The sequence below is a fragment of the Danio rerio genome, chromosome 4 (assembly GCF_052040795.2).
Source record: "Danio rerio strain M-AB ecotype USA chromosome 4, GRCz13ab, whole genome shotgun sequence".
NCBI classification, from domain to species: domain Eukaryota; kingdom Metazoa; phylum Chordata; class Actinopteri; order Cypriniformes; family Danionidae; genus Danio; species Danio rerio.
Window position 1 is genome coordinate 52288654 of NC_141024.2, and position 128847 is coordinate 52417500.

The following is a 128847-nucleotide window of genomic DNA, read 5'->3' on the forward strand; positions in this document are numbered from 1 at the left end:
AGAAGTAGGCAAAAGATGCCATGTTCAGAAGAACAGTTCATAATCTTCACTCAATGTTCTATTAATGTTCAGGACACTTCATGTTCAGAAGAAATAATTAAAACTGTTAATAATGACATTTGAGCACTTTTTTTTGTGAAATCCCTTATGCGGCCCAGCCTCACCCAGACTTTGCCTCCTGCGGCCCCCAGGTAAATTGAGTTTGAGACCCCTGTGCTTGAGTGTGTGCGCGTTCGCAGTGAACGCTGGAACTGAGAGAGTAAATTTAGGTTGGCGACTAGTTAGTATAATGTGTTCTTTAAAACTCAAGGCAGACTCGTTGGTGTGACAGCAACACATTCCCAAGCTCGAATCTGCTCAGGAGCAAGTGTCTTTCCCATGATTAGATTGCAGCATCTTAACAAAGTCTGCACTGGAAGTCTCTCTCTGCCATTGCTCCTTTTTAGCAAGAGCACCCTATTGAAACAGGAACAGTAAAGATTCACAATTAGAGTAGTAATACTCCATAACTGGATTTGAATATAATAACAACAACAATGTGGGGTCTGCTGTAATGGAATCAGTAACTTTCACTCTTTTGTGAAATAACAGTTACCTTGTAATCAGGTGCTTAAATGCATCGCAGCTGGCTGCCGTTTGGAGAAAACTTCAAATGCCTTGAGTGTGCTCAAACAGAGACAGAACTGTGGTTGACAGGAAGGTGGGAGTGCTTCCTAAGCTGGTATTAAGGAGCTCTCTTTCTTTGTGGAGAAGGTCCAGCAAGGCATGGCCAAATTGAACTGATTTCCCAGAGATGTTGCGCTACTTGAAACAAGTTGGTGTAAAAACTGCTCAGGAAAAGCAGCTTTGTAAGGTAACGTGGCCGAGCGGTCTAAGGTGCAGGGTTAAGGCTCCTATCTCTTTCGTGGCGTGGGTTTGAATCCCACCGCTGCCAGGCAGTCCTTTTAGGATGCTTGAGAATTACTTCTCTGCTTGATCAAACAGACTTGCAAAATGATACTGCATGCTTCTGCTTGGATCGGTCTAATGCACTGGATTTAGGCTCCTGTCTCTTCGGGGGCGTGGGTTCGAATCCCACAGCTGCCAGATGTGGTTTTAAACATGGCCAAACTGCTTGAGTGTGTGTGTGAGTCTTAGTGAACGCTGGAAATGAGAGAGTACATTTAAGTTGGCAACTAGTCAGTATAATGTATTCTTTGAAACTCAAGGCAGACTCGTTGGTGTGACAGCAACACATCCCCAAGCTCGAATCTGCTCAGGAGCAAGTGTCTTTCCCACGATTAGATTGCAGCATCTTAACAAAGTCTGCACTGGAAGTCTCTCTCTGCCATTGCTCCTTTTAGCAAGAGCACACTTTTGAAACAGGAACAGTAAAGATTCACAATTACAGTAGTAATACAGTGGGGAATAAACCAGAGTCAAGAGATGTGTTGATTATGTGAGTTAGTGTTGGTATGACTTTCTGACACAGAAATGAAAATAGCCTCACCATTTACTTTCCATTGTGTGGTTTTAAACCTTGATGAGTTTCTTGATTCTGTTGAAGACAAAATAAGATATTGTGATAAAAATGCTGGCTTACTTTGTGTTCCAGAAGACAGGAAATGTTTAAAACCACATGATGGAGAGTAAATGGTAAGCTCATTTTAATATTTAGGGTAAACATTCATTTTATGCTTGCCACTTTAAGCCTTTATACTAAAGTTCACTTTTTTGTTCTTTTTTGAAGACCTGATAGTGCTGAAAGAAGAGACACATCAATGGAATGGAATGGAAGAGAAACAACAAGAAATAATGACTGATGAAAAACCCACACTCACTAAAAAGACTTCATCACACAGAAAACCTCGGAAATCCAAGTCTAGGTGTAATTTCAGCTGTAAACAGAGTAGAAAGAGTTTCAGTCAAAAGCCAAACCTTGACCACACTAGGGAGAAACCTTACACCTGCAAACTGTGTGAAAAAAAGCTTCTATAATACAGGAAACTCGGCCAGTGTGAACTTGCAATGACAGTGAGAGACTGATGCAGACTCCATAAAGCCCTGTTCAGACTACACAATGCCATTTGCCAGTTACCACATATCAGATTTGTGTCAGATTATGAGATTTTGACTTGATAAACTCTTGATGTGTTGTGGGTACAAATGGAGACTTTGGTTTCAAAACACTACACTTTTATTTTGATGGACAGTTTTTAGAAAATAAACAAGTTTTCTTCATAAAGATAATTAAACTTTCTATGGACAACTAGTTTCCCTTAAAGAAATGTTCATGTGAAAACTCCCACATTACTACAAATAAATCGGTGTATGGGAAACCCAGTGTTGCTATTGTGAATGAGAACATGAGTGATTTGTTAGCTTACATGCTAATTCCAGTACTCATTAGACTACTGAAGGACTTCAGCTATCTGTAAATTCCAAATATTATTTATATGCATTACATATTGTACTACTCATGTGCACTGATAGATTATATTGTGTGCTGTCTGCAAGTGGTGTGTGTGTGTAGGTTATAGTTTTAGGTTTATTGTGTTAAAGGTAAAATATTTTAAGAGTAACAAGTTATTTAATTATTAACATTCTGATTGTTCCTATATATATATATATATATATATATATATATATATATATATATATTAGGGATGCACCGATATGGATTTTTTTGGCCGATACCGATAACCAATAATTCTTCAGACTTGGAGGCCGATAGCCAATATGTATAGGCCGATATTTATAAATATTTCAAAATGATATATTTTTATACAGCAAACTTCATAAAAGATTGAACTTCTTTTATGAACTAAATAGTCTATACTCAAAGCAAAAAAGCTTTAACTTCAAAATTGCAAGGTGATTATAGACCTATATTCAAGATTTCACATAAATCAGCATGCAAAAAATACATTACTTCCTTTTCTTTATAGCAAATTAACATGCAACTTGACTGTTGCATAAAATTAAGAAGGTTAAATAACAAAATATGATTTATTCAACAAGCAAATTAAATATATTTAAATAAGATGAGAATGAAAGCACTAAGGACTGAAACCAGCTCAAATGTTCTTGAATAAAACGTGTTACAGTGATGTACACATGTACAAATACGTCATGTCCAAAAAAGCCTTTTTTAGAGGTGTTTTGACAGTTCAGAGCCACCGTACAAGTAAACAGCTTACAGATAGTACGTTTAGAAAATGCGGCACAGATTCATGCTATTTGGCGTTTTAGATTCTTTCGAACATGTAGCTGCTGCTTGTCAATCAGATGCGTCTGCGCTCGTTCTTGCTGTCAATTGCGGGGGGAAAATGATCGATGAAAAGTTTATGATAAACCGCTGAGTTTTACTCAACTGTAGAGGAAGAGTTGCCATCAGAGTCAGATTTTCATACAAAACCTGCAATGAGCTGACTTTATGGCTAACAGAGCTGAATATAAAGACAGAATGAGCCGCTGGTCGAGAGCCTCTATGACTGGATTCACCTCTCCCCCGTGCTACAGTGTGTGTGTGTGCGCGGTGACAGCTCGCGCACTCGTCATAATCAATATGAATATTTCGATCAAACTGAATACATCTTACATCAACAACACATGACAAGCAACGCGTTGATAATAACAAATAATCAGATTACAAACAACTGTTTACACGTGTTGTAAAATGTGCGGGTCCAGTTGCAGTTTGGTGTGTGTGTGTGTGAAGCGTAGAGGGAGAGAGAGAGGAGCGGTTTTTGGGCAATGAGACTATTTTAGGTGACTGATTTGTTGTACCACATGGAAAGTAATAAATATTTTGGACCAAGTTACATGTGTCCTCGTTCATTCACCGGCTGCAACTAAAAGAGAAGGCAATTCACCACGAAACTAATATTATTCGGCCCTGGAGTAATAAGTTAAGATCCCCTGCTATCCCTACACAACAAAGAGACGGAGCTGGAAAGGTTTACATAGTTAATATTTTTCCTGAGGCGATTTAAAGCAAAATACACAATGACACTCAATCAAACACATCTACAATGATAAGGAACATGGTTACTTACTGACTTATTAACGCACAGCAATACCACTTGAAGAAATGACAGACTTTGAAGGAATAAACAGTGTGAAGAGAGATCCATTATAGTGCAATGGGCAAGTCTGAACAAGTTCCGCCCACGCGTGCGCAGCGCGCAAGTCTGTACAATTACGTAATTTATCGGCTTAAAGATATCGGCTGAATTTAGACATCGGATCGATAACGATAGTCCTAAAAATAGCATTTATCGGCCGATACCGATATGGCTGCCGATATATCGTGCATCCCTAATATATATATATATATATATATATATATATATATATATATATATATATATATATATATATATACTATTACTAACCAGCAATGATAGGTGAGCAAAATAAAAATTGAAAGAGGATATTTAATTAGGCCTTTTATGAGTCTAATAATCTCAAAGTCACACTTAAAAAGAAGGTTCAAAAACCTGCATTTATAAATGAAGAATGTTTTGCAAAGCATAAAAGGTTGTTAACCAGGTAATGCTGTGTACAATTTGTTTTAGTTACACCAAATTTAACTTGTTTATTGTAAAAAGGGTTTAAATGGATATTGACATGAGACATTCTGTATTATGCATTACGTATTATGAGTCATGAGTAGGGCCAGAAAGAATCTGTCAACGTTTTTTGCTATTTCTGCGAAGAATATTGATAAAAATCTGTGGATTTCTGCCAAAATATTTTGGGAGTATTATAACTAAAACTTAAACATGTGAAACAAAAAATATTATCTTTTAAACTTTTATTTAATGTTTAAAATGCAAATCCAATTAGGTACACTTTATTTGATAAACAAGGCAAGTCACTCATATAATATTTCTACTAAAAGAAAAAAAATATTACTGTAAAAACTGCATTGTACATAAATCAGATAAACATTTTCATATTAGTCAATAATATTCCTGTATTTAATTTAAAAAGTGAATATATATTTACACAAGTAAATAAAATAGAATTAATGATGTGCGCGACATTATGTGTTATGAGTCATGTACATGAGTATATGCAATTGTATAAACATGCTCAGTGTTTTCAATAACTTTCACAAAATTGACAAGTTCTCCTCAGCATCAACTTTTAATCTCAAGAATTCTTTTGATGGAGACACATCATTAATCATTTTAACTGAAGTTCTTTCATTTTGGGGAGAATTAAAAAAGAAATGTAACTTTCTTATTTTTCTAATTCCTGTGAATTAAATTATTTTAAAATAAACTAGGTCTGAGCTGATTATGACCACGGGTATGCTCAGTCCAGAAAGACTAGGACCTCCATGCAAAAATGAATGGCCTATCATCCGGCCAGCCATCTGGAACAGGTTGCTGTCCCGTAGTACAGCAGATGCAGAAGGTACACGGTGGTTTTTTTCCCCCTCAAAAAGGGCTGTAGTAGATGAACCTAAAAAATCTAATCAGTAAGAATTAACTAATAGTACTAGTTGTATAAAATCTGTAATAGCCCAAAAGCAAAAGAGACATAAAACATCAAATCACATCTGTAAAATTCTAAACAAATGTTTTCTCTGTATGCACTGTGGTGGTACCAGTCAGCATCGATCTGCATTGCCCACCAGTAAATAGAAAGATAATATTATGAACATTTTACATCTTATCAGGTGTGCAAAAGGCTTCTCAAGTACAGTGCACGAAATCATACAGAAAAAGGTCAGGGTTACAGGCAGTGTTGACGAAAATTAACTTTATATATATATATATATATATATATATATATATATATATATATATATATATATATATATATATGTATATATGTGTGTGTGTGCGTGTGCGTGTGTGTGTGTGTGTGTGCATATGTAACCGAACTGCAACCAATTACAAACCCAAATTTAAAGTGAAGCCAGTCTTCAGTTTTTGCATCATCATTGACAAAATATGGCGGTTAACTCCCTTGCCAACAGCTGCATCTCCTAAAAAAAATGCAAAATGAAGCAAGTTCGTTGCACAAACTGTACAGACTATAAGCGATTCAAATGATTTTAATAATAAAAAAGGAGTACCAGTCAATCTATATTTCAATGGAGTGGACCAATTAGCACTGTTCATTTTATAAAATGAAACCAGGGTACTATCTTGTTCATCCATAGTATCAAACTGGTTGATGAGTAATGATAGAGATGGACAGTGTGAATTGATGGAGAGCAACCCATCACAGAACATTCGAGATGATTTGAATGGGTCAATTTCATTTTTCCATGCTGAAATCAAATGAACAATTTATTTAAATACCATTTTACAAGCATAGTTGAATAACAATACAAAAAAGATGAAAGAATAAATGAATAAAGATGCACTTATCATTTTACAGTACAACAGCACTAAAAAAAATAAAATGTGTTGTGTCTAACCTGCAGACAGGGATGTTGAAGATTGTGCAGTTGAGGGTCCTGGCAATTCTTCTGTATTTAAAGTGAATGAAGAATCATTGTCACCAAAAGTCCTTTCTCTAAAACAGGCAAGACACAAACAATTTCAATTTTGTTCATTAAGCCACTTCAAAAATTTTCATGCATATTAAAAGCATTTGCCCAGTTTCATAGACAAGGCTTAGACCCTAGTGCCAGACAAAGTCTGGATGTAACTTACAATGACATACTGTTTATAGTCATTAATGTCAAAAGTCACCAGTAATGATTTTCTCAAAGCAAGGCTTATAAAAGCTACATACATCAAATCTAATAATGTCTACTACTGACCCAGTTTATGAAACCAACACATTAATTTAAATTTAAGACAGTCCACCAGAAAATTATTTTGTTAATTTTTTACCCTACATTCCATCTGATCTTTGTACATCTCCCTCGAGATATATACAACCAAAACAAACTGTGCAAACTAATCCTTTAGTATTAAAGGCATGTCATCCTACAATTTTTAGCATAACTTTACCCTTCACCACACATGCTTGCATGAAAAGGCAAGACATCAGTTGGGAAAGAGATCTGGCAAATTGGACAAATCTGTAAAAAGTACAAATAAATTAAACAATGTATGTTTGTAGCAAAATTTGTTGAAGAACATACATATTCTACCCCATAAAAAGATTCTAAAATATTAAGAATAGTCTCAAATTTTTAATAGCTTCAAACACATTCTTTATGGAACCACGAATTGGGTATATTCAAATATAGTGAGTATACCCAAATACAAGAAATAGGCTTTGATCAAAGACCTGTAATGATGGTTCTAAGATGGGGTGAAGTGGGCTTGGCTGGTCAACAGTTTCGATTACATTTTCGTCTACATCATCATCTAGAATGGTCACATCATTTGAAGACTCCTAATAAAAGTAATCAAAATGCATTGGCATTGTAAATAAATAATATTGATAGAAAAATAAAACCATAATACTGTATGACTTACTGTCTCAGCTTCTTTACACTCTTCAATGTGTAAGGGCAGCAATGGCAGTGATATTTTCTTACCACATTTCATACAGCTGGACTGTGGCATCTTAGCAAACTCCACAGAATCATAAGGTAATGGTTCAGTGGAAAGCTGTTCCTGTAATGGAACTACAAACAGCATGTTCTTTCCATTATTTGAAACTGATTTTAGGAGTCGAGTTGAGTATTCATCAGCAGCTGTGGGAATTATAGACAGCTTACGCCGCCCACCCCCACCAAATGGCAAAATCAATTGAGAATCACATTCAGGACTACTGTTGCCTTCTTGGGCTAGCAATATTGTTATAAATGTGTCACCTAAAATTTTGGAAAGAAATGTTCTATAAAGCTCTGTTTACCACTGGAAAACTGAAGTAGGGCATGCCATAATCTTAGAACATGGCAGAGAAACATGTCCTTGACTAAAAAGTTTAAACTAATGAAGCTTATTGCTAAATTATTAACGCCAACAAAGCACATACCAGTTTCATTAATTTACAAAAGTGCAAAGTTATTGCAAATGCACACAAATCATTTTTTGTTTATATGTAACATGCAAAACATAAATACCTGTAGACTTGTAAAACATCCAGCCACCCTGAAGTGTTTTTAATTTGGGAAACTCTCCTTCAAGCAGACTGACAATCTTAAGAATGAAACAAAATTCATCATTTAGTTTTTTTTTTTTTTTTTTTTCCAACAGATATAAAACTCCCATCAATTCCTAGTATTATGGTAACATTTGCAATTAACTCACTGTGTTTAAAATGATCTGGAACAGTTAAAAGCCTTTTTCCAAGTCCAGCATGGACAAGCTCAAGGTCTTCATCTCCTTTTGGTGTGAAGGGTGATGGTTCAGAGAGGACATGGATTTGAAAATCATTTTTTTTTAATGTTTCCAGGTTTGGCCACAGAAAAATCTCTGTCCCAAACATACTTGGGAATTGCCTTTAGTGACAAAAGGGCAAAATGAATAAACATATTAATAATAAGAAACATTTTTTGCATGACACAAAAAGTTGTGTTTTACAGTAAACATGAAAAATTACCTTTTTAAGGCTTGCCTTACCATGTTTTCAGCCTCTGCAGGCAAAGGAATGGTCCTACTTGAGATGCTTTCTCTCATTGGTCTACTACCACTAGCTAGTGCATTTCTTTACGAAGATGGAGTAAGGCCCCTGGCTAATACATCGATCAGAGCTTTTGCTGCTATTTCTACTTCTGATGACAGTGCCTGTAAGACAAATACCAATTATACCTTTTATCATTTGTTATCTTCATAGTCCGCGATCAACACTGCCGACCCCCACCCCGCCCGTTCCTTACAGTCGGCGATCATCTCCTCTCTCCACCCCCCATACCCACCCACACCCAAAACGGCATTACGCTCTCCCGGTCTTCACTTTAGTACGCGATCGATTCCACCCCCAAATTAGTCCTCGATCAAATTTATAGCTGAGCTCCCTTGAATGACAATCCTAGAATCGACCATGACAGAAGCCATGCTATTTTACACGACCATCCCGTTCTTCACTCGCCATGTTGGCTTAATAACGGACTTAATTTACGTTATAAAGTTTACATTATAAACAACAGCAGCCATTGCTTTAACAAACGTTTGATACTTAATCTTTGCATACATAAACCACTATAGAAATCAAGTAACCACTTACCCGCGCATCCCGCTCTTCACCTGCCATGCTAAATAGAGGAGTATTCTTCTTCTTAGAGGATCATCTCCGTTAATTAGGTCAGACTGCGCAAATGGAGCGCACAGTGAAGCGCTTTGGTCATTCCCGCGTTCTCAGGGAGTTGTGATTGGTTGAACAGTAAGCTCGCATCTTATTGGCTACAGGGCACGAGTGACTCACGTGGGAGGTGTGTGCTGACAGGAAAGTCTCAAAAATGCACACACTCGTATTCAGGGTGAGTCGTACGTGAGCGAGGATTTGCACATTCTCATTCAGGATGAACTCGTGAATTTTAAACATTCAAAACTTTTTGTACACTCTTATATATTTGCAAATGGTGTTTTGCATTTGTGAAATGTATTTTATGAAAATGTATTTTTATTTTGTGCATGTGAATTGTTTTTGTGAGTATAAATAAATATTTTACGCATGTGAATTTGGCTACGCATGTGTACATCGTGTCTTTTGCGTGAATTATTATTGAGTCTAATCTCTCTCCATAGAAAAACACTTTTTATCAGATCTGGACTCCGTTGCTTGAATATGTAGGTCCTAGGATTTCAGGTACATTTTTGCAAAACCTTAGATCACCATAAACTTTGGTTAATTTATGTACTTTTCTATTTTTATTATTACTCTGTATTTTTATGTCTTCTTTTTGATTTTGATTTTCATTATGTGCTGTGATGCTAAGAAATTTCTTGGTTGTAAGCTGTTGTCATTGTTCTGTTCTTTTTTGTTTTGTTAAAATAAAGACAAAAAAATGTATTTCGAAGAATTCCAGTTTGTCAGCAGATAGTGTCGGCGCATAAAACATTCCTTTGCATAGTGGTTTGGTTGTCTAGGACTATGATTCTCGTTCATGCTGTGAGAAATCCCAGATTCAAATTTCGGTTGAGCCCTTACAGTTGTCTGCTGTTTTGTAAGGGCGTTGTGGCTTACACAGAGGCCTTTTTTCTGAGAATGCCAGTTCGTCAGCTGATAGTGTTGCCATATAAAGTTACTGTTTTGCAGTGGCTCGTTGATCTAGGGGTATGATTCTCGCTTAGGGTGCCCTTGATTCGTTAGAGAAAGTTTTCTGACTATCTGATGCTTCTGACACCATGTGAAATAAATTCAATTTAGTGGCTCGTTGGACTAGGGGTATGATTCGCACTTTGGGTGTGAAAGGTCCTGGGTCCCAATCCCAGACGAGCCCTTGCAGATGTTATGTGTTTTATAGGGCACTATGTCTATCATTAAAATCTCTTTCGAAGAATTCCAGTTTGTCAGCAGATAGTGTCGCCACATAAAACATTCCTTTGCATAGTGGCTTGCTGGTCTAGGAGTATGATTTTCGTTCATGCAATGAGAAATCCCAGATTCAGATTTCGGTTGAGCCCTTACACTTGTCTGCTGTTTTGTAAGGTTGTTGTGGCTTACACAGAGGCCTTTTTTCTGAGAATGCCAGTTCGTCAGCAGATAGTGTTGCCGTATAAAGTTGCTGTTTTGCAGTGGCTCGGTGGTCTAGGGATATGATTCTCACTTAGGGTGCCCTTGATTCGTTAGGGAAAGATTTCTGACTATCTGACGCCTTGTGAAATTCTCTCAATTTAGTGGTTCATTGGTCTATCTGTATGATTCTCGCTTCGATTGCGAGAGGACCCGGGTTCAATTCTCGGATGAGCCCTTGCAGATGTACTGTGTTTTACAGGGCATTATATCTTTCGTAAAAACGTCTTTCAAAGAATTCCAATTTGTCAGCAGATAGTGTCGCCACATAAAATATTTCTTGCATAGTGGCTTGCTGGTCCAGGAGTATGATTCTCGTTCATGCCATGAGAAATCCTAGGTTCAAATTTCAGTTGAACCCTTACAGTTGTCTTTTGTTTTGTAAGGGCGTTGTGGCTTACACAGAGGCCTTTTTCTGAGAATGCCGGTTTGTCAGCAGATAGTGTTGCCATGTAAAGTTACTGTTTTGCAGTGGCTCGTTGGTCTAGGGGTATGATTCTGGCTTAGGGTGCCCTTGATTCGTCAGAGAAAGTTTTCTGACTATCTGATGCTTCTGACGCTATGTGAAATTTTATCACAGTAGTGGCTCGTTGGGGTAGGGGTATGATTCTCGCTTTGGGTGTGAGAGGTCCCGGGTTCAAATCCCGGACGAGCCCTTGCAGGTGTCATGTGTTTTACAGGGCACCATGACTTTCATTAAAATGTCTTTCGAAGAATTCCAGTTTGTCAGCAGATAGTGTCGCCACATAAAACATTCCTTTGCATAGTGCCTTGCTGGTCTATGAGTATGATTTTCGTTCATGCAATGAGAAATCCCAGATTCAAATTTCGGTTGAGCCTTTACATTTGTCTGCTGTTTTGTAAGGTCTACGGGCTTACACAGAGGCCTTTTTTCTGAGAATGCCAGTTCATCAGCAGATAGTTTTGCCATGTAAAGTGGCTGTTACAATAGCTAGTTGGTTTAGGGGTATGATTCTCGCTTAGGGTGCCATTGATTCGTTAGAGAAAGTTTTCTGACTATCTGATGGTTCTGACGCCATGTGAAGTTTTATCAATGTAGTGGCTCGTTGGTCTACGGGTATGATTCTCGCTTTGGGTGTGAGAGGTCCCGGGTTCAAATCCCGGATGAGCCCTTGCAGGTGTCATGTGTTTTACAGGGCACTATGACTTTTATTAAAATGTCTTTCGAAGAATTCCAGTTTGTCAGCAGATAGTGTCGCCACATAAAACATTCCTTTGCATAGTGGCTTGCTGGTCTAGGAGTATGATTTTCGTTCATGCAATGAGAAATCCCAGATTCAAATTTCGGTTGAGCCCTTACATTTGTCTGCTGTTTTGTAAGGTCTACGGGCTTACACAGAGGCCTTTTTTCTGAGAATGCCAGTTCATCAGCAGATAGTTTTGCCATGTAAAGTGGCTGTTACAGTAGCTAATTGGTTTAGGGGTATGATTCTCGCTTAGGGTGCCATTGATTCGTTAGAGAAAGTTTTCTGACTATCTGATGGTTCTGACGCCATGTGAAGTTTTATCAATGTAGTGGCTCGTTGGCCTAGGGGTATGATTCTCGCTTTGGGTGAGAGAGGTCCCGGGTTCATATCCCGGACGAGCCCTTGCAGGTATCATGTGTTTTACAGGGCACTATGACTTTCATTAAAATGTCTTTCGAAGAATTCCAGTTTGTCAGCAGATAGTGTCGCCACATAAAATATTCCTTTGCATAGTGGCTTGCTGGTCTAGGCGTATGATTTTCGTTCATGCAATGAGAAATCCCAGATTCAGATTTCGGTTGAGCCCTTACACTTGTCTGCTGTTTTGTAAGGTTGTTGTGGCTTACACAGAGGCCTTTTTTCTGAGAATGCCAGTTTGTCAGCAGATAGTGTTGCCATATAAAGTTGCTGCTTTGCAGTGGCTCGGTGGTCTAGGGGTATGTCTCTCACTTAGGGTGCCCTTGATTCGTTAGAGAAAGATTTCTGACCATCTGACGTCTTGTGAAATTCTCTCAATTTAGTGGCTCATTGGTCTATGGGTATGATTCTCGCTTCGGTTGAGAGAGGACCCGGGTTCAGTTCCTGGATTAGCCCTTGCAGGTGTACTGTGTTTTACAGGGCATTATGTCTTTCATTAAAATGTCTTTCAAAGATTTCCAATTTGTCAGCAGATAGTGTCGCCACATAAAATATTTCTTGCATAGTGGCTTGCTGTTCTAGGAGTTTGATTCTCGTTCATGCCATGAGAAATCCTAGGTTCAAATTTCAGTTGAACCCTTACAGTTGTCTTTTGTTTTGTAAGGGCGTTGTGGCTTACACAGAGGCCTTTTTTCTGAGAATGCCGGTTTGTCAGCAGATAGTGTTGCCATGTAAAGTGGCTGTTTTGCAGTTGCTCGTTGGTCTACGGGCATGATTCTCGCTTAAGATGCGAGAGGTCTTGTTTTCAAATCCTGGACGAACCATTGAAGAAGTCCCGGGTCCAAATGAAGCAAAAGCCCTGCTTTAATGTTTGTAAGATAAGGATTTCTGACCATCTGTTCCTTCTGATGTCTTGTAAAATATTCAAGCTTTTGTGGCTCGTTGGTCTAGGGGTATGATTCTCGCTTAGGGTGCGAGAGGTCCCGGGTTCAAATCCCGGACGAGCCCTTGCAGTTATTCTTTTGTTTTACAGGGCATTATGGCTTTCATAAAAAACGTTTTTCGAAGAATTCCAGTTTGTCAGCAGATAGTGTCGGCACATAAAGCATTCCTTTGCATAGTGGTTTGGTTGTCTAGGACTATGATTCTCGTTCATGCCGTGAGAAATCCCAGATTCAAATTTCGGTTGAGCCCTTACAGTTGTCTGCTGTTTTGTAAGGGCGTTGTGGCTTACACATAGGCCTTTTTTCTGAGAATGCCAGTTCGTCAGCTGATAGTGTTGCCATATAAAGTTACTGTTTTGCAGTGGCTCGTTGGTCTAGGGGTATGATTCTCGCTTCGGGTGTGAGAGGTCCTGGGTTCAAATCCCGGACGAGCCCTTACAGGTGTTATGTGTTTTACAGGGCACTATGTCTTTCATTAAAATGTCTTTCGAAGAATTCCAGTTTGTCAGCAGATAGTGTCGCCACATAAAACATTCCTTTGCATAGTGGCTTGCTGGTCTAGGCGTATGATTTTCGTTCATGCAATGAGAAATCCCAGATTCAAATTTCGGTTGAGCCCTTACAGTTGTCTGCTGTTTTGTAAGGTCGTTGTGGCTTACACAGAGGCCTTTTTTCTGAGAATGCCAGTTTGTCAGCAGATAGTGTTGCCATATAAAGTTGCTGTTTTGCAGTGGCTCGGTGGTCTAGGGGTATGATTCTCGCTTAGGGTGCCCTTGATTCGTTAGAGAAAGATTTCTGACTATCTGACGCCTTGTGAAATTCTCTCAATTAAGTGGCTCATTGGTCTATGGGTATGATTCTCGCATTGGTTGCGAGAGGACCCGGGTTCAATACCCGGATGATCCCTTGCAGGTGTACTGTGTTTTACAGGGCATTATGTCTTTCGTAAAAACGTCTTTCAAAGAATTCCAATTTGTCAGCAGATAGTGTCGCCACATAAAATGTTTCTTGAATAGTGGCTTGCTGGTCTAGGAGTATGATTCTCCTTCATGCCATGAGAAATCCTAGCTTCAAATTTCAGTTGAACCCTTACAGTTGTCTTTTGTTTTGTATGGGCGTTGTGGCTTACACAGAGGCCTTTTTTCTGAGAATGCCGGTTTGTCAGCAGATAGTGTTACCATGTAAAGTGGCTGTTTTGCAGGTGCTCGTTGGTCTACGGGCTTGATTCTCGCATAAGGTGCGAGAGGTCCCGTTTTCAAAGCCTGGACGAACCATTGCAGAAGTCCCGGGTCCAAATGAAGCAAAAGCCCTTCTTCAATGTTTGTAAGATAAGGATTTCTGACCATCTGTTGCTTCTGATGTCTTGTGAAATATTCAAGCTTTTGTGGCTCGTTGGTCTAGGGGTATGATTCTCGCTTAGGGTGCGAGAGGTCCCGGGTTCAAATCCCGGACGAGCCCTTGCAGTTATTCTGTTGTTTTACAGGGCATTATGGCTTTCATAAAAAAACAATTTACGAAGAATTCCAGTTTGTCAGCAGATAGTGTCGGCACATAAACATTCCTTTCCATAGTGGTTTGGTTGTCTAGCAGTATGCTTTTCGTTCATGCCGTGAGAAATCCCAGATTCAAATTTCGGTTGAGCCCTTACAGTTGTCTGCTGTTTTGTAAGGGCATTGTGGCTTACACAGAGGCCTTTTTTCTGAGAATGCCAGTTCGTCAGCAGATAGTGTTGCCATATAAAGTTACTGTTTTGCTGTGGCTCGTTGGTCTAGGGGTATGATTCTCGCTTCGGGTGTGAGAGGTCCCGGGTTCAAATCCCGGACGAGCCCTTGCAGGTGTCATGTGTTTTACAGGGCACTATGTCTTTCATTAAAATGTCTTTCGAAGAATTCCAGTTTGTCAGCAGATAGTGTCGCCACATAAAACATTCCTTTGCATAGTGGCTTGCTGGTCTAGGCGTATGATTTTCGTACATGCAATAAGAAATCCCAGATTCAAATTTCGGTTGAGCCCTTACAGTTGTCTGCTGTTTTGTAAGGTCGTTGTGGCTTACACAGAGGCCTTTTTTCTGAGAATGCCAGTTTGTCAGCAGATAGTGTTGCCATATAAAGTTGTTGTTTTGCAGTGGCTCAGTGGTCTAGGGGTATGACTCTCACTAAGGGTGCCCTTGATTCGTTAGAGAAAGATTTCTGACTATCTGACGCCTTGTGAAACTCTCTCAATTAAGTGGCTCATTGGTCTATGGGTATGATTCTCGCATAGGTTGCGAGAGGACCCGGGTTCAATACCCGGATGAGCCCTTGCAGGTGTACTGTGTTTTACAGGGCATTATGTCTTTCGTAAAAACGTCTTTCAAAGAATTCCAATTTGTCAGCAGATAGTGTCGCCACATAAAATATTTCTTGAATAGTGGCTTGCTGGTCTAGGAGTATGATTCTCCTTCATGCCATGAGAAATCCTAGCTTCAAATTTCAGTTGAACCCTTACAGTTGTCTTTTGTTTTGTATGGGCGTTGTGGCTTACACAGAGGCCTTTTTTCTGAGAATGCCGGTTTGTCAGCAGATAGTGTTGCCATGTAAAGTGGCTGTTTTGCAGTTGCTCGTTGGTCTACGGGCTTGATTCTCGCATAAGGTGCGAGAGGTCCCGTTTTCAAAGCCTGGACGAACCATTGCAGAATTCCCGGGTCCAAATGAAGCAAAAGCCCTGCTTCAATGTTTGTAAGATAAGGATTTCTGACCATCTGTTGCTTCTGATGTCTTGTGAAATACTCTAGTTTTTGTGGCTTGTTGGTCTAGGGGTATGATTCTCGCTTAGGGTGCGAGAGGTCCCGGGTTCAAATCCCGGACGAGCCCTTGCAGTTATTCTGTTGTTTTACAGGGCATTATGGCTTTCATAAAAAAACGTTTTTCAAAGAATTCCAGTTTGTCAGCAGATAGTGTCGGCACATAAACATTCCTTTCCATAGTGGTTTGGTTGTCTAGAAGTATGCTTTTCGTTCATGCCGTGAGAAATCCCAGATTCACATTTCGGTTAACCCCCTAACAGTTGTCTGCTGTTTTGTAAGGGCGTTGTGGCTTACACAGAGGCCTTTTTTCTGAGAATGCCAGTTCGTCAGCAGATAGTGTTGCCATATAAAGTTACTGTTTTGCAGTGGCTCGTTGGTCAAGGGGTATGAATCTCGCTTAGGGTGCCCTTGATTCGTTAGAAAAAGTTTTCTGACTATCTGATACTTCTGAGGCCATGTGAAATTCTCTCAATTTAGTGGCTCGTTGGTCTAGGGGTATGATTCTTGCTTCAGGTGTGAGAGGTCCTGAGTTCAAATCCCAGACGAGCCCTTGCAGGTGTCATGTGTTTTACAGGGCACTATGTCTTTCATTAAAATGTCTTTCGAAGAATTCCAGTTTGTCAGCAGATAGTGTCGCCACATAAAACATTCCTTTGCATAGTGGCTTGCTGGTCTAGGCATATGATTTTCGTTCATGCAATGAGAAATCCCAGATTCAAATTTCGGTTGAGCCCTTACAGTTGTCTGCTGTTTTGTAAGGTCGTTGTGGCTTACACAGAGGCCTTTTTTCTGAGAATGCCAGTTTGTCAGCAGATAGTGTTGCCATATAAAGTTGCTGTTTTGCAGTGGCTCGGTGGTCTAGGGGTATGACTCTCACTTAGGGTGCCCTTGATTCGTTAGAGAAAGATTTCTGACTATCTGACGCCTTGTGAAATTGTCTCGATTTAGTGGCTCATTGGTCTATGGGTATGATTCTCGCTTCGGTTGCTAGAGGTCCCGGGTTCAATACAAGGATGAGCCCTTGCAGGTGTACTGTGTTTTACAGGGCATTATGTCTTTCGTAAAAACATCTTTCAAAGAATTCCAATTTGTCAGCAGATAGTGTCGCCACATAAAATATTTCTTGCATAGTGGCTTGCTGGTCTAGGAGTATGATTCTAGTTCATGCCATGAGAAATCCTAGGTTCAAATTTCAGTTGAACCCTTACAGTTGTCTTTTGTTTTGTAAGGTCGTTGTGGCTTACACAGAGGTCTTTTTTCTGAGAATGCCGGTTTGTCAGCAGATAGTGTTGCCATGTAAAGTGGCTGTTTTGCAGTTGCTTGTTGGTCTACGGGCTTGATTCTCGCATAAGGTGTGAGAGGTCCCGTTTTCAAAGCCTGGACGAACCATTGCAGAAGTCCCGGGTCCAAATGAAGCAAAAGCCCTGCTTCAATGTTTGTAAGATAAGGATTTCTGACCATCTGTTGCTTCTGATGTCTTGTGAAATATTCAAGCTTTTGTGGCTCGTTGGTCTAGGGGTATGATTCTCGCTTAGGGTGCGAGAGGTCCAGGGTTCAAATCCCGCACGAGCCCTTGCAGTTATTCTGTTGTTTTACAGGGCATTATGGCTTTCATAAAAAAACAATTTACGAAGAATTCCAGTTTGTCAGCAGATAGTGTCGGCACATAAACATTCCTTTCCATAGTGGTTTGGTTGTCTAGTTGTATGCTTTTCGTTCATGCCGTGAGAAATCCCAGATTCAAATTTCGGTTGAGCCCTTACAGTTGTCTGCTGTTTTGTAAGGGCATTGTGGCTTACACAGAGGCCTTTTTTCTGAGAATGCCAGTTCGTCAGCAGATAGTGTTGCCATATAAAGTTACTGTTTTGTAGTGGCTCGTTGGTCTAGGGGTATGATTCTCGCTTAGGGTGCCCTTGATTCGTTAGAGAAAGTTTTCTGACTATCTGATGCTTCTGAGGCCATGTGTAATTCTCTCAATTTAGTGGCTCGTTGGTCTAGGGATATGATTCTCGCTCCGGGTGTGAGAAGTCCCGGGTTCAAATCCCGGACGAGCCCTTGCAGGTGTCATGTGTTTTACAGGGCACTATGTCTTTCACTAAAATGTCTTTCGAAGAATATCAGTTTGTCAGCAGATAGTGTCGCCACATAAAACATTCCTTTGCATAGTGGCTTGCTGGTCTAGGCATATGATTATCGTTCATGCAATGAGAAATCCCAGATTCAAATTTCGGTTGAGCCCTTACAGTTGTCTGCTGTTTTGTAAGGTCGTTGTGGCTTACACAGAGGCCTTTTTTCTGAGAATGCCAGTTTGTCAGCAGATAGTGTTGCCATATAAAGTTGCTGTTTTGCAGTGGCTCGGTGGTCTAGGGGTATGTCTCTCACTTAGGGTGCCCTTGATTCGTTAGAGAAAGATTTCTGACTATCTGACACCTTGTGAAATTGTCTCAATTTAGTGGCTCATTGGTCTATGGGTATGATTCTTGCTTCGGTTGCGAGAGGACCCGGGTTCAATTCCTGGATGAGCCCTTGCAGGTGTACTGTGTTTTACAGGGCTTTATGTCTTTCGTAAAAACGTCTTTCAAAGAATTCCAATTTGTCAGCAGATAGTGTCGCCACATAAAATATTTCTTGCATAGTGGCTTGCTGGTCTAGGAGTATGATTATCGTTCATGCCATGAAAAATCCTAGGTTCAAATTTCAGTTGAACCCTTACAGTTGTCTTTTGTTTGTAAGGGCGTTGTGGCTTACACAGAGGCCTTTTTTCTGAGAATGCCGGTTTGTCAGCAGATAGTGTTGCTATGTAAAGTGGCTGTTTTGCAGTTGCTCGTTGGTCTACGGGCTTGATTCTCGCATAAGGTGCGAGAGGTCCCGTTTTCAAAGCCTGGACGAACCATTGCAGAAGTCCCGGGTTCAAAAGAAGCAAAAGCCCTGCTTCAATGTTTGTTAGATAAGGATTTCTGACCATCTGTTGCTTCTGATGTCTTGTGAAATATGCAAACTATTGTGGCTTGTTGGTCTAGGGGTATGATTCTCGCTTTGGGTATGATAGGTCCCGGGTTCAAATCCTGGACGAGTCCTTGCAGTTTCTCTGTTGTTTTACAGGGCATTATGGCTTTCATAAAAAACGTTTTTCGAAGAATTCCAGTTTGTCAGCAGATAGTGTCGGCACATAAAACATTCCTTTGCATAGTGGCATGGTTGTCTACGAGTATGATTCTCGTTCATGCCATGATAAATCCCAGATTCAAATTTCGGTTGAGCCCTTACAGTTGTCTGCTGTTTTGTAAGGGCGTTGTGGCTTACACAGAGGCCTATTTTCTGAGAATGCCAGTTCGTCAGCAGATAGTGTTGCCCTGTAAAGTTGCTGTCTGAGTGAACTATGCTTTTAAGCCAGGGGTCACTAAACCTGTTCCTGGAGGTCTTAAAATGACAACCAAAGAGGTTGTTTCCAGTTTTTTCCAGTTGTTTACACACAATTTCTGAAAGCATGTTTCATATTGTCAGAACTCTACACACAAATCACAAAACACACACACATTTGGCAAAACTCTTCAATTCTTCTGCTAAATGAAACTATAAGTTCAAAACAATGTGATTTCTTCTCAAAATGGTATTTTGTTTTCAAATGACACACACAAGCCATCACATTAACAGACATTCATAAGATAAGTTAAACACTAATGTGCTTAATGTAAAACACTATGACGACTTCTCTATTCATCATAATGACTTTCTGTAAGCCTTCTTCTGTTCAGTGTTACACTTACTACAGACAGTACATAGAACTACAGAAGTGCATTGTAAAATTTTTCGAAAATTGTTTTTATACAAAACAAACAAATACCAAATATATTTTACTGTATTTTCCCCACAAAAACAGTGTACAGTGTTCATCCCAACCAACACAAAGTTGCAGAAAATGTGGTCTACATATACCATCAACAAAAGTATTTACTAAATACAGTTACAGTAAAAAAAAAAAAAAAAAAAAAAAAAAAAAAAAAAAAAACAGCTATACTGCATTCTCTTTTCTGTATTGGTGTGGCCAAGCAGTGGGGGAAATGTCACCTTGCATGGCAAATCCAGCCATGAAAAGCATCAACTGCTATAGCTTGGAGAAGGGGTATACGTGTGTTTGGATTTCGGTCATACACTTTTCATCTCCAGGCAGGAAAAAGGTCCTCAATAGGTTTGAGGAATGGAGAATATGGAGGGGGAGATAAACAACTTAAAAACATGGGTGTGCAGTCAACTAGTTGTGAATCAGATGAGCTCTCATATGTAACTCAATTTGTCGCACTATCCATTATGCCTCAAAGCTATACAGTTTTATAATTAATTTCGTTAATCTCTATAAAAAAAAGCACACGCACCACCTGAACTAAGGCGCTGCTGGGATTTAAGCCCAGGATCTCCTGTTTACAAGACAGGCATTTTGACCAGCTAAGCCACAGCGCCACAAAAATTAATTGTAAGAGACATTTGCCCGATAACAAAAATAGAAGAAGAAAAAAATACTCAACAAAAACCAGCATGTCAGGATGCAGAAAATGCTGACAAGACGGACGTGGTCTTTTAGAGTCTGGATGATCATGTCTCAAACTTGACCGGTAACCTGGCCTCTGTTCAAGATCAAAGCAAAAAATGCATTATTTTATTTTTATTTAATCTACCCTTAATCATGTGTTAAGTGTTTTTTGGAATATCCAGTTTCATTACATCCAAACCCTCTGTCTGCTCGGAAAATGGAAATCATTTCATCTAAGACAATGGATAGTGCATTGGACTTCTTGGCTGCGAACTGAGTCATTTAAAGGTTTTGAGTTCAAGTCCCACCAGCGTTGCAAGCTTTGCCCTTTTTCTTTACTGACTTAGGAGTGGTGCGTTTCCAACATTTTTGGCATCTGTCCATCCTGTTCTGCTTTTTAATTTCATTGCGCAGTGCAGGCTCAGATACTAGGGGTACTCTACAATGAAGCCGATGACTTAATTGAGCTGTTTTAAATAAGGGAGATTAGAAAACGGTGCAGGGCCAAGTAAGCTTAAGGAATGACTCAAAGGCAACCTGTGGTTTTGGGCAAAAGTGTCTACCACCTATTGTTGAGATCACGCCTTTTGGAATTGTCGTACAAGAGCCTCTTTATGCATGTGCAAAGTAACTAAGTAGAAAGCATAGTAAATTTTGCTTTTCCCCCACTGTCTTAGATGAAACTGCGTTTGGAAGTATCGTATCCAGAGGTTTTTTTTTTTAGTGTTAAGACTAAGTTGGCCAGAGCACCTGTCTTGGGAACAGCAGGTCCTAGGTTCAAATCCAAATTGCACCTTTCCCTCAGATTTCCATTTTCCGAGCTGACTCTGGGTTTGGATGTAATGAAACTGTAGATTCCAAAAAACACTTGACACTTGATTAAGGGTAGATTAAATAAAAATAAATCAATGCATTTTTTGCTTTGATCTTGAACGGAGGCCAGGTTACTGGTCAGGTTTGAGACATGATCATCCAGACTCTAAAAGACCATGTCCATCTTGTCGGCATTTTCTGCATCTTGACATGCTGGTTTTTGTTGTGTATTGGTTTATTCTTCTTCGATTTTTGTTATCGGGCAAATGTCTCTTACGGTCATTCATTGTGGTGCTGTGGCTTAGCTGGTCGACGCGCCTCTCTTGTAAACAGGAGATCCTGGGCTTGATTGATCCTGGGCTAAATTGATCCAGGTGGTGAATGCGCTTGTTTTATAGAGCTTACCCGAATGCATAATAAAATTGTATAGCTTTGAGGCCTAATGAATAGTGCGACAAATAGAGTTAAACAACCTCTTTGATTGCCATTTTAGACTTGCTGTCTTTTTTTAGTCTCTGTGTGCAAAACCGTCTAGCCTTCTTTTCAGCTTTGGTGCTGTGGCTTAGTTGGTCAAAGCGCCTGTCTCGTAAACAGGAGATCCTGGGTTCAACTCCCAGCAGTGCCTAATGTACATGTGCCAGGGTTGCTTTTTCTTAAGAGTTACGAGTGTTTACGCAGCAGGATGTTTAGCAGTCGGTTTCTAAACAAAACTCAAATCCTTAAGAACGCTACTCGTTCAAGAGGACTTCGGACGATGGCTTTATATAGCATAATGTGGTAATGCCTAACCAATTGGACTTTAATATTTCAAGTCCAGACATTCACACATGCAGCGCTACCATTGTTAGTTTTTTTCTTTTCTTTTTTCGATTAAACAATTAGCCCTTGTCAACATCTTTTGACCCTGTGGCTTAGTTGGTCAAAGCGCCTGTCTAGTAAACAGGAGATCCTGAGTTCAAATCCCAGCAGTACTTTGTCTGCAGTTGGCTGTTCTTTCATGGGCCAGAGAGTCCCAAAAAGTGCTTTTTTTGGTGCAGGCTCTGTGGTGCAATGGATAGCGCATTGGACTTCTAGGCTGTGAGCTGAGCCATTCAAAGGTTGTAGGTTCGAGTCCCACAAGAGTTGCAAGCTTTGCCCTTTTTCTTCACTGACTTAAGGTGTGGTGCGTTTCCAACATTTCAGGCATCTGTCCATCCCGTTTTGCTTCTTTCTTTCATTGCGCAGTGCAGGCTCAGATACTAGGGGTACTCTACAATGAAGCCGATGACTTAATTGAGCTGTTTTAAATAAGGAAGATTATAAAACGGTGCAAGACCGAGTGGACTTAAGGAATGACTCGAAGGCAACCTGTGGTTTAGGGCAAAAGTGACTGCCACCTATTGTTAAGATCACACCTTTTGGATTTGTCGTACAAGAGCCTCTTTATGCATGTGCAAAGTAACTGAGTAGAAAGCATAGTAAATTTTGCTTCCCCCCCACTGTCTTAGATGAAACTGCGTTTGGAAGTATCGTATCCACAGTTTTTTTCTTTTAGTGTTAAGACTAACGGCTGTTTCACACCGCAAGCGCCAGCAGCGCGTGTTTTTTCGGCGTCCATGTTAACAGATTAGAGCTTTTATATCGCACGCAGCAGCAGCGCGTCGGCGCGAGGCGTGAGCGTCGCTGAAGCAGCAGTGCAGCGATAGTTTTGGCGCCGGGTCTAATTTTGACGCGCTGCTCACGCTCAATTAAAGTGACAGTGCATTGATAATGACCAAAACACAATGAATGACAGTAAAAAGTAGCAATTGTACCCAATAAATGCCTTAATAATGTCAACTGATTTATATATAGTAAATTGTAACCCAGGTTACTAGTGGGTAGTACACAGCAATAGAGCAAATAGAAATACCCTTATAAATATGAAAAAAAAAACATTGGCAGAATACTCGATTAAATAATATATATTAAAATTATTTATTTATATAAATAAATCATAATAGAGTATTAAACAGCATTCAAGGGAATAGTGCTTTAGAATAACATCATCGTGCCTTACACTATAGCAGATCAGATTTACAAACAATAACAAATCTCTCTTGTCTGTTAGCTTGTGTTTACCGTTGCTATGGTGATTCAGTGTTCGCAAGGGAATGCAGAGATGTAAGTTTTTAAATTAATAACAGTAGAAAACTATTAGATATATATCTTTTAATGTTTTAAATGTGTATTAACTGTGAAAACTGACCATTAATAAGATGCTGAAATGATTTCTATCATATATCTTTAATGAAGGATTGAGAGAAAAAAAACAAGATTTGTATCTGTGAGTGAAATCTGCACACGAGTGCCACCTGGAGTTTTCTTGGTTTTTCGCTTTGATGTTGAATGATTTCCTTGGTGAGTTCGTGTTTTTTTATTATTATTGTTTTCATTATAACATGATTTAAACTAGTGTCAAAAATGTGTTTTATTAATTAACAATTTGTTTGGTCTAGTGAAAACACAGTATTATACACAGTATTATACAAGTGATTGTGTAAAGTTTAAGTGAGAGAGTTTAAGTAAAATGCTGTCATTTGTAAAAAGAAAATGCCAAATAGGTGAAAGAAATAGGAAAAACACAGAAATTCAGCAGAGAGAAGCATATACATGGTCATTTATTGTTGCTGTTTATTTACAATTATGTTAAGCTGAGATAATGCATACACTGTAAAATGCTAATGTTTTTTTTTTCCCCTTTGTTTGTTTGCTTGTGTATCTTCTTCTGGTTTTTCATCGGTGAGATGTTCTATTGAAGTCAGTTGCTAAATGTGATTTGCTCTGGATTCAAATTAATTGAAGTGTGAACTCTTTTCTGGATTTGGATTGTCTCAACTTCCATCGGTGCGTGTCTAATTGTGGAGTTGGACTGGCGAGCCTCCCATTAAGTGGATTCTTTGGATACACCTGTTGGAAAGATACAAAGTGAAACCTATTCAGCGTCATGGTAGGAGTGTAAATTTACAACACACTCACAAGTGCAACATCCTGGATCTCTGGAACTGAATTTGCAACCTAGTTGTTTTGCAAAAGAATCTTTTTGAGTGTTCATCACCTGTACTGGACTTTTGGGACATTTTGAAATGTTTTAAGTGAATGTTTTATTTTCATTTTTATTTTATTTGTACATTGTTTCATTGGAGTGTTCATTTGTTGCAATTTTTGAAGCTTTATAGAGAGAAGTTAATTGGTTTAAGAAGGGAAATCTTGATTATATATTGAATAATAAAACAATTTTAGTGTTGTATTATTAACTTACACTTATAAACCTTTAATATAGTATTGTTATTAGTATAGTAGTATTATATTATTGTTTATAATAGTAACCAAAATATAATATTAGACCTTAACAATAGAAAAACAGAAAAATAACATAATATTAACTTACCTTATTAGTGATACAGCCAAAAACCCTGTGAAGAAAGAGAAGTGTTATTAGAGAGTGTAAATAAGATTGAGGTCATTAGATGAGTGTGAAACAAGCCTAGAATTTGTTTTATTTATATTTATTATTTATTTTATTTTATATTTCTGTGAAAGTTTTACAATACAATCTTTTATTATTCTTACCTCTGTGTCCGAGTCCTTCACTGTTGTTGTATCTTCTCTCTCTTTGGAGAAATTTAGACTTCTGAGCATCTGGTCAATTGATGAACAGCTTATAATACATTTGTGTATCGAGGGTTACACGATCAAATGAACCTAAACGATTAAAAACGGCAACAAACATTATTTTGGCCCGAACTACAAAACCAAATGTAAAACAATTTTAGTATCAGTTTAGCTTAATTTGCACGCTAGTGTTTCAGGAGGGGAAATAGAATATTTAAGGGAGTTGTAGTCCATAGCGAAGTGTATTGTGGGTAGTGTAGTTCGACACGCAAGCTGGATGATGTGAGCTCGCTGTGTGCAGTGCTGCTCAAGCAGAGCTTCGGCTTTGTTTTATGTTCACTCAAGTTATTCCCACCGGGAGCTGTTTGCACTGTGAACCTGACAACATAAAAATAAGTAAAAGAAGTGCATACATTAATTACTTTTCTCCGTCTCATCAACTGCACAAGCATGAATTAACGAGCTGTTATTCTGCCGCTGGACATCACTAAAGCAGAGAAAGTAACACTAGTTTGATCATGTTGTTACACCTGGCTCAAGGATGTAACATAATAAGGGAGACGACAAGGAGAAGTATAATCAAAAAGAATATTTATTTAACTCAATTTAAATTATATAATCAAAATATCAGTATCAGTATGTTTAATCAGTGTGAAATGCAAATGAATGGATGAGGTAAATGTAGTCAGTGATAGTGTATGGATGCGAAAGAAAGCATAATGCCCAAATAGGAGCGTGGCTCTGGCGAACTGCCAAGTGTATAGACAGCGACAAACTAAACAAACTCTCTGCCGGGGTTTAAATAAGGGCGCTGACCAGCATCAGGTGCGCTGAAGGCACGCCCCCAATCTAGAATCAAAAATCAAACACAAACAAAACAACGCAGTCCTAACAATGTATAAATATCATTATAACTATATTGTATAAATATTGTTATAACTAGGCCTACAACAACCTGACAATCAAAAAACAAACGACATGATATCACAGGCGATTGTCTTCTGACTGTAGACACTTCTCATAGAGCTTGAGAAGCATACAGTACTATTTGATCTATAAAATTTGAAAAATAAACATTTGCAGGTTAAAGAAGCAGCATAGGATGAAGTTGTCGCGAGTCTTGGTGCAAATGAAAAGTTTAAAAAGTGTATTTGTATATAGAGTAAGGGTGGAGCCGAACCCGAATACGGTATTCGGAAAGGCACGAATAGCGTGTTTTTACGAATACTTGATTCGAACAAATACTTGAAAAATTATTTGTATTCGGGAGCAAGAAAAACACTATATCAAAAAGCAGCGTTTCCTCATGAGACCACAGTGCATGCCCACGTGAGAGAGAGAGAGAGAGAGAGAGAGAGAGAGAGAGAGAGGCAAAACGCGCCAAAGCCCGAAACTGAAAGCGAGACGTGACTTTTAAGGGGTTGTTTCATATGGATTTATTAATCATTCTTACTGTTCGGTGATCGCAAACTGCCGTAGTTTATTAAAGACGCAAACCTCTCACAGCACGTCAGCTGCGCGCCTTCAGCAGACCTCCTCATTCCTGCAGCACGAGAGCTTTATGATTGTTTATGCGCGCCAAAAGTGGCGGATCTGTCCGGTAAAATATCTGACTGCGTGTCACCGCATCCCTAAGGACTGTTTGGCGAAATATTTGACTGCATGTCACTGCATATCAAACGACTGAAAGGATATAACTAGAGAACTCTCCACTGTGCTACTGGGTGAGAGCGTATGGCAAGCCGTTTTAGCATTTAAACCTTGTTCAGACTATCCATAAATATATTTAGAGATATCTCTAATTATATTTTGACTTGTCATAATTATATTTCGACTAGTCAGATTGGAAATATCTGCAAATATATTATGATAGACTAGTCATATTCCTCCATTGACTTCCATTGAAAAATATTTGTAGATATCTCTAAATAAGTTGACTAGTCACAATTGTAATTAGATATATCTCCAAATGAATTTTGACTAGTAAAAAATCCAATTCAAGATATCTACAACTGTAATTAGACTTTTAGTAAATTAATTACAGATATCTTCAAATATATTTGTAAATATCTCTAAATATGATGAATTAAAGATATCTCTAAATGTATTATGACTAGTAAAAACTCAGAGATATCAATTACAATTGTTACTAGTCAAAATACATCTGATTTCGTACTAGTACAATTGTAATTGCAGATATCTCTAATTGTCATTCTGAGTAGTGGAATTATAATTATGACTAGTCAAAATATAATTAGAGATATCTCTAATATATTTATGGAGTCAGAACAAAGATTTAAATGCTAAAAAGGCTTGCCATAGAGAGCGCTTCTCACTGAACAGAGCACCGCGCAACCTTCTATGTAATGTATTATCACATGCACTAAAAGCATCAACACAGCCACATTCTGCCCCAGCAAGTCAGTTTCAAACATAAAAAAACAAACAAACAAACTTTGTGTCTTTTTTTGTGGCAGGCAGATGACAATAGCAGGGCTGTATCTTTTAGTATTATATAGAATACTTTTGTTCTGCCAGATCTCCCAGGCAGGGTTTTATTTAGATTGATTTAGTTAATATTAGTTTTTGGAATTCTGTCCATTTGAAAGAAGTTCTTTCTGAAGAAGAACAGTTTTTTGAAGTATTATTTGTTTTTATTCTGTCTATTCAGTGTCCTTCAACAAGAACGGTGGTGGTGGGGTTCATAATATTCACAATGGTATTTTATTAGTTGTTGGTTTAACCATGGATGAGATAATGGCTTCTATGTTATTTTCTTTTCAATGACATTTCTTGTCACATGTTCAAAAACAACAACCAATATTGCATGTCTATAATTTATATAATGGGTATAATTAAACAATACTTTCACTATAACGTAAATTAGAAGTGTAATAGAAAAAAGATATATTTTTGCGCCATTTTGAATTTTACTCGAATACAAATACAAATACTTTTCCCCCCTCAACAAATACAAATACAAATACCGGCTGCTCCTTACATCCCTAATATAGAGACACATACGTAACTAGATAGAATAGACAGAGATAGGTTGATCTCTGCAGCAGCTGCCAAAGAGCTGCACGCAGACACAGCTGGTGTGAAAGGCAAACGCTTGCGTGTTGCTTCTGCTCTCTACACGCGCTGCGCACACACTGCTCATGCGCAACTGACGCTTGCAGTCTGAAACAGGCATAAGTTGGCCAGAGCACCTGTCTTGGCAACAGCAGGTGCTAGGTTCAAATCCAAACTGCACCTTTTCCTCAGATTATGGGAGAGTGGCTTTCTGATCTGAAACTCTTTCAATGGCCAATAGCATATGTTTGTCCCAATTTCCATTTTCCAAGCTGACTCTGGGTTTTGATGTAATGAAACTGTAGGTTCCAAAAAACACTTAACACATGATAAAGGATAGATTAAATAAAATAAATTATTTAAATTAAATAAATAAAATCCGCAGTTGGCTGTTCTTTCACATTTTTTGCTTTGATCTTGAACAGAGGCCAGGTTACTGGTCAGGTTTGAGACATGATCATCCAGACTCTAAAAGACCACGTCCATCTTGTCAGCATTTTCTGCATCCTGACATGCTGGTTTTTGTTCTGTATTGTTTTTTTTTCTTTTTCGATTTTTGTTATTGGGCAAATGTCTCTTAAGATTGATTATTGTGGCGCTGTAGCTTAGCTGGTCAAAGCGCCTGCCTTGTAAACAGGAGATCCTGGGCTCAAATCCCAGCAATGCCTTAGTCCAGGTGGTGCGTGGGCATGTTTTGTAGAGCTTACTTAAACAATCTCTTTGCTTGCCATTTTTAGACTTGCTGTCTTTATTTAGTCTCTGTGTGCAAAAGCGTCTCTTTTTTTTAGTCAGTGTTGGACCTGTGGCTTAATTGGTCAAAGCGCCTGTCTAGTAAACAGGAGATTCTTGGTTCAAACCCCTAAAGTTCCTATTGTACAGCTTCCAGGACTGCTTTTTCTTAAGAGTTACGAGTGTTTACGCAGCGGCATGTTTAGCAGTCGGTTCCTAACAAAACTCGAATCCATAAATACGCTGCTCGTTCAAGAGGGCTTTGGACAATGGCTTTATATAGCATAGTGTGGTAATGCGTAACCAATTGGACTTTAATATTTCAAGTCTAGACATTCAAGCATGCAGCGCTACCGTTGTTAGGTTTTTTTTTTCTCTTTTTCCGATTAAACAATTAGCCTATGTCAACATCATTTGGCACTGTGCTTTAGTTGGTCAAAGCGACTGTCTAGTAAACAGGAGTTCCTGGGTTTGAATCCCAGCAGTACCTTGTCTGCAGTTGGCTGTTCTTTCATGGGCCAGAGAATACCAAAAAGTGCTTTCTGTGCAACAGTGCTAGAGGCAGCAGAGCACTCAGGTTCTTTGGTGCAATGAATAGCGCATTGGACTTCTAGGCTGTGAGCTGAGCCTTTCAAAGGTTGTTGGGTTGAGTCCCACCAGATTCGCAGACTTTGCCCTTTTTCTTCACTGACTTAGAAGTGGTGCGTTTCCAACATTTTAGACATCTGTCCATCCCGTTTTGCTTCTTTCTTTCATTGCGCAGTGCAGGCTCAGATACTAGGGGTACTCTACAATGAAGCCGATGACTTAATTGAGCTGTTTTAAATAAGGGAGATTAGAAAACGGTGCAGGGCCTAGTGGACTTGAGGAATGACTCGAAGGCAACCTGTGGTTTTGGGCAAAAGTGACTGCCACCTATTGTTGAGATCAAGCCTTTTGGATTTGTCGTACAAGAGCCTCATTATGCATGTGCAAAGTAACTGAGTAGAAAGCATAGTAAATTTTGCTTTTCTGCATCCTGACATGCTGGTTTTTGTAGTGTTTTTTTTTTATTATTCATTTTAATTTTTATTTAATTTTTGTTATCGGGCAAATGTCTCTTACATTCATTTTTGTGGCGCTGTGGCTTAGCTGGTCAAAGCGCCTGTCTTGTAAACAGGAGATCCTGGGCTCAAATCCCAGCAGCGCCTTAGTCCAGGTGGTGCGTGTGCTTCTTTTATAGAGCTTACCGGAATGCATAATAAAATTGTATAGCTTTGAGGCGTAATAAATATTGCGACAAATAGAGTTAAACAACCTCTTTGCTTGCCAATTTTAGACTTGCTGTCTTTTTTTTAGTGTCTGTATGCAAAAACGTCTTGTCTCTTCTACAACGTTGGTGCTGTGGCTTAGTTGGTCAAAGCGCCTGTCTAGTAAACAGGAGATCGTGGGTTCAAATCCCAGCAGTGCCTAATGTACAGGTGTCAAGGTTGCTTTTTGTTAAGAGTAACGAGTGTTTACGCAGCAGGATTTTTAGCAGTCTGTTTCTTAACAAAATTCAAATCCTTAAGAACGCTGCTCGTTCAAGAGGTCTTTGGACGATGGCTTTATATAGCATAGTGTGGTAATGCCTAACCAACTGGACTTTAATATTTCAAGTCCAGACATTCACACATGCAGCGCTACCATAGTTAGTTTTTTTTTTCTTTTTTCGATTAAAAAATTAGCCCCTGTCAAGGTTTGAATCCCAGCAGTGCCTTGTCCGCAGTGAGCTGTGCTTTTATGGGCCAGAGAGTACCAAAAAGTGTTTTCTGTGCAATAGTGCTTGAGGCAGGAGAGCACTCAGGCTCTGTGGTGCAATGGATAGCGCATTGGACTTCGAGGCTGTGAGGTGAGGCCAGGGATTTAATCGCGGTGGGCCAATTGCCCAGGAGGTTAAGCAGTGAGGCCGAAATCATGTTGTGTTTCCACTCTCGGGCTAGTAGCAGCACGTCACGCAAACCCCGCCCCCATAATGTCCCCCAAATCGAATGTCACACAACCCGCCCACTTCAGAGGGAATCAGGCAGATAAAGCACACCATCACATCCTCACGAAACCATTCAAATAAAGACAACTGAAACAAACAAATGACACGTTACTGTACAGCATTACATTGTATCTCTATACGCACATGCCTGTGTGTTCTCATTCATCATATTCATTTACTCACGTACCGACTGAATTTGGAACTAATTTTCATGTGAAGCAACATGCCCCTTCAGCTACTCCAGAACGCAGCAGCATGAGTGGTCTTTAATGAATTGAAAAGAGCACATGTCACTCCGCTACTCACCCGTTTGCACTGGCTGCCAGTTGCTGCTCGCATCAAATTCAAAGCTCTGATGTTTGCCTACAAAGCAACCTCTGGCTTTGCTCCCTCTTATCTGCTCTCACTTCTGCAGATTTATATGCCCTCAAGAAACTTGCGTTCTGTGAATAAACGTCGCCTCGTGGTTCCATCCCAAAGAGGGAAGTAATCACTTTCCCGAACTCTCGCATTCAATCTGCCCAGTTGGTGGAATGAACTCCCTTACTGCAACAGAACGGCAGAGTCACTTGCTGTCTTCAAGAAACGACTTAAAACTCAACTATTTAGTCTCCTCTTCACTTCCTAATTTGCAATTGCCTCTAGCTACACCACTAACTGTACTCAAAAAAATATATATATTTTTTTAAATTCTTACATTACTAATGTTTTCCTTCTTAGACTTTACAGACCTGAAACTTGCCTACAGCACTTATTTATTGTTGCTCTTATAGTTGTGAAAATTGCTTCCTTGTCCTCATTTTTTAGTCGCTTTGGATAAAAGCGTCTGCTAAATGAATAAATGTAAATGTAAAACAGCAAGCTGTGTACACGCCCTTAAAACGACACATTATAACACATTATAATAAAAAAATCTGGATTGTGTTTTGAACTGAACCTAAACTGGCACACTCAGAAGAACCATAATAATAATGTTAAATCATAAAAAAGGGGTAAACTATGCGCCCTTTAAGCAATGTGTTAACTTTATTCATTATTCAATAATCATCAAGATTGATAAAAAAGTTCAACACACACAGCAGTGAACGTGTGCACACACACACACACATCAGTGAACATGTACACACACACACACACACACAGTTGGTACAGTAGGCCTACATACTGTATCTACCTTGGAAGAAGTGATATGGTTCTTAAAGTGTTGTTTTACGTATGGAGCCTGATTGAATTTTATTATAGTGTCTTCGAAAAAACATCTGTCCATAATTCCTGAAAATAGAAAAAAAAAATATATATAAATGTGACGGCCTGAAAGGTTGGCCGCACAGTTCTGTGTAACAGCGTGCGTATTTATACACACACACACACAACCACACACACAACCACACATACACACACGCAACCATGCAAACATATTCACAGTTATGCAGACATGACATTTCATTTTATAGTTTCTTTCTCCATATCTATTATACAAATCACAACACACATTAGTTTCTTTCTTGTGCTTTATTTATAGAAACCATACATTTTTGTTACTACTAAATTAATTTGGAGTGCACACAAATTAGTTTCGTTGTATGATTAATGTTTGTTTCTTTTGAGTTACCGAGTGGTGCGCTGGAGACAGAAAGTGGTGGCCGGGTGGCTTCCGGTGCGGCAAAGATTGGAGTCCGGGCGGGAACGCCGGATTTATGCAAAATGGTTCCGCCCGGGCAAACCAACTGCTTGAATAATGCAGGGGGAGAAGTTATTTTAGATATCCTCTTTGATTAAATATTTATGTATTGATTTTGTTAATTTGTTTATATTGGTTAATGTTTGATTTTATTATTTTTGTGGTAATGTTGTTATTGCATTTATTTTGTTTTTGTGATGTATGTAGTAATGTGAATTTTTGTCTTTATCCCTTTGTAATTTAAATGAGCTCATCCTTTTCTTTATAGGCCTGGCTGTTCTTCATTGTAGGAGGTCATTTTGTGTTGGTTGGTTATGTTGGCCTCATGTTCCTTTACTTTCTTTTTTGTTAAATTATATTAATTTGAGGACTTATGTCCTATTTGTTGAGAATAAATCTCAAGTGGAGGATTTTTGGCTTGTGTTCTGTTTCCTTTGACCCTCGGTCCCTTACAGATGGTGTCAGAAGTGGGATGTAGAGTTTGGTTTAGAACACAAGCCAGTCTATTTGCCCCTCGTGGCAGTTTTTTTTCTCCCCCCCCCCCCCCCCCCTTATTCATTATGAGTCGTGTAACCAAGAAAAAGAACCCATCTCTGCATCAAGGAGAAGATAATGATGAAGAGGAAGTCCAAGTGGTGGTTGAAGAGGCTGTTGGAGGAAAGCCAGCAGAGGTAACTGAAGTTTCAGTGGCTGAACTTGCAAGCTTACTAAGAGCACACATGGCCAGGACAGAGTGTCGTGAGATGGACAGACAGAGGGAGTATGTGGATCAGGAGCGACGCTTTAAAGCTCTCCAGCACCAATTTAGTTTGCTACAGATGGAGGTTCAAGCCCGCACTTCTCCAACCACTCATCTGCTTGATGATGATCAAGAGGCCTCAGGATGGTCTGATGCAAACCCGCTAAATGCAGATGGACTGCCAGTGACCCAGGTACGTCAGAATAATTCTGATCAAACTGTGGATAACATAGTCCTGCCCCCCTCTCTAGTGCCTAGGCTGGAAAAGTTAAATGAGACTGACGATGTGGAGCACTTTCTAGTCACCTTTGAACGGATTGCTGTTGCTTGTAGATGGAACAGGAGTGACTGGGTCTGGCACCTGATTCCACTGTTGACTGGTAAGGCCAGAGCAGCCTATGTTAATATGGAAGTGACAGAGTCAGCTGATTATGATAAAGTTAAGTCTGCTATTCTGAAGAAATATGACATCAATGTTGAAACATATCGACAAAGGTTTCGTTCTCTGGCTGTTAATCCATCCGAAAGTCCAAAGGAGCTTTATAGCCGTCTTAAAGAGCTGTTTACTAAATGGATTCAACCTAAGGGGAAGACTGTAGAAGAGGTGAGTGAAGCTATTATACTTGAACAGTACCTCAGAATGCTCTCCCCTGAACTGCAGGTGTGGATAAGGGAACGTGACCCTGGATCTGCTTCGGAGGCAGCGTCATGGGCTGATGTGTTTGTGGCAGCTAGAGGAAGGAGTAAGCCTTGGACATTTAAGTCTGGTGGTGAGAATCGCTCTATTAGTATGGGGCAGGGCCGACAGAAGACAGAGGGACAAGGTAAACCTTACTTTGGTAAAGCACCTGGCAATTTGAGTCTGACGTCAAGACGGCCGCCAATATGCCATATGTGTGGGCAAGAAGGGCACATCAAACCAAATTGTCCAAAGAATTCTGTACAGTCTATGCATCTGTGTTTTGTCCCCAAGAGAAACCCTATCCCAGCTGATTCAACCGCTTTAAGGATGACTGTTGTGGAGACGGATGGTAAACTATTGTCTGCTTTAATAGATACTGGCAGTGATCAGACTCTGATGGACAGGAGATTTGTGCCACCGGCTTTGATCGACCAGAGAAATCAGCTGCCCATTCGTTGTGTGCATGGAGATGAGAGGTTGCTGCCCACAGCCAGTATCAGTATGAAGGTAAAAGGGCAAGCATATGTGCTGAAGGTGGGCGTGTCTGACAGCTTACCTTTCCCAATAATTCTGGGTCGTGATCTACCTGTATTATTTGAATTGTTGCATCCAGCACAGGAGTGTAATATGGTAGTCACCCGATCAATGGCGAAACCAAATGAAGAACATGTGCATACATTGAGTACATTACCTTTCTTTGAGACCGAAATAGAGACTGGCGTGGCAAAGAGGAGAAAGACAAGGAGGGAGAAGATCAGAGAAAAGGTAAAACACAATGCCTTTAAACCTTCTGTCTCATGTCATTTGCCTGTTAACTTCCAGTTGCCAACAAACATCATTCAGATGCAACAGAGTGATATCAGCCTGAAGGAGTGTTTGAGTAGATCTGTAGATGCTGAGGAGGAGAAACCTGAGGATGACAAGACTGTGACGTTTGTGAGGATCAAGGGGATACTTTATCGCCAGATTGGGCCACGGAGACAGTTGGTGGTTCCGCAGTGTGTTCGAGAGGTTGTATTACATCTGAGCCACTCTGTTCCTTGGGCTGGCCACCTGGGGAAGAATAAGACCATTGCTCGAATCAAAAGGTATTTCTATTGGCCTGGCTTGGAAGGAGATGTAGCCCAGTTCTGCAAAAGTTGTCCTGTCTGCCAAAAAGTCTCACTCCAGCGACCTAGGAAAGCACCGTTACAACCCCTTCCTATTATCACCACCCCATTTGAAAGGCTTGGGATGGATGTTGTCGGACCTCTTGAAAAGAGTCGATCAGGTAACCGGTTCATGTTGGTGATAACTGATTATGCCACAAGATACCCAGAGGTATTTCCCTTAAGGTCTGTGAAAGCGAAATCTGTTGCTACTTCACTGGTCCAGTTATTTTCCAGAGTTGGTTTCCCCATGGAAATCTTAACTGACCAGGGTACCAATTTTATGTCAACACTGCTAAAACAGGTTTACCGGCTTCTGGGCATTAAGAGCATACGAACTACCCCTTATCATCCTCAAACTGATGGGTTGACCGAACGATTCAATCAGACGTTGAAACAGATGCTCAGGAAATTTGTAACTGAGACCGGCCAAGATTGGGACCAGTGGCTGCCCTATCTTCTATTTGCTTATAGAGAAGTTCCCCAATCTTCTACAGGCTTCTCTCCCTTTGAGTTGCTATATGGTCGTGATGTTCGGGGCCCACTGGCTCTGCTTAAAGAGGTATGGAAAGACAGTCCTGATCAGAAAGAGCCCAATAATGTTGTCTCCTATGTTTTACAGATGAGGGAACGCTTTGAGAAAATGGCCAGTTTGGCCCAAACTAACCTGACTAAAGCTAAAGAACAGCAACGTCTTTGGTATGACCCTGCGGCTCGAGAGAGAAATTTACAAGTTGGTCAGAAGGTACTTGTGATGTTGCCTAATGAGGAAAGTAAGCTGTTGGCTAAATGGCAAGGCCCTTTTGACGTTAAGAGGAAACTCAGTCCCACAACTTATGAGATCTTTACACCGGGTCAAGCACGAGCCAGTCGAGTTCTGCATGTTAACCTGTTAAAAGAGTGGACCCCTCGAGCTAAAGGAGAGTTAAGGTCTCTAATGGTCTGTCGAGTCGGAGAGGAGGAATCAGATGAGCAGTATTTGCCTGAGCCAAATGTGGGAGATCTTGAGCTGGATCATCTGTCTGAGGCACAACAGTCGCAAGTGAGAGCAGTTTGCACTTCTGATGTGTTTTCTGAATTCCCAGGCTTTACCAAACTAATCCAGCATGATATAGTCTTGAAACCTGAGGCTGTTGTGAGACGTCGAAGTTACAGAGTGCCTGAGCGACTGCAGGAGAAGTTGAAGGAAGAAGTGGAAATGATGTTACATCTGGGAATTATTGAGCCATCCCACAGTGAGTGGTGTCATCCGGTTGTCCTCGTTCCCAAGAAAGACGGGAGTATTCGATTTTGTATTGACTTCAGGTATCTGAATTCAGTTTCTAAATTTGATTCTTATCCTACTCCTCGTATTAGTGATCTGATTGACCGATTGGGACAAGCCCAATATATAACGACAATGGATCTTTCTAAAGGCTATTGGCAGATTTCCCTGACCTTGTCTTCTAGGCCGCTCACTGCCTTCAGAACACCATGGGGCCTATTTCATTTTAAGGTGTTACCCTTTGGATTGCATGGAGCTGGTGCGACGTTCCAGAGATTAATGGATAAGGTATTGCATGGATTGACTTTTGCAGCTGCATATATTGATGATATTGTTGTGTACAGCAACACCTGGGATGAACACGTGCAGAATCTTCAAGAGGTGATGAGGCGTCTTCAGAGTGCAGGCCTGACTGTTAATCCGAAGAAATGTGCTGTGGCCAAGAGAGAAACTGAATATTTGGGCTATGTCATAGGTCAAGGGATGGTCCGACCGCAAATAGGGAAGATCCAAGCTCTGGAGAAGTGTCCTGTGCCACAAACACGCAAGGATTTGCGATCTTTCTTGGGTATGGCAGGGTTTTACCATCGATTCATACCCAATTTTTCCAGTAGAGCTGCCACGTTGACCGATATGGTGGGGACACGTTGCCCGAATCAGTTGCAGTGGACTGAGGACAAATTGAAAGCTTTCCGAGACATCCAGGGAGCTTTAACGACCAATGCTGTACTTTATAATCCTGACTTTAACCTTCCATTTGTTGTACAGACTGATGCCTCAGAGAGGGGCCTAGGTGCCGTTCTCTTGCAGGGTATGCCTGAAGCCAGACGACCCGTTGCCTTTATCAGCCGAAAGTTGTTCCCAAGGGAGATGCGTTACTCTACCATTGAAAAAGAGTGTTTGGCCGTGAAGTGGGCTTTGGATTCTTTGAGGTACTATCTGTTGGGTGGAGAGTTTGTCTTGGAGACCGATCACAAGGCATTGCAGTGGTTAGAGAAAATGAAGGACACAAATGGGCGGATAACGAGATGGTATCTTGCAATGCAGCCATTCAGTTTCAAAGTACAACATGTGCCGGGAAAAACTAATGTTACTGCTGACTACCTGTCCCGGTGCTCTAGTGAAGTTCTGGAAGAGGGGGAGAGTGTGACGGCCTGAAAGGTTGGCCGCACAGTTCTGTGTAACAGCGTGCGTATTTATACACACACACACACAACCACACACACAACCACACATACACACACGCAACCATGCAAACATATTCACAGTTATGCAGACATGACATTTCATTTTATAGTTTCTTTCTCCATATCTATTATACAAATCACAACACACATTAGTTTCTTTCTTGTGCTTTATTTATAGAAACCATACATTTTTGTTACTACTAAATTAATTTGGAGTGCACACAAATTAGTTTCGTTGTATGATTAATGTTTGTTTCTTTTGAGTTACCGAGTGGTGCGCTGGAGACAGAAAGTGGTGGCCGGGTGGCTTCCGGTGCGGCAAAGATTGGAGTCCGGGCGGGAACGCCGGATTTATGCAAAATGGTTCCGCCCGGGCAAACCAACTGCTTGAATAATGCAGGGGGAGAAGTTATTTTAGATATCCTCTTTGATTAAATATTTATGTATTGATTTTGTTAATTTGTTTATATTGGTTAATGTTTGATTTTATTATTTTTGTGGTAATGTTGTTATTGCATTTATTTTGTTTTTGTGATGTATGTAGTAATGTGAATTTTTGTCTTTATCCCTTTGTAATTTAAATGAGCTCATCCTTTTCTTTATAGGCCTGGCTGTTCTTCATTGTAGGAGGTCATTTTGTGTTGGTTGGTTATGTTGGCCTCATGTTCCTTTACTTTCTTTTTTGTTAAATTATATTAATTTGAGGACTTATGTCCTATTTGTTGAGAATAAATCTCAAGTGGAGGATTTTTGGCTTGTGTTCTGTTTCCTTTGACCCTCGGTCCCTTACAATAAATAAAGAAACTGCAAAGAAACGATTCAATCATATTAAAGAGATATGAACTAACCTTCTAACACAACTAGCGGTCCAGGTCCCTGATGGAATATGGCTCCCCAGACATGAATTTTTACTGGATGCTTTGCTTTCGGTTTCACAACATGTCGGTTTATTAATAGGGTATGTCCTATTAATAAATTTGTAGGACATTTAAGCTCGTATAAAGCAAATAGCCTAAATAAAGAGATGCATGGATTAATGTAAATAAATAAATCTTTTCATTATGACATTGTTCAAAATGGCTTACCTGGCTTTTCCATAGGTCCACCTGAGTTGTTTTACTGGTTTTCTAATATTGCAGACTGATGCTTTTAACTGTATTCTAAACAGAAGCTCACTCTGAATCTTTTTAGCAGATCGCTCATTGTCCTTGTGCAGTTTTTCGTCAATCGTTTTAAGTGCAGCACTATACAACAAACACATACAATAATTTATTAATTCATTTTATTAACAATTTGACATAAGTGTTGCTGAAATAATTGATTTGACAAGATGATAATACACAATACCTGTTCATTTTCCTTGCCTTGCAGTTGTTTTTCTAGGAAGGCCTACAGGGCTTTGATGTCTATAGTATCGTCTTATAGTGGTGTTGGAGACGTGCACACCCGACTGCAACAGGAAAGCCCTGATGTCAGCAAGAGAGTGCTTTGATGTGTTGATGCATCAGTTTTTTTTTTCATTGCAATGATTGGTTGAAATGATCTGTAATTAAATCTATAGTGGTCCTTCAAAGACAACCCAGATGGGACTTGAACCCACAATACCCAACTCCAGAGGCTGATGCCTTATCCACAAGGCCACTCTCATTAACATGAAATCACAACCTTTCTGCAGCTATTTTCTTGTTTGCATTTCATTATCATCCACCTAACATGAGACCATTAGTTGAAAGCCACGGGGTACTTGAAGTCAAGATCTCCATTACCAGAGCTTTTCAGAACCTTTGATGTTTGTAAAGTGATTGGATAATTTAAGCAAGATTGGATTAATCTTTATTGAAGTGTGCAGCAAGTCTGAGAATTTGAAGCTAACTATTGACCTCAGATCATCACGCCTAAGGTTTGAGGGGACAAGTGAGGATTTTTTCCACACAATTTATATTTAACCCAACAAACACAACCCAAATGGGACTTAAACCCACAATTCCCAGCTTCGAACGCTGATGCATTATCCATTAGGCCACTGGGCCAATACTAGCATTTGCCATATCTGTTGTACGGTTTAGGAAGATCTTGTAACTCAGAAAACAGCACTTTAGGATCCCTATACCATATTTCATTCAGACGATCTGGTGTGTACACCTAATGACAAAACAGCTTCTCTGAAGAGTTTTCAATTGTCATGTCTTTTTGACCTAAGGGTATAAACCTAGCTTTTTGAAAGCCACAATGGATTGTGCTGCACAGCCAACTTAAAAGGAACTGCGTCAAAGACAACTCAGGTGGGACTCGAACCCACAATCCCCAGCTTCGAAGGCTGGTGCCTTATCCATTAGGCCACTATGCTGTTTCTATACTGCCTGTGAACTGTAACATGAATCCAGGGAGTTGCTGACACACATAACAAAAACTACATGAACAAAAAGTAGATTGGACCGATTTTACAGAAATTTTTTTTGACACTGCAGAGTGTTTCTACTGGGCTCATTGGTGTAGGGGTATGATTCTCGCTTTGGGTGTGAGAGGTCTTGGGTTCAAATCCTTAACGAGCCCTACATCTTCCACAGAAAAGCAGTGATGCTTTGGTGTTTCTGTGTAAGTTGTAGCAACTTTAGTTAATGAAGTTTTAGTGGATTTCTGATCTAAATTAGTCTGACCTGTACAATAATACAGACAAAAAAGGAGCGGGAATGATTCAGTCGTTAGAATTGTTTATGGATCTTGAACAACGTACCAGCTTAATATGTAAGCATCATCTTTGTGTTTGTACACAGTCTCTTCTCTGTAGGCACCATGCATGCTTCAACATTGCCATTTGCGTTAGGTATCTCGTTACCCTTTTAGTCATAACAGGTAGTATGGAATGCCAATCAAGGAAGTTAATGACACGCAAACACATCTCAAGAAGGTTTTCACAGCTACTGTGTTTCATCCACCAAACACTGATCTCAAGTTAAAGGGAGATTTTCAAGAACGACCCAGGTGGGACTTGAACCCACAATCCCCAGCTCCAGAGGCTGATGCCTTATCCATTAGGCCACTGGGCCATGTCACCAATCTTCTATCAAAGATCTCTTGTACGCCTTCAACAAGATGCTACCGCATGGAAAACTGCACTTTAGGATCTCGATGACAATTTGCATTCTATCAAATAAGAACTAATGGCCAAACATTTTCTTTCTGCAATCATTCACATTCGTGTCTCATCGGTTCTGGGGTATGGTTCTAGTGTATAGTGTGACTGGTCTTGAGAGTTTCGAATTCCAGTCAAGGCCACTCTCATTAACTTGAAATCACAACCTTTCTGCAGCTCTTTTCTGCAACTAGTTTGCATTTCATCATCATCCACCTAACATGAAACCGTCAATTGAGAGCCACGGGGTACTTGAAGTCAAGATCTCCATTCCCAGAGCTTAGCGGAACCTTTTAGGTTTGTAACATGACAGTGAGATTTAAGCAAGATTGGATGAATCCTAATTGAAGTGTGCAGCAAGTCTGAGAATTGGAAGCTAACTATTGCCCTCAGATCATCACACCTAAGCTTTGAGTAGACAAGTCAGGATTTTTTCAAACAACTTAAATGTAACCTAACAAACACAACCCAAACAGGACTTGAATCCACAATCCCCAACTTCAAAGAGTGATGCCTTATCCATTAGGCCACTGGGCCAATACTAGCATTTGCCATATCTGTTGTATGACTCCGGACGTTCTTTTAACCTAGAAAACAGCACTTAAGGATCCCTATACCATATTGCATTCAGACGATCTGGTGTGTACACCTAATGACAAAACAGCTTCTCTGAAGAGTTTTCCATTGTCATGTCTTTTTGACCTACGGGTATGAACCTAGCTTTTGAAGGTCACACTGGATTGTGCTGCACAGCCAACTTAAAAGGAACTGCATCAAAGGCAACCCAGGTGGCACATACTAAAAACAACAAGAACAAAAAGTATTTATAAAAAAGTAAGAATTTTTTTTGGCACTGCAGGGTCTTTCTTCAGGGCTCGTTGGGTATGATTCTCGCTTAGGATGCGAAAGGTCCTGGGTTCAATCCCTGGACGAGCCCTACAGTTGTCACAGAAAAAGCAGTGGAACTTTGGCATTTCTACATTAATTGCAGCACCTTTTGCTGTGACTTTAGTTAATGAACATTTAGTGGACTTCTAATTTAAATTAGTTTAACATGTACAATTATACAGATAAAACCGTCTGCTACCCTCAGGCAGATGGTTCCGCAGCATCTGGTCACGCACCAGCCGGCTAAAGAAAAATTTCTTCCCTCAGACTATCAGGGTGATGAACACTTAATACACAACACACAGACTCTTCCATACCCTCACTGCACAACATCAATATGTAGCATGCACTGACTTTTAGCCAATCCATACTTGAAACAACACTGCCTACAACTATGTGGACACCTATTCATTGTACATATCGCTGTCAATTTCACATTGTCATTTTATTTGTCTGTTATTTGTACTGTCGTTGTATTTGCACTGTCATTTTTTTTGCACTACATATTTTTTACTGTTTGTACAGATAATTTTTCATGATTTTTGGTGAATTTTTCATTTTTCATGATTTTTGGTGATTTTTCAAGATTTTTTTATGATTTTTCAAGATTTTTTCAAAAAATTTTCATCTTTTGCGATTTTTCAAAAAATGTTCATTTTTGTGATTTTTCCAAAATTTTTAATTTTTTGTGATTTTTCAAAAAATTTTCATTTTTTGTGATTTTTCAAAAAAATTTCATATTTTGCGATTTTTCAAAAAATGTTCATTTTTGTGATTTTTCAAAAAATTTTCATTTTTTGTTATTTTTCAAATTTTTTTCATTTTTTGTGATTTTTTGCGATTTTTCAAAAAAAAATCTTATTTTGCGATTTTTCAAAATAATTTCATTTTTTTGTGATTTTTCAAAAAATGTTCATTTTTTGTGATTTTTCAAAAAACTTTCATTTTTGTGATTTGTTGCGATTTTTCAAAAAATTTTCATTTTTTGTGATTTTTCAAAAAAATGTCATATTTTGCGATTTTTCAAAAAAAATTCATTTTTTGTGATTTTCTGCGATTTTTAAAAAAAATTTAATTTTTTGTGTTTTTTCAAAAAATTTTCAATTTTTGTGATTTTTTGTGATTTTTCAAAAATTTTTCATTTTTTTGCGATTTTTCAAAAAATTTTCATTTTTTGTGATTTTATGCGACTTTTCAAAAAATGTTCATCTTGCGATTTTTCAAAAAATGTTCATTTTTGTGATTTTTCAAAAAATTTTCATTTTTTGTGATTTTTCAAAATTTTTTAATTTTTTGTGATTTTTTGCGATTTTTCAAAAAATTTTCATCTTTTGCGATTTTTCAAAAAATGTTCATTTTTGTGATTTTTCAAAAAATTTTCATCTTTTGCGATTTTTCAAAAAATGTTCATTTTTGTGATTTTTCAAAAAATTGTAATTTTTTGTGATTTTTCAAAAATTTTTAATTTTTTGTGATTTTTTGCGATTTTTCAAAAAAATTTTATATTTTGCGATTTTTCAAAAAATTTTCATTTTTGTGATTTTTCAAAAAATTTAAATTTTTTGTTATTTTTCAAATATTTTTCATTTTTTGTGATTTTTTGCGATTTTTAAAAAAAAAATCATATTTTGCGATTTTTCAAAATAATTTCATTTTTTGTGATTTTTCAAAAATTTTTCATTTTTTGTGATTTTTTGCGATTTTTCAAAAAAATTTCATATTTTGCGATTTTTCAAAAAATGTTCATTTTTGTGATTTTTTAAAAAACTTTCATTTTTGTGATTTGTTGCGATTTTTCAAAAAATTTTCATTTTTTGTGATTTTTCAAAAAAATGTCATATTTTGCGATTTTTCAAAAAAATTTCATTTTTTGTGATTTTCTGCGATTTTTAAAAAAAATTAAATTTTTTGTGTTTTTTCAAAAAATTTTCAATTTTTGTGATTTTTTGCGATTTTTCAAAAAATTTTCATTTTTTGTGATTTTATGCGACTTTTCAAAAAATGTTCATCTTGCGATTTTTCAAAAAATGTTCATTTTTGTGATTTTTCAAAAAATTTTCATTTTTTGTGATTTTTCAAAATTTTTTAATTTTTTGTGATTTTTTGCGATTTTTCAAAAAATTTTCATCTTTTGCGATTTTTCAAAAAATGTTCATTTTTGTGATTTTTCAAAAAATTTTCATCTTTTGCGATTTTTCAAAAAAAAAATCATATTTTGCGATTTTTCAAAATAATTTCATTTTTTGTGATTTTTCAAAAATTTTTCATTTTTTGTGATTTTTTGCGATTTTTCAAAAAAATTTCATATTTTGCGATTTTTCAAAAAATGTTCATTTTTGTGATTTTTCAAAAAAATTTAATTTTTTGTTATTTTTCAAATATTTTTCATTTTTTGTGATTTTTTGCGATTTTTCAAAAAAAATCATATTTTGCGATTTTTCAAAATAATTTCATTTTTTGTGATTTTTCAAAAAATGTTCATTTTTTGTGATTTTTCAAAAAATTTTCATTTTAGTGATTTTTTGCGATTTTTCAAAAAATTTTCATTTTTTGTGATTTTTCAAAAAATGTTCATTTTTTGTGATTTTTCAAAAAATTTTCATTTAAGTGATTTTTTGCGATTTTTCAAAAAATTTTCATATTTTGCGATTTTTCAAAAAAATTTTCATTTTTTGTGATTTTTCAAAAAAATTTCATATTTTGCGATTTTTCAAAAAAATTTCATTTTTTGTTATTTTCTGCGATTTTTAAAAAAATTTTCTTTTTTTGTGATTTTTCAAAAATTTTTCAATTTTTGTGATTTTTTGTGATTTTTCAAAAATTTTTAATTTTTGTGATTTTTTGAGATTTTTCCAAAAATTTTCATTTTTTGTGATTTTATGCGATTTTTCAAAAAATTTTCATCTTTTGTGATTTTTTAAAAAAAATTCATTTTTTGTGATTTTTCAAAAAATTTTCATTTTTTGTGATTTTTCAAATTTTTTTAATTTTTTGTGATTTTTTGCGATTTTTCAAAAAATTTTCATCTTTTGCGATTTTTCAAAAAATGTTCATTTTTGTGATTTTTCAAAAAATTTTCATCTGCGATTTTTCAAAAAATGTTCATTTTTGTGATTTTTCAAAAAATTGTAATTTTTTGTGATTTTTCAAAAATTTTAAATTTTTTGTGATTTTTCAAAAAATTTTTATATTTTGCGATTTTTCAAAAAATTTTCATTTTTGTGATTTTTCAAAAAATTTAAATTTTTTGTTATTTTTCAAATATTTTTCATTTTTTGTGATTTTTTGCGATTTTTCAAAAAAAAATCATATTTTGCGATTTTTCAAAATAATTTCATTTTTTGTGATTTTTCAAAAATTTTTCATTTTTTTGTGATTTTTTGCGATTTTTCAAAAAAATTTCATATTTTGCGATTTTTCAAAAAATGTTCATTTTTGTGATTTTTTAAAAAACTTTCATTTTTGTGATTTGTTGCGATTTTTCAAAAAATTTTCATTTTTTGTGATTTTTCAAAAAAATGTCATATTTTGCGATTTTTCAAAAAAATTTCATTTTTTGTGATTTTCTGCGATTTTTAAAAAAAATTAAATTTTTTGTGTTTTTTCAAAAAATTTTCAATTTTTGTGATTTTTTGTGATTTTTCAAAAATTTTTCATTTTTTTGCGATTTTTCAAAAAATTTTCATTTTTTGTGATTTTATGCGACTTTTCAAAAAATGTTCATCTTGCGATTTTTCAAAAAATGTTCATTTTTGTGATTTTTCAAAAAATTTTCATTTTTTGTGATTTTTCAAAATTTTTTAATTTTTTGTGATTTTTTGCGATTTTTCAAAAATCTTTCATCTTTTGCGATTTTTCAAAAAATGTTCATTTTTGTGATTTTTCAAAAAATTTTCATCTTTTGCGATTTTTCAAAAAAAAATCATATTTTGCGATTTTTCAAAATAATTTCATTTTTTGTGATTTTTCAAAAATTTTTCATTTTTTGTGATTTTTTGCGATTTTTCAAAAAAATTTCATATTTTGCGATTTTTCAAAAAATGTTCATTTTTGTGATTTTTCAAAAAAATTTAATTTTTTGTTATTTTTCAAATATTTTTCATTTTTTGTGATTTTTTGCGATTTTTCAAAAAAAATCATATTTTGCGATTTTTCAAAATAATTTCATTTTTTGTGATTTTTCAAAAAATGTTCATTTTTTGTGATTTTTCAAAAAATTTTCATTTTAGTGATTTTTTGCGATTTTTCAAAAAATTTTCATTTTTTGTGATTTTTCAAAAAATGTTCATTTTTTGTGATTTTTCAAAAAATTTTCATTTAAGTGATTTTTTGCGATTTTTCAAAAAATTTTCATATTTTGCGATTTTTCAAAAAAATTTTCATTTTTTGTGATTTTTCAAAAAAATTTCATATTTTGCGATTTTTCAAAAAAATTTCATTTTTTGTTATTTTCTGCGATTTTTAAAAAAATTTTCTTTTTTTGTGATTTTTCAAAAATTTTTCAATTTTTGTGATTTTTTGTGATTTTTCAAAAATTTTTAATTTTTGTGATTTTTTGAGATTTTTCCAAAAATTTTCATTTTTTGTGATTTTATGCGATTTTTCAAAAAATTTTCATCTTTTGTGATTTTTTAAAAAAAATTCATTTTTTGTGATTTTTCAAAAAATTTTCATTTTTTGTGATTTTTCAAAAAAATTTCATTTTTTGTGATTTTTCAAAAAAATTTCATCTTTTGTGATTTTTCAAAAATTTTTCATTTTTTGTGATTTTTCAAAATGTTTTCATTTTTTGTGATTTTTTGCGAATTTTCAAAAAATTTTCATATTTTGCGATTTTTCAAAAATTTTTCATTTTTTGTGATTTTTCAAAAAAATTTCATATTTTGCGATTTTTCAAAAAAAATTTAATTTTTTGTGATTTTTCAAAAAATTTTCATTTTTTGCGATTTTTCCAAAATTTTTTATTTTTTGTGATTTTTCAAAAAAATTTCATATTTTGCGATTTTTCAAAAAAATTTAATTTTTTGTGATTTTCTGCAATTTTTAAAAAAATTTTTAATTTTTTGCGAATTTTCAAAAAATGTTCATTTTTTGTGATTTTTCAAAAAATTTTCAATTTTTGTGATTTTTTGAGATTTTTCAAAAGTTCATTTATTGTGATTTTATGCGATTTTTTCAAAAAAATTTCATCTTTTGTGATTTTTCAAAAAAATTTCATTTTTTATGATTTTTCACAAATTTTTCATATTTTGTGATTTTTCAAAAATGTTTCATTTTTTGTGATTTTTCAAAAATTTTTCATATTTTGCAATTTTTCAAAAAATTTCATATTTTGTGATTTTTCAAAAAATTTTCATTTTTTGTGATTTTTCAAAATTTTTTAATTTTTTGTGATTTTTTGCGATTTTTCAAAAAATTTTCATCTTTTGCGATTTTTCAAAAAATGTTCATTTTTGTGATTTTTCAAAAAATTTTAATTTTTTGTGATTTTTCAAAAATTTTTCATTTTTTGTGATTTTTTGCAATTTTTCAAAAAAATTTCATATTTTGCGATTTTTCAAAAGTTTCATTTTTTGTGATTTTTCAAAAAATTTTCATTTTTTGCGATTTTTCATAAAATTTTCATTTTTTGTGATTTTTTGCGATTTTTAAAAAAATTTCATGATTTGCGATTTTTCAATTTTTCATTTTTTGTGATTTTTCAAAAAATTTTCATATTTTGCGATTTTTCAAAAAAATTTCATATTTTGCGATTTTTCAAAAAATTTTCATTTTTTTGTGATTTTTTGTTATTTTTCAAAAAAATTTCATTTTTTGTTATTTTTTAAAAAATGATAATTTTTTGTGATTTTTGTGATTTTTGAAAATAAATTTTATTTTTTGCGATTTTTCAAAAAAAATTCATATTTTGCGATTTTTCAAAAATTTTTCATTTTTTGTGATTTTTTGTGATTTTTCAAAAAAAATTTCATATTTTGCGATTTTTCAAAAAAAAAATCATATTTTGCGATTTTTCAAAAATTGATAATTGATATGATAATTTTTTGTGATTTTTTGCGATTTTTCAAAAAATATTCATTTTTTTATTTTTCGAAAAAATTTAATTTTTGTGATTTTTCAAAAAAATTTCATATTTTGCGATCTTTCAAAAATTTCATATTTTGCGATTTTTCAAAAAAATTTCATTTTTTGTGATTTTTTGCGATTATTTAAAAAAATTTAATTTTTTGTGATTTTTCAAAAAAATTTCAATTTTTGAGATTTTTAAAAAAAATTTCATTTTTTGCGATTTTTCAAAAAAAAAATCATTTTTTGTGATTTTCTGCGATTTTTAAAATTTTTTTAATTTTTTGATTTTTCAAAAAAAATTTTATTTTTGTGATTTTTTGTGATTTTTCAAAAAATTTTCATTTTTTTTCAATTTATCAAAAAATGTTAATTTTTTGTGAATTTATGCGACTTTTCAAAAAATGTTCATCTTTTGCGATTTTTCAAAAAATGTTCATTTTTGTGATTTTTCAAAAAATCGATTTTTGCGATTTTTCAAAAAAATGTCATTTTTTTGTTATTTTTCAAAAAATGTTTATTTTTTGTGATTTTTTGCGATTTTTCAAAAAAAATTTCATATTTTGCGATTTTTCAAAAAAATTCATTTTTTTGTGATTTTTCGAAAAAATTTCATTTTTTGTGATTTTTCAAAAAATTTTCAATTTTTGTGATTTTTTAAAAAAAATTCATTTTTTGCGATTTTTCAAAAAATGTTAATTTTTTTGCGATTTTTCAAAAATGTTAATTTTTTGCGAATTTTCAAAAAATGTTCATTTTTGGTGATTTTTCAAAAAATGTTCATTTTTTGTGATTTTCTGCGATTTTTAAAAAAATTGTAATTTTTTGTGATTTTTCAAAAAATTTCATTTTTTGTGATTTTTTGCGATTTTTCAAAAAGAAATCATATTTTGCGATTTTTCAAAAAAATTAAATTTTTTGTGATTTTTCAATAAAATATCTTTTTTTGTGATTTTTTGCGATTTTTCAAAAAATTTTCATATTTTGCGATTTTTCAAAAAAATTTCATTTTTGGTGATTTTTTGTGATTTTTAAAATAAATTTCATTTTTTGTGAATTTTGCGATTTTTCAAAAAAATTTCATTTTTTGCGATTTTTCAAAAAAATTAAATTTTTGTGATTTTTCAAAAAATTTTCATTTTTTGTGATTTTTCAAAAAAATTTCATATTTTGCGATTTTTCAAAAAAATTTCATATTTTGCAATTTTTCAAAAATGTTTCATTTTTGTGATTTTTTGTTATTTTTCAAAAAATTTCATTTTTTGTTATTTTTCAAAAAATATTCATTTTTTTGATTTTTCGAAAAAATTTCATTTTTTGTGATTTTTTGTGATTTTTCAAAAAATTTTCATTTTTTGTGATTTTTCAAAAATGTAATTTTTTGTTATTTTTCAAAAATTGTTCATTTTTGGTGATTTTTAGAAAAAATTACATTTTTTGTTATTTTTCAAAAAATATTCATTTTTTTATTTTTCGAAAAACTTTCATTTTTGGTGATTTTTCAAAAAAAATAAATTTTTGGTGATTTTTCAAAAAAATTTCATTTTTTGTTATTTTTTCAAAAATTTTTCATTTTTTGTGATTTTTCATAAATTTTCATTTTTGGTGATTTTTCAAAAAATTCATTTTTTGGTGATTTTTCAAATTTTTTTTATTTTTTGTTATTTTTCAAAAAATTTCGATTTTTTTATTTTTTAAAAAAAATTTGATTTTTTGTTATTTTTAAAAAATATTTCATTTTTTGTTCTTTTTCAAAAATTCAGCCGTCAGCCGCCGTTTTCTATCGGCCGTACTCCAGGACGGTGATGTCCAGCCACCGAGCTTGGGGAATGGGCCAGCAACCCCTGTCTCCTGACGGCGCTGTACTTGCAGCAGACGTACCTGTGCTTGCAAACCACCTGTTCCATCTGTTTTCTTTCTGTACAGATGCCGTTTTTCTCTGCTTAGTTTCTGATTTGGTCTATTTGGACATGTCGACCTCCTGCTTTGCTGCGGTTCGGACCGCCTTTGCCTAGAGCTCCGTGCTTTGCACTTTTGCCTTGTATATTTTGTGTCCTGTTTTCTTACGTCAGCCTATCAGCACAGTGCTCAAACGACATAGCTTGAAGAACACGACGGGATCTACAAACGTTCCGCAAAAGAACTTCACTAACGAAAGCGGAAGCGCTAACGAAACAACCTCCTGCTGCAAGCACCTGACATTCCTGAGACGGCAAACCACCGACAGCTGGCAGTTGAATCCAAGATTGGAGTCCCACCAACAAAAAGGTTCATATCGGTCTACGAGCCTAATATATCATATTATAGTAGACTGGGCAGAGTCATGGTATCATATGACACCAAGAAGAATTCATGGCACTGTCCCTATGCAAAAACCCAGAGATCATGTACCCATAAATACATAGCAAAATGGCACCTCTTTCAAATTCACCCTGAACTCTTCCGAAAAGTTCGGAGCACTGAAAGCGCTGAAGAATTTCAGGCAGCAGCGATGGAGGAAAGTGATGAAAGTGAGAATTACCCTCCAAAGGACATTGCTAAAGTAAAGAGCATAGTAGAATACATCTTAATGAATAAAAAGCTACCATCTACTATTCCCAGTCATTTGAGGCTTTCTTCAGACTATAAGGAATTTCCAAAACACCTAATCCCTGATGAGACAATGTGCTACCACTGCTCAGACCGCACATTGCTCAGTGATCCTGTCTGCATTACACGTAAAGCGAAAATTCTTACAACTACAGGAATTGTCCAAGGTTGATAATTGTTACTTACATATTTTATTTTATTTTAATTATGAAAAAGATACTAAACCATTTTTTTTACATTCTGTATCTGCAGATATTTCAACCTACTACAAATTATGTCCTTTCTGTGGAATGATGTACCGTTACCAAGAGTGGGCTAATGGTTTGCATAACTTCAATGACCATGTCCTGCTTGAACTCTCTCTCTGCCTCACCATAAGAAACCTGTTGCAGGTAATCGTTATACAATACATATATTATATGTTATACAATATAATATTTTTAACAACAATAGGATTTCTTCATAGTGTTGATTTTATGTTAGGCAACATTAGGCACATTCAAATCAAGACTTAAAACACATCTGTTTAGCTGTGCCTTTACTGAATGAGCACTGTGCTACGTCCGACAGTTCACACTATTATGTTTTCTGTTTTTAACTGTTTTTTTAAATCATTTTTATTCTTTGTTTTTATTTTCTTATACTTGTCTCTTTTATTCTTGTTTATGTAAAGCACTTTGAATTACCATTGTGTATGAAATGTGCTATATAAATAAACTTGCCTTGCCTTGCCTATATAAGTACTGATTAACTGTGATTTCTTTATCATAGGTGCATACAGCAGTCAGCAGAGTAGTGGAGTACTTGGAGGTAACTACAGGTGTACAGTTCCCCTCAGCAGTTACTCTTCTCCACGGCTATCTGCATTTTGAGGCCCTAACTGACCATGAATACGAGTATTCATGTGTATCTTGTGGTGACCATCCACCTGTGGTCATAATGGACCTCCACAAGAAGGCATCCTTTCATCTCTCTGGTAAATATCTTTCCTTTTTACTGCAGAGAGGTAAGTCTTATTAGTAAAACTATTAGTAAGTTTATAGTATGTATTTATTTTCTTTAGTGCGTGATCTTTCACAGCCTCCACAAGATTTTAATGGAGAGGTGGATTTAGATATGTTTTGGAAGGCACTGACAGAAGAACGAATTGCTCGAGGATTTTTTCAAGTAAGGAAATTTATTATATCAGGAATGGCATGTCATCATTATTTAATTTCATAAGTGTTTTCAGGAGTACAATCTAAATTCACTGATGTATTAACATGTTTGTTTGTCCTAAAGGTCAAAAAAACAATCCATTTTGTGTTACACCTAGTTACAACTTTTGGGCACCCTGGATCGGGAGTAAGACTCATATAGCGAATGTTGTTCTCAACACTGAATTTGAGAAAGTGCACAAAGCAAAAACTGCAGAACGAACAGAAATAACTGTCTCTGAAGATCGCTTAAAGGACAAACTTTCAAAACAGAAAGTTAAATATATAATGCTAATTATATGTATTATTTGTCAGTGTTAGCATTTCATTTAACATGTGTGTTTTATGTGATAGGTGGGAGTGATAAGAAGACTGTGTCAAGAGTGTGGTTTAGATGCCAAAGGCTCTCGCACAGATCTACTCCTGCGACTTTCGGAGGAGATGAGGTCAAGGGAGGCCTATGACAAGGTTTTTGAAAAGATTTGGGCTGCTTCAGGTAAACCTCAATGTTGCACATTAAAATATTACAAATAAATCAGAAATGTACAAAGTCACATAGACATAATGGGTCCTGTTTTCTGCTTGGCACTGATTGGGGAGTGACTGGTGGTGTACAGCTCTGGGGGGGTGTTGGAGGTGGCCTCGTCTGACACCTATTGTTGCTTTCCGTGTGGGGGAGTGTATTTACATCACTGAGGCACTGCATCTTTAAATTTTTTAAAAGTATACTTTGTTAAGGTTAATGCCACTGCCCTCCATCATAACCTATGGTCATTTAAGTCCCAATGTCATTAATGGGATTTGATTATGTTTTCTTAACTATTTGCTTATCTTTTTTGTCTGTTCCAGGAGGTTGGGCTGTCATTATGTGTCCTTGTGGCATAGTTTACAGTATAAAATGTAATCTGCGAGCAGAAAGTCCACGGGATTTTGCAGATGTGCTTCTGTCTTGGAAGCATCTGCCTAATGTTGTTGTTTATGACTTTGCCCGTGGACTGTCCACCCACACAAATTTGAGGCAACCCATAACTTTCACACCTTTCGAGGGAAGGTTACTCGAACCAACCACTGAAAATATTGCAAAAGCAAAATCAGGAAAATTACAGGTAACTGCCATGGCTCACTGCAAAAAAGCAAAGTCCAGATCCGGATGGTCATCCAATAACTGGTTCTGCAGAACACTATGTTCTGTATGACCGCTTTCACGAAGACAACACAAAAGATCCTCGTGATTCACTGAGGAAGCTTCGTCTTGTGCTGGCAAAGTTAACAGTCAGGCTGCAGAACAGCTTTTTTCAAAGCTAAAGACAAATAACTACTTTATGAACATGGCATTGCCATCCACACATGTTTTCCTCATGCGAAACATCATCCACCATTACAATGTCAGAAAAAACGAGAAACGTCTTCATGACATAAAAAAGGAATTCAACACAAACATTCACATGAATGACCACAGCCAGGTTGTGTTAGGTAATGTTTCCCTTACTTTATAACAAATACATCACTATATCCATAACTGTACTTATGTGTATATTTGTATTTATAGAAAATCCATCCTCCACAGAGAAATGAATGGACATGTCACTTGGTAATTTGACTGTTATTTCCAGTTCCTCAGTGTCAAGTTTCTGTTCTCTAATTATTATGTGTTATTTTCAAATTTTGATGCTTTAATGTACTCTAAGGTCCACTGACAGCACTGCCAGAAAATATTGTGACTTTACAAACGACCGCTGCATCACCAGGCATAACATCAGTCACATCTCCTCTGTCATCAGTACCAATTACAGAAAAAACAGCTTGTGAACCTACCACTCTTCTGAATTTTTTGGAACCTACTAAGCCTTGGGAGAGGGACTGGCATCCATTACAAGAGAAACTGGTGAACAATTACCATTACATATAAATGCACACACACACACACACACACACACACACATATTTAATGTTATTATTATTACAGCTTGATTATGTGCTGGACCGAAATCGCCCTGGCAGTGAAATAATTGTGAAGGAGGGGCAAGTGTGCCTTATTCGAGAAGAATTTTGGAGCCTTGGATTGTTGAGGGACATGGACTTCCATGTAAGCAGTCTGTTTTTTTATTATAACTTTTTTTTTATTAAAAACATTGACTTATCAAAGTATTTATTGCAGATTGGAAACGCCTGCATGAAGCTTATTTGTAAAATGGCTCGACAAATTGTATGTACTATAAAACATAATATTTATATAGATTGTTTTAACTTGATCCAAATAAAATAAAAAAAAAAACAATTTCTAAACTGTGTGAAAATGTTCATGTCATTGTCAACAGTTTCTTTTTATTCATGTAGGGCAAGGACATATACATTGAGGACTTTTATGTTTTCCCTGTGTGGAAAGAAACTCCTAACAACATTGTTACTGGATTACCGGTGCGTGTATGTACTGTATTTACTGTGTGAGAAGTACAACCTAAATTAAACGACATAACTGTCCTGATCAATTCTAGGAAGATGCAGACTTGAAAAACCTGTTAGCCTTTCCAGCATGGACAAATGCCAATGGACCAGACCACTTTGTTGTCTGTGTAAGAAAATGTTGAAATGTCTAGTGCATACATTAATTGGTATTGCAATGTGTGTGTTTCTAAAATAAAACACTGAAAAATCTTGGAAGAAGCAATAATGTTCAAATGAAATATTTTTACACCTTTAACATTGTAGATAATGATGCCGCTTCGAAGAGAGATGGTGTTTTTAGACTCTCTGTACGCAGAGCATGAATCAGGATTTGGAGATGAGGAATACAGGGCAATTTTTAGGTCTATCAATAAACTAAGACATGTTTCAGCCTTTATGTGATATATGGCTACGTTCCTATAGCCATTTCTATTTATTTCCTAACCGTGTATTATAGTTCTGCCACTTTTGGCTACGTTACTATAGCCGTTTCATAAACTTCTGGCTACTGTATGTTCATCTAGCCTTTTTTATGCATGGTGTTCTAGAGTTGAGGTGAGCTGTAATTGTTAGTATTACGACTATGTTTTGTTTACAGGAAAATTGCTTACCAAGTGGATCATGGGACATGGTCTGAAAAGACTGGATATGATTTTCCAGTGAGGAATCAACTTTAAAAAATTATTATTTGGCTTTTACAACAATTAAATTTTTTGTACATTATTCTAAAATAAAATTGATTTGCTTTGCCTATTTTAGGCTTTGCCACGTCAGACAAGAGGGAATGATTGTGGTGTTTTTGTACTCATGGTAAGATATAAATTGAGTTAATTGATTTAAAGATTTTGTAAACATTGTAAATGACTGTGGCTTCTCTCTTTTCAGTACACCCTCTCAATGGTGTGTGGCATTGGGTTTCAATTCCAGGAGGTATTATTTTATTATTTATGTAACTTTATTTTGTTGGTGCTTTTTTAAATCATAGTTAAAATGTAACTATTTTAGTGTATATTATCTTGCTTTCTTCTAAGCAACATATCTTTTAAAAAAAGGGGCATGGTTATTGCAAGCTCACCCAACTTCATGTATTAACAAAAACATGTTGGTTAACTGTCAGACTAAACAGTCTTTCTTTCAGATGGATATACCTATCATCCGTCAGTGGTGGTGCCTTCTACTCATGGAACAATTTCAAACTGATGGGTATGTCAGTATTTATTTATTTTTCTTGTAAATCTGTAAAATTAAAAATTTATATTGTGTCAATACAACAACTTGTAACATGAATAACAAAACATACTTAAAATCTCTCTTACCAGTGACCAGTATTTCACCGACTCGGTCCCAGTAACTCCCCTCACTGGCCAGCAGAGGCCACCATCTCCGGACTTTTAGCATTACGTCATCCATCTACACTGATTGCGCATACACCTGATTGGAATCTGGCTAATGACCCACGTACCTCTTATAAGCCGCACTCAAACACTCGATCAGGGCGAAGTCTTGTTTAGCCCCGGCCAGCATTTCTGAGCATGATCTCCAGCCTGATCTCCTGTGCACGACTCCAGCCTGTCTCTTACTTTGCTTCGCATTCTGCCTGCCCACGACCCATGCTTGTTATACGGACTCTGACTCTCTCTCTGCCTGCCCACGAACCACGCCTGTTATACGGACTCTGATCCTTGCTGCCTGCCCTTGACCCAAGCCTGCATAACAGATCCTGGTTCTCGCTCACTCCCTTCCACTCATGCCTGGTAACTCACTCTGTGTCTGTTCATCATCAGTCTTGATACCCATACTACTACTGTGGATGTGTGTGTGCACTCCGGTGCATATTGTGTGTTTGAGTGAAGTTGTGATTAATAAATATTGCATAATGGATCCCTCCGTGTCAGTCTCCACGTTACACAGTAATTATGGATTTTGTCTTGTCTTGTTATTAAAAGCTATGGGCACAGATTTGCTTTCTGGACTGAGAAGGCAAGAAGTGTCTTGGATGGAAAAATTCTGCTCCTTTTTAGGGTGAAAAGAAAAACCACATCCAATCTTCCGGCACATGTCCAAGCAGTTCAAGATTGGGAAAGGAATGACAAAAGATTAGTGGACTTGATTATCACATCAAAATCACCAGAGCAGCATTTGGTGGTATAGATGGTTCCACTTTAAATTACTCCTCTAGACTCTGAGTATGGTTGACTTAAATATAGTCAAGTGACAATTTGACTATTATTTGCCAAATATAATTAATTACTTGTGCATTTACATATGAAATATAATTTCCTTCTATGGCCCAAAGGATATACTCAGTGGGAAAAGGTCAAATTGGTTTCCACTAAACCCCGTTCTCAAGTGCCTGTCTTCATTGAGAATGAGCAGTCCCAGTCAATCATTTATGACTACATCAGAGGAATTCTTAATCAAACCAAAACACAGCTGACCTTCAATGATGAGGTGGAGTTCATTTGTGGATGTCTCCTCCCAGAGGTAATCACAAAACATGTATGTACATGAGCATGCTTATGTTCTGCAGTGTGTGTTTTATTTTATTAATTGGTTTATCTGTATGTTTGTACAGGCCATAACTCATGGCATTTCCGAGTTACAAGGCTTGTCTTGGCAGGAGGCTGAAGATGTCTTCCTCCAGGGCCCCATTTATCACGCAAGGTATGTTTACATTTTATTGTACAAAAGCTGTTAAGTTTTTATGTTAAACACAATTTCTGACAACAGCATTTATTTATTTTTTTTAGTGAAGTTGAGGAATTTAACAGAAGAATTGCTCGAGAAATGAAAAATCTCCCCAACAAGAATGTAAAGCATTTTATTTTATTTTATATGTAATAAATACATTATTAATCCAAGTATTGTTTTTCACAATTTTTCTCTGCATTTTTTACAGCTCGATGACTTGTAGGACCTCATGAAAATTTATAAAAAAAATAAAGTTTGATGTGAGAAAATTACTCCGAGTACTATCATTTATTCTGTGAATAATAAGATAATGTTCATTCCCTCAACTCAATACTAAAGAGTTTGATAAATCCTTAATGATTTAAAAACAAAAAACAAAAACAATAAATGACTGAAAATATTTAAGTAACTGAACAATATCTATTTACAAATACAGTTAATTAAAATACAACAGACTTAATGCATTAAATCATAATCTAGTATGTTTAATATTTTATATAATAATGTATTCAATCATAGTGCAATATTTTATAGTAGAAAAATAGTGTAATTTAAAATTTATAAATCAATCAATTCAGGTTAGGCAATTTTTCCAACAGCAGGTGGCACTGTCTGAGAAAATGATAGGTCTGGAAGTGCTGGTCTGAGCGAGCAGGTCTGAGCGTGCGGTTGGGTCTCGGGGCCTGCAGCTTCATAATGTTGCCACAGAGACTTAGGGAATGGTCACCTACAGTGGTAGAAACGCGGAACTTTGTCTAGACACTGTTAACAGTGATACCTTTCCTACCCATGACAATATTCTGCTAAATCCTGATTTCATCTTGTAACGCTGGACAGAATTTGGCCCAGGATCTTTGTCCAGTGCATGTGTTAGCAGTTGCAAGGCATCAAAATGATTGATCCGTCCCTGGGTGGGCTTGAACCACCAACCTTTCAGTTAACAGCCGAACGCGCTAACCGATTGTGTCACAGAGACTTAGTGAAAAGTCACCTACAGTGGTGGAAACGCGGAACTTTGTCTCAAAAGGTCTGCTATATGAAACCTAATGTAAGTTTGCTGAGAGAGAGAGAGAAAAGTAACAGAAATGCCCAACGTGGGGCTCGAACCCACAACCCTGACATTAAGAGTCTCATGCTCTACCGACAGAGCTAGCCAGGCGGATGAAGAGTCTCCACTAGAACTAGACACTGTTAACAGTAATACCTTCCCTACCCGTGACAATCTTCTGCTAAATCCTGATTTCATCTTGTAACGCTGGACAGAATGTGGCCCAGGATCTATGTCCAGTGCACGTGTTAGCAGTTGCAAGGCAGCAAAATGCCTAATTCGTCCCTGGGTGGGCTTGAACCACCAACCTTTCAGTTAACAGCCTAACGCGCTAACCAATTGCGCTACAGAGACTTAGTGAAAGGTCACCTACAGTGGTAGAAACGCGTAACTTTGTCTCAAAGACTGCTACATGAACGCTAATGTAAGGTTGCTGGGAGAGAGAGAGAAAAGTAACAGGAAGACCCAACGTGGGGCTCGAACCCACGACCCTGACATTAAGAGTCTCATGCTCTACCGACTGAGCTAGCCGGGCTGATGAGATGAACTTTTAAGAGCTAAACACTCTTTACAGTAATACCTTCCCTACCCGTGACAATGTTCTGCTAAATCCTGATTTCGTCTTGTAACGCTGGACAGAATGTGGCCCAGGATATATGCCCAGTGCACGGTTTAGCAGTTGCAAGGCAGCAAAATGCCAAATTTGTCCCTGGGTGGGCTTCAACCACCAAGCTTTCAGTTAACAGCCGAACGCGCTAACCGATTGCGCCACAGAGACTTAGTGAAAGGTGACCTACAATGGTAGAAACGCGGAACTTTGTCTCAAAAGGTCTGCTATATGAACCCTAATGTAAGTTTGCTGAGAGAGAGAGAGAAAAGTAACAGAAACGCCCAACGTGGGGCTCGAACCCACGACCCTGACATTAAGTGTATCATGCTCGACCGACTGAGCTAGCCAGGCAGATGAGGACTCCCCACTAGAACTAGACACTGTTACAAGTAATACCTTCCCTACCCGTGACAATCTTCTGCTAAATCCTGATTTCATCTTGTAACGCTGGACAGAATGTGGCCCATGATCTATGTCCAGTGCATGTGTTAGCAGTTGCAAGGCAGCAAACTGCCTAATTCGTCCCTGGGTGGGCTTGAACCACCAACTTTTCAGTTAACAGCCGAACGCGCTAACCGATTGCGCCACAGAGACTTAGTGAAAAGTCACCTACAGTGGTAGAAACGCGTAACTTTGTCTCAAAGTCTGCTACATGTACCCTTATGTAAGTTTGCTGGGAGAGAGAGAGAAAAGTAATAGGAACGCCCAACGTGGGGCTCGAACCCACGACCCTGAGATTAAGAGTCTCATGCTCTACCGACTGAGCTAGCCGGGCTGATGAGAAGCTCTTTTAGGAACCAGAAACCGTTTACAGTAATACCTTCCCTACCCGTGACAATCTTCTGCTAAATCCTGATTTCGTCTTGTAACGCTGGACAGAATGTGGCCCAGGATATATGCCCAGTGCACGGTTTAGCAGTTGCAAGGCAGCAAAATGCCTAATTCGTCTCTGGGTGGGCTTCAACCACCAACCTTTCAGTTAACAGCCTAACGCGCTAACCGATTGCACCACAGAGACTTAGTGAAAAGTCACCTACAGTGGTAGAAACGCGTAACTTTGTCTCAAAGTCGGCTACATGAACGCTAATGTAAGTTTGCTGGGAGAGAGAGAGAAAAGTAACAGGAAGACCCAACGTGGGGCTCGAACCCACGACCCTGACATTAAGAGTCTCATGCTCAACCGTCTGAGCTAGCCGGGCTGATGAGATGAACTTTTAAGAGCTAAACACTCTTTACAGTAATACCTTCCCTACCCGTGACAATGTTCTGCTAAATCCTGATTTCGTCTTGTAACGCTGGAAAGAATGTGGCCCAGGATCTATGTCCAGTGCACGTGTTAGCAGTTGCAAGGCAGCAAAATGCCTAATTCGTGCCTGGGTGGGCTTCAACCACCAACCTTTCAGTCAACAGCCGAACGCGCTAACCGATTGCGCCAAAGAGACTTAGTGAAAGGTGACCTACAGTGGTAGAAACGCGGAACTTTGTCTCAAAAGGTCTGCTATATGAACCCTAATGTAAGTTTGCTGAGAGAGAGAGAGAAAAGTAACAGAAACGCCCAACGTGGGGCTCGAACCCACGACCTTGACATTAAGTGTATCATGCTCGACCGACTGAGCTAGCCAGGCAGATGAGGACTCCCCACTAGAACTAGACACTGTTAACAGTAATACCTTCCCTACCCGTGACAATATTCTGCTAAATCCTGATTTCATCTTGTAACGCTGGACAGAATGTGGCCCAGGATCTATGTCCAGTGCATGTGTTAGCAGTTGCAAGGCAGCAAAATGCCTAATTCGTGCCTGGGTGGGCTTGAACCACCAACCTTTCAGTTAACAGCCGAACGCGCAAACCGATTGCGCCACAGAGACTTAGTGAAAGGTGACCTACAGTGGTAGAAACCCGTAACTTTGTCTCAAAAGGTCTGCTATATGAACCCTAATGATAGTTTGCTGAGAGAAAGAGAGAAAAGTAACAGGAACGCCCAACGTGGGGCTCGAACCCACAACCCTGACATTAAGAGTCTCATGCTCAACCGACTGAGCTAGCCGGGCTGATGAGATGAACTTTTTAGAGCTAAACACTCTTTACAGTAATACCGTCCCTACCCGTGACAATATTCTGCTAAATCCTGATTTCATCTTGTAACGCTGGACAGAATGTGGCCCAGGATCTATGTCCAGTGCACGTGTTAGCAGTTGCAAGGCAGCAAAATGCCTAATTCGTCCTTGGGTGGGCTTCAACCACCAACCTTTCAGTCAACAGCCGAACGCGCTAACCGATTGCGCCAAAGAGACTTAGTAAAAAGTCACCTACAGTGGTAGAAACGCGGAACTTTGTCTCAAAAGGTCTGCTATATGAACCCTAATGTAAGTTTGCTGAGAGAGAGAGAGAAAAGTAACAGAAACGACCAACGTGGGGCTCAAACCCACAACCCTGACATTAAGAGTCTCATGCTCTACCGACTGAGCTAGCCAGGCGGATGAGAAGTCCCCATTAGAACTAGACACTGTTAACAGTAATACCTTCCCTACCCGTGACAATATTCTGCTAAATCCTGATTTCATCTTGTAACGCTGGACAGAATGTGGCCCAGGATCTATGTCCAGTGCACGTGTTAGCAGTTGCAAGGCAGCAAAATGCCTAATTCGTCCCTGGGTGGGCTTGAACCACCAACCTTTCAGTTAACAGCCGAACGCGCTAACCGATTGCGCCACAGAGACTTAGTGAAAGGTGACCTACAGTGGTAGAAACGCGGAACTTTGTCTCAAAAGGTCTGCTATATGAACCCTAATGTAAGTTTGCTGAGAGAGAGAGAGAAAAGTAACAGAAACGCCCAACGTGGGGCTCGAACCCACGACCCTGACATTAAGTGTATCATGCTCGACCGACTGAGCTAGCCAGGCAGATGAGGACTCCCCACTAGAACTAGACACTGTTAACAGTAATACCTTCCCTACCCATGACAATATTCTGCTAAATCCTGATTTCATCTTGTAACGCTGGACAGAATGTGGCCCATGATCTATGTCCAGTGCATGTGTTAGCAGTTGCAAGGCAGCAAACTGCCTAATTCGTCCCTGGGTGGGCTTGAACCACCAACCTTTCAGTTAACAGCCGAACGCGCTAACCGATTGCGCCACAGAGACTTAGTGAAAAGTCACCTACAGTGGTAGAAACGCGTAACTTTGTCTCAAAGTCTGCTACATGAAGCCTTATGTAAGTTTGCTGGGAGAGAGAGAGAAAAGTAATAGGAACGCCCAACGTGGGGCTCGAACCCACGACCCTGAGATTAAGAGTCTCATGCTCTACCGACTGAGCTAGCCGGGCTGATGAGAAGCTCTTTTAGGAACCAGAAACCGTTTACAGTAATACCTTCCCTATCCGTGACAATCTTCTGCTAAATCCTGATTTCGTCTTGTAACGCTGGACAGAATGTGGCCCAGGATCTATGTCCAGTGCACGTGTTAGCAGTTGCAAGGCAGCAAAATGCCTAATTCGTGCCTGGGTGGGCTTGAACCACCAACCTTTCAGTTAACAGCCGAACGCGCAAACCGATTGCGCCACAGAGACTTAGTGAAAGGTGACCTACAGTGGTAGAAACCCGTAACTTTGTCTCAAAAGGTCTGCTATATGAACCCTAATGATAGTTTGCTGAGAGAAAGAGAGAAAAGTAACAGGAACGCCCAACGTGGGGCTCGAACCCACAACCCTGACATTAAGAGTCTCATGCTCAACCGACTGAGCTAGCCGGGCTGATGAGATGAACTTTTAAGAGCTAAACACTATTTACAGTAATACCTTCCCTACCCGTGACAATGTTCTGCTAAATCCTGATTTCGTCTTGTAACGCTGGACAGAATGTGGCCCAGGATCTATGTCCAGTGCACGTGTTAGCAGTTGCAAGGCAGCAAAATGCCTAATTCGTACCTGGGTGGGCTTCAACCACCAACCTTTCAGTCAACAGCCGAACGCGCTAACAGATTGCGCCAAAGAGACTTAGTAAAAAGTCACCTACAGTGGTAGAAACGCGGAACTTTGTCTCAAAAGGTCTGCTATATGAACCCTAATGTAAGTTTGCTGAGAGAGAGAGAGAAAAGTAACAGAAACGACCAACGTGGGGCTCAAACCCACAACCCTGACATTAAGAGTCTCATGCTCTACCGACTGAGCTAGCCAGGCGGATGAGAAGTCCCCACTAGAACTAGACACTGTTAACAGTAATACCTTCCCTACCCGTGACAATCTTCTGCTAAATCCTGATTTCATCTTGTAACGCTGGACAGAATGTGGCCCAGGATCTATGTCCAGTGCACGTGTTAGCAGTTGCAAGGCAGCAAAATGCCTAATTCGTCCCTGGGTGGGCTTGAACCACCAACCTTTCAGTTAACAGCCGAACGCGCTAACCGATTGCGCCACAGAGACTTAATGAAAAGTCACCTACAGTGGTAGAAACGCGTAACTTTGTCTCAAAGTCTGCTATATTAAACCTTATGTAAGTTTGCTGGGAGAGAGAGAGAAAAGAAACAGGAACGCCCAACGTGGGGCTCGAACCCACGACCCTGAGATTAAGAGTCTCATGCTCTACCGACTGAGCTAGCCGGGCTGATGAGAAGCTCTTTTAGGAACCAGAAACCGTTTACAGTAATACCTTCCCTACCAGTGACAATCTTCTGCTAAATCCTGATTTCATCTTGTAACGCTGGACAGAATGTGGCCCAGGATATATGCCCAGTGCACGGTTTAGCAGTTGCAAGGCAGCAAAATGCCTAATTCGTCTCTGGGTGGGCTTCAACCACCAACCTTTCAGTTAACAGCCTAACGCGCTAACCGATTGCACCACAGAGACTTAGTGAAAAGTCACCTACAGTGGTAGAAACGCGTAACTTTGTCTCAAAGTCTGCTACATGAACGCTAATGTAAGTTTGCTGGGAGAGAGAGAGAAAAGTAACAGGAACGCCCAACGTAGGGCTCGAACCCACAAACCTGACATTAAGAGTCTCATGCTCAACCGACTGAGCTAGCCGGGCTGATGAGATGAACTTTTAAGAGCTAAACACTCTTTACAGTAATACCTTCCCTACCCGTGACAATGTTCTGCTAAATCCTGATTTCATCTTGTAACGCTGGACAGAATGTGGCCCAGGATCTATGTCCAGTGCATGTGTTAGCAGTTGCAAGGCAGCAAACTGCCTAATTCGTCCCTGGGTGGGCTTGAACCACCAACCTTTCAGTTAACAGCCGAACGCGCTAACCGATTGCGCCACAGAGACTTAGTGAAAAGTCACCTACAGTGGTAGAAACGCGTAACTTTGTCTCAAAGTCTGCTACATGAAGCCTTATGTAAGTTTGCTGGGAGAGAGAGAGAAAAGTAATAGGAACGCCCAACGTGGGGCTCGAACCCACGACCCTGAGATTAAGAGTCTCATGCTCTACCGACTGAGCTAGCCGGGCTGATGAGAAGCTCTTTTAGGAACCAGAAACCGTTTACAGTAATACCTTCCCTACCCGTGACAATCTTCTGCTAAATCCTGATTTCGTCTTGTAACGCTGGACAGAATGTGGCCCAGGATCTATGTCCAGTGCACGTGTTAGCAGTTGCAAGGCAGCAAAATGCCTATTTCGTGCCTGGGTGGGCTTGAACCACCAACCTTTCAGTTAACAGCCGAACGCGCAAACCGATTGCGCCACAGAGACTTAGTGAAAGGTGACCTACAGTGGTAGAAACCCGTAACTTTGTCTCAAAAGGTCTGCTATATGAACCCTAATGATAGTTTGCTGAGAGAAAGAGAGAAAAGTAACAGGAACGCCCATCGTGGGGCTCGAACCCACAACCCTGACATTAAGAGACTCATGCTCAACCGACTGAGCTAGCCGGGCTGATGAGACGAACTTTTAAGAGCTAAACACTCTTTACAGTAATACCTTCCCTACCCGTGACAATGTTCTGCTAAATCCTGATTTCGTCTTGTAACGCTGGACAGAATGTGGCCCAGGATCTATGTCCAGTGCACTTGTTAGCAGTTGCAAGGCAGCAAAATGCCTAATTCGTACCTGGGTGGGCTTCAACCACCAACCTTTCAGTCAACAGCCGAACGCGCTAACAGATTGCGCCAAAGAGACTTAGTAAAAAGTCACCTACAGTGGTAGAAACGCGGAACTTTGTCTCAAAACGTCTGCTATATGAACCCTAATGTAAGTTTGCTGAGAGAGAGAGAGAGAAAAGTAACAGAAACGACCAAAGTGGGGCTCAAACCCACAACCCTGACATTAAGAGTCTCATGCTCTACCGACTGAGCTAGCCAGGCGGATGAAAAGTCCCCACTAGAACTAGACACTGTTAACAGTAATACCTTCCCTACCCGTGACAATCTTCTGCTAAATCCTGATTTCATCTTGTAACGCTGGACAGAATGTGGCCCAGGATCTATGTCCAGTGCACGTGTTAGCAGTTGCAAGGCAGCAAAATGCCTAATTCGTACCTGGGTGGGCTTCAACCACCAACCTTTCAGTCAACAGCCAAACGCGCTAACCGACTGCGCCACAGAGACTTATTGAAAGGTGACCTACAGTGGTAGAAACGCGGAACTTTGTCTCAAAGTCTGCTACATGAACCCTTATGTAAGTTTGCTGGGAGAGAGAGAGAAAAGTACAGGAACGCCCAACGTGGGGCTCGAACCCACGACCCTGAGATTAAGAGTCTCATGCTCTACCGACTGAGCTAGCCGGGCTGATGAGAAGCTCATTTAGGAACCAGAAACCGTTTACAGTAATACCTTCCCTACCCGTGACAATCTTCTGCTAAATCCTGATTTCATCTTGTAACGCTGGACAGAATGTGGCCCAGGATCTATGTCCAGTGCACGGTTTAGCAGTTGCAAGGCAGCAAAATGCCTAACTTGTCCCTGGGTGGGCTTCAACCACCAACCTTTCAGTTAACAGCCAAACGCGCTAACCGATTGCGCCACAGAGACTTAGTGAAAGGTGACCTACAGTGGTAGAAACGCGGAACTTTGTCTCAAAAGGTCTGCTATATGAACCCTAATGTAAGTTTGCTGAGAGAGAGAGAGAAAAGTAACAGAAACGCCCAACGTGGGGCTCGAACCCACGACCCTGACATTAAGTGTATCATGCTCGACCGACTGAGCTAGCCAGGCAGATGAGGACTCCCCACTAGAACTAGACACTGTTAACAGTAATACCTTCCCTACCCATGACAATATTCTGCTAAATCCTGATTTCATCTTGTAACGCTGGACAGAATGTGGCCCAGGATCTATGTCCAGTGTATGTGTTAGCAGTTGCAAGGCAGCAAACTGCCTAATTCGTCCCTGGGTGGGCTTGAACCACCAACCTTTCAGTTAACAGCCGAACGCGCTAACCGATTGCGCCACAGAGACTTAGTGAAAAGTCACCTACAGTGGTAGAAACGCGTAACTTTGTCTCAAAGTCAGCTACATGAACCCTTGTGTTAGTTTGCTGGGAGAGAGAGAGAAAAGTAATAGGCACGCCCAACGTGGGGCTCGAACCCACGACCCTGAGATTAAGAGTCTCATGCTCTACCGACTGAGCTAGCCGGGCTGATGAGAAGCTCTTTTAGGAACCAGAAACCGTTTACAGTAATACCTTCCCTACCCGTGACAATGTTCTGCTAAATCCTGATTTCGTCTTGTAACGCTGGACAGAATGTGGCCCAGGATCTATGTCCAGTGCACGTGTTAGCAGTTGCAAGGCAGCAAAATGCCTAATTCGTACCTGGGTGGGCTTCAACCACCAACCTTTCAGTCAACAGCCAAACGCGCTAACCGATTGCGCCACAGAGACTTAGTGAAACGTCAACTACAGTGGTAGAAACACGGAACTTTGTCTCAAAAGGTCTGCTATATGAACCCTAATGTAAGTTTGCTGAGAGAGAGAGAGAAAAGTAACAGAAACGCCCAAAGTGGGGCTCGAACCCACGACCCTGAGATTAAGAGTCTCATGCTCTACCGACTAAGCTAGCCGGGCTGATGAGAAGCTCTTTTAGGAACCAGAAACCGTTTACAGTAATACCTTCCCTACCCGTGACAATCTTCTGCTAATTCCTGATTTCATCTTGTAACGCTGGACAGAATGTGGCCCAGGATCTATGTCCAGTGCACGTGTTAGCAGTTGCAAGGCAGCAAAATGCCTAATTCGTGCCTGGGTGGGCTTGAACCACCAACCTTTCAGTTAACAGCCGAACGCGCAAACCGATTGCGCCACAGAGACTTAGTGAAAGGTGACCTACAGTGGTAGAAACCCGTAACTTTGTCTCAAAAGGTCTGCTATATGAACCCTAATGATAGTTTGCTGAGAGAAAGAGAGAAAAGTAACAGGAACGCCCAACGTGGGACTCGAACCCACAACCCTGACATTAAGAGTCTCATGCTCAACCGACTGAGCTAGCCGGGCTGATGAGATGAACTTTTAAGAGCTAAACACTCTTTACAGTAATACCGTCCCTACCCGTGACAATATTCTGCTAAATCCTGATTTCGTCTTGTAACGCTGGACAGAATGTGGCCCAGGATCTATGTCCAGTGCACGTGTTAGCAGTTGCAAGGCAGCAAAATGCCTAATTCGTCCTTGGGTGGGCTTCAACCACCAACCTTTCAGTCAACAGCCGAACGCGCTAACCGATTGCGCCAAAGAGACTTAGTAAAAAGTCACCTACAGTGGTAGAAACGCGGAACTTTGTCTCAAAAGGTCTGCTATATGAACCCTAATGTAAGTTTGCTGAGAGAGAGAGAGAAAAGTAACAGAAACGACCAACGTGGGGCTCAAACCCACAACCCTGACATTAAGAGTCTCATGCTCTACCGACTGAGCTAGCCAGGCGGATGAGAAGTCCCCACTAGAACTAGACACTGTTAACAGTAATACCTTCCCTACCCGTGACAATATTCTGCTAAATCCTGATTTCATCTTGTAACGCTGGACAGAATGTGGCCCAGGATCTATGTCCAGTGCACGTGTTAGCAGTTGCAAGGCAGCAAAATGCCTAATTCGTCCCTGGGTGGGCTTGAACCACCAACCTTTCAGTTAACAGCCGAACGCGCTAACCGATTGCACCACAGAGACTTAGTGAAAGGTGACCTACAGTGGTAGAAACGCGGAACTTTGTCTCAAAAGGTCTGCTATATGAACCCTAATGTAAGTTTGCTGAGAGAGAGAGAGAAAAGTAACAGAAACGCCCAACGTGGGGCTCGAACCCACGACCCTGACATTAAGTGTATCATGCTCGACCGACTGAGCTAGCCAGGCAGATGAGGACTCCCCACTATAACTAGACACTGTTAACAGTAATACCTTCCCTACCCATGACAATATTCTGCTAAATCCTGATTTCATCTTGTAACGCTGGACAGAATGTGGCCCAGGATCTATGTCCAGTGCATGTGTTAGCAGTTGCAAGGCAGCAAACTGCCTAATTCGTCCCTGGGTGGGCTTGAACCACCAACCTTTCAGTTAACAGCCGAACGCGCTAACCGATTGCGCCACAGAGACTTAGTGAAAAGTCACCTACAGTGGTAGAAACGCGTAACTTTGTCTCAAAAGGTCTGCTATATGAAACCTAATGTAAGTTTGCTGAGAGAGAGAGAGAAAAGTAACAGAAATGCCCAACGTGGGGCTCGAACCCACAACCCTGACATTAAGAGTCTCATGCTCTACCGACAGAGCTAGCCAGGCAGATGAGGACTCCCCACTAGAACTAGACACTGTTAACAGTAATACCTTCCCTACCCATGACAATATTCTGCTAAATCCTGATTTCATCTTGTAACGCTGGACAGAATGTGGCCCAGGATCTATGTCCAGTGCATGTGTTAGCAGTTGCAAGGCAGCAAACTGCCTAATTCGTCCCTGGGTGGGCTTGAACCACCAACCTTTCAGTTAACAGCCGAACGCGCTAACCGATTGCGCCACAGAGACTTAGTGAAAAGTCACCTACAGTGGTAGAAACGCGTAACTTTGTCTCAAAGTCTGCTACATGAAGCCTTATGTAAGTTTGCTGGGAGAGAGAGAGAAAAGTAATAGGAACGCCCAACGTGGGGCTCGAACCCACGACCCTGAGATTAAGAGTCTCATGCTCTACCGACTGAGCTAGCCGGGCTGATGAGAAGCTCTTTTAGGAACCAGAAACCGTTTACAGTAATACCTTCCCTACCCGTGACAATGTTCTGCTAAATCCTGATTTCGTCTTGTAACGCTGGACAGAATGTGGCCCAGGATCTATGTCCAGTGCACGTGTTAGCAGTTGCAAGGCAGCAAAATGCCTAATTCGTGCCTGGGTGGGCTTGAACCACCAACCTTTCAGTTAACAGCCAAACGCGCAAACCGATTGCGCCACAGAGACTTAGTGAAAGGTGACCTACAGTGGTAGAAACCCGTAACTTTGTCTCAAAAGGTCTGCTATATGAACCCTAATGATAGTTTGCTGAAAGAAAGAGAGAAAAGTAACAGGAACGCCCAACGTGGGGCTCGAACCCACAACCCTGACATTAAGAGTCTCATGCTCAACCGACTGAGCTAGCCGGGCTGATGAGACGAACCTTTAAGAGCTAAACACTCTTTACAGTAATACCTTCCCTACCCGTGACAATGTTCTGCTAAATCCTGATTTCGTCTTGTAACGCTGGACAGAATGTGGCCCAGGATCTATGTCCAGTGCACTTGTTAGCAGTTGCAAGGCAGCAAAATGCCTAATTCGTACCTGGGTGGGCTTCAACCACCAACCTTTCAGTCAACAGCCGAACGCGCTAACAGATTGCGCCAAAGAGACTTAGTAAAAAGTCACCTACAGTGGTAGAAACGCGGAACTTTGTCTCAAAAGGTCTGCTATATGAACCCTAATGTAAGTTTGCTGAGAGAGAGAGAGAAAAGTAACAGAAACGACCAACGTGGGGCTCAAACCCACAACCCTGACATTAAGAGTCTCATGCTCTACCGACTGAGCTAGCCAGGCGGATGAGAAGTCCCCACTAGAACTAGACACTGTTAACAGTAATACCTTCCCTACCCGTGACAATATTCTGCTAAATCCTGATTTCATCTTGTAACGCTGGACAGAATGTGGCCCAGGATCTATGTCCAGTGCACGTGTTAGCAGTTGCAAGGCAGCAAAATGCCTAATTCGTCCCTGGGTGGGCTTGAACCACCAACCTTTCAGTTAACAGCCGAACGCGCTAACCGATTGCGCCACAGAGACTTAGTGAAAAGTCACCTACAGTGGTAGAAATGCGTAACTTTGTCTCAAAGTCTGCTATATTAAACCTTATGTAAGTTTGCTGGGAGAGAGAGAGAAAAGTACAGGAACGCCCAACGTGGGGCTCGAACCCACGACCCTGAGATTAAGAGTCTCATGCTCTACCGACTGAGCTAGCCGGGCTGATGAGATGAACTTTTAACAGCTAAACACTCTTTACAGTAATACCTTCCCTACCCGTGACAATGTTCTGCTAAATCCTGATTTCGTCTTGTAACGCTGGACAGAATGTGGCCCAGGATATATGCCCAGTGCACGGTTTAGCAGTTGCAAGGCAGCAAAATGCCAAATTTGTCCCTGGGTGGGCTTCAACCACCAAGCTTTCAGTTAACAGCCGAACGCGCTAACCGATTGCGCCACAGAGACTTAGTGAAAGGTGACCTACAGTGGTAGAAACGCGGAACTTTGTCTCAAAAGGTCTGCTATATGAACCCTAATGTAAGTTTGCTGAGAGAGAGAGAAAAGTAACAGAAACGCCCAACATGGGGCTCGAACCCACGACCCTGACATTAAGTGTATCATGCTCGACCGACTGAGCTATTCAGGCAGATGAGGACTCCCCACTAGAACTAGACACGGTTACAAGTAATACCTTCCCTACCCGTGACAATCTTCTGCTAAATCCTGATTTCATCTTGTAACGCTGGACAGAATGTGGCCCAGGATCTATGTCCAGTGCATGTGTTAGCAGTTGCAAGGCAGCAAACTGCCTAATTCGTCCCTGGGTGGGCTTGAACCACCAACCTTTCAGTTAACAGCCGAACGCGCTAACCGATTGCGCCACAGAGACTTAGTGAAAAATCACCTACAGTGGTAGAAATGCGTAACTTTGTCTCAAAGTCTGCTACATGAACCCTTATGTAAGTTTGCTGGGAGAGAGAGAGAAAAGTAATAGGAACGCCCAACGTGGGGCTCGAACCCACGACCCTGAGATTAAGAGTCTCATGCTCTACCGACTCAGCTAGCCGGGCTGATGAGAAGCTCTTTTAGGAACCAGAAACCGTTTACAGTAATACCTTCCCTACCCGTGACAATCTTCTACTAAATCCTGATTTCGTCTTGTAACGCTGGACAGAATGTGGCCCAGGATCTATGTCCAGTGCATGTGTTAGCAGTTGCAAGGCAGCAAAATGCCTAATTCGTACCTGGGTGGGCTTCAACCACCAACCTTTCAGTCAACAGCCAAACGCGCTAACCGATTGCGCCAAAGAGACTTAGTAAAAGGTCACCTACAGTGGTAGAAACGCGGAACTTTGTCTCAAAAGGTCTGCTATATGAACCCTAATGTAAGTTTGCTGAGAGAGAGAAAAGTAACAGAAACGCCCAACGTGGGGCTCAAACCCACGACCCTGACATTAAGAGTCTCATGCTCTACCAACTGACCTAGCCGGGCTGATGAGATGAATGTATAAGAGCTAAACACTGTTTACAGTAATACCTTCCCTACCCGTGACAATGTTCGGCTAAATCCTGATTTCATCTTGTAAAGCTGGACAGAATGTGGCCCAGGATCTATGTCCAGTGCACGTGTTAGCAGTTACAAGGCAGCAAAATGCTTGATCCGTCCCTGGGTGGGCTTGAACCACCAACCTTTCAGTTAACAGAGAAACGCACTATCCGATTGCGCCACAGAGACTTAGTGAAACGTGACCTACAGTGGTAGAAACCCGGAACTTTGTCTCAAAAGGTCTGCTATATGAACCCTAATGATAGTTTGCTGAGAGAAAGAGAGAAAAGTAACAGAAACGCCCAATGTGGGGCTCTAACCCACGACGCTGAGACTAAGAGTCTCATGCTCTATCGACTGAGCTAGCAGGGATGATGAGAAGCTTTTTTAGGAACCAGAAACCTTTTACAGTAATACCTTCCCTACCCGTGACAATGTTCTGCTAAATCCTGATTTCATCTTGTAACGCTGGACAGAATGTGGCCCAGGATCTATGTCCAGTGCACGTGTTAGCAGTTGCAAGGCAGCAAAATGCCTAATTCGAACCTGGGTGGGCTTGAACCACCAACCTTTCAGTTAACAGCCGAACGCACTAATGGATTGAGCCACAGCGACTTAGTGAAAGGTCACCTACAGTGGTAAAAACGGGGAACTTTGTCTCAAAAGGTCTGCTATATGAACCCTAATGTAAGTTTGCTGAGAGAGAGAGAGAAAAGTAACAGAAACGCCCAACTTGGGGCTCTAACCCACAACCCTGAGATTGAGAGTCTCATACTCTACCGACTGTGCTAGCCGAGCTGTTTCAAGAGCTAGACACTGTTTACAGTAATACCTTCCCGACCCGTGACAATGTTCTACTAAATCCTGATTTCATCTTGTAACGCTGGACAGAATGTGGCCCAGGATATATGCCCAGTGCACATGTTAGCAGTTGCAAGGCAGCAAAGTGTGTAATTCGTCAGTGGGTGGGCTCGAATCACCAACCTTTGGGTCATTATATCTTGTTTAATACCCATTTTATTCATTTATACTATTCATTTTATTTATTTACTCATTTATATTAATATGCGAATATGTCTCAATAAATAATTAAAATTTTGTTAATTAGTTGAGTGCTATAGGTCTTACAAAAGCCTTTTATCTAAAATTAGCGTAAAAACTCTTAACTGTACATAAGCTCATTGATCTCTCCATTTTTCTTCTTAAAATAGGTCTCTGGTAATTCATCTTCATCGCCCAACTTTTTTTTTTTTCAATTATTTCAATGCAGTTATTTGGTATTGCTTTTTTCAACTCATGACATTGTCTTTGTAATTTTGCTTTAACAACTCTTTTATACCCATCCTCCACAATTACTTTTAATGGTACAAATCCTTTTATTACTTCGTATAATACATCTTTAACTTGTCTTAATCCTCCGTCCCACCATTCCTTAAAATATAAAACATTTCCTTCACTTAAAATTGTTGAATTCAGTAAAAGTGGTTGTTCTAGAATCTGCGCCCTTGCTTTTGGTATAATCAACAAATTTTCTAAAAATCCCCCTCATGATTCTAAGACCTCAACATAAAATTTTGGCAGACCTGCTATCATCCGTTTCTTCATCTTCATCCATAAAACATTACATCCCATATTAAAATGTCCACATTTCTTCAAATAATAATCCAACACACTTTTCCAAATCACACCCATTTTCCCTTCCAAAAACCTTTGAATAATCTTAATTGTTAATGCTTTCATTTTTAAAAAACTATCCAAAAGTCCCAGACCCCCTTCTTTTACCTCCCCAATCAAAGTATAATAAGCAATCTTGGCTCTTCTATTTCCCCACAAAAACTACATCAATTTTTTTATAGTATACTTCAGGCAACGCAGTTACACCTAACACATGCCAGACCTTTGACAACATTAAAGCATTTAAGATGAATACTTTCCCTTTTATCGTCAAATTCTAGCTTTCCAAAATCTCTGTCTTTTCTCAATTCCATTTAAAACTCTCTCCCAATTTAAAATATCTGCTTTATTAGAATCCATCCCCACCCAAATTCCCAAAATGTTTGTGTTCCTTTTCTTCTTTAAAGGGTATATGTTGTGTTATTTCTTTTACTCTTCCCACCCTCATGCATAAACTTTTTCCAACATTAACCTTAGCTCCTGATGCTTTACAATATCACTCTAAAATCCCCAACGATGTAGTATCATCAGCGTATTGATACACAGCTTCTCTGTTGTCATTGTTTTCTATTTGTATCCCTTTAATGCTTCTATCTGATTTTATTGCCAATCCCAGTGGCTCAGCTACCAGTGTGTATAATAAAGCAGACAATGGACATCCTTGCCTTATTGATCTAGTTGGTTGAAGACATTCTGTTTAAAAAAAATTACATTTAATACAAGTTAAAATATCTGTATAAAATTTTTTAATCCATTTTCTAAAATTTTCCCCAAATCCAAACTCCTTAAGAATTGCAAATAAAAAATCATGCTCTACCCTGTCAAAAGCCTTCTCCAGATCTAAACCTATTAAAACCCCCCCTTTCTCTTTTTCTTTCATATAGTAGACAATTTAGCTTACCCAATTCACCTGTACCGCATGTTTTTTCGATTGTGGGGAAAACCGGAGAACCCAGAGGAAACCTACGCGAACACTGGGAGAACATGCAAACTCCACACAGAAATGCCAACTGACCAGGGCACAGTACTGTGTGTGTGTATGTGTGTATGTATATATATAAAGCAGCTACTTTTTTTCAGCAAATTATGTACCCTTTAGCCCCTTCACAACCCTTTAAATGTTTATCTTGCATAAACTTTTTTATTTATTTATTTATTTATGTTTTTTTTATTAATTTAATTTTTATTTATTTACTTTTTTACGGTAAATACAAGTGTCATTACTATACGCGTTTTTTTTCCCTATATTTGTGTCTGCCTATTGTTGTAATTGTATTACATCTTGCATGTTTATGCATGTAAAGCCTACTTGGTTTGCATATTTTTTAGACAATTTAATAAAAATAAATTAATTAATAAAAACATAAAAATTAGATGTAGTATATAATCCCAAATCTTATTTTTGAAAAAGTCGGTGGTAAAGAGTTTTTTTTAAAGTGTGGCTTTAAGATTCATAAACTCATATTAGGCTAAAAAAATTTCCTCTTTCAGTTTTTATTTGCCCACTTAATAATACTGGTTAGTAATAGTCATAAATATATACACACACACACATGTAATATATATATATATATATATATATATATATATATATATATATATATATATATATATATATATATATATACATACATACCTACACACACACACACACATATATATATTTACACACAATATATTTAAAAAAAAAATTATGAAATATGGAATGACCTATGGGGGGCATAGATTCCCTGTGTTACACCACGGTTTTTAATTATCAGCAGTTTGACCACAGAAAAAAAAAAAAAATAATAATATAATTTTAATATGTATGAAAAGATAACCCTTTCATGATGATGCATGCAAAATATGTATTGCCTATTTAAAAATTATCTTAGAAAATGTACCTGTCATTTCTGAGCTGACATTATCCTTCTATTCAGATGGCAGTACTAAGAAATAAATGTTTATGGTCACATGGCCAAACTACCCAATCATGTTAGACCTGCTCTGAACTCATTTAGACATCTTAACTTTTCATTATATATGAACATGTGCTTTATAATAAGAGTTGCTTTTGAATACTACAGAAAAATATGCAAGCAAAAATTGTGGTCACAATTAGAGATGTCCCGATCTGGAAATTCGTCCGATATCAGTCCAAAAAACTATATCGGACTGCGTTAAAAATCTCAGATAAAAGCAGTCCGATACACTCTAAACTCCGTTACAGCTATTTTATCTAGCAACATCCAGAGCCAGCATGCAAAGCCCACGTGATCACAATACTGCTTGATAGCAAAGTCAATAGAAATCTATTGTGATGGTAGCACACGCTGACGCTATCAACAACAACACATGTCTATGGAACCAGATTAGTCTCAAAAGAAATTCACGCAAAAGACACGATGTACACGTGTAGCCAAATTCACGTGCATAAAACTAAATTCACGTGCATAAAATATTTATATTCACAAAAAAATTTTACGAGCACAAAATAAAATTACATTTTTTATAAAATACGTTTCACAAATGCAAAACACCATTTGCAAATGTAAAAGTGTACAAAAAGTTTTAAATGTTTAAAACTTGCAAGTTCATCCTGGATGAGAATGTGCAAATCCTCTTTCACGTATGACTCCCCCTGGATACGTGTGTGTGTGTATTTTTGAGACTTTCCTGCCAGAGTCAGGGTAACTCGTACCTTTCAGCCAATCAGATGAGAGCTGTATTCAATGAAACCAACTCTGCGCTTCTTTTGCGCAGACTGTTCCTCTCCAGCATGGCGAACGGAGAAAGCAGCAGTCGCACTTTTTTTCATTCATTTATTTATTTGACCATATCCTCACTCTTTTTATCCATTATTTTGACGCAGCTCCGCTTTTCTTATTGCAGCGCCTTTGTGGTCCAGTGGTCAGCACATTGGGTTACCATGCTCTTAGACCTGTGTTCCTGTGTTTTTTTCATTTTTATTGTTAAGACATATAAAACTGTAAGGTTGTTGAACATTTGAAGTTCTAAAGCAGCTATTTTCTTGAAAAAGACGTGATAGTGTCATTAGAAACTGAATGAAACAGAAAAAAAAATAAAGATCCTCACCTGAGTAAATATCTTTTTTTTCAGTTTCATTCAGTTTCTGATGAAACTATTACGTCTTTTTCAAGAAAACAGCTGCTTTAGAACTTCAAATGTTCAACAACCTTACAGTTTTATATGTATTAACAATAAAATTGAAGGAAAAAAGTACCAACTTCTGTGAGGTTCGAACACGGGTCCAAGGACATGGTAACACAACGTGCTGACCACTGGACCACAATGGCTCTGTAATACTGATATGGCCGGAATGATACTTATGATAACCAAAAAGAGTGAGGATATGGTGAAACAAATAAATAAATGAAAAAAAGTGCGACTGCTGCTTTCTCTGTTCGCCATGCTGGAGAGAAACAGTCTGCACAAATGAAGCGCAGAGTTGGTTTCATTGAATACAGCTCTCATCTGATTGGCTGAAAGGTACGAGTTACCCTGACTCTGGCAGGAAAGTCTCAAAAATGCACACACACGTATCCAGGGGGAGTTGTACGTGAAAGAGGATTTGCACATTCTCATCCAGGATGAACTCGCAAGTTTTAAACATTCAAAACTTTTTGTCTTATACATTTGCAAATGGTGTTTTGCATTTGTGAAACGTATTTTATGAAAATGTATTTTTATTTTGTGCCCGTAAAATTTTTTTGTGAATATAAATAAATATTTTACGCACGTGAATTTGGTTTTATGCACGTGAATTTGGCTACACATGTGTACATCGTGTCTTTTGCGTGAATTTCTTTGGAGACTAATCTGGTTCCATACATGTCTAACGTTACTGGTTTATTTACTTCACGCCAAGCGATCTTTACATTGTTTTGTATATGCTGCTAAGCAACACAAGGGACCGAATTGCGACGTAGCACACATCGTGCGAGCCTTAATTCCGTCATGGCATGTCTTGGTGCATCCAATGTACCTAATTCAACACCAGCGCTTCCCACACATAAGACTACCTCAGCGGCCCGGTTCTGTGTGCGTGAGAAAAGTTTATGCCACAGACTCGCGGGCTCTGCTGCTGCAGACCCACAGAGACACGCTGGACACCTGCTCTGACTTTAACTTTGAGAAGAGTACACGCAGAAAAAAAAGCCTTTTACTAAATAGACTGATCCAGCTCATTATTTAGGGTGAAAATACATTGTCTTTTTCCCGGACACGTCCTCTATTTGCGCCTTAAAAATGCATTCAGCCAGGATTTCTAAATCGCCTATCATGTCCCGGATTCTGCTTTCTTTAGCTGCGTTTCTACATTATTACAAGCAAACAGTGGCCGGTGAATCTCAATCTCTCAGCAGCACCAAGACTAGAGAGGGAGCAGATTTGACCTGTCAGTGGTGCACATGGATAATAGGAGTGAAATAGTGGATTTATTATTCTTTATTTCATTTTTTTACTTGAACACTCTAAAAGGAAATGGTTTCATGTAAAATGCTAAACATTTTTGCTGTTTTCATTGTCTGTTAAATAAGAATAAGAAGTCATTCTGTTGCTGATGGCCATTACAGTTTAAAAGAAAGAATGATATTACTTTTGGGGCAGAAGAAGATTCCCATGTTTAACTCTTCGTTAAAAAGCCCAGAAAGATAAAGTGCTCTGATAAACAGTGTCAGCTTTGCACATCAGTTTGCAGTTCTGTCTGTCTTTACATTGTCAAATTTTTCCGATGTGGACAGTTAGGGTGGAATCTGTGCAATATATTATGTAAATATAATGAATTTTCATAAATAAAATATTCTTAAAAGTCATATTATTGTATGTGCTGTGGAGAAAAGGTACGTTTCAATCCAGCTTCTGCAAGTATATTTATGTTAAACATAATATGTGCAATATATATTATTATAAAATTAATAATGTTTGGGAACATTGATACAGCCGTGAATCCTCTTTTGTGTGATTCAGATGTGTTCACTGATTAAACCTTTCGTCACAGTGTGAACACTTGTATAGTCTCTCAAGTGTAAAACGTCTGGTGCAGTTTCAATTTTGTAATAAAAGTCTTCTAACACTCAACGCACATATACTCTTTCACACCAGTGTGGATCTTCATGTGTTCATTAAGGTTTGCTGATCGGTTAAAACTCTTCTTTCACTGAGTTCATGTGAATGGTTTCTCCCCAGTGTGGGTCTTTATGTGTTTATTAAGGTCTGAGGAGTTACTGAAACTCATCCCACACCGAAGCTGCGGTCACACTAGAGTTAGAGCATGCAAAATTCTGTTGTACGGCGTTGCGAAAAGGAGCGGGAACAAACAAGATGATAAAAACAGTGTGCGATTGGTACATTTTTTAACATTTCGGTCCAGAGAGGTCATGTTTTGATCTTCAATTGGTCTCACACAGTCAAGTGATGCAATTTCGCAGGTCAGAGTCCGTCAGAGTTTCGTAGGTCATGGTTTCTCTCCGTTGTGGCTTACCATGTGTAGATTAAGGCGTGATGATTGGCTGAAAATCTTCCCACACTGAGTGCATGCGTATGGTTTCTCTCCAGTGTGTTTCCTCATGTGTCGATTAAGGTGTGATGAGCAGGTAAAACTCTTCTCACACTCAGTGCATGTGAATGGTTTCTCTCCAGTATGGATCCTCATGTGTAGATTAAGGTGTTCTGATCGGCTGAAACTCTTCACACACTGAGTGCATGTGAATGGTTTCTCTCCAGTGTGGATCCTCATGTGCTTATTAAGAGATGATGATTGGCTGAAACTGTTCCCACACTGAGTGCATGTGAATGGTTTCTCTCCAGTGTGAATCCTCATGTGTAGATTAAGGGATGATGATATCCTAAAACTCTTCTCACACTGAGTGCACGTGAATGGTTTCTTTCCAGTGTGGATCATCATGTGTTTACTAAGGTTTGATGAGCAGTTGAAACTCTTCCCACACCGAGTGCATGTGAATGGTTTCTCTCCTGTGTGGATCCTCATGTGTAGATTAAGGGATGTTGATAAGCTAAAACTCTTCCCACACTGAGTGCATGTGAATGGTTTCTCTCCAGTATGGATCCTCATGTGTTTATTAAGAGGTGATAAGTGGCTAAAACTCTTCCCACACTGAGTGCATGTGTATGGTTTCTCTCCAGTGTGGATCCTCATGTGTAGATTAAGGGATGATGATAGGCTGAAACTCTTCCCACACTGAGTGCATGTAAATGGTTTCTCTCCTGTGTGGATGCTCATGTGAATCTTAAGTTTGCTTTTGCTTGCCAAAATCTTTCCACACTGAGTGCAGGTGAAACTATTTTTGTCTCTCCTTTTCAATATACCATCAGTCTGTAAATGAGTTTTTTCCTCAATTTTAACATGATGTTCCTCCTCTTTACTCCCCTCCTTCTCTTCAATTAGGTCTGAAATAAATAAATAAAGGTTAGTTTTCATTAAGTCTTAAAAACTCTCATCAAAACACACACACAATGTAATTTTGATGCATGATAAATGTAAAATAAATCAGATCATAGTTTGTTTGGTACATTAACGTGTACACACTTAAGCAGATTCCAATCATCTTCATTTATCTAGTGCTTTTACAATGTAAATTGTGTCAAAGACACTTAACATAGAAGTTATAGTAAATTGAAACCGTGTCAGTCCAGTTTTCCAAGTTTCTCATAAAAGTATTTTTGGTCATATTAATAAGACACAGATTTGAAAGCTGTTTGTAGCTGACGCTGATTGGTCAGCTTGTAATGTTGTTTATTGTTTTGAATTTCATTATTTGAATGTGTATTGGTATATGTTTGTTACTAATTTCTTTGTTTCCGGTTGGCTTGAGTGGAAAGTCACATGATTCTCATTGATTGATTTAACCTGCAAGAGTTTGCATGGTCACTCAGGATAGTGAGATCTCAATGCAAGCACCTGTTTAATGCTCCTGCTTATTCTACAGCTGGTTATCAGGCCAACACGGTAAACTAAACATTGTTTTATATATTATTTGTTTATTTTGATGTCCTTTTGATTGTGTTGATTGTGCAGTTTTCACGGTGTTCAATAAATGAAACGCATGGTGGACATCAGTATTTGGAAGTGTGGACTGTTTAATAACCGGCGGGTAGTTACACTGTTAATGGCCTATTTTTATTTGTATATATTTATAATTACAACAAAATGACAGGGAATACTTTTTCATTCTGTGCCTGACTGGTTAACGCATCAGAAAAAAAAAGTTCTGAGGTAACAGCCAAACAAACAGCTAAATATTTACCTCTCAGACATGAGATATATCTGTACAGCATCTGCATAAACGCTGGAACGTGCACCTTTCCAAAGATGTATAGTAACGAAGTAGAACTACTTCACTACTGTACTTAATTACTAAAAGGCAGTATCTGTACTTTACTGAAGTATTAATTTTTTTTCTCCTACTTACACTTTTACTTCAGTACATATTTTCAATAAGTTTAATACTTCGATAAACTTTTTATGTGCTGCATCGTTACTCGTTACTAGGGGTGTCAAAATGATCGATATTGGAACAGGTTATTACGTACTAAAGTCATTTATCTCCACTGCGCGATGTCGCAATACTAGGACGGAGGCGAGGGTGAGTGAAGGCTGCACAGCACACGAGCCACTATTTCACTATACAGAGAATTGTATAGATTTGTACATTTGACCTGTTGCGCTGGCTTTCCTCTTCTCTTGTCTAAGCGATAATATTGGATCCGGACACAATCGTGCCTTTGGTGCGAGTTTTCTCCAATGTCTATTATGGATTACCTGTGATAACCGCGTATTATTTGTATTAAAGTACTGGCACTAGGGATGTAACAATATTGTAAATACCGTCATACCGCATTAGTAATTGTTTTCAATATTACCGTAGGCGCATGACTCAATAAAACTATATTTCTGAGAAAAGTTTGCTTAGGAAAATTAAGCGAACGGGAGGTAGCGGGAACTACAATTCCCATCAGCCTAGGTGTGGCCATCATTCTTTCCGGTCTGTTGTTACTACAGATCCAGTAACGCGGAGATGGAGTGTGTTGCTAGTAGAGGGGAAGAAAAAGAGCTGGAAATGATCGAACCTAAAGCGGGTTTTAAATCGGATGTGTGGAAAAAATTCGGTTTCTTTCTAAAAAGATACGATAAAGGAGAAAAGGTGACAGACAAAGAAAAAAACAGTATGCAGGCACAGCCAGACTATGGTAAAATATAAGTCGGGGAATACGACTAAAGACAGTCATGGTGACTGCAGAACACAGCACACTTGTTAGATTGATGCAGACATTGACTTGTACCATAAAGAGACCTCTATCTCACTCATGGCTTGTCCTCTCAAGTGGTGGAGAGACAATGCACAACGTTACCCACTGCTGTCAACCTTGGCTAAATCATATCTCTCTGTCCCAGAAACCTCAGTCCCAAATGAGAGGTTTTTTTTTTTTTCTTCTGTTGCCGGGGACATGCCCAGAGATCCCAGCTTTTACCAGATTATAGTTATATGATAATTTTTCTTAAAAAACCCATCTCTATCTAAGTGAGTGAGTGATTAAATGGTGAATGTGATGAGTTTTCAACAATACTAAATTGAAACTTTATTTGTTTTTTATATGGTTTAATAGTTTTTTGTTATTAAAATTGAAAAATTGAAGTTCTTGTTTCGAAACTTACAGATAGATGGCTAATTTGTATGTCATTGATATGTTCAGTGCTAAGGTAAATAAACACTTTTGGCACTTTTTTCGAGTCTTAGTAGTTTTAAGTAGTTTTGTTTTTCCTGTAAATTATTCAATAAATACCGTACCGTGCCATTCATACCAAGGTATTATCGTACCATGAAATTCTGATACAGTTACATCCCTAACTGGCACTCTTGCTAATTGTATTAATATTTATCACTGAGGGGTTCATAATTATGTTTCAGTGTATTACGGTACTGTAGTGATGACATCATGTTGTTTACGTGTTTAACGTCTAGGGCTGCAACTAATGATTATTTTAATGATCAATTAATCTGTTGATTATTTTTTCGATTAATCGGATAAAAAAAGCCCTTTCCAACCCTTTATTCAAAAAAGCTCATGCCTATAATAATAATAATAATAATAATAATAAACTGTTTTCAATCCAAATATGTAAATGTTTTTAAATGAAGATACTTACTAGACACATGAAATTCCATAAGAAATCACTTAACCTCAAACTTTAATGATAGTTTGCTTAAAACAAGCTAATTATTTGCCAATGGGGTGAGAAAATTTATCTTAATAAGATATAATCTCAAACAGCATCACTTCGTTTTCTCATGCTATTTTTCTTGTCTGGTCTTGATGTAATATTTTTTTAGATATATGAACTGGAAACGAGACAAAATGATTAAGAAAGAAAAGTTTTCTGCAGTGCAGCTATACATGACAACAGATGGAAAAATTAATGATCCAAAAAAGATAACATTCACACACTTGCTCATCATGCCATCAACTACCTGATATTCCAATTCACATAAACGTGCAAGTAATCGTGATTTATAACATGAGATGGACGTCTCCATGTTTACTTGCGGCCGCTGCCTCATTCATAAAAGCAGAACACGCAGGATTCAGCAGGTACATTCATAAGTTACTCCAAAAATACATGCAAGTAAATGTTTGGTGAACTTAGAAAAGCCTAGATTCAACTTTATAGTTACTTTCACTATGTGTAATGTGTATCTGATATGAATAAACACATCGGCAATTTATATTTGAATGGATTGTTAGACTTTCTTGTGTGTTTTACAAACTAATTGTCTTGTTTTACTAGTACTTGTGTGTATTTACATATCTAAAACATAAATGAATTATTAGGCAGTTAAAATGCTGCATAATTGAAACAAACGAATCGATAATGAAATTCGTTGCCAACGCTTTTAGTAATCGATTTTTATCGATTTAATCGATTCGTTGTTGCAGCTCTAGTCTCCACGTTATACTGTTGATAAACAGAAGTGTTACCGTCTCATGTTCATGCTGTACAGAGAGAGCATGTGAAAGTGAGTAATAAAAGACGCTGATAAAATGATTCGTTCTGTCTAGTGCCTAAGCTACGCACTCCAAGCTCAACAGGTTATGGGCCCAGGCAGCGAGACAAGCGATCGTTTTTAAGAAAGCGAAGTTAACACGTTGTATTCAGGTGCAAAGTTAGCAAAGATGGTAAGCAGAGCGGGAGGATATCTAGCACCGCAGTTTATGTTCGATGGATCAGAAGAAAAATTTGATCTATGGGAGCCGAAATTTCTAGGATATTTACACACTCTGAAGCTAAAAGAAACTATATTACATCAGCCTACTGATGCTGAAGCAGAGCAACTAGCCGAGGACAGGCGGAAGAACACTGATTGTTATGCTGAACTGATCAATGATAAAAGCCTATGACTGGTAGACACGATGCAGCCGATGACAGGAGAAAAGCCCTAAAAATACCGAAAGAGCATTATTCAGGCAAAAGTAAACCACGCATAATAAACATGTACACAGCATTGACTCAGCTGCACGAGTGACAGTAAGAGCGTTACAGACTATTTGATACGAGCAGAAAACAACATTACAGCTCTAAGGAATGGTGGAGAATTAATGAGTGATGGACTAACCATAGCGATGGTTCTCCGAGGACTACCGGATTCGTTTAGGCCACTAGCCATCCACATAACACAAAATGAAGACGATGTCATGTTTACAGTAAAGTAAAGTAAAGAAGACTCAGGGCCTTATCATACACCCAGCGCAATGTAGCGCAAGGTGCGGCGCAATAGTCCTTTGCTAGTATCAGCTTGGCGCAAGAGTGGTTTTGAGGCGTTTTTATAGCAAATGCATTAGCGCTCATTTGTGCGCCCATAAGCGTTCTGAGGCGTACTAAATGGGAGACTAATAATACATAAAATAATGACAAAAGACATGAGAATAAGTGACAAAAGAAACTCATTCCTGTCTTTCAATGAGTGCTTATGTGCATTCAGGAGAACTAGGCAGCACACTCAGGGCTGCAAGATGGATTTAATTTGGTGTTCTTATTATTAAAATATATCTGAATGAGGATCAAATGACTGAGATAGAGGTAAAGTTGGTTTTATATTGACACATTCAGACTTTTTGCCTTAATAATATAACTTAATAAAAGTATTATCTGCAAACTCAAAATAGCAAAATCATATAAGCAGCCAATTACTATCAAAGTACAGCATTGTTCACAGTCAAATAAACAGTGTTAATGTTATTTAGAAGTCACACTTGCATGCTAATTCCGAATATCGGATTCGTTGAATCGAATATTCAACGTAACATGGTAAACAAAATAGAGACTTCTAAATGAACGCATGAGCGAATATAAAATCAACTTTACCCTATATGACTGAGTTGGTTTTTGAGAATGAAAACTAACCTGTTTGTTCCTGCAGATCTTCCTGTTTGACTGTGAATGTTTCTTCAATCTTCACATCTTCACTCTCCTCTTTAATAAACGCCATCTTTATAACAGTGTGGAGATCAGTCGCTTCAGCAGGAGTTTTTCTCTGTGTTCTGACACTTTATCCTGTTTAAAATGAACAAAACAATAAAAATGTCCTGTTTAAAATAAATAAAACAATGAACAGAAACAAAATAACTTCTCTTCAACACTTGCTTCAACAGTTACAAAAAAAAAAATCAGGTATGTCTAATCATAGGGGTAAAGTTGGTTTTATATTCGCACATTCAGACCTTTTCTCTTAATAATATAATTTCATAAAAGTATTATTTTTTAACTCTAAATAGTGAAATCATATTAGCAGCCAATGACTATCAAAGTACAGCATTGTTTACAAACCAATAAACAATGTTGTTTAGAAGTCATTCTTGCCATGCTGATTCAAATCGAATATTCAAAGTAACACGGTAAACAATATAGAGACTTATAAATGAACGAATGTGTGAATATAAAACCAACTTTAGTCTGAGCTAGAAAGAATGAGCTAATAAAAACTACTACGTTTCTCATATATAGTGATGTACATTTAGAATGGAATGACATTATGCTTTTTAATCAATTAAACCTTCATTAAAACACCTATTACACACTGTTTCTGTTTCTTTAGTTTATTCAAACAATAGCCCTCATTACTAAGTAAAATAATACTACATAGTATAAAGCGTTAAAATAATGTTGTCAACAGCAGCATTATGCATTAACAGCATAATTTAGCATCGGATGAAAAAAGCCTGAAACTTTAATCAATCGCTTTATATACGTGTATAAGTGTAAACGCTTTAAAACAAACCTTTCTCCAGCTGAATCCAGCGCAAGAGCGGCGCAGACTTATGACGTCACACCACGCCAAAATAAAAGTCTTTTCTTTTGTTTCGCTTTTTTGCCACTTGCTGTTGCAGTCATGACTTCTTGACTACATTTATCCCTCGTTTTCCACTTTCTCTCCCTCTCCCCCTCTCTCTCTCACCTCACACACACACACACACACACACACACACAAATATATATATATATATATATATATATATATATATATATATATATATATATATATATATATATTTTTTTTTTTTTTTTTTTTTTTTTCAGTATTTGGAATTGGAAATCAAAACCTTTACTCTAAACATTTTTAAGACAATTAAAAAAAAACTTGTTTAATCCACTAAGACTAAGTGTGTAAAGCAGAAAAAGGTATAACAAATAAACTGATGGGTGTTTTGAGCTGACACTTCACAGACACATTCTAGAGACACAAACTTATATTAAATGCTGAAAATGGGTAAAATAGGTGCCCTTTAAGTATAAAAGTACCCATTACTACTTCATGTTTTAGTTTTACTAGCTTGGTCATTATCACTAAAAAGTGCCTTTGATGTCCCATGATTGAACAGTATTATATGGACATAATGTGCAATAAAGAAACTCTGATGTTTTGATATTGGTTAAACCTTTACGCACATGCAGGTAGAATTATCAGTGTTTTGAAATATGTTTTTGTAAATTTTTACGTCATTCTTTCATTGAATGGATGTGATTTTGCCATGTCCACACACTGCAGACAACTTCAGTGAGTCTAAAATGTTGGTAAATTAGATCAAATTAAAAATATTTGGAAATATTCTCACTGTCTTTAACAGGTTGTTTAACAAATCAATTTAATAACTTTTATATTATTTTCATAATATTATATTAATCATTTTGCACGTGTCCTTGAAATTGCTGTCCACCCTGTCATGATGTGGTAAATGCCCCTTTAAGACCCCTCTGATGTACTCATTGGCATCCTCATGCCCAATTTGCTTTTCTTCAGAGGAGGTGAAAACATCTGCTGTGCTCACAGTAACTATCTACACTTGTGTTTGCTTTTTTCCCTCATGTTGTGTTTGAAACTGGATGTTGTCAAGCTTAACATGTCCACCCTGTCAGAGTGAAATAGTAATTATTATTTAAAAAAATTCAGATTCAGAGATTAAAATACAGCTTATAAACTGTTTACAAAGAGCTTAAATAAGGAAACACTAGTGATGTGACTTTGTGCGCCGAGGCTTCAAAGCATGTTTAAAAAAAAAACGATACATCTCGCAGTGAAGCAGTGTACAGGAGCTTGATTCGTTCTGCCATCATCACGTGATCAGTGACGTCCGAAGCTTCATTTTTGCCTATACCCACGTGACTGCTTCACATTTTGATTCAAAGATTTAAACACCCTCATGGGTTAGTAAAGTGTATAGCGAGAGATTAGGCGTCGATTACATACATTTCTACTGTTTCACAGCACTGCACCTGTCCCACACACCAGTAATTAAATTAAAATACAATACTAATTTATAGTAAAAAGGTTTTGAACCATACTAAAGTGTATTAGTGTATTTTTTACAACTATCTTTAAAGAAAACCCCTGCATGTCGGAGTATAGTGTTTAACGGAGGCCAGCTGGCGAGTGCAGTCCAAAAGCATCACTTACAAAGCCTCCTCCTAGAGCATTTGTCTCCCATGCAGGAAACACTAGTTCGATCCCTGCTTGGAACGAGTGGGTGGGTGAAGGACTGGTTGGAATATGATAAATGTAAATAGTTTTGAAAATCCTGGATTTTACTACGGTCATCAGTGGTGTAATGTAACATACCTTATGTATAAAAACTACAGTAATTGAGTAATTTGTTTATATTACTGTTGTTGTATTACTACATGAATGAGTTGGTCAGTTGTGAACATTTGACATTATTGCAGCTAATGCTTTCCCACACTTTCACCAGAAGAGGTTCTCATTGAGCTCTGATTTGGAAAGCTTCGAGTAACGAACCTCTTTCCGATACAATTCAGTCGAGCGCTTCACTGGTTCAGAAAGCTTAATTTCACCATCACTAGTAAACACTTTACCAGCGGCAGGAACAAACTGTGTTGAATAAATGCTCTCTTTAGCCAAAAATGTCTTCTCTGTCATTGTCTACCCTGTTACAAATCATAATGCATTTTTATTGACACTTTATTTATTTATTTATTTATTTAATATTTTATTGTTAATTAGTGAATGTTTTTGTTATAACACTTATACACACACACACACACACACACACAGATTATTTGTAAAAAGTGCAGGGGCTTCACCAACATTCTTACAGTCTAATGTCTAAATAATACAACTTTGTGGTTAAATTAAAAATCCTAAACTTTATTTTTTATTTTGATGTCTTAAAGGCACTTTATACGGATAATGACCCTAAAAACGTTTTTCAAAATTTGTCTTAAAAATGTTTAGATTAAAGGTTTTGATCAACTTCAAATACTGAACATCTGTGTGTGTGTGTGTGTGTGTGTGTGTGTGAGAGAGAGAGAGAGAGAGAGAGAGAGAGAGAGAGAGAGAGAGAGAGAGCAAGTGTAAAGTAGAAGACGAGGTAAAAATGTATCAATAAGACTTTTATTTTGGCGTGGCGTGTGACGTCATAAGGCTGCGCCGCTCCTGCGCTGCATTCAGCTGGAGAAAGGTTTGTTTTAAAACATTTACATAAATATAAAGTGATTGATTAAAGTTTCAGGATTTTCATCTGATGCTAAATTATGTTCCTGCTGTTGACAATATTATTTTACCCTTTATACAACGAAGTACTATTTTACAGTAATGAGGGCTATTGTTTGAATAAAGCAACAGAAATGTGTGTAATAAGTGTTCAATGAAGATAGAGGTAAAGTTGGTTTTATATTCCCACATTCATTCATTTAGAAGTCTCTATATTGTTTACCATGTTACTTTGAATATTCGATAGGAATTAGCATGCAAGTGTGACTTGAAAACAACATTAACACTGTTTATTTGACTGTGAACAATGTTGTACTTTGATAGTCATTGGCTGCTAATATGATTTCACTGTTTAGAGTTTGCAAATTATACTTTAAAGAAATTATATTATTAAGGGGAAAGTCCGAATGTGTTAATATAAAACCAACTTACCTCTATTTAATGAAGGCTTGGTTTATTAAATAGCATAATGTAATTCCATTCTAAGGATACATCACTATATATAAGTTATGGAGTACTAGTTTTAATCAGCTCATTTGTGGATATTGTTTCTTGCTCGGACTTACCTGATTTCTTTTTGTTAATTACTCTCATATAAAGAAACTGTTGAAGCAAGTGTTGAAGAGAAGTTATTTTGTTTCTGTTCATTGTTTTATTTATTTTAAACTAAACATTTTTATTGTTTTGTTCATTTTAAACAGGATAAAGTGTCTAAACAGAAAAACTCCTGCTGAAACGACTGATCTCCACACTGGTATAAAGATGGCGTTTATTAAAGAGGAGAGTGAAGATGTGAAGATTGAAGAAACATTCACAGTCAAACAAGAAGATCTGCAGGAACAAACAGGTCAGATTTCATTCTCTAACACCAACTCAGTCATTTGATCCTCATTCAGATATATTTTAATAATAAGAATACTAAATTAAATCCATCTTGCAGCCCTGAGTATGCTGCCTAGTTCTCCTAAATGCACATAAGCACTCATTGAAAGACAGGAATGAGTTTCTTTCGTCACTTGTTCTCATGTCTTTTGTCATTATTTTATGTATTATTAGTCTCCCATTTTCACTACCTTCTTAAGGTTATAATTTTTCTTGTTCTCTTTATGTTTGTAAAGCATGCTTGAGCACTAGTGCTAAAATAAACAAAAACAATATATTAAAATAAGGTTGAACTGAGCTAATGATGTTTGACCTACAGTATTCTTATAGAAGATATCTGCTATTACTTTGATGGTGTTGGCTTAGTACTTTCCATTTGCATATGTCACATTGATCACAATTCCCTTTTTTCTCAACTTCTTTAAGGGTTTAAACCATGTTATGTTTTTATAGTTGTTACTAGTTCTCACAGATATTATCCGAGTTAGAATTACATTATTATAACTAATTACCAGGGCTATTGTGTTTAAACAGGGTTTCCGCAGGGTCTTAAAATGTCTTAAATTCCAAAATCAAAAATTTAGGCCTTAAAAAGTCTTAAATTTACTAAAATATTGTGTTGCAGGTCTTAAATCTTTTTTTAAACAAGTCTTCATTTTCCTTTGTTCATGTTTTGTTACCCAATATGGCCAAAAACCCTCACAATCCCCAACAATCCATCTCAATAAAACTTTCAACTTTTTAATTAAAAAAAGGACATTTTAACTCTATTTATCATAATAGTTAATTCTGAAATTATTGTAAGAGCTTTTGGAATACATGTATCTGGATTTAACTGAAAAAGAAGAAGATCATCCGCATATAGCAGGACCTTATGTTCTTGTCCCCTAAAAATTCCTTGCAAGCCATCGGAGTTCATTAATATGGTTGCAAGAGGTTTGATGGCAATGTCAAAGAGCACAGGGGACAGAGGGCAGCCCTGTCTCGTTCCCCTAGAGCAGGCATGTCCAAACTCGGTCCTGGAGGACCGGTGATACCCGGAAGTATCGCCTGGAGCAACAAAGGAACATTTTGTACCTGGCTGTATAGCTTAATCACAGTCATTTCTGGTGGGCACCAGTGAACACTATGGCAAATCAGCGCTGTTTAAGAACACGCACGGTGGCACCTACATGTTAGCAGGAATTGGACGTTTTAAAAACTTCAGTACCGGGACAACACTATTACAGACAACACGAGGGTGTGATGGTGTTTTATCGCTCAATCAGTTACATAGACTGTAGCAAGGAATCGTCCCCACAGAGTTTACCTGGTGCCGTGAACTGAATCCTATTAAGACACTTAAGCGTATAACTGTTAAAGAGATTGTAATTTAGTTTGATGCCTAATCTGCTTTTAATTGTTTAAATTAAACTGAACTGAATTATATTAAAGTGATGTTTACAAATTGTGGCAACAGCTGGAGGTTTGTAGTCCACAGCATGTTGTCGCAATGTTTACAGTGCTGATCCTATACTTCCATGTTTTTTTTTCCCACCGCAGCCTAGCTTTCATTCTTTAAAATGGTGGCAGTGTGAAATAAACGTATTCTCTTCCTAACAATCAGATGCCATTGTTTCCTCATGCATTTGTTCATTCAGAGATGCCTTTTGACATGGAGGATCACCAGAAATGGACTGGCAATAGGAATGTAGCATCTGCCCCCTCTATACATTTGTGGTCAGAGAGTCTGGTTGTCTTCCAAAGACATTCCTCTCAGTTTAAAAACATTCATCCGTTTTTTTAGGTGTCTAAGATCAAACCCATTCTTCTCTCCCCCCTGCAGCCCATAACCTCTGCTTCCCTGCCTCCCAGACTGGTTGAGGGTGCACTCACATCAGGCCCAGCCCTAACTAATATGGCACCCTAAGCAAGATTTCAGGTGGCGCCCCTTCACATCGCAGTTAATTCCACTGCTAGTGTATAGTCATAAGAAACTAAATAGCTTTTTGATCGACTACTTCAAGCTGGGAAAACATCAGATAAATATGCCAATGCAATTAACATTATTGCTGAATAGAGCTAATATTTACACATTAGCTTGAGGAAGGAATGATGTGGGTATGCCTTTCCATAACATTAGCTGACTTTATAACTAATCTATCAATGTTGGGATGCAAAAAAATATGGGACATCAAATAGCTTCAAATGATAGAATACATAGCAAACATTAGAAAATATTGACAATAAAATAAAAGGTTTAGCCTATTAAAATCAATGGCCTATACAGAAATTAAATAAAGCCATAAAATCTACTTTACTTTTAATTGTATTTGCATATTGATTAAAGTTACTATAGTTATTTAGTGAAGAGCAGCAAATGAATCTCTCATTGTGTTTTGTTTGATAATAGAGGTGTTAATGTAAGAATACACAGATCTATATTGAAGCATTCGACTACTTTAGGTACTGTGCTCATTTAAGGGAAAATTAGTTGTGCTTAAAATAAAACGCTCAGGAAGGAGCAAAAAAAAAAAAAGATCCATAGTCAGTTTAAGGGAACGCCAAGGGGTGTTCTTGAGGGAGGGGGTACTGTCACCGTACCTCAAGCTTTTGGTCTTTCCTTCTGTTCAGGGTTACAGATTTTCTCTTGTCATCTGCTTTTATTTGCAGTCACAGGAGCTCTCGTTTCCCTTTTTTTTCCTCTTTATACCACATAATTTTCCTTCATGTTTGTCAGTATATTATCGATTGTTTGTGTACATATTATTTTGTTACTCACCCTGTATTTCTTTGTCAGACAGGTCTATTTTGGTGATTTCTTGATTGCGAACATGTTTGGTAGTAATCAGGTCTGGGTGTGGCTAGAGAACTTGAAGTTGGTGTGATGTTATGTTTTAATGGGGAAAAACATTTTCACACAAGGCTGTGTAGTTATGTACTTTGTCTTCCTTTTAAGAATAAAAACTTTTCATTTGAAAACTTCACAATGTGTTTAATTGTGTTATCTTTGACTAATATTTACATTTGTTTGTTGATCTGAAACCTTTAGGTGTTAGAATTCTGCATTGCAATCGTTACTTGCAAATTACTAAACCAAAGAACATTTGTCATTTAAAGGTGCTAATTTAAGGCTTTATGCAGATATGTCTCATGTATGTGAGGCAAATATTCACAGAGATTCAGCTGTACATTCTAACAGGTTTACCAGTCAGGCACAGAATGAAAAAGCATTCCCCACCTGCTTTACAAGTTTTGTAAAAACTTGTTGTTTTGTTGTGATTATGCATATATACAAATAAAAAAACTGTCCCTTTACAGCTTTCAAATTGATGTCTCAGAAATGATCTAGGATCAATCAAATAAGAATCCGCTTAAATGTGTATGTGTGTAATGGACACCAGGAGGTTGATATGACAAGATCAATCTAAATATGATCTGCTGTTTTTACATTTAATGTGCATCAAAATTAAGGTTTGTGTAGCCAATGTTTTTAGTGCCTTTTCACTTCAGCTTTTGATGAGAGTTTTAATGATTTACTAAAAACCTAACTTTTTTTTTATTTCAGACCTAATTAAAGACTATGAGAAGATCAAAGAGGAGGAACATCATCTCAAAATTGAGGACAGAAATCATTTAGAGACTGATGGCATTTTAAAAGTGAGAGACAAGAGTTGTTTTACCTGCACTCAGTGTGGAAAGAGTTTGGCAAGTAAAAGCAAACTTAAGATTCACATGAGGATCCACACTGGAGAAAAACCATTCACATGCACTCAGTGTGGGAAGAGTTTCAGTTACTCATCACACCTTAATGAACACATGATGATCCACACTGGAAAGAAACCATTCACATGCACTCAGTGTGGGAAGAGTTTGACAACCAAACGCAAACTTAAAATTCACACGATGAACCACACTGGAGAGAAACCATTCACATGCACTCAGTGTGGGAAGAGTTTCAGCCGCTCATCATCCCTTAATAATCACATGAAGATCCACACTGGAGAGAAACCATTTGCATGCACTCAGTGTGGGAAGAGTTTCAGCCACTCATCACACCTTAATAAACACATGAGGATTCACACTGGAGAGAAACCATTCACATGCACTTTGTGTGGGAAGAGTTTCAGCCAATCATCACACCTTAATGAACACATGAGGATCCACACGGGAGTGAGACCATTCACATGCACTCAGTGTGGGAAGAGTTTCAGCCAATCATCATACATTACTAAACACATGAGGATCCACACGGGAGTGAGACCATTCACATGCACTCTGTGTGGGAAGAGTTTCAGCCAGTCATCTACCCTTAATCTACACATGAAGATCCACACTGGAGAGAAACCATTCACTTGCACTCAGTGTGGCAAGAGTTTCAGCCAATTATCACACCTTAATCAACACATGATGATCCACACTGGAGAGAGACCATACACTTGCACTCAGTGTGGGACGAGTTTCAGCACATCATCAAACCTTAATAAACACATGAAGATCCACACTGATGTGAGAGAGTAGATGTGCTTGGAGTGTGAGAAGACTTTTATTACAGCTGCAGAATTAAAACGGCACCAGAGGATTCACACTAGAGCAAAACCATATCAAAACCAGTGTTCACACTGCAGTAAGAGGTTTGCTCACTCACGAACCCTGAAAACACATGAGAGGATTCACACTGGAGAGAAACCGTAGACATGATCAGTGTGTACAGAGTTTCACTCTTTTGGGGCAGCTTAAGAAACACATGGGATGGTTTCCAGTATGGCGTCAACACATGTAGCAGCATAGAAAGAGCGTTTCCTTACACACTGGTATTGATCCTCCTTTTTACAACATATATGATAACCTAAACCATATTTAAATAACACAAAGCAAGACAAAAACAAAAAGGCTTGGACAAAACAACCATTGAAACCTGAAAAAAAGGAGAAATAAAGAGATGAAAAATCCGAGAGGGACGGGGTAGCTGATAGCCTGTCAGCTTGCATTGCAGCAATACATCCAGACATCAAAGTTTTCCAAATGGATATTCAATCTGACCTCACCGCCTTCCAAGATTATCTTGCAAAGATGTGAAAATGGAACTAAGTAACTTTAAACAAGAAGTCAATCAAAAACTGGATGGCCTTTTCACAGACCTAAACGCAATAGCAGATAAGGTCAACAAAGTGGAGCAGCGAGTTGGAGAATTGGAGAACGTTGCTGCGATGAAAGAAATGCTCGATCAAACCATCCAAATTCAAGAAAATTTAAAAGAGAAACTGTGAGTTCCCCTTCATAGGGAAACTTTTACGAGTGTCTGTATAAACAGACTTTGGGAGTGCTTTAGACGACCAATCATTTCTAAAGATATTAAAACGGCCCAATGAAATGCCAATTGAATTGGCAGAGCTTAGCTCCACAGCTGAAAATGATGAGCCAATTAGGGCTATATCAGTCAGCTGTGCGAGTTAGCTCATCCGAATTGTTCCTTCAGACCCGATCTGAGACTGAAGAACCCTTCTGCTGAGCTGACTTCCAACTTGAAGAAAGCCTTACCTTCACCAGTGTGGGAGAAGACGTGTTAGCGGTGGTCAAGCTGGGTTTCCCGTCCCCTTGGCGTTTCTCTGGTGATCTGAAAGAGCAGTTTACTGAAAGAGCATTATTCCCTATGAGAGCACACAAACGTACAGTACGTCTTTTTAAAGATGTCGTTTCGACCATGCGTTTCTGGATGCGGTGGTTTCCTCGCCCCGGATGACAGGCACGAGTATTGCGTCACATGCTTGGGGGTCCAACATGTTGATGCAGTGCTCGCGGACAGTTCTTGCTCGCATTGCGACGGCTTGACTGTTGTGCTTTTTATTAGGGAAAGTCACCCCTGCTGCTCCCCGCCTAGCCGTTAGCACTTGGGCAGGCCTGAGGGTTACAGTGGGGGCTAATCCGTTGCCTTCGGGCCCGCGGACCCCTCGCTCCTCTCCAGTGCGCTCTGTTTCTGATTCGAGTGTGAGCGCTGGTCCATCCTCCGAGCTGGGCGTGCTTTCATTAGATGTCACCGGGGGCGTGACGTCCATCACTGCATCGGAGGGTGGGTTGACATGCTCCGAGGAAGATCCGGACCCCCTGCCACCCTTCAGGGTTGTCAGTATGTTTACTGATCTGGAATTGGACATGTTAGCCGTGTTATCCCGGGCTGCTTCGGCCATGTGGCTGGAGATGGTTTGTCCACCCAGAACCGCGGCCAGACTGCTTAGTCGGGTGCTACGTGGGGGTGAAGAAAAAGACGAAGCCTTCTAGACCCCTCGTCCCCTTCTTCTCTGAGGTACACAGAGAACTCACGCAGGCATGGAGGGCACCTTTTTCTGCCCTGTCCTCGTGCGCTCCTGCTCTCACCTTCGATGGAGGTCTACGATGGAGCGGCCAGGGAATATGAGGCGATTCCCCGAGGGGAGCGTGCTAGCCTTTCCACTCGTGTAGATTCGCTCAAACTCCTTTCCAAGGCATGCAGGTTATCTGAGTCTCTCATGGCCAGAGCCTACACTGCTACGGGTCAGGGCGCCTCCGCTCTGCACACTATGGCCACCTATCAACGCTACCAAGCTGAGAAACTGGCCGAGGTGCAGGAGGGCGCTTCTCCCCCCGGGCTTGCTGCATGAGCTCTGCGTGGCAACCGATTATCCTCTCATCATCAACAAATCGTCTGCTCGTGCCCTGGGGAAGACGATGGCCACATTAATGGTCCAGAAACGGCTGAGCTTGGCTGATATGAGTTACGTTAATAAAGTGAGCTTTGTCAACACTCCCATATACCAGGCTGGCCTTTTCGGCGACACTGTTGGGGAGTTCACCCAGGAATTCTCCGCGCCACTCGGAAAAGAGGGGAACTGCTTTCCTCAGTGGGAGGCCGAGGATTATTACATCAGTCCACAACGACTCTAAACTCATCGCTGCTGGCCTCCGGGCCAGCAGCAACCAAATTTACAAAAGAGCAGTTTTCTCTCTCTCTCCGGATGCGCAAATCTGAGCACTGCCAGTCTGGGACGCTCTGCCTTTCAGCTCGCAGCGCCGGGACCCTTCGCCTCAGGTTCTCAGAGTGCAGCAGACTCCTTTCTCTCACTCCGGTCTCACCACGGGATCCAGGGAGGAAGGCAAGAGAAATTCTCTTATTTTCAGCTTTCTCGGGACGCACTGCTTCTTGGGATGAGCACTCTCATCTCGCGAGATGTCTTGCGAGAGGAAATTCCTGTCCTCCTGGCGAAGCATGCAATCGAGCAGGTCCCTCCAGCCGAGATGAGGTCCTAGATCTGCACAGACTGAACTGTCATTTACACAAAATGCCTTTCAGAATACTCAAGGAGAAACACTTGATTCAGAGCGTCCGTCCACAGGATTGGTTTGTAGCCATAGACCTGAAGGACACATATTTTCTCGTCTCCATTCTTCCACGCCACTGCCCCTTTCTCCGGATCATGTTCAAAGGACGAGCGTAGCAATACAAAGTCCTCCCCTTCGGGCTCTCTGTCTTCGCAGGTGTTCACCAAGCTCGCAGAGGGTGCCCTGGCGCCACTGCACCTTGCGAGCATCCGCATACTCCGCTATCGTGACGATTTACTCTTTCTAGCCTTGTCCCGCGATCTGCTGATTATGTACAGAGACAAAGTGCTTCGGCACCTCGACCAGTTGGGGTTTCAGGTCAACCGAAAGAAGAGCAAACTTTGCTCTGTGCAGAGGATCTCTCATCTCGGGCTGGAGCTGGATTCGGTCGCTATGGTTGCGCGCCTCTCCGAGGAGCGCGCCAGGGTGATGCTTTCCTTAGTAAACGAGCTCCACGCCAATTTTTACCGTTGCTGGAGCGGCAACACGTGCTGGTCAGGATGGACAGCATGGCGACGGGGGCTTATATCAACTGTATGGGGGTTATACGCTCCCGCGGCATGTCTCAGCTCGCTCGCCGTCTGCTCCTTTGGAGTCACACGCGGCTGAAATCATTGCGTGCCATCCAAATTCTGGGCGAGCTCAACTGTGCAGCCGATGCGCTCTCACGGCAGCTAGTGTCCCGGGGAGAGTGGAGACTCCCCCACGATTCGGTCCAGCTGATATAGGCATGCTTTGGGGAAGCCCAGATCAATCTGTTTGCCTCCACCAAGAATGCACAAAGCCAGCCATTTTATTCCCTGACCGAGGCCCCCCTTGGCACGGATGCATTGGCTTACAGCTAGCCATCGGGCATTCGCTAATATGCCTTTTCCCCAGTGAGCCTAATCGCACAAACTTTGTGCAAAGTCAGGGAGGATGAAAACCAGGTCTTGATTGTTGCGCCCCTTCGGACCTGAGGTCCGGCCCAACCTGACCTGAGTTTCGGAGCTTACACTCCTCGCGGCGACCCCTCCTTGGCGCATTCCCCTAAGGGAGGACCTCCTCTCTCAGGGACGGGGCAACATCTGGCTTCCATGCCCAGATCTCTGGAACCTCCACGTGTGGTCCATAGACAGGGCGAGAAAGACTTAGGTGACTTACTTACAAACGCAAAAGGGGACGTTGGAAGGTTGCGCTCTTGGTGATGTCAGTGCGCTCACGCTTTGGCTTGGCAAACTACACATCAAAAGCGTGATAGACTAATTGGCTCATCAGTTTCAACTGTGGAGCTAAGCACCGCCAATTCAATTAGCAGTTCATTGGCCCGTTTTAATATCTTCAGAAATGATTGGTCGTCTAAAGCACTCCCAAAGTTTATACAGACACACGTCTCCGTTCCCTATTTAGGAAACGTGGGTTACGTACGTAACCAGGACGATCTAGAAACCCACTCCCATAGAAATAATATTCAGATTTTTGGAATCCCAGAAGGAAGCAAAGTGAATAATAGCCAAGACTTGGTGGAAACGATTATCAAAACGGAGCTGTCACTCGATGAATTGGACCTTAAAATTCTACGGTGTCACCGGGCACTTGGACCAAAATCACCCGCTGACGCACCCCACTTGATCAGTGGTGTATTCTTCCTGGAAAAAAAAACAAAGGACCTTGTCCTCCACTTTGCATGGAGAAAAAAAGTAATACACTGGAACAAAAAAAGGATTTTCTTTGACCAAGACTACCCACCTGAGATCCAACAGAAAAGACGGCTTTTGCTCCGATAAGAAAAATTCTGAAAAAAAAGGGGATTAAGTTCCAAACACCACCGACGGCGAAACTTAGAATCTTTCTCGAAAACGATCCGGTCATGTACAATTCGATGACGGAGGCATCAAGAGATCTGAAAGAAAAAGGACTGATAAACAGTGAAGAAGAAACTATTATAGGAATCTCTTGGAAACTGAAACAAAGACCTTGACAAAGTTTGGAGTGACATTGAAGAAAAGTAAGGAAAAACATCAAGTGAAGATCTGTGAAAAACTACTTGAATTTTAAAGGGACAACACTAGCTCTGTTTAAAAGAAGGGTAAAACCTGACAGATCCTGACAAAGAACTCTGAGAGACTGGTAAAACTTCTTGACTTGACTCACCGATGATGAACATTTAAAGGAGGAATGGTATTAAACCCAACTGACCAACAACACAAGATAAACGATTAAAGCACACCAAGACTCGAGTCATTGAGTAACATACTGGTAGGAAGAAATAAAGGGATTCCAGTTTATACACTTAAAATCCCTTGCTATAATTAGAAATACTTAACTTGAAAACCAAACCAGAAATACAAGAATATAATATTGCCAGATATAGGCGCTGAATATATTTGTTAACATTTTTTTTGTGCAATAGGCACAGCAACAAGGGGCCCTTTAGAGAAGGAAAGCTTTCCCCTCTCATTAAGAAGTTATTTAAGACTTTAAGGTTTGGAAACCTTTTTCGTTATGTTGTTTATGTGGTTCAAGATGTTCATGTTTGTGTTTTTCATGTTACGGTCACTGTGATCTTCGCAATAACATCTGTTTATAGTATATGCAAAAACAGGAATATAGAGTCATTACTTTAAATATTAATGGGTTAGTAAATTTGATTAAAAGAAATCGTGGCTAAAATGAAAAGAGAAAAGCAACAGATAATCTGGCAAGAGACGCATCTTTCTGATACAGAACATAAGAATTTAGAAAAAAAGGGATTTAAGGTTTTCTTTTCCTCATATAATAATGGTCGTAAACGAGGAGTAATGACATTAATCTCAAACAAAATCAGCTTACAATTAATTTCCAAGATTACTAATAAAGAAGGACGATATAACCTCATTAAAGGAACTATCAACCAAAACAAAGTTACATTAGCTAATTTAAATAGACCACCTGAAAAAGACAAAGCATTTCTCAAAAAAATAGTAAGTGTTATAGCCAAGGAGACATCAGTTACGTTGATCTGTAGGGGAGAGTGGAATGTACAACTTCAGCCTAAATTGTACTTATCTTCTAATAAGCAAATTAGTCAAGAAACTAGACAAATAAGATATCAGATGAAAGAATTAGGCTTAATTGATGTATGGAGAGACATATACCCTTTTAAAAAAGAACATACTTTCTTTTCTTCTGCCCACATGTCTCATTCTAGAATTGATTATTTTTTTATGTTTGGGTCAGATCAACATAAAATAAAAGACTGTACAATAGGAAGGGACAAGGGACATCTCAGACCATGCAGGAGTATATTTAACAGTGTACCTGGACAATAAACCCAAAAAGACATTTTGGCGATTTAACCCTAATCATTTGAATGATTTAACGTGCGTAGAACATGTCAAAAAAATAATTATTAGAATATTTTAAAACAATAATAATGGAGAGTTGTCATCTAGTGTCCTATGGGACTGTCATGACGGTCAGTGACCACCGGAGTTCACAGACTCTGAGAATTGACTACAGCGCCCAAAAGACTACAAGTTCATACATACCACGCGCATTACACCTGGTCCACGTACACTGATTGACTCACAGCTGTTCCTGTTAATTTCCTGGACTATTTATACAACCATTTCACCTCTGTTTGTCACACCATCGTTTTTCTTTCTTGTCATCAGTTTCTAGTAAGTCTTAAATATCGAGTTTGTTGTTACCTTAGTCTTGTTCCTGATCCTGTTTCTGTCATAGTTTCTTGTTTTGCTGTTTATTTGTTACTTTGTTATTTTTGAACACCGGACATCTTGTTTTTCTGTTTGCTGCACGATTGTAAATAAACCTGCACTTTGATTCACACCTTTTTGTTTCTGTTTTGATCACGCTAACGTGACAGGGACGCAGCTAAAGCTGATATGCGATGTAAACTTATAATGTGAGGATCAAGGAAAAAAAACTGAATTACATGAATAATCTGAATAAAGAATTAGAGACTAAATATGGTAATAAAGAAGATCCAGATATTTTTAATAAGATCAAAGAAGTTAAAGCTAAACTCAATAAAATATTCGCTGAGCAAGTTCAATTAAAACTTACATTTTTAAATTTTATGAAAATGGTCCAAAAGCTCCTGGCATGAAGAATAAGGAAACAGGCAGAGAGGAGTATTATTTTAAATCAAAGATCCCAAAACTAAAAAGATATGTCATAAATTGGAGGAAGGAATTAGTAAGGAATTATATACCTCAAAAGTCAATATTGAACTTGCAAACATACAAGCATTTTTACACACATTAGATTTAACATCAATTGGATCAATACAAAATAAAACCCTAACTCAAAAAAATAACCATAGAAGAAATAAGCAATGCTATATCAAAACTTAAAACATCTAAAGTACCAGGCATATATGGCTTCCCTGCAAAATGGTATAAAATATTTAAAGAACAGTTGATGTCAATGCTTTTTGAATGCTGTAATCATACCTTACATGAGGGCGAACCCACCTGGATCCTGGAGAGAAGCTATCATATCTGTGATTCCAGAAGGAAAATATCCACTAGAGTGTAATTCATATAGACCCATTTCAGTCCTAAATATTGACTATAGACTCTATGCATCTATATTAGCTAAACGATTAGAGGACATTTTTCCAGACCTAATAGATACTGATCAAACAGGTTTTTTTAAAACAAAGACAAGCATATGATAATATATGGCGAGCCCTTCACGTAATAGATTTTATATCTCATAACAAGGTTCGCAGTCTTCTAAGTAGCCTAGACGCAGAAGAAGCATTCGATTCGATGAGTTGGGATTTTTTTATATTTAGTTCTGCAATGATTTGGATCCTACAGCTAGAATTAAAATGAACGGAGATATTTCAGAACATATTATACTAGAAAGAGGATATTGACAAGGATGCCCATTAAGTCCTTTATTTATTGAACCATTGGCACAACTAATCAGAGATGATACAGAAATAAGGGGAATGAAAATTAAGAAAGATATTGAACATAAAATTTGTTTATACACTGATGATGTGTTTCTGTTTCTTACATACCCAGACTTTAGTTTACCCAAGGTGATGTATTCTCTTGAAAAATTTGGATTATATTCAGGATATAGATTAATTAGATGATTATTATAAGGCAGCACAGCTCAGTCAGATCATGTCCAAATATTTTGACACAGTAATATTATAAACACCTATTGGCAAGATTTAAATAAAGAGATAAATACAATAAAGGGATTGAATCTGGAATGTAATTTTAAAACTATGTACCTGGTAATTTACTCTGCAGAAATACCAAAAATTATGTGTATCTTCTTAACACACTACTAACAACTAGCAAAAAGGCCATTACAAAGAAATGGCTCAAGGAAGATCCTGCATCTGTAGGCGAATGGTATGATATTTTTAAAGAGGTGTATGACATAGAAGTACTGACATTTACTTTGTTTTAATTTTATTGTGGTGCTTTTATTATATATGTTTGAAGCCTGTTGATCTTTGACACATAACCTTAAACAAAATGTTATATAGCAACATTTTATCAACGATAAATACAAATGTAAATAAGATTGTATTCAGTGACCTTTGACACTCATATGTCTTTTTTGTTTCCATGTTCCTTTGAAAATGTCTGTTTGCTTGTTTTTTTTATTGCTGTTTTATTTGTTTTGTTTTAAACTGTTTTGAAAAAGGAAAAAAAAGTCAGTATCATCATCATCCTGACGCAAGCACACGGCATTCAGCATGTAGTTTTGCTGCTGTTAGATCAAAAACAACAGCTGCCATTCATGTTCATACACTCTAAAAATAATTCTATTTGTCTGTCTGTCTTTATAAATAATGTCTGACATTTTACACTGAATTCTGTACAAAATAGATTGACTTTTTTCTCTTTTGCTTAAATAAATTATTATTGTATTTGACTGTGATTTTTCTTTTTTTATTAGGCTAATTGCCTTATTCTCTTCAAAGAGCAGCTCTCATACAGAGGCTGATATTTCAGTGTTTTTTTCTAGGATATTGTGGATATTTGTGGATTCTTTCTTTCTTGTCCTCGGCTGATCACATGGAAAAAGGAAAATGACAGAAAAATTGGTAATTTGATCATTAAGTTTTTTTTTTCCCTGTCATTTTCCTTTTCATATTTATTTAAACTATCACATCACTTTTCAGGTGAAGGGGAAACAGTGTTGTACTTATCTGAAAAAGCTTCATATGTTTTAAATAATGAAGTGTATTTTCTCATTTAAAGGATTGCATGTTTTTAAATAGAATAAATAGTTTAAATGATCATTAATTATATCCCAACATTGTGTCTGTGTTTACACTTTTATTTAGTTTAAAAAGCATATGAATCCACTGAAACAGAACTTTGTGACTCTGGGTCATTTCTGCAACTTTTTAATAAGAATGTGAAATAACGACACAATAGAAGACTGTATATAATAGTAATATCAAATAATGACTACACTAAAGAAAATAAACAACTTCCAGTATATACAAGTGCAAACAAATGAACAAAATCTGAACATTGTTAAAACAACATAAAAACAACATATAGATGGGTGCGAGGGAGGGTTATGTGCAGCTTCAGCATACTTACCAGGCTGAAATTCCACGTGTTGTACAAAATCCAGAGAGAGAGGAGAGAATATGGAGTAGCCTACTCACACTCTCACTGTTGCGTAAAGAAAACTTATGAGAAAAAAAAGAGCAAAAGACAAGAGAAAATACAATTCTCTGGAAGGTGAATGGTTTGTAAGGCCCACTCATTCAGCCTATTACAACCAAGTATCTATTTGGAGAGCAATGTTGGTGCTTGGCAGTGCAGAAAGAGTTCTCCAGGGTAAGAAGAGCAGTGATCCAGAGTCCAGAGAGAGAGGAGAGAATATGGCCACAGGTGGAAACTTGGAGTTGGACATGTTAGAAGTGAGTGAGTATGGGGGATGGAAAGGTGTTGTTTTAAAGGAAGTTGTTGCAAAATTTAACGTAATCTTTACCGAAAATAGCAGCAAATATATACAGAAATGCCATAGTCCAGCCCCCATCATGAAAGTGAGTACATACATGACGAGGTGGAAGAGTCCATCGAATCCCATCCTTGTCGTTCAAATGCTCTGACGTTTGAAAGAGGCCGGTGCTTCCGTGGAAGGTGTTTTACTCGCACGCTCTTATCGTTTTGAAGGATGCTGTTGCAAAATTTAACGTCATCTTTACCGAAAATAGCAGCAAATACATACAGAAATGCCGTAGTCCAGGAAAGTGAGTACATACATGACGGGGTGGCCGAGTCCATCGAATCCCATTTTTGTCGTTCATTTGCTCTCTCGTTCATACGGCAAAACTGAAAGTCTTCTTACCGAAAATAGTTGCAGAAACATACATATACAAATATGTGCCACAGTCCGGCCTCCACCAGAGAGAAAGAAAAATACGTGACGAGGTGGTCGAGTGGTTAAGGCGATGGACTGCTAATCCATTGTGCTTTGCACGCATGCGTTCGAATCCCATCCTCGTCGCTCATATGTTCTGGCATTCGAGAGGTCATGGTGTTTCACAGAAGTTCTCTCACTCTTTTAGCCTTTTGAAGGATGTTGTTGCAAAACTTTATTTCATCTTTATCGAAAATAGCTGCAAAAACAAACATATATGCCATAGTCCAGCCCCCATCGTGAAAGTGAGTACATACATGACGAGGTGGAAGAGTCCATCGAATCCCATCCTTGTCGTTCAAATGCTCTGGCGTTTGAAAGAGGCCGGTGCTTCCGTGGAAGGTGTTTTACTCGCACGCTCTTATCGTTTTGAAGGATGTTGTTGCAAAATTTAACGTCATCTTTACCAAAAATAGCAGCAAATACATACAGAAATGCCGTAGTCCAGCCCCCAACAGGAAAGTGAGTACATACATGACGGGGTGGCCGAGTCCATCGAATCCCATTTTTGTCGTTCATTTGCTCTGTCGTTCATACGGCAAAACTGAAAGTCGTTTTACCGAAAATAGTTGCAGAAACATACATATACAAATAAGTGTCACAGTCCAGCCTCCACCAGAGAAGAAAGAAAATATGTGACGAGGTGGCCGAGTGGTTAAGGCGATGGACTGCTAATCCATTGTGCTCTGCACGCGTGGGTTCGAATCCCATCCTCATCGCTCATTTTTTTTGGCATTCGAGAGATCATGGTGTTTCTGTAGAAGTTCGTTTATTCTCACTCTTTTAGCGTTTTGAAGGATGTTGTTGCAAAATTTTATGTCATCTATATCGAAAATAGCTGCAAATACAAACATATATGCCATAGTCCAGCCCCCATCATGAAAGTGAGTACATACATGTCGAGGTGGAAGAGTCCATCAAATCCCATCTTTGTCGTTCAAATGCTCTGGCGTTTGAAAGAGGCCGGTGCTTCTGTGGAAGGTCTTTTACTTGCACGCTCTTATCGTTTTGAAGGATGTTGTTGCAAAATTTAACATCATCTTTACCGAACATAGTAGCAAATACATACAGAAATGTCATATTCCAGCCCCCTTCATGAAAGTGAGTACATACATGACGAGGTGGCCGAGTCCATCGAATCCCATTGTTGTCGTTCATTTGCTCTGTCGTTCATACGGCAAAACTGAAAGTCATCTTACCGAAAATAGTTGCAGAAACATACATATAGAAATATGTGCCACAGTCCGGCCTCTACCAGAGATGAAGTAAAATATGTGACGAGGTGGCCGAGTGGTTAAGGCGATGGACTGCTAATCCACTGTGCTCTGCACGCGTGCGTTCGAATCCTATCCTCGTCGCTCATTTGTTCTGCCATTCAAGAGATCATGGTGTTTCTGTAGAAGTTCGTTTATTCTCACTTTTTAAGCGTGTTGAAGGATGTTGTTGCAAAATTTTATGTCATCTTTATCGAAAATAGCTGCAAATACAAACATATATGCCATAGTCCAGCCCCCATCATGAAAGTGAGCACATACATGACGAGGTGGAAGAGTCCATCGAATCCTATCCTTGTCGTTCAAATGCTCTGGCATTTGAAAGAGGCCGGTGCTTCCGTGGAAGGTGGTTTACTCGCACGCTCTTATCGTTTTGAAGGATGTTGTTGCAAAATTTAACGTCATCTTTACCGAAAATAGCAGCAAATACATACAGAAATGCCGTAGTCCAGCCCCCATCATGAAAGTGAGTACATACATGACGAGGTGGCCGAGTCCATCGAATCCCATTTTTGTCGTTCATTTGCTCTGTCGTTCATACGGCAAAACTGAAAGTCATCTTACAGAAAATCGTTGCAGAAACATAAATATAGAAATATGTGCCACAGTCCGGGCTCCACCACAGAAGAAGAAAAGTACATGACGAGGTAGCTGAGTGGTTAAGGCGATGGACTGCTAATCCATTGTGCTCTGCACGCATGAGTTTGAATCCCATCCTTGTTGCTCATATGTTCTGGCATTTGAGAGATCATGGTGTTTCTGTAGAAGTTCTTTTATTCTCACTCTTTTAGCGTTTTGAAGGATGTTGTTGCAAAATTTTATGTCAACTTTATCGAAAATAGCTGCAAATACAAACATATATGCCATAGTCCAGCCCCTATCATGAAAGTGAGTACATACATGAAGAGGTGGAAGAGTCCATTGAATCCCATCCTTGTCGTTCAAATGCTCTGGCGTTTGAAAGAGGCCGGTGCTTCCGTGGAAAGTGTTTTACTCGCACGCTCTTATCGTTTTGAAGGATGTTGTTGCAAAATTTAATGTCATCTTTACCGAAAATAGCAGCAAATACATACAGAAATGCCATAGTCCAGCCCCCAACAGGAAAGTGAGTACATACATGACGGGGTGGCCGAGTCCATCGAATCCCATTTTTGTCGTTCATTTGATCTTTCATTCATACAGCAAAACTGAAAGTCATCTTACCAAAAATAGTTGCAGAAACATACATATACAATTATGTGCCACAGTCCGGCCTCCACCAGAGAAGAAGGAAAATACGTGACGAGGTGGCTGTGTGGTTAAGGCGATGGACTGCTAATCCACTGTGCTCTACACACGTGTTCGAATCCCATCCTCGTCGCTCCTATGTTCTGGCATTCGAGAGATCATGGTGTTTCTTTAGAAGTTCTTTTACTCTCACTCTTTTAGCGTTTTGAAGGATGTTGTTGCAAAATTTTATGTCAATTGTAGTGGCAATTTCCTTTAAGGAGGCGCTCTCGGTGGTCAAGAAACAAAGTCTTACCCAGGATGTCTTTTCAAAGCTTTTATTCTTTGCAAAGAAGGTCACAGTCATACAGCAACAACAGTTTCTGCAGAGTGAGACAATGAAGCAAAGTGTGCTCATCCTTTTATCTGGGTTGTGCTGCTTACGAGATCAATTCTAGTTCAATCTAAACCTCACATACTACAACAGGTGTGAAAACCATCCTGCTGCTTTCCAGTCATATATCACACAGCCCATGCCCCTTACCCCTAATAGATGTTCATCTTTAAGCTAATTGGAAAGATAAGGACCACGTGGTCACATACGGGAATGTAAGGCTGTATAAACAAAAGTACACTGTGAACACAAGTGACTTTTCACACATCTAAAGATGAGGAGTAAGCAAGTTTTCACTACACATGTTCATCTAAAAATGAATTTCCATTACAATTCCTCTCTTTTTATCATTCATTGATAACTCACTATTAAATTCATTTTTCAATTGAATACAAAATCACACTGATTACAAAAATCATTTAACAGGTTTCTGCACACATCAAATACACTAGAGATGTTTAAACATTCTTCTTAATAGTTTCCCCTTTAAGATTTATCTTTCAAAACATCCCTCTTCCCTGGGAGCCGGGCTAAACGAATAATCACTGTTATTGCGCTCCCGATCGAAATCGGACCCTCAGTCACCCCTCAGAGGTTCAAATCACAGAAATTGCCTGTTTTTTTCACATTATTGATTTGTTCACACAACAAAATTCTAGAAACATTTCTTCAATCAGTTAAAAATTATTAACACTCTACAGCAATTCATCAATAACACTCATGAACATAGGAACACGTTGTTTCTGTACTCTTAAACATATATCACATTTACACCCTTCTCTCAATTTTCATGTAAATGATCACTCTTTTGAGATTTGTTACAGAACATATATAAGCAAGCAGATAGTTATCTTAAATTTCAAAAAATCTGGTTCGTTAATATTTTCCCAATTAAGTAACAGCCGTCACCAAAAATTTTGTTCTCAGTTGTTTACAGTTTTTCCTTATCCATTTCTATGTAGCTGCTGCTATCATCAAAGTCATAATCAAAATCTTCACCCATGTCAATATTCATACCCTCTTCATTCACAGCCACTCTTATCATCTGATGGGATGTTTTAGTTGTAATCAGTCTGCCCACTGACCATAATACAAATCTGAATATACATGGAAGACAACATAATATCACTACACCCACTCCCAATACAGGTAACACCACAGTAAAGGCCCAGTAGATCCAGTTTCCCCACTTAAATGACAGCCAATCTAGCTATGGGCTGCTAACTTTCTTAGGTTCTTTTACTGTCATTCTCATGTGGGTCACAATGTCAGTAATGTTTTGCTGTAATCAGGTTAATTAAGGTGACACTAGCTGCAATGCCAGTGTTGTTCTCCTCAGACCACACATTCCTCGCACACGGAATGGATGGCAGCTAATCTTTTCTTCCATCTTCAGATCTTTAATGCGATGGTCAAGCACAGCTTATTCACCTCTCTTTTTGGTCGCTTTATCCTCCGTCTGTGTGCTGCTTGGTGTTGTATTCAGAAGTTACTGTTTCACACACACCTCTTGGGTTGTTGTTGTTTCTCCCCAGCTGTGACCTTGCTTCCCTCAGATAACAGCCTGCTGTTTTCCTTCAGATGATTTCAGAGCCCCTCTTTCTCTCCTACTCCCTCGTGGAATCCTCCTCAGGAGATGGAATTTTCCTGCAGTGCCCATCATGCACCCACGTCGCCCACTCTGCGACCTTCACCGCCGTCTCCGTGGTCAGTAGCACTTGAAATGAACCCAGCCAGCGCTTTGCTCTCCAGCTCTTTCTCCTCAGGTCCCTAATCACCACGAAGTCGCCAGGCCTCAGACTGTGCAGTGGTCTCTCAGCAGCCTTCCCCTGTGCGGCCTTTACCTGCACACAAACATCGGACAACACATGAGACATATCTTACAGTAATTCAACATGTCATTCTCACACACATCTGTTGAGGGCAGCTGCTGTTTTCCCCCATTCACACCTACACACGGTGGTTTACCAAAGAGAATTTCAAACGGGCTCAAATTCATTTTTGATCTTTTTCTCATTCTCATGTACTTCAGGACAATGGGTAAAGCTTGAACTTTTGAGACAAAGTTCTGCCTTTCTACCACTGTAGGTGATCTTTCCCTAAGTCTCTGTGGCGCAATCAGTTAGTGCTTTCGGCTGTTAACTGAAAGGTTGGTGGTTCAAGCACACCCAGGGATGAATTAGGCATTTTGCTGCCTTGCAACTGCTAACACGTGCACTGGGCATATATCCTGGGCCACATTCTGTCCAGCTTTACAAGATGAAATCAGGATTTAGCAGAAGATTGTCACAGGTAGGGAAGGTATTACTGTGAACGGTGTCTAGCTCTTGAAAGGGCTACTCATCAGCTCGGCTAGTTTAGTCGGTAAAGCATGAGACTCTTAATCTCAAGGTCGTGGGCTCGAGCCCCACGTTGAGTGTTTCTGTTGCCTCTCTCAGCAAACTTTCATTAGGGTTTATGTAGCACACCTTTTGAAACAAAGTTCTGCCTTTCTACCACTGTAGGTGACCTCTTACTAAAGCCTGGTTTATACTTCTGCGTCAAGTGACCGGCGCAACTCACGGCGCAGGCAACGCGCGTGGCTGGGCATTTATACTTCTGCGCGCTGTCTCCGTTGGTCTGCATTAACACTTCCGAAACGCTAGTGGGCAGTGAGGTGTAAATGTTCCTCTGTGTCGAGTTTCTTCGCTTCTGTTTTGCTATTCTGAACACTTCCTGGATGTACAAGTGACTCAAACTCGCTCATTTTGAGGCAGGAACCAGCGGACGTGCAACAACTTTAACCATGAGGTAAACAAAGAACAAAACTTTCCATCCGGAGCTCCTTCACGGGACTCCACACTTGTAAACAATTGCTCGTGCCATTCGCGCGGCTCTCGGTCCCGCCCAGACTCGTCGGCGCTAGCAAGCCGACCAATCACAGAGCTTGCGCTACGCGTTGTTGCGACGTGTAGTTACAATTTTTGAGAGGTGCACGTCAGTGACGGCGACGGCCACGGCGATGGGCTATGCGTCAGCGCCGTAGCATACGCCGGTGTTTGACGCAGAAGTATAAATCAGCCTTTAGTCTCTGTGGCACAATCAGTTAGTGCTTTCGGCTGTTAACTGAAAGGTTGGTGGTTCAAGCACACCCAGGGATGAATTAGGCATTTTGCTGCCTTGCAACTGCTAACACGTGCACTGGGCATATATCCAGGGCCACATTCTGTCCAGCATTACAAGATGAAATCAGGATTTAGCAGAAGATTGTCACAGGTAGGGAAGGTATTACTGTAAACGGTGTCTAGCTCTTGAAAGAGCTTCTCATCAGCCTGGCTAGCTCAGTCGGTAAAGCATGAGACTCTTAATCTCAGGGTCGTGGGTTCGAGCCCCACGTTGGGCGTTCCTCTTACTTTTCTCTCTCTCTCAACAAACTTACATTAGGGTTCATATAGCAGACCTTTTGAGACAAAGTTCTGCCTTTCTACCACTGTAGGTGATCTTTCACTAAGTCTCTGTGGTGCAATCAGTTAGTGCTTTCAGCTGTTAACTGAAAGGTTGGTGGTTCAAGCACACCCAGGGATGAATTAGGCATTTTGCTGCCTTGCAACTGCTAACACGTGCACTGGGCATATATCCTGGGCCACATTCTGTCCAGCTTTACAAGATGAAATCAGGATTTAGCAGAAGATTGTCACAGGTAGGGAAGGTATTACTGTAAACGGTGTCTAGCTCTTGAAAGGGCTCCTCATCAGCTCGGCTAGTTTAGTCGGTAAAGCATGAGACTCTTAATCTCAAGGTCGTGGGCTTGAGCCCCACGTTGAGTGTTTCTGTTGCCTCTCTCTCTCAGCAAACTTTCATTAGGGTTTATGTAGCACACCTTTTGAAACAAAGTTCTGCCTTTCTACCACTGTAGGTGACCTCTTACTAAGTCTCTGTGGCACAATCAGTTAGTGCTTTCGGCTGTTAACTGAAAGGTTGGTGGTTCAAGCACACCCAGGGATGAATTAGGCATTTTGCTGCCTTGCAACTACTAACACGTGCACTGGGCATATATCCTGGGCCACATTCTGTCCAGCTTTACAAGATGAAATCAGGATTTAGCAGAAGATTGTCACGGGTAGGGAAGGTATTACTGAAAACAGTGTCTAGCTCTTGAAAGTGCTCCACATCAGCCCGGTTAGCTCATTCGGTAGAGCATGAGACTCTTAATCTCAGGGTTGTGGGTTCGAGCCCAACGCTTGGTGTTCCTGTTACTTTTTTCTCTCTCTCAGCAAACTTACATTAGGGTTCATATAGCAGACCTTTTGAGACAAAGTTCCGCCTTTCACCACTGTCGTTGACCTTTCCCCAAGTCTCTGAGGCACAATAGGTTAGCGTGTTTGGCTGTTAACTGATAGGTTGGTGGTTCAAGCCCACCCAGGGATGAATTAGGCATTTTGCTGCCTTGCAACTGCTAACACGTGCACTGGGCATATATCCAGGGCCACATTCTGTCCAGCATTACAAGATGAAATCAGGATTTAGCAGAAGATTGTCACAGGTAGGGAAGGTATTACTGTAAACGTTGTCTAGCTCTTGAAAGAGCATCTCATCAGCCCGGCTAGCTCAGTCGGTAGAGCATGAGACTCTTAATCTCAGGGTTGTAGGTTCGACCCACACGTTGGGTGTTCCTCTTACTTTTCTCTCTCTCTCAACAAACTTACATTAGGGTTCATATAGCAGACCTTTTGAGACAAAGTTACGCCTTTCTACCACTGTAGGTGATCTTTCCCTAAGTCTCTGTGGCGCAATTGGTTAGCGCGTTCGGCTGTTAACTGAAAGGTTGGTGGTTCAAGCCCACCCAGGGACGAATTAGGCATTTTGCTGCCTTGCAACTGCTAACACGTGCACTGGGCATATATCCAGGGCCACATTCTGTCAAGCATTACAAGATGAAATCAGGATTTAGCAGAACATTGTCACAGGTAGGGAAGGTATTACTGTAAACGGTGTCTAGCTCTTGAAAGAGGTTCTCATCAGCCCGGCTAGCTCAGTCGGTAGAGCATGAGACTCTTAATCTCAGGGTCGTGGGTTCGAGCCCCACGTCGGGCGTTCCTCTTACTTTTCTCTCTCTCTCAACAAACTTACATTAGGGTTCATATAGCAGACCTTTTGAGACAAAGTTACGCCTTTCTACCACTGTAGGTGATCTTTTGCTAAGTCTCTGTGGCGCAATCAGTTAGTGCTTTCGGCTGTTAACTGAAAGGTTGGTGGTTCAAGCCCACCCAGGGACGAATTAGGCATTTTGCTGCCTTGCAACTGCTAACACGTGCACTGGGCATATATTCTGGGCCACATTCTGTCCAGCATTACAAGATGAAATCAGGATTTAGCAGAACATTGTCACAGGTAGGGAAGGTATTACTGTAAACGGCATCTAGCTCTTGAAAGAGCTTCTCATCAGCCTGGCTAGCTCAGTCGGTAGAGCATGAGACTCTTAATCTCAGGGTCGTGGGCTCGAGCCCCACGTTGGGCGTTCCTCTTACTTTTCTCTCTCTCTCAACAAACTTACATTAGGGTTCAAATAGCAGACCTTTTGAGACAAAGTTCTGCCTTTCTACCACTGTAGGTGATCTTTCGCTAAGTCTCTGTGGCGCAATCAGTTAGTGCTTTCGGCTGTTAACTGAAAGGTTGGTGGTTCAAGCACACCCAGGGATGAATTAGGCATTTTGCTGCCTTGCAACTGCTAACACGTGCACTGGGCATATATCCTGGGCCACATTCTGTCCAGCTTTACAAGATGAAATCAGGATTTAGCAGAAGATTGTCACAGGTAGGGAAGGTATTACTGTAAACGGTGTCTAGCTCTTGAAAGGGCTCCTCATCAGCTCGGCTAGTTTAGTCGGTAAAGCATGAGACTCTTAATCTCAAGGTCGTGGGCTCGAGCCCCACGTTGAGTGTTTCTGTTGCCTCTCTCTCTCAGCAAACTTTCATTAGGGTTTATGTAGCACACCTTTTGAAACAAAGTTCTGCCTTTCTAACACTGTAGGTGACGTCTTACTAAGTCTCTGTGGCACAATCAGTTAGTGCTTTCGGCTGTTAACTGAAAGGTTGGTGGTTCAAGCACACCCAGGGATGAATTAGGCATTTTGCTGCCTTGCAACTGCTAACACGTGCACTGGGCATATATCCTGGGCCACATTCTGTCCAGCTTTACAAGATGAAATCAGGATTTAGCAGAAGATTGTCACGGGTAGGGAAGGTATTACTGAAAACAGTGTCTAGCTCTTGAAAGAGCTCCACATCAGCCTGGTTAGCTCATTCGGTAGAGCATGAGACTCTTAATCTCAGGGTTGTGGGCTCGAGCCCCACGTTTGGTGTTCCTGTTACTTTTTTCTCTCTCTCTCTCAGCAAACTTACATTAGGGTTCATATAGCAGACCTTTTGAGACAAAGTTCCGCCTTTCACAACTGTCGTTGACCTTTCCCCAGGTCTCTGTGGCACAATAGGTTAGCGCGTTTGGCTGTTAACTGATAGGTTGGTGGTTCAAGCCCACCCAGGGACGAATAAGGCATTTTGCTGCCTTGCAAATGCTAACACGTGCACTGGGCATATATCCAGGGCCACATTCTGTCCAGCGTTACAAGATGAAATCAGGATTTAGCAGAAGATTGTCACAGGTAGGGAAGGTATTACTGTAAAAAGTGTCTAGCTCTTGAAAGAGCATCACATCAGCCCGGCTAGCTCAGTCGGTAGCGCATGAGACTCTTAATCTCAGGGTCGTAAGTTCGAGCCCCACGTTGGGTGTTCCTCTTACTTTTCTCTCTCTCTCAACAAACTTACTTTAGGGTTCATATAGCAGACCTTTTGAGACAAAGTTACGCCTTTCTACCACTGTAGGTGATCTTCCCCTAAGTCTCTGTGGCGCAATCAGTTAGTGCTTTCGGCTGTTAACTGAAAGGCTGGTGGTTCAAGCCCACCCAGGGATGAATTAGGCATTTTGCTGCCTTGCAACTTCTAAACCGTGGCTGGGCATATATCCTGGGCCACATTATGTTCAGCGTTACAAGATGAAATCAGGAATTAGCAGAAGATTGTCACGGGTAGGGAAGGGATAACTGTAAAGGGTGTCTAGCTCTTGAAAGGGCTCCTCATCAGCTCGGCTAGTTTAGTTGGTAGAGCATGAGACTCTTAATCTCAGGGTCGTGGATTCGAGCCCCACGTTGGGTGTTCCTATTACTTTTTTCTCTCTCTCTCTCAGCAAACTTTCATTAGGGTTTATGTAGCACACCTTTTGAAACAAAGTTCTGCCTTTCTACCACTGTAGGTGACCTCTTACTAAGTCTCTGTGGCACAATCAGTTAGTGCTTTCGGCTGTTAACTGAAAGGTTGGTGGTTAAAGCACACCCAGGGATGAATTAGGCATTTTGCTGCCTTGCAACTGCTAACACGTGCACTGGGCATATATCCTGGGCCACATTCTGTCCAGCTTTACAAGATGAAATCAGGATTTAGCAGAAGATTGTCACGGGTAGGGAAGGTATTACTGTAAAGGGTGTCTAGCTCTTGAAAGGGCTCCTCATCAGCTCGGCTAGTTTAGTTGGTAGAGCATGAGACTCTTAATCTCAGGGTCGTGGATTCGAGCCCCACGTTGGGCGTTCCTGTTACTTTTCTCTCTCTCTCAACAAACTTACATTACGGTTCATATAGCAGACCTTTTGAGACAAAGTTACGCCTTTCTACCACTGTAGGTGATTTTTCCCTAAGTCTCTGTGGCGCAATTGGTTAGCGTGTTCGGCTGTTAACTGAAAGGTTGGTGGTTCAAGCCCACCCAGGGACGAATTAGGCATTTTGCTGCCTTGCAACTGCTAACACGTGCACTGGGCATATATCCAGGGCCACATTCTGTCCAGCGTTACAAGATGAAATCAGGATTTAGCAGAAGATTGTCACAGGTAGGGAAGGTATTACTATAAACGGCGTCTAGCTCTTGAAAGAGCATCTCATCAGCCCGGCTAGCTCAGTCGGTAGCGCATGAGACTCTTAATCTCAGGGTCGTGGGTTCGAGCCCCACGTTCGGTGTTCCTCTTACTTTTCTCTCTCTCTCAACAAACTTACATTACGGTTCATATAGCAGACCTTTTGAGACAAAGTTACGCCTTTCTACCACTGTAGGTGGTCTTTCACTAAGTCTCTGTGGCGCAATTGGTTAGCGCGTTCGGCTGTTAACTGAAAGGTTGGTGGTTCAAGCCCACCCAGGGACGAATTAGGCATTTTGCTGCCTTGCAACTGCTAACACGTGCACTGGGCATATATCCAGGGCCACATTCTGTCCAGCATTACAAGATGAAATCAGGATTTAGCAGAACATTGTCACAGGTGGGGAAGGTATTACTGTAAACGGTGTCTAGCTCTTGAAAGAGCTTCTCATCAGCCCGGCTAGCTCAGTCGGTAGAGCATGAGACTCTTAATCTCAGGGTCGTGGGTTCGAGCCCCATGTTGGGCGTTCCTGTTACTTTTCTCTCTCTCTCAACAAACTTACATTAGGGTTCATATAGCAGACCTTTTGAGACAAAGTTCTGCCTTTCTACCACTGTAGGTGATGTTTCACTAAGTCTCTGTGGCGCAATCAGTTAGTGCTTTCGGCTGTTAACTGAAAGGTTGGTGGTTCAAGCACACCCAGGGATGAATTAGGCATTTTGCTGCCTTGCAACTGCTAACACGTGCACTGGGCATATATCCTGGGCCACATTCTGTCCAGCTTTACAAGATGAAATCAGGATTTAGCAGAAGATTGTCACAGGTAGGGAAGGTATTTCTGTAAACGGTGTCTAGCTCTTGAAAGGGCTCCTCATCAGCTCGGCTAGTTTAGTCGGTAAAGCTTGAGACTCTTAATCTCAAGGTCGTGGGCTCGAGCCCCACGTTGAGTGTTTCTGTTGCCTCTCTCTCTCAGCAAACTTTCATTAGGGTTTATGTAGCACACCTTTTGAAACAAAGTTCTGCCTTTCTACCACTGTAGGTGACCTCTTACTAAGTCTCTGTGGCACAATCAGTTAGTGCTTTCGGCTGTTAACTGAAAGGTTGGTGGTTCAAGCACACCCAGGGATGAATTAGGCATTTTGCTGCCTTGCAACTGCTAACACGTGCACTGGGCATGTATCCTGGGCCACATTCTGTCCAGCTTTACAAGATGAAATCAGGATTTAGCAGAAAATTGACACGGGTAGGGAAGGTATTACCGAAAACAGTGTCTAGCTCTTGAAAGAGCTCCACATCAGCCCGGTTAGCTTATCGGTAGAGCATGAGACTCTTAATCACAGGGTTGTGGGTTCGAGCCCCACGTTTGGTGTTCCTGTTACTTTTTTCTCTCTCTCTCTCAGCAAACTTACATTAGGGTTCATATAGCAGACCTTTTGAGACAAAGTTCCGCCTTTCACAACTGTCGTTGACCTTTCCCCAGGTCTCTGTGGCACAATAGGTTAGCGCGTTGGCTGTTAACTGATAGGTTGGTGGTTCAAGCCCACCCAGGGACGAATTAGGCATTTTGCTGCCTTGCAAATGCTAACACGTGCACTGGGCATATATCCAGGGCCACATTCTGTCCAGCGTTACAAGATGAAATCAGGATTTAGCAGAAGATTGTCACAGGTAGGGAAGGTATTACTGTAAACGGTGTCTAGCTCTTGAAAGAGCTTCTCATTAGCCCGGCTAGCTCAGTCGGTAGAGCATGAGACTCTTAATCTCAGGGTCGTGGGTTCGAGCCCCACGTTGGGCGTTCCTCTTAATTTTCTCTCTCTCTCAACAAACTTACATTAGGGTTCATATAGCAGACCTTTTGAGACAAAGTTACGCCTTTCTACCACTGTAGGTGATCTTTCCCTAAGTCTCTGTGGCGCAGTTGGTTAGCGCGTTCGGCTGTTAATGTAGTGGTGTCTTGGTTTTTCTCTTACTAAATCAAACTCAGTCAGGAGGTTATGAATATCAGAAGAATATACTTTATTGTCAACAACAAAGGAGAACTTTCAGGAGACCCCCAGTAGCATCTCTGTCTGAAAAATTCTAACTCACTCATCTTCTGGCCTTACTTAAATACCCTTTTACATCCGTTGTTTTCCTTTGTTCTCCATATATTACACAAGATCCCTCCTAGTTTAACCCTTGACCCCAAATTCCATCCCTGTCATCTGTTTTTGTCTTAGTTCTACATATATCACACAAATTCCACTTAGGTTAACCGCTGACCTCAATTTCCACCTAGGTTAACCCCTGACCCAAACCTGGTAACTATATAACTTATCCATTTCTTGTGATATGGTAATTCTTCTAATGGGTATGCAAGTCTACAAGCAGATTATACACATACAATTTGAATACATATATTAACTTCACACTTTAAAGAGTATAAAATCCACTTCATATAATCCCTCCTCTTAAGACTTCAAGTCTTAATCTTCTTGCTTTTGGCCCATAGTGCAACTCCATGATCTAGCCCTTAGCCATATTACCTAATGACAAATATATGTCACAGTATTATTACAAATGACCAGATCATGTAATTGCACTTTGGAATAGAATCAAACCAAACATCTATGTCCTGATTTGACAAGAACATAGTAAAAGACTTGATTCTATTTTGTTATCATAAAAAGTAATATTTTAAGCATACAAATGGTTATACATTTGCTTCTGGGGGTCATGATTATCTAACATACAGTAAAGAATAAAACTAAAACACTACAAAAAATAAAAATCCACATGCACAATTTCATAATATATGGTCATAACATAATATTCTAATCTAACATCCACACACATAATCCGTAGAGTACGTTGATCTTCAGCCCAGATACTTTGCGTATTGTAGAGAGCCGCCGTTTTGGGGTAGAGGTTGTCTAGCACTTAACACCCAAGGCATGGATCCTCTTCATCATCCTCTTCTTCTAAACTATAAAAATTTTTAGCACTAGTTCATCTTTTTGAATCTAAATCTGGCACATACTTGCGAGCATTCTTTTTTCGTTCTGGCCTTAAAAGTGTTGATAGAGACTTTATGTTGAGAGTCTATAACCTGAAGTTGTAGTGATTATCATCACTTGAATTTGTGGCACCTTCTGTATTTCTCACTCAGGTATATAATCAGAATTACTCTTTTAACTGTTCTGATGAACTGCTTCTGCCACACTTTGCAATTCGTTGGTTTGAGCTTTGGGATTTTCTGCCTCCTCTGTTTCCCGTTAACTTTCTCTTGTTGGAGCTTTTTCCTTTGGCTGTCTTGTGCTGTGGTCCCGATGGTATCCAGTTGATGGCATCCCCCTTTGGTAACCTTGGCATAAGGTCCATTTCTCCTGATTACACTCCACTCTCTCCAGAACACCTCAGATATACTCGATCACCGGATTAATCTCCTGCTTCTGGTCTTTTTTGGTTTCCTGTACAGATATCGCTTTGCACATGACAGTTAGTTTCCTCATAAAAGACCAAACTTCTTTCCAATGCATTAGAAATGTTCTCCAAACATTCCACAAGGTTAAATACAAGATTACATGCAAGGGTCGACCCAATAGTATTTCATGCAATGTTAGTTGCTTGTTTCTGTCAGTTTTCATGCAATCACTTATTAATGCAAAAGGTAACAAATCAATCCAGTTGAGTTTATCATTTTAACATAGTTTGTTAAACTAGGCCTTGATGAATCATCTTTAGCTCTTTCAATCATTCCTTACAATTATGTGTAATTTCTCAATTTTCTTTATTTCCAATACTTTATCAATTCATTTATTTATCTATTCACTGAATTATATATCCACTTATTTATCTACTTAATTACCTTTATTCACTTTAATTGACTTTAATTACTTTAATTTGTTTTTAAATGCAGACACATTATTTGAACTTTCTTCAGAGGTTATTCCAAATCTGAGACTTCTCTTGTCTTAAATGTAATAACTGTTCCTTCTTCCCTGTTCTGCTGATGGAATTACCTTCACTCATCTACCAAAACTGTCATGCCCAAAAGTTTGTATCTCTTGCCCTAAGCTAATTTTATCATTTCACAACATCCACAATCAAGTTCTTGAATATCCCCTTAAGCCTATTGCTGATCTTTTACTCACATTCTACTTTGCACAAATGTCACATGTGGACAACAATTCACTAATCACTGCATTCAAAAAGGCGATCATTATCCTTGGTGCTCAATTTTCTTTACCATTTCACCCTTGATTCAAACCATGTACATCTCAAATGCCAATCTATTAAAATGCTGTTGCCTCAACAATCTGTTCTTTGTATGTATTACATAAATCTTATTTGTCTTTTTTGTTCACCTCTAATGCTACATATATTGTTCATAGATACTAGTATGTTGTTTAATTTCCACTATCATCTAATTGAGGTTGTGACTCTATACTAGTGTTAGACCTGCTACCCTATTTTCTTTAATGTCAAATCAATTTCTTATTTATCAGCTTATCAGTTATTATTGCATCTGGACTAGATACAGAATCTTGTTAACACTAAACCTGTCATCCCTAAAAAATGTTATTTATGTCTTTTACTTAGCTTGAACTAGATGTACCTGCAGATAACTAAATTCTACACGTCTTTTTTACCTTAAGTGTAACCAAGTGTCTACCCTCCTCTGATAATTAACTGAACAGAAATCAATTACTTTAAAATATTTGGCATCTAAACAAAAAATTTAAGTACAGTGCGTGTTAGGACCTCTGCTAAGAAATTCTCTATCACTGACTGTTCTTAAATCATAAATTTTACAACATCTAGTTTTGCCTGTTTTGACTAATGCCATCATCAAAAATTAAATTTTAATCAAATTAAAATAAAATCCATTTTATTAGTTACCTACACAATCACAACCAAATTAGAAATGCCATAACATATTTAAATGTTTCTAATATTGCTATGTTCTCAAAAGTTTCAACAATGCCTATTCCAGCATATAACAGACCTGCATCTGGTTTAATTTTTTATTAATCCTCCCTATGCTGGCTAATTTTGTTTTCCCTTAATGTCCTGAACTGTTAATCATTATTAAAACTTGACACCTAAGTAATTTCTTATTTCTGAGCTATTTATTTTGCATTTTATATTAATTAGCATTTTTCACTTTTCAGCATTTTCAGCTCCAATTCCTTCCTGCTTTCACATCACACTGTTTGTACATACATTTTTTGTTGTAATTTTCTACCAGTTGACTGAAAAATCACTGGATTTCTTTATAGGTTCCTCTCTATCTGATCTGATTATTCATCTTTAGTCCTTAATCCTTTTTGCTTTTAATTATTTCTTCACATATGTAAAACAACCTATTTTCTGTTTTTAAACACTTTTCTCTTTCAAATATTCTTTTAGTACATTTAGAATTGTTCTTTTTTGACCTATTCAGTACTGTGAGTTCATTTCACTTTTTTTTTTCATTCCCTTCAAATATAAATCACTTTTCTGTCTTAATCTCTGACATAATTTTTCTCTCAAATCTTGGTTTAGTTTACTCAAAATAAGTTTTCCCTAATTTTTAACTTAAATATTTAATTCCATCAACTTCTAACCCAAATTATTTTTTGTGTTATAAAAGCTGTCTCTTTTTCTTTTATTAGTCACCACCGTGCATTATAATTTGTCCTCCTATGTTCAATAATCTCTGAATTAACCTATGAAAATGAACCAAAATAATTTAACATTCTTCATAATTTATCATTTCAACATTACACATTTAAAGTTTCATCGTACATTATCATCTAAGACTTTTCTTACAGTTTACATGATACTTTTCTTTTTATCATATTGACAGGAGTCTGATTTGATACAAGAATGGGTAGCTACACTTTTGCTCTTATTTTTGCCCTCTGAGTGGTCACATTGTACTCAATTTGGACTATAGGTCGACTGCTTTGAGATGGACTGCCAGACTCCCCCTCCTCACACCCTGAGAAGACAACTGGTTCATAGATTGGTGTAGTCTTTTCTGTGGTGTCCATATCAGGGCACAGTGTTTCCCCCTTCTCTCTTAGTGCTGGCTTCTTTTCTTTTGTTGAGCTGATGTAAAGTTCTGGTGGAGCGCTTTTTCTCTTTGATCAGTTCATCATTAGCTTGTTTGCCTCTTTTTAGTGTCTCTGAACATAAATAGCCTTTCCAGTCCTCAGTAATTCCTGGGCATGCAGTGTCTGCCTCACTGCTTTCACAAATGTCCACAGCCAACAGTTTGTCCATTGTGTTTTTCAAACACCTTTTCCATTTGCCAGTGCACTCAGAGATGTCTAGTAGATAAGAGACCACAGTCCCCCAAAGTCCATCCCTTTGTCCTCTTAATTAATATTTGGAATTTAGCTCATGACCTATAAAAGTCTTTCCTTCTTTCCCATTTTTTTCCATCAAATGGAGACTCCTCTCATCTATTTTTCCTCTTTACGGTTTTAACAGTTTATTTTTCTCTAATTCATAATCATTTTATCATATGTAAATATGTTTAATTTTCTATTTCTTTAGTGTTATTCTAATTATTTTCTTTAGCTCCATATTATGCTTTACTTTACATTTCTCCTCATCTATGCTAGTGTTCCTTTACTAACCAGTCATTTTTACATCGAATTTTACTTTCCCTAACATTTTCCATACTCAGTTTCTATTTTCTCACTGCTTGCATTAAATGTTTCTTCTGTTTGCCATTTGTCATTATCTTATCTTTTATTTTCTCTGCCACGTATTTTAGTATTGCATTTTTTATTTCCATATCTGTTTTTCCATACTTGTTTTAATTCAGTAGTATTACATGGTGGCCCAATATCTGATATAACCATTCAAAATCATTACTGCTATAGCTCAGGGTTCATATTATTAATTAAATTCACCTATTTATTTACTAAAAGCATTTTTCATTTTTGAAGTGCAATGCATAATTATCAATTTAGCTTCTTACTGCATAAACTTTTACATGTATTAATCTTTTAAACTCACTCTAAAACATTCTTTAACATTTACCTAGCTTCTATGATTTTCATCTGAATCACTGTACTTTACTACAAATAAATGATATAGCTGACTTTGAGAAAGATGACAAAACATTTTTTCCCTTAAATCCAATCAAATTCTCTAAAGTTAATTCTTTCTTCAAAATGTTACTGCTTTTTTATTTTTTATCTTATCTGTTCACTGTACCTATATTGTAAGCATATTTTAAACATCTAATTTTATCTATGAAACAGTGAACTTATTTTTTTTCTATTTTATTCTCAATCAAAGACCTAACTTATATGTTATTCATTCATATTTATTTAGTAAATCTATTTGTTTATTTAATACATTCTTTTACTCCATACTTTCTTTGTCTCTATATATATTGATCACTATGGCTTCATTTATTCTTTTTCATTAGTAAAGTTTCAAACTCTTTTCTATATAATATAACTCTATTATTAGTACTTTCTCATTTCATTTATCTTACTATACTACTTTATAATTTGTCTATTCATTAATAACTTATATTCTATCCAAATTATGTTAAAGTCTATGTCATTATTTTATCTATAGTTTGATCTCCTCTCATTAACTCTCCTCTTCTCTGTTTCCCTAGTGCTGTAAATAGGCACTCTATTGTTCACACATGGACACCATAAATCTCTCTCTTACCCCCATCCTGGAGCAGACTGTCTTTCACTCATTGCTATGTCAGGAGTTTAAGTTTACTCTGCCTATTGTTCTTTTTTTAACATATTCAAACTTAAAACACAAAGATAATTTCAGAAAAATGTTTAACTATTATATTCTTCTGCTTTTTACTCTGTGTCTTTCAAATGCAACATGTTCCATTAGTTTTGATTTAAGAGACTCCTCTCTTTATATCATAATCTCTTCTCTTAAACTGCATCAATCACTATTCCTATTGTTCTTTAAATCACACCACACATATGCAGCCCTCCTTTTATATTATAATATACTATAATCATTATTTTAACCTACTCCTTATTGAAAACATACTTTTAAACACATTCACACTTCTAATCTTATTACTTTTCCTCTTCTCATTCACTCCTCTCCTCCACTCAGTGTAACAGGAGCTGCATCCCCCATCCTCATTCCATTCAAGGAGGAGGAAGGCAGTCTTCTCTGCCCACCAATGTGGACTATTTTGCCACAATCTGAAGCAGCAAATACACAAAAACTTCAATTAAATAAATACTCTACACTACACTCCTCTTGAGTGACCTGTCCGAGCAGCCCTCTAACCTTAGAGCGGTAACCACAGGCTTTCGCCTACCCATGCAGCCCTTTGTTTATCTCCTCAAACAAAGCGGTATCGTAGGTCTTAGCGCGCATCTCTCTACTTTAATCTGCTTTAATCTCTTAACTGTTACCACACATTAAGGACTCTCTCTTAAAACTTATAAATGCTCTATGCATTTCTTACATCATTATTAATTTCCCAAATCTGGGTAACAGTTACTAGTTAATGTTTATCCTATCCATCAAGGCCCACTTAGGAAAACACAGATCATTTGCATACCTTACTCTGCTTTAATCTCTTAACTGTCACCACACATTGAAGACTCTCTCTTAAAACCTATAAATGCTCTATGCATATCTTATATCATTAATAATTTCCCAAATCTGAGTAACAGTTACTAGTTAATGTTTATCCTATCCATCAAGGCCCTCTTAGGAAAACACAGATCATTTGCATGCAAATTACTCTTTTTCTTCTGTTATTCAAAACCCCTTTTTTCTTTAATATCTTTTTTACATTTACTTTTAATTCTTTAAAGCTGGAGAAACAGTTCAAGTGTATTTACCTGTACAAGCAGGTCCTGACAGAAAAAACACAAACTAATAAGCAAAAAGTCGCTTACCGTTTTTTATTGTGGCCACATATTTGTGTTTTCTCTCCAGTCCAGCATGCACAGTAACACCAGTCCTGCTCCTTTCCAGCCCACCCAGAGGGACGCCAAATGTAGTGATTTTCTTGGTTTTTCTCTTACTAAATCAAACTCAGTCTGGAGGTTATGAATATCAGAAGAATATACTTTATTGTCGACAACAAAGGAGAACTTTCAGGAGACCCCCAGTAGCATCTCTGTCTGAAAAATTCTGTCTCACTCAAATTATAGCCTGTTTAAATAGTCTTCTACACCAGTTTTTTTCTTTGTTCTCCATATGTTACACAAGATCCCTCCTACTTTAACCCTTGACCCCAAATTCCACCTCTGTCATCAGTTTTTCCCTTATTTCTACATATGTCACACAAATTCCACCTAGGTTAACCCCTGACCCAAACCTGGTAACTATATATCTTATCCATCTATACGTCTTTGTTTACACATGTGTTGCTCTATTCTTATCCATTTCCTGAGACACCTTAGTTGCTTACTCAGGCTTTCTCCCGCTCTCTTCTCATCCACTTCTCGTGACCCTTAGTGGTTTCCTCAGGCCCTTTCCCCTTACATAACACTTTAATTGTTTTAATGGTAGGTAAATCTACAAGCAGATTATACACATATAATTTGAATATATAGATTAACTTCACACTTTAAAGAGTATAAAATCCACTTCAAGAGTCTTTTAGATGTGCCAGGACCAACCGCTCGAAGCACTTCATGATGATGGGTGTGAGTACTACAGGGCGGTAGTCATTCAGGCATGTTGGGCTGGAGTGTTTGGGCACTGGCACAATAGAGGTGGTTTTAAACCATGTTGGCACAGCTGCTAGGTTAAGCGACAGGTTGAAAATGTCTGTGAATACCCCAGCGAGCTGTTCTGCACATGCTTTGAAGACTTGCCCAGGAATACCGTCTGGTCCAGCAGCCTTACGCACATTGATCCGACTCAGTGCGTTGTGTACTTCTGAGGAGGTGAGTGTGATAGGTGAGTGGTCGGTGGAGGAAGTGATCCTGATGTAGGGTTTTTTATTGTCTCTTTCAAAGCAGGCATAAAAGTCATTTAGCTCGTTCAGGAAGGAGACGTCTGTGGGTGTGGACTGGCTGGGTGTGTAGTTGGTGATGGCCTGGATGCCCTGCCACGTGCGCCAAGGATCAGAGTTGGAAAAGTGCTCCTCTAGCTTTAGCTTGTAACAGTGCTTGGCCTTTTTGATGCCCCTCGTCAGATTAGCCCTGGAAGTGCTGTAGGCCTGTGCATCGCCTGATCTGAAGGCAGTGTTGCGTGCTTTCAGCAGGAGGAGCACCTCCTTGTTTATTCATGGCTTCTGATTCGGGTATGTAGTGATCTGTTTCTGGGTTGTAACACTGTCTATGGTGGTGTTGATATATTCCAGAACAGAGGAAGTGTAACTGTCAATGTCTGTGTGAAAGCCATGTGTGGCCTGGGAAGCAAACATACCCCAGTCTGTGTGTTGAAACCTGTCCTGTAGTGTGGAGTCTACCCCATCTTTGTGTAAACATAGTCTAATGTTTTAGACCAAAAACAAGACCTAAACAACAGAATAGTTACTAGTAACTATTAAAATTAGTACTAGTATCTAATAAATAAAAACTATATATTTAATAAGTACTATCTAATGAATAAGTACTAGTATCTAATAAAATAAACCAGTGTCTAATGAGTAAGCACTTGTATATTTTGAAAACTCTAGTATTTAATTAATAGCACAAGTATTTAATTTAAAAGATATCTGAAAAATAAGCACAAGTAACATGAAAAAAGACACTAGTATGGCAGGGCTCGAAATTGCGACCATTTTGCTCACATATGTGCCCGAAATTTTATCTATGCGACCTCAAAATAAATTTGGGAGCATTTGTGCAAGTGCAAGAATGTGTTGTGTGCGACAGTTTTACTTTGCAAAATGTTCACCACATGCGCGAATTCGGGAGACATTCATGCTGAATGCATCTCTGTGCTTGAAACGGGAAACGCAGCGCTCAGGAATGGTTTAAAACAGTTGTCATGTCAACTTGCTGCAGTAAACAAAGCCAAGTCCGTAATCCTTGCCCCGCCTTCGCGCTCTTCTTATTGGCCCACTGCTCTAGCACTGAAATATCAGCTGTCAATCACTCAGTTAAACGGACATCGCAAACGGGCCTACACTGTTTAAACCAATATCGCTACTCATGAAAAGACCGGTATTGCTATTAACATGACGTATGCATATAATAAGGTGCAGTACATGTTAAAAGCATCAGTGCAGTATCAGACAGCACCCGTGAGAACAGCACAGTTATATCGTTAACAGATTTATTCATGTCAAGCAGTGCGTGCAGGGCCGGTGGGCGCTCTGTGTATCTTTTGGACACTCAGTTATGTTATAAAATGTATTTTCTTGAGATGATGGGACGAGACATATTTTCCTCACGCTTGCATTTATACTGTTGATTTCAAATGCAATTAATATGTTTGTATAAAACTTGTAGTAATGATGCTTATAATTGGTGGGTGCGACTACATTTTTGCTGATGCGCCTACATTTTTAAAGTTATGAGTACCGGTGCTACCAAGCAAAAAGGTTAATTTCGAGCCCTGCTAATGGGTGATGCTAGTGGGTTGCACCTTATCTCACAGCAAGAAGTACAGGTGAATTGAGCATGATAAAATTGACTGTAGTGTATGAGTCTCTGAATAAGTGAGTGTGCTTCCCAGTGATGGGTTGTTGTTGGAAGGGCATCTGCTATGTAAAACATACGCTGGATAAGTTGGTGGTTCATTCCACTGTGGCAACCCCAGATTACAGTTTTTTTTCATTTGTTTTGCCACAAATTTCAGAACCCTGTTATCAATTTTCAAAACTCGAAACATTCACTACTTTAAACACAGACTCTCCAGTGTTCAATACTCTGCATGCTGCATTTATTTCCTTTAAGAAGTCTTGCATTTGAAGGATCATTGGTTCACATAATCCTGTTATCATACAAATACTACAGGAACAAACTTTAGATCACCAGCACACAAGATGCACATTGTTACAATAAACAATCTTTTACAGTCATTTTTGTTTAAAATATATGATACAGGTTTCATAATGGTTTATACATAAGTGTAGAGGGAACAGTACAGACAGTGGATACACTAAACTAAGTTTATTCCAACGCAATCTCATGGCAATTCGTAACTTTTTGATTTAGTGGCTAATTCTCATTCCATCATAATGTAGGTTTACTGTCATTTTTTTCTCACTGCAATTCCCCATATAGAAAGCTGATATATGGCATGATATATGGCAACATATGGAAATTACAACTGGTCTCGACATACTGTATTTAAAATCTCATAATAGTCAATAATTTGTCAAAATCCCTGTTTACATTTTTTTCAGCCATATCACGTGTGTGTGTGTGTGTATGTGTGTGCATAAAGAGGCTCTTGTACAACAAATCCAAAAGGCTTGATCTCAACAATAGCTGATAGTCACTTTTGCTGGAACTTCATTCCAGGGTCTCCTGTTTACAAGACAGGCACTTTGACCAACTAAGCTACAGCGTCAAACGACCTTGACAGGGGCTCATTTTTTAATTGAAAAAAGAAAAATAACTAACAACTGTAGCGCTGCATGCACTCTTAACAAAAACCACCCTGGCACCTGTACATTAGGCACTGCTGGGATTTGAACCCTGGATCTCCTGTTAACAAGACAGACGCTTTGACCAACTAAGCCACAGCTGAAAAGAAGGCAGGACGTTTTTGCACACAGAGACTAAAAATACACATTGAGTCTAAAAATCGCAAGCAAAGAAGTTGTTTAACTCTATTTGTCACAGTATTCATTACGCCTCAAAGCTATACAATTTTATAAATCGATCCGGCAAGCTATATAAAACAAGCACACGACAGGCTTACAAGACAGGCTCTTTGACCAGCTAAGCCACAGCGCCACAGAAATTCACTGTTAGAAACATTTGCCCAATAACAAAAATCAAAGGAGAAAAAACAATACACAACAAAAACCAGCATGTCAGGATGCAGAAAATGCAGACAAGATGGACATGGTCTTTTAGAGTCTGGAGGATCATGTCTCAAACCTGACCGTTAACCTGGCCTCTGTTCAAGATGTGTGAATTTATTTTTATTTAATCTATCCTTAATCATGTGTTAAGTGTTTTTTGGAACCTCCAGTTTCATTACATCCAAACCCAGCGTCAGCTCGGAAAATGGAAATCAGGACAAACATATGCTATCGGCCATTGAAAGAGTTTCAGATCAGAAAGCCACTCTCCCATAATCTGAGGGAAAGGTGCAGTTTGGATTTGAACCTAGCACCTGCTGTTCCCAAGACAGGTGCTCTGGCCAACTTAGTCTTAACACTAAAAGAAAAAACCTCTGGATACGATACTTCCAAACGCAGTTTCATCTAAGACAGTGGGGGGAAAGCAAAATTTACTATGCTTTCTACTCAGTTCCTTTGCACATGCATAAAGAGGCTCTTGTACGACAAATCTAAAAGGCGTGATCTCAACAATAGGTGGCAGTTACTTTTCCCCAAAACCACAGGTTGCCTTCGAGTCATTCCTCAAGCCCACTAGGCCCTACACTGTTTTCTAATCTCCCTTATTTAAAACAGCTCAATTTAGTCATCGGCTTTATTGTAGAGTACCCCTAGTATCTGAGCCTGCACTGCGCAATGAAAGAAAGAAGCAAAACGGGATGGACAGATGCCTAAAATGTTAGAAACGCACCACACCTTAAGTCAGTGAAGATAAAGAGCCAAGCTTGCGACTCTGGTGGAACTAGAACCCACAACCTTTGAACGGCTCAGCTCACAGCCTAGAAGTCCAATGCACTATCCATTGCGCCACAGAGCCTGGGTGCTCTGCTGCTTCTAGCACTGTTGCACAGAAAACACTTTTTAGTACTTTCTGGCCCATGAACAAATGGCCAACTGTCAACAAGGCACTGCTGGGATTCGAACCCAGGATCTCCTGTTTACTAGACAGGCGCTTTGACCAACTAAGCCACAGCGCCAAACAACTGTGGAAGGGGCTAATTGTTTAATTCGAAAAAAGAAAAAAAAACTAACAACGGTAGCGCTGCATGTGTCAATGTCTGGACTTGAAATATTAAAGTCCAATTGGTTAGGCATTACCACACTATGCTTTATAAAGCCATCGTCCAAAGCCCTCTTGAACGAGCAGCGTTCTTAAGGATTTGAGTTTTGTTAAGAAACCGACTGCTAAACATCCCGCTGCATAAACACTCATTACTCTTAACAAAAAGCAACCGTGGCACCCATACATTAGGCACTGCTGGGATTTGAACCCAGGATCTCCTGTTTACGAGACAGGCGCTTTGACCAGCTAAGCCACAGCGCCACAAAAACTCGCTGTAAGAGACATTTGCCTGATAACAAAAATCGAAGTAGAAAAAAATAATACACAACAAAAACCAGCATGTCAGGATGCAGAAAATGCTGACAAAACGGACGTGGTCTTTTAGAGTCTGGATGATCATGTCTCAAACCTGACCGGTAACCTGGCCTCTGTTCAAGATCAAAGCAAAAAATGCATGAATTTATTTTTATTTAATCTATCCTAAATCATGTGTTAAGTGTTTTTTGGAACCTCCAGTTTCATTACATCCAAACCCAGAGTCAGCTCGGAAAATGGAAATCAGGACAAACATATGCTATCGGCCATTGAAAGAGTTTCAGATCAGAAAGCCACTCTCCCATCATCTGAGGGAAAGGTGCAGTTTGGATTTGAACCTAGCACCTGCTGTTGCCAAGACAGGTGCTCTGGCCTACTTAGTCTTAACACTAAAAGAAAAAACCTCTGGATACGATACTTCCAAACGCAGTTTCGTCTAAGACAGTGGAGGGGGGGAAGCATAATTTACTATGCTTTCTACTCAGTTACTTTGCACATGCAT

General features: G+C 38.8%; 4 protein-coding genes, 3 long non-coding RNA genes and 33 other non-coding genes across 40 annotated transcripts; 17 read left to right on the forward strand and 23 right to left on the reverse strand.

Annotated features, from left to right (window-relative positions):
- Positions 1–4792: 4792 nt before the first annotated feature.
- LOC103910820 (uncharacterized) lies at positions 4793–11420 on the reverse strand. Its single transcript, XM_088650487.1, has 11 exons — positions 9133–11420; positions 8529–8693; positions 8200–8407; positions 8029–8105; positions 7437–7698; positions 7246–7353; positions 6963–7033; positions 6422–6519; positions 6074–6271; positions 5897–5983; positions 4793–5454 (listed from the first exon to the last, which is right to left on the reverse strand). Exons 3-11 carry the CDS (start codon positions 8392–8394, stop codon positions 5252–5254), a joined length of 1299 nt encoding a protein of 432 aa, XP_088506613.1. The 5' UTR covers positions 8395–8407; positions 8529–8693; positions 9133–11420; the 3' UTR covers positions 4793–5251.
- A 1782-nt stretch (positions 11421–13202) lies between these two features.
- On the forward strand, positions 13203–13274 carry trnap-agg (transfer RNA proline (anticodon AGG)). Its single transcript has one exon. It is a non-coding gene; the product is annotated as a tRNA-Pro (tRNA).
- Positions 13275–13573: 299 nt separating this feature from the next.
- Positions 13574–13645, forward strand: trnap-cgg (transfer RNA proline (anticodon CGG)). Its single transcript has one exon. It is a non-coding gene; the product is annotated as a tRNA-Pro (tRNA).
- A 951-nt stretch (positions 13646–14596) lies between these two features.
- trnap-agg (transfer RNA proline (anticodon AGG)) lies at positions 14597–14668 on the forward strand. The gene has a single exon. It is a non-coding gene; the product is annotated as a tRNA-Pro (tRNA).
- A 299-nt stretch (positions 14669–14967) lies between these two features.
- On the forward strand, positions 14968–15039 carry trnap-cgg (transfer RNA proline (anticodon CGG)). Its single transcript has one exon. It is a non-coding gene; the product is annotated as a tRNA-Pro (tRNA).
- Positions 15040–15990: 951 nt separating this feature from the next.
- Positions 15991–16062, forward strand: trnap-agg (transfer RNA proline (anticodon AGG)). The gene has a single exon. It is a non-coding gene; the product is annotated as a tRNA-Pro (tRNA).
- A 5825-nt stretch (positions 16063–21887) lies between these two features.
- trnat-cgu (transfer RNA threonine (anticodon CGU)) lies at positions 21888–21961 on the forward strand. The gene has a single exon. It is a non-coding gene; the product is annotated as a tRNA-Thr (tRNA).
- A 1482-nt stretch (positions 21962–23443) lies between these two features.
- LOC147844915 (uncharacterized) lies at positions 23444–24926 on the forward strand. Its single transcript, XR_015942949.1, has 2 exons — positions 23444–23715; positions 24102–24926. It is a non-coding gene; the product is annotated as an uncharacterized LOC147844915 (long non-coding RNA).
- A 3556-nt stretch (positions 24927–28482) lies between these two features.
- On the reverse strand, positions 28483–43695 carry LOC141381750 (uncharacterized). Its single transcript, XR_015483892.2, has 4 exons — positions 38830–43695; positions 38568–38726; positions 38331–38494; positions 28483–32053 (listed from the first exon to the last, which is right to left on the reverse strand). It is a non-coding gene; the product is annotated as an uncharacterized LOC141381750 (long non-coding RNA).
- On the forward strand, positions 29890–29963 carry trnat-ugu (transfer RNA threonine (anticodon UGU)). Its single transcript has one exon. It is a non-coding gene; the product is annotated as a tRNA-Thr (tRNA).
- Positions 40457–40529, reverse strand: trnaq-cug (transfer RNA glutamine (anticodon CUG)). The gene has a single exon. It is a non-coding gene; the product is annotated as a tRNA-Gln (tRNA).
- A 6733-nt stretch (positions 43696–50428) lies between the features above and the next one.
- LOC148682152 (uncharacterized) lies at positions 50429–51327 on the forward strand. The gene is made up of 3 exons (XR_015942922.1): positions 50429–50550; positions 50930–51134; positions 51222–51327. It is a non-coding gene; the product is annotated as an uncharacterized LOC148682152 (long non-coding RNA).
- A 1567-nt stretch (positions 51328–52894) lies between these two features.
- Positions 52895–56762, forward strand: LOC141381704 (PWWP domain-containing DNA repair factor 3A-like). Its single transcript, XM_088650770.1, has 14 exons — positions 52895–52945; positions 53043–53239; positions 53321–53440; positions 53513–53560; positions 53692–53772; positions 53850–53927; positions 54398–54458; positions 54559–54609; positions 54685–54729; positions 54938–55002; positions 55119–56283; positions 56375–56463; positions 56550–56610; positions 56699–56762. The coding sequence occupies exons 6-11, from the start codon at positions 53896–53898 to the stop codon at positions 55192–55194; spliced, it is 330 nt and encodes a 109-aa protein (XP_088506896.1). The 5' UTR covers positions 52895–52945; positions 53043–53239; positions 53321–53440; positions 53513–53560; positions 53692–53772; positions 53850–53895; the 3' UTR covers positions 55195–56283; positions 56375–56463; positions 56550–56610; positions 56699–56762.
- A 2088-nt stretch (positions 56763–58850) lies between these two features.
- trnak-cuu (transfer RNA lysine (anticodon CUU)) lies at positions 58851–58923 on the reverse strand. Its single transcript has one exon. It is a non-coding gene; the product is annotated as a tRNA-Lys (tRNA).
- Positions 58924–60794: 1871 nt separating this feature from the next.
- On the reverse strand, positions 60795–60868 carry trnan-guu (transfer RNA asparagine (anticodon GUU)). Its single transcript has one exon. It is a non-coding gene; the product is annotated as a tRNA-Asn (tRNA).
- Positions 60869–61220: 352 nt separating this feature from the next.
- Positions 61221–61294, reverse strand: trnan-guu (transfer RNA asparagine (anticodon GUU)). The gene has a single exon. It is a non-coding gene; the product is annotated as a tRNA-Asn (tRNA).
- A 108-nt stretch (positions 61295–61402) lies between these two features.
- On the reverse strand, positions 61403–61475 carry trnak-cuu (transfer RNA lysine (anticodon CUU)). The gene has a single exon. It is a non-coding gene; the product is annotated as a tRNA-Lys (tRNA).
- A 1021-nt stretch (positions 61476–62496) lies between these two features.
- On the reverse strand, positions 62497–62570 carry trnan-guu (transfer RNA asparagine (anticodon GUU)). The gene has a single exon. It is a non-coding gene; the product is annotated as a tRNA-Asn (tRNA).
- Positions 62571–62678: 108 nt separating this feature from the next.
- On the reverse strand, positions 62679–62751 carry trnak-cuu (transfer RNA lysine (anticodon CUU)). The gene has a single exon. It is a non-coding gene; the product is annotated as a tRNA-Lys (tRNA).
- Positions 62752–63344: 593 nt separating this feature from the next.
- Positions 63345–63418, reverse strand: trnan-guu (transfer RNA asparagine (anticodon GUU)). Its single transcript has one exon. It is a non-coding gene; the product is annotated as a tRNA-Asn (tRNA).
- Positions 63419–63526: 108 nt separating this feature from the next.
- On the reverse strand, positions 63527–63599 carry trnak-cuu (transfer RNA lysine (anticodon CUU)). Its single transcript has one exon. It is a non-coding gene; the product is annotated as a tRNA-Lys (tRNA).
- Positions 63600–64803: 1204 nt separating this feature from the next.
- On the reverse strand, positions 64804–64876 carry trnak-cuu (transfer RNA lysine (anticodon CUU)). Its single transcript has one exon. It is a non-coding gene; the product is annotated as a tRNA-Lys (tRNA).
- A 595-nt stretch (positions 64877–65471) lies between these two features.
- Positions 65472–65545, reverse strand: trnan-guu (transfer RNA asparagine (anticodon GUU)). The gene has a single exon. It is a non-coding gene; the product is annotated as a tRNA-Asn (tRNA).
- Positions 65546–65653: 108 nt separating this feature from the next.
- Positions 65654–65726, reverse strand: trnak-cuu (transfer RNA lysine (anticodon CUU)). Its single transcript has one exon. It is a non-coding gene; the product is annotated as a tRNA-Lys (tRNA).
- Positions 65727–67599: 1873 nt separating this feature from the next.
- On the reverse strand, positions 67600–67673 carry trnan-guu (transfer RNA asparagine (anticodon GUU)). Its single transcript has one exon. It is a non-coding gene; the product is annotated as a tRNA-Asn (tRNA).
- Positions 67674–68025: 352 nt separating this feature from the next.
- Positions 68026–68099, reverse strand: trnan-guu (transfer RNA asparagine (anticodon GUU)). The gene has a single exon. It is a non-coding gene; the product is annotated as a tRNA-Asn (tRNA).
- Positions 68100–68207: 108 nt separating this feature from the next.
- trnak-cuu (transfer RNA lysine (anticodon CUU)) lies at positions 68208–68280 on the reverse strand. Its single transcript has one exon. It is a non-coding gene; the product is annotated as a tRNA-Lys (tRNA).
- A 1021-nt stretch (positions 68281–69301) lies between these two features.
- On the reverse strand, positions 69302–69375 carry trnan-guu (transfer RNA asparagine (anticodon GUU)). Its single transcript has one exon. It is a non-coding gene; the product is annotated as a tRNA-Asn (tRNA).
- A 107-nt stretch (positions 69376–69482) lies between these two features.
- Positions 69483–69555, reverse strand: trnak-cuu (transfer RNA lysine (anticodon CUU)). Its single transcript has one exon. It is a non-coding gene; the product is annotated as a tRNA-Lys (tRNA).
- Positions 69556–70148: 593 nt separating this feature from the next.
- Positions 70149–70222, reverse strand: trnan-guu (transfer RNA asparagine (anticodon GUU)). The gene has a single exon. It is a non-coding gene; the product is annotated as a tRNA-Asn (tRNA).
- Positions 70223–77492: 7270 nt separating this feature from the next.
- znf973 (zinc finger protein 973) lies at positions 77493–84884 on the reverse strand. The gene is given in 3 exon segments (NM_001111155.1): positions 77493–78964; positions 83976–84125; positions 84850–84884. Coding segments are annotated over 2 exon segments (1038 nt in total). The 5' UTR covers positions 84061–84125; positions 84850–84884; the 3' UTR covers positions 77493–78011.
- A 2605-nt stretch (positions 84885–87489) lies between these two features.
- Positions 87490–102067, forward strand: LOC101884367 (uncharacterized). Its single transcript, XM_087249215.2, has 3 exons — positions 87490–87544; positions 88278–88423; positions 92006–102067. Exons 2-3 carry the CDS (start codon positions 88339–88341, stop codon positions 92956–92958), a joined length of 1038 nt encoding a protein of 345 aa, XP_087105341.1. The 5' UTR covers positions 87490–87544; positions 88278–88338; the 3' UTR covers positions 92959–102067.
- A 1761-nt stretch (positions 102068–103828) lies between these two features.
- On the forward strand, positions 103829–103910 carry trnas-gcu (transfer RNA serine (anticodon GCU)). Its single transcript has one exon. It is a non-coding gene; the product is annotated as a tRNA-Ser (tRNA).
- Positions 103911–110822: 6912 nt separating this feature from the next.
- trnan-guu (transfer RNA asparagine (anticodon GUU)) lies at positions 110823–110896 on the forward strand. Its single transcript has one exon. It is a non-coding gene; the product is annotated as a tRNA-Asn (tRNA).
- A 169-nt stretch (positions 110897–111065) lies between these two features.
- On the forward strand, positions 111066–111138 carry trnak-cuu (transfer RNA lysine (anticodon CUU)). The gene has a single exon. It is a non-coding gene; the product is annotated as a tRNA-Lys (tRNA).
- A 3078-nt stretch (positions 111139–114216) lies between these two features.
- Positions 114217–114290, forward strand: trnan-guu (transfer RNA asparagine (anticodon GUU)). Its single transcript has one exon. It is a non-coding gene; the product is annotated as a tRNA-Asn (tRNA).
- Positions 114291–114459: 169 nt separating this feature from the next.
- On the forward strand, positions 114460–114532 carry trnak-cuu (transfer RNA lysine (anticodon CUU)). The gene has a single exon. It is a non-coding gene; the product is annotated as a tRNA-Lys (tRNA).
- A 1196-nt stretch (positions 114533–115728) lies between these two features.
- trnak-cuu (transfer RNA lysine (anticodon CUU)) lies at positions 115729–115801 on the forward strand. Its single transcript has one exon. It is a non-coding gene; the product is annotated as a tRNA-Lys (tRNA).
- Positions 115802–127870: 12069 nt separating this feature from the next.
- trnat-agu (transfer RNA threonine (anticodon AGU)) lies at positions 127871–127944 on the reverse strand. The gene has a single exon. It is a non-coding gene; the product is annotated as a tRNA-Thr (tRNA).
- Positions 127945–128217: 273 nt separating this feature from the next.
- On the reverse strand, positions 128218–128291 carry trnat-cgu (transfer RNA threonine (anticodon CGU)). Its single transcript has one exon. It is a non-coding gene; the product is annotated as a tRNA-Thr (tRNA).
- Between the last annotated feature and the right edge of the window lie 556 nt (positions 128292–128847).

Coding starts and splice junctions, on each gene's coding strand:
- LOC141381704 (XM_088650770.1), top strand. CDS start 53,896: ATGCCAATGGACCAGACCACTTTGTTGTCTGT. Junction 54,610..54,684: donor GTGGTGTTTTTGTACTCATG/GTAAGATATAAA, acceptor CTCTCTTTTCAG/TACACCCTCTCAATGGTGTG. Junction 54,730..54,937: donor TTGGGTTTCAATTCCAGGAG/GTATTATTTTAT, acceptor TCTTTCTTTCAG/ATGGATATACCTATCATCCG.
- LOC101884367 (XM_087249215.2), top strand. CDS start 88,339: ATGGCGTTTATTAAAGAGGAGAGTGAAGATGTGAAGATTGAAGAAACA. Junction 88,424..92,005: donor AGATCTGCAGGAACAAACAG/GTCAGATTTCAT, acceptor TTTTTATTTCAG/ACCTAATTAAAGACTATGAG.
- LOC103910820 (XM_088650487.1), bottom strand. CDS start 8,394: ATGTTTGGGACAGAGATTTTTCTGTGGCCAAACCTGGAAACATTAAAA. Junction 7,034..7,245: donor TCTTAGAACCATCATTACAG/GTCTTTGATCAA, acceptor TACTTTTTACAG/ATTTGTCCAATTTGCCAGAT. Junction 5,455..5,896: donor TGGCTTCACTTTAAATTTGG/GTTTGTAATTGG, acceptor TAGATTTTTTAG/GTTCATCTACTACAGCCCTT.